Source organism: Engystomops pustulosus, chromosome 10, assembly GCF_040894005.1.
Source record: "Engystomops pustulosus chromosome 10, aEngPut4.maternal, whole genome shotgun sequence".
Lineage (NCBI taxonomy): Eukaryota > Metazoa > Chordata > Amphibia > Anura > Leptodactylidae > Engystomops > Engystomops pustulosus.
In genome coordinates this window covers 5,542,543-5,661,443 of record NC_092420.1, presented here as the reverse complement: position 1 = coordinate 5,661,443, position 118,901 = coordinate 5,542,543, and the positions used below count along the sequence as shown (strand labels likewise).

General features: G+C 45.2%; 2 protein-coding genes across 3 annotated transcripts; one reads left to right on the top strand and one right to left on the bottom strand.

Annotated features, from left to right (window-relative positions):
• Positions 1–21,209: 21,209 nt before the first annotated feature.
• LOC140104261 (protein SSUH2 homolog) lies at positions 21,210–77,611 on the bottom strand. 2 transcript variants are annotated; one of them, XM_072127726.1, is made up of 13 exons: positions 77,405–77,611; positions 57,966–58,088; positions 49,553–49,612; positions 47,688–47,730; positions 46,530–46,659; positions 41,395–41,455; positions 39,810–39,934; positions 39,441–39,503; positions 36,659–36,738; positions 36,443–36,535; positions 35,559–35,664; positions 35,285–35,389; positions 21,210–21,355 (listed from the first exon to the last, which is right to left on the bottom strand). In XM_072127726.1, exons 2-13 carry the CDS (start codon positions 58,018–58,020, stop codon positions 21,215–21,217), a joined length of 1,062 nt encoding a protein of 353 aa, XP_071983827.1. In that variant the 5' UTR covers positions 58,021–58,088; positions 77,405–77,611; the 3' UTR covers positions 21,210–21,214. The 2 variants fall into 2 exon arrangements, with proteins under 2 accessions (XP_071983827.1, XP_071983828.1); XM_072127727.1 differs by lacking the exons at positions 57,966–58,088; positions 77,405–77,611 and adding an exon at positions 49,757–49,971.
• A 2,988-nt stretch (positions 77,612–80,599) lies between these two features.
• LOC140104700 (uncharacterized) lies at positions 80,600–118,701 on the top strand. Its single transcript, XM_072128344.1, has 25 exons — positions 80,600–80,750; positions 87,609–87,684; positions 88,323–88,481; positions 91,112–91,190; positions 92,407–92,536; positions 92,893–92,953; positions 93,068–93,192; positions 93,267–93,329; positions 94,222–94,301; positions 94,650–94,742; positions 95,243–95,348; positions 95,444–95,551; positions 98,076–98,215; positions 106,585–106,646; positions 107,081–107,245; positions 110,285–110,357; positions 110,826–110,955; positions 112,061–112,121; positions 113,592–113,716; positions 114,108–114,170; positions 115,291–115,370; positions 115,998–116,090; positions 116,318–116,423; positions 116,723–116,830; positions 117,255–118,701. Exons 2-25 carry the CDS (start codon positions 87,621–87,623, stop codon positions 117,393–117,395), a joined length of 2,415 nt encoding a protein of 804 aa, XP_071984445.1. The 5' UTR covers positions 80,600–80,750; positions 87,609–87,620; the 3' UTR covers positions 117,396–118,701.
• Positions 118,702–118,901: the final 200 nt, after the last annotated feature.

Sequence of the window (118,901 nt, the reverse complement as noted above, 5' to 3'; positions counted from 1 at the left end):
AATATCATGATAACACGAACCATAATACAGTAACCAAAAAAAATACACAGTTCAGAATGTTTTTTGTGATATTTTTTTTTTTTATTTTCTCCGCCTTATAACATAATAGAAACTAGAGTATACACATATATGCTGCTGGCACACAGGTCTTACTACCTATCTATACCCATGGCTGCCTCTCATAGACAACAGTGCAGCCTGTGCCCAGTGTTAGTGGTTCTGTCTCTCATAGACAACAGTATAGCCTGTGCCCAGTGATAGTGGCTCTGTCTCTCATAGACAACAGTGCAGCCTGTGCCCAGTGTTAGTGGTTCTGTCTCTCATAGACAACAGTGCAGCCTGTGCCCAGTGTTAGTGGCTCTGCCTCTCATAGACAACAGTGCAGCCTGTGCCCAGTGTTAGTGGTTCTGTCTCTCATAGACAATAGTGATGCCTGTGCCCAGTGATAGTGGTTCTGTCTCTCATAGACAACAGTGCAGCCTGTGCCCAGTGATAGTGGCTCTGTCTCTCATAGACAACAGTGCAGCCTGTGCCCAGTGTTAGTGGTTCTGTCACCCATAGACAACAGTGCAGCCTGTGCTCAGTGTTAGTGGCTCTGTCTCTCATAGACAATAGTGCAGCCTGTGCCCAGTGATAGTGGTTCTGTCTCTCATAGACAATAGTGCAGCCTGTGCCCAGTGTTAGTGGCTCTGTCTCTCATAGACAACAGTGCAGCCTGTGCCCAGTGTTAGTGGCTCTGTCTCTCATAGACAATAGTGCAGCCTGTGCCCAGTGTTAGTGGCTCTGTCTCTCATAGACAACAGTGCAGCCTGTGCCCAGTGTTAGTGGCTCTGTCTCTCATAGACAATAGTGCAGCCTGTGCCCAGTGTTAGTGGCTCTGTCTCTCATAGACAACAGTGCAGCCTGTGCCCAGTGTTAGTGGCTCTGTCTCTCATAGACAATAGTGCAGCCTGTGCCCAGTGTTAGTGGCTCTGTCTCTCATAGACAATAGTGCAGCCTGTGCCCAGTGATAGTGGCTCTGTCTCTCATAGACAACAGTGCAGCCTGTGCCCAGTGATAGTGGCTCTGTCTCTCATAGACAACAGTGCAGCCTGTGCCCAGTGATAGTGGCTCTGTCTCTCATAGACAATAGTGCAGCCTGTGCCCAGTGATAGTGGCTCTGTCTCTCATAGACAACAGTGCAGCCTGTGCCCAGTGATAGTGGCTCTGTCTCTCATAGACAACAGTGCAGCCTGTGCCCAGTGTTAGTGGTTCTGTCTCTCATAGACAACAATGCAGCCTGTGCCCAGTGATAGTGGTTCTGTCTCTCATAGACAACAATGCAGCCTGTGCCCAGTGATAGTGGTTCTGTCTCTCATAGACAACAGTGCAGCCTGTGCCCAGTGTTGGTGGTTCTGTCTCTCATAGACAACAGTGCAGCCTGTGCCCAGTGTTGGTGGTTCTGTCTCTCATAGACAACAGTGCAGCCTGTGCCCAGTGTTACTGGCTCTGTCTCTCATAGACAACAGTGCAGCCTGTGCCCAGTGATAGTGGCTCTGTCTCTCATAGACAACAGTGCAGCCTGTGCCCAGTGTTAGTGGCTCTGTCTCTCATAGACAATAGTGCAGCCTGTGCCCAGTGTTACTGGCTCTGTCTCTCATAGACAATAGTGCAGCCTGTGCCCAGTCATAGTGGCTCTGTCTCTCATAGACAACGGTGCAGCCTGTGCCCAGTGATAGTGGCTCTGTCTCTCATAGACAACAGTGCAGCCTGTGCCCAGTGTTAGTGGCTTTGTCTCTCATAGACAATAGTGCAGCCTGTGCCCAGTGATAGTGGTTCTGTCTCTCATAGACAACAGTGCAGCCTGTGCCCAGTGATAGTGGCTCTGTCTCTCATAGACAACAGTGCAGCCTGTGCCCAGTGTTAGTGGCTCTGTCTCTCATAGACAATAGTGCAGCCTGTGCCCAGTGATAGTGATTCTGTCTCTCATAGACAACAGTGCAGCCTATGCCCAGTGTTAGTGGCTCTGTCTCTCATAGACAATAGTGCAGCCTGTGCCCAGTGATAGTGGCTCTGTCTCTCATAGACAACAGTGCAGCCTGTGCCCAGTGATAGTGGTTCTGTCTCTCATAGACAACAGTGCAGCCTGTGCCCAGTGTTACTGGCTCTGTCTCTCATAGACAACAGTGCAGCCTGTGCCCAGTGTTAGTGGTTCTGTCTCTCATAGACAACAATGCAGCCTGTGCCCAGTGATAGTGGCTCTGTCTCTCATAGACAATAGTGCAGCCTGTGCCCAGTGTTAGTGGTTCTGTCTCTCATAGACAACAGTGCAGCCTGTGCCCAGTGTTAGTGGCTCTGTCTCTCATAGACAACAGTGCAGCCTGTGCCCAGTGATAGTGGTTCTGTCTCTCATAGACAACAATGCAGCCTGTGCCCAGTGTTAGTGGCTCTGTCTCTCATAGACAACAGTTCAGCCTGTGCCCAGTGATAGTGGCTCTGTCTCTCATAGACAACAGTGCAGCCTGTGCCCAGTGTTACTGGTTCTGTCTCTCATAGACAACAGTGCAGCCTGTGCCCAGTGTTAGTGGCTCTGTTTCTCATAGACAACAGTGCAGCCTGTGCCCAGTGTTAGTGGCTCTGTCTCTCATAGACAACAGTGCAGCCTGTGCCCAGTGATAGTGGCTCTGTCTCTCATAGACAACAGTGTAGCCTGTACCCAGTGTTAGTGGTTCTGTCTCTCATAGACAATAGTGCAGCCTGTGCCCAGTGATAGTGGCTCTGTCTCTCATAGACAATAGTGCAGCCTGTGCCCAGTGATAGTGGCTCTGTCTCTCATAGACAACAGTGCAGCCTGTGCCCAGTGTTACTGGCTCTGTCTCTCATAGAAAACAGTGCAGCCTGTGCCCAGTGTTAGTGGTTCTGTCTCTCATAGACAACAGTGCAGCCTGTGCCCAGTGTTAGTGGCTCTGTCTCTCATAGACAATAGTGCAGCCTGTGCCCAGTGTTAGTGGCTCTGTCTCTCATAGACAATAGTGCAGCCTGTGGCCAGTGTTACTGGCTCTGTTTCTCATAGACAATAGTGCAGCCTGTGCCCAGTGATAGTGGCTCTGTCTCTCATAGACAACAGTGCAGCCTGTGCCCAGTGATAGTGGCTCTGTCTCTTATAGACAATAGTGCAGCCTGTGCCCAGTGATAGTGGCTCTGTCTCTCATAGACAACAGTGCAGCCTGTGCCCAGTGATAGTGGCTCTGTCTCTCATAGACAACAGTGCAGCCTGTGCCCAGTGATAGTGGTTCTGTCTCTCGTAGACAACAGTGCAGCCTGTGCCCAGTGTTAGTGGTTCTGTCTCTCATAGACAACAGTGTAGCCTGTTCCCAGTGTTACTGGCTCTGTCTCTCATAGACAACAGTGCAGCCTGTGCCCAGTGTTACTGGCTCTGTCTCTCATAGACAACAGTGCAGCCTGTGCCCAGTGTTAGTGGCTCTGTCTCTCATAGACAACAGTGCAGCCTGTGCCCAGTGATAGTGGCTCTGTCTCTCATAGACAACAGTGCAGCCTGTGCCCAGTGATAGTGGCTCTGTCTCTCATAGACAACAGTGCAGCCTGTGCCCAGTGTTAGTGGTTCTGTCTCTCATAGACAACAGTGCAGCCTGTGCCCAGTGTTACTGGCTCTGTCTCTCATAGACAACAGTGAAGCCTGTGCCCAGTTATAGTGGCTCTGTCTCTCATAGACAACAGTGCAGACTGTGCCCAGTGTTACTGGCTCTGTCTCTCATAGACAACAGTGCAGCCTGTGCCCAGTGATAGTGGCTCTGTCTCTCATAGACAATAGTGCAGCCTGTGCCCAGTGTTAGTGGCTCTGTCTCTCATAGACAATAGTGCAGCCTGTGCCCAGTGTTAGTGGCTCTGTCTCTCATAGACAATAGTGCAGCCTGTGCCCAGTGTTACTGGTTCTGTCTCTCATAGACAACAGTGCAGCCTGTGCCCAGTGTTAGTGGCTCTGTTTCTCATAGACAACAGTGCAGCCTGTGCCCAGTGTTAGTGCCTCTGTCTCTCATAGACAATAGTGCAGCCTGTGCCCAGTGTTAGTGGCTCTGTCTCTCATAGACAACAGTGCAGCCTGTGCCCAGTGATAGTGGCTCTGTCTCTCATAGACAACAGTGCAGCTTGTGCCCAGTGTTAGTGGTTCTGTCTCTCATAGACAACAGTGCAGCCTGTGCCCAGTGTTACTGGCTCTGTCTCTCATAGAAAACAGTGCAGCCTGTGCCCAGTGTTAGTGGTTCTGTCTCTCATAGACAACAGTGCAGCCTGTGCCCAGTGTTAGTGGCTCTGTCTCTCATAGACAATAGTGCAGCCTGTGCCCAGTGTTAGTGGCTCTGTCTCTCATAGACAATAGTGCAGCCTGTGGCCAGTGTTACTGGCTCTGTTTCTCATAGACAATAGTGCAGCCTGTGCCCAGTGTTACTGGCTCTGTCTCTCATAGACAACAGTGCAGCCTGTGCCCAGTGATAGTGGCTCTGTCTCTCATAGACAACAGTGCAGCCTGTGCCCAGTGATAGTGGCTCTGTCTCTCATAGACAACAGTGCAGCTTGTGCCCAGTGTTAGTGGTTCTGTCTCTCATAGACAACAGTGCAGCCTGTGCCCAGTGTTACTGGCTCTGTCTCTCATAGACAACAGTGAAGCCTGTGCCCAGTTATAGTGGCTCTGTCTCTCATAGACAACAGTGCAGACTGTGCCCAGTGTTACTGGCTCTGTCTCTCATAGACAACAGTGCAGCCTGTGCCCAGTGATAGTGGCTCTGTCTCTCATAGACAATAGTGCAGCCTGTGCCCAGTGTTACTGGCTCTAACTCTCATAGACAATAGTGCAGCCTGTGCCCAGTGTTAGTGGCTCTGTCTCTAATAGACAACAGTGCAGCCTGTGCCCAGTGTTAGTGGCTCTGTCTCTCATAGACAATAGTGCAGCCTGTGCCCAGTGTTAGTGGCTCTGTCTCTCATAGACAATAGTGCAGCCTGTGCCCAGTGTTACTGGTTCTGTCTCTCATAGACAACAGTGCAGCCTGTGCCCAGTGTTAGTGGCTCTGTTTCTCATAGACAACAGTGCAGCCTGTGCCCAGTGTTAGTGCCTCTGTCTCTCATAGACAATAGTGCAGCCTGTGCCCAGTGTTAGTGGCTCTGTCTCTCATAGACAACAGTGCAGCCTATGCCCAGTGTTACTGGCTCTGTCTCTGATAGACAACAGTGCAGCCTGTGCCCAGTGATAGTGGCTCTGTCTCTCATAAACAATAGTGCAGCCTGTGCCCAGTGATAGTGGCTCTGTCTCCCATAGACAACAGTGCAGCCTGTGCCCAGTGATAGTGGTTCTGTCTCTCATAGACAACAGTGCAGCTTGTGCCCAGTAATAGTGGCTCTGTCACCCATAGACAACAGTGCAGCCTTTGCCCAGTGATAGTGGTTCTCTCTCATAGACAACAGTGCAGCCTGTGCCCAGTGTTAGTGGCTCTGTCTCTCATAGACAAAAGTGCAGCCTGTGCCTAGTGTTAGTGGCTCTGTCTCTCATACACAACAGTGCAGCCTGTGCCTAGTGATAGTGATTCTGTCTCTCATAGACAACAATGCAGCCTGTGCCCAGTGTTAGTGGCTCTGTCTCTCATAGACAATAGTGCAGCCTGTGCCCAGTGTTAGTGGCTCTGTCTCTCATAGACAACAGTGCAGCCTGTACCCAGTGACAGTGGTTCTGTCTCTCATAGACAACAGTGCAGCCTGTGCCCACTGTTAGTGGCTCTGTCTCTCATAGACAACAATGCAGCCTGTGCCCAGTGATAGTGGTTCTGTCTCTCATAGACAACAATGCAGCCTGTGCCCAGTGTTAGTGGCTCTGTCTCTCATAGACAACAGTGCAGCCTGTGCCCAGTGATAGTGGCTCTGTCTCTCATAGACAATAGTGCAGCCTGTGCCCAGTGATAGTGGCTCTGTCTCTCATAGACAATAGTGCAGCCTGTGCCCAGTGATAGTGGCTCTGTCTCTCATAGACAACAGTGCAGCCTGTACCCAGTGACAGTGGTTCTGTCTCTCATAGACAACAGTGCAGCCTGTGCCCACTGTTAGTGGCTCTGTCTCTCATAGACAACAATGCAGCCTGTGCCCAGTGATAGTGGTTCTGTCTCTCATAGACAACAATGCAGCCTGTGCCCAGTGTTAGTGGCTCTGTCTCTCATAGACAACAGTGCAGCCTGTGCCCAGTGATAGTGGCTCTGTCTCTCATAGACAATAGTGCAGCCTGTGCCCAGTGATAGTGGCTCTGTCTCCCATAGACAACAGTGCAGCCTGTGCCCAGTGATAGTGGCTCTGTCTCTCATAGACAACAGTGCAGCCTGTGCCCAGTGTTAGTGGTTCTGTCTCTCATAGACAACAGTGCAGCCTGTGCCCAGTGTTACTGGCTCTGTCTCTCATAGACAATAGTGCAGCCTGTGCCCAGTGTTAGTGGCTCTGTCTCTCATAGACAATAGTGCAGCCTGTGCCCAGTGTTAGTGGTTCTGTCACCCATAGACAACAGTGCAGCCTGTGCCCAGTGTTAGTGGCTCTGTCTCTCATAGACAACAGTGCAGCCTGTGCCCAGTGTTAGTGGCTCTGTCTCTCATAGACAATAGTGCAGCCTGTGCCCAGTGATAGTGGTTCTGTCTCTCATAGACAATAGTGCAGCCTGTGCCCAGTGTTAGTGGCTCTGTCTCTCATAGACAATAGTGCAGCCTGTGCCCAGTGTTACTGGCTCTGTCTCTCATAGACAATAGTGCAGCCTGTGCCCAGTGTTAGTGGCTCTGTCTCTCATAGACAACAGTGCAGCCTGTGCCCAGTGTTAGTGGTTCTGTCTCTCATAGACAACAGTGCAGCTTGTGCCCAGTGATAGTGGCTCTGTCTCTCATAGACAACAGTGCAGCCTGTGCCCAGTGTTAGTGGCTCTGTCTCTCATAGACAATAGTGCAGCCTGTGCCCAGTGATAGTGGTTATGTCTCATGCCCAATGAGACACCAATGCCCACAGCAGTATCATTGCCTGTCATAGATGGCAGTGTGTAGTTACCCTTAGTGTTTGAACCTCTCATAGATGACAGTGCAGTCTGTAGTTACCCCTCGTGTCTCTGCCTCCCATAGACAGAAGTGCAGCCTGTAGTCACCCCTCGTGTCTCTGCCTCCCATAGACAGAAGTGCAGCCTGTAGTTACCCCTCGTGTTTCTGCCTCCCATAGACAGCAGTGCAGCCTGTAGTTACCCCTCGTGTCTCTGCCTCCCATAGATGACAGGGCAGCCTGTAGTTACACCTCGTGTTTGTACCTCTCATAGACGGCAGTGCAGCCTGTAGTTACCCCTTGTGTTTCTGCCTCCCATAGACAGCAGTGCAGCCTGTAGTTACACTTCGTGTTTCTGCCTCCCATAGACAGCAGTGCAGCCTGTAGTTACCCCTTGTGTTTCTGCCTCCCATAGACAGCAGGGCAGCCTGTAGTTACCCCTTGTGTTTCTGCCTCCCATAGACAGCAGGGCAGCCTGTAGTTACCCCTCGTGTTTCTGCCTCCCATAGACAGAAGGGCAGTCTGTAGTTACACTTCGTGTTTCTGCCTCCCATAGACAGCAGTGCAGCCTGTAGTTACCCCTCGTGTTTCTGCCTCCCATAGACAGCAGTGCAGCCTGTAGTTACCCCTTGTGTTTGTACCTCTCATAGACGGCAGTGCAGACTGTAGTTACCCCTTGTGTTTGTGCCTCCCATAGACAGCAGTGCAGCCTGTAGTTACCCCTTGTGTTTCTGCCTCCCATAGACAGCAGTGCAGCCTGTAGTTACCCCTTGTGTTTCTGCCTCCCATAGACAGCAGTGCAGCCTGTAGTTACCCCTTGTGTTTCTGCCTCCCATAGACAGCAGTGCAGCCTGTAGTTACCCCTTGTGTTTCTGCCTCTCATAGACAGCAGTGCAGCCTGTAGTTACCCCTCGTGTTTGCCTCTCATAGACAGCAGTGCAGCCTGTAGTTACCCCTAGTGTTTGCCTCCCATAGACAGCAGTGCAGCCTGTAGTTACCCCTCGTGTTTGCCTCCCATAGACAGCAGTGCAGCCTGTAGTTACCCCTTGTGTTTTTGCCTCCCATAGACAGCAGTGCAGCCTGTAGTTACCCCTTGTGTTTCTGCCTCCCATAGACAGCAGTGCAGCCTGTAGTTACCCCTTGTGTTTCTGCCTCCCATAGACAGCAGTGCAGCCTGTAGTTACCCCTCGTGTTTGCCTCCCATAGACAGCAGTGCAGCCTGTAGTTACCCCTCGTGTTTGCCTCCCATAGACAGCAGTGCAGCCTGTAGTTACCCCTAGTGTTTCTGCCTCCCATAGACAGCAGTGCAGCCTGTAGTTACCCCTTGTGTTTCTGCCTCCCATAGACAGCAGTGCAGCCTGTAGTTACCCCTCGTGTTTGCCTCCCATAGACAGCAGTGCAGCCTGTAGTTACCCCTCGTGTTTGCCTCTCATAGACAGCAGTGCAGCCTGTAGTTACCCCTCGTGTTTCTGACTCCCATAGACAGAAGTGCAGCCTGTAGTTACCCCTCGTGTTTGCCTCCCATAGACAGAAGTGCAGTCTGTAGTTACCCCTTGTGTTTGCCTCCCATATAAAGCAGTGCAGTCTGTAGTTACCCCTCGTGTTTGCCTCCCATAGACAGCAGTGCAGCCTGTAGTTACCCCTCGTGTTTGCCTCTCATAGACAGAAGTGCAGCCTGTAGTTACCCCTCGTGTTTGCCTCCCATAGACAGCAGTGCAGCCTGTAGTTACCCCTTGTGTTTGCCTCTCATAGACAGCAGTGCAGCCTGTAGTTACCCCTCGTTTTTGCCTCTCATAGACAGCAGTGCAGCCTGTAGTTACCCCTCGTGTTTGCCTCTCATAGACAGCAGTGCAGCCTGTAGTTACCCCTCGTGCTTGCCTCCCATAGACAGCAGTGCAGCCTGTAGTTACCCCTCGTGTTTGTACCTCCCATAGACAGCAGTGCAGCCTGTAGTTACCCCTAGTGCTTGCCTCCCATAGACAGCAGTGCAGCCTGTAGTTACCCCTCGTGTTTGCCTCCCATAGACAGCAGTGCAGCCTGTAGTTACCCCTCGTGTTTGCCTCCCATAGACATCAGTGCAGCCTGTAGTTACCCCTCGTGTTTGCCTCCCATAGACAGCAGTGCAGCCTGTAGTTACCCCTAGTGTTTGCCTCCCATAGACAGCAGTGCAGCCTGTAGTTACCCCTAGTGTTTGCCTCTCATAGACAGCAGTGCAGCCTGTAGTTACCCCTAGTGTTTGCCTCTCATAGACAGCAGTGCAGCCTGTAGTTACCCCTCGTGTTTGCCTCTCATAGACAGCAGTGGAGTCTGTAGTTACCCCACGTGTTTGCCTCTCATAGACAGCAGTGCAGCCTGTAGTTACCCCTCGTGTTTGCCTCTCATAGACAGCAGTGCAGCCTGTAGTTACCCCTAGTGTTTGCCTCCCATAGACAGCAGTGCAGCCTGTAGTTACCCCTAGTGTTTGCCTCCCATAGACAGCAGTGCAGTCTGTAGTTACCCCTTGTGTTTGCCTCTCATAGACAGCTGTGCAGCCTGTAGTTACCCCTAGTGTTTGCCTCTCATAGACAGCAGTGCAGCCTGTAGTTACCCCTCGTGTTTGCCTCTCATAGACAGCAGTGCAGCCTGTAGTTACCCCTCGTGTTTGCCTCCCATAGACAGCAGTGCAGCCTGTAGTTACCCCTAGTGTTTGCCTCCCATAGACAGCAGTGCAGCCTGTAGTTACCCCTAGTGTTTGCCTCTCATAGACAGCAGTGCAGCCTGTAGTTACCCCTAGTGTTTGCCTCTCGTAGACAGCAGGGGAGTCTGTAGTTACCCCTCGTGTTTCTGCCTCTCATAGACAGCAGTGCAGCCTGTAGTTACCCCTCGTGTTTGCCTCTCATAGACAGCAGTGCAGCCTGTAGTTACCCCTAGTGTTTGCCTCCCATAGACAGCAGTGCAGCCTGTAGTTACCCCTAGTGTTTGCCTCCCATAGACAGCAGTGCAGTCTGTAGTTACCCCTTGTGTTTGCCTCTCATAGACAGCTGTGCAGCCTGTAGTTACCCCTAGTGTTTGCCTCTCATAGACAGCAGTGCAGCCTGTAGTTACCCCTCGTGTTTGCCTCTCATAGACAGCAGTGCAGCCTGTAGTTACCCCTCGTGTTTGCCTCCCATAGACAGCAGTGCAGCCTGTAGTTACCCCTAGTGTTTGCCTCCCATAGACAGCAGTGCAGCCTGTAGTTACCCCTAGTGTTTGCCTCTCATAGACAGCAGTGCAGCCTGTAGTTACCCCTAGTGTTTGCCTCTCGTAGACAGCAGGGGAGTCTGTAGTTACCCCTCGTGTTTCTGCCTCTCATAGACAGCAGTGCAGCCTGTAGTTACCCCTCGTGTTTGCCTCTCATAGACAGCAGTGCAGCCTGTAGTTACCCCTAGTGTTTGCCTCCCATAGACAGCAGTGCAGCCTGTAGTTACCCCTCGTGTTTCTGCCTCCCATAGACATCAGTACAGCCAGTAGTTACCCCTAGTGTTTGCCTCTCATAGGCAGCAGTGCAGCCTGTAGTTACCCCTCGTGTTTGCCTCTCATAGACAGCAGTGGAGTCTGTAGTTACCCCTAGTGTTTCTGCCTCCCATAGACAGCAGTGCAGCCTGTAGTTACCCCTCGTGTTTGCCTCCCATAGACAGAAGTGCAGTCTGTAGTTACCCCTCGTGTTTGCCTCCCATAGACAGAAGTGCAGTCTGTAGTTACCACTAGTGTTTGCCTCCCATAGACAGCAGTGCAGCCTGTAGTTACCCCTTGTGTTTCTGCCTCCCATAGACAGCAGTGCAGCCTGTAGTTACCCCTTGTGTTTCTGCCTCCCATAGACAGCAGTGCAGCCTGTAGTTACACCTCGTGTCTCTGCCTCCCATAGACAGCAGTGCAGCCTGTAGTTACACCTCGTGTCTCTGCCTCCCATAGACAGCAGTGCAGCCTGTAGTTACCCCTTGTGTTTCTGCCTCCCATAGACAGCAGTGCAGCCTGTAGTTACCCCTTGTGTTTCTGCCTCCCATAGACAGCAGGGCAGCCTGTAGTTACCCCTCGTGTTTGCCTCCCATAGACAGCAGTGCAGCCTGTAGTTACCCCTCGTGTTTGCCTCCCATAGACAGAAGTGCAATCTGTAGTTACCCCTTGTGTTTGCCTCTCATAGACAGCAGTGCAGCCTGTAGTTACCCCTCGTGTTTGCCTCTCATAGACAGAAGTGCAGCCTGTAGTTACCCCTCGTGTTTGCCTCCCATAGACAGCAGTGCAGCCTGTAGTTACCCCTCGTGTTTGCCTCTCATAGACAGCAGTGCAGCCTGTAGTTACCCCTAGTGTTTGCCTCCCATAGACAGACGTGCAGCCTGTAGTTACCCCTAGTGTTTGCCTCCCATAGACAGCAGTGCAGCCTGTAGTTACCCCTAGTGTTTGCCTCTCATAGACAGCAGTGCAGCCTGTAGTTACCCCTAGTGTTTGCCTCCCATAGACAGACGTGCAGCCTGTAGTTACCCCTAGTGTTTGCCTCCCATAGACAGCAGTGCAGCCTGTAGTTACCCCTAGTGTTTGCCTCTCATAGACAGCAGTGCAGCCTGTAGTTACCCCTAGTGTTTGCCTCTCATAGACAGCAGTGCAGCCTGTAGTTACCCCTAGTGTTTGCCTCTCGTAGACAGCAGGGGAGTCTGTAGTTACCCCTCGTGTTTCTGCCTCTCATAGACAGCAGTGCAGCCTGTAGTTACCCCTCGTGTTTGCCTCTCATAGACAGCAGTGCAGCCTGTAGTTACCCCTAGTGTTTGCCTCCCATAGACAGCAGTGCAGCCTGTAGTTACCCCTCGTGTTTCTGCCTCCCATAGACATCAGTACAGCCAGTAGTTACCCCTAGTGTTTGCCTCTCATAGGCAGCAGTGCAGCCTGTAGTTACCCCTCGTGTTTGCCTCTCATAGACAGCAGTGGAGTCTGTAGTTACCCCTAGTGTTTCTGCCTCCCATAGACAGCAGTGCAGCCTGTAGTTACCCCTCGTGTTTGCCTCCCATAGACAGAAGTGCAGTCTGTAGTTACCCCTCGTGTTTGCCTCCCATAGACAGAAGTGCAGTCTGTAGTTACCACTAGTGTTTGCCTCCCATAGACAGCAGTGCAGCCTGTAGTTACCCCTTGTGTTTCTGCCTCCCATAGACAGCAGTGCAGCCTGTAGTTACCCCTTGTGTTTCTGCCTCCCATAGACAGCAGTGCAGCCTGTAGTTACACCTCGTGTCTCTGCCTCCCATAGACAGCAGTGCAGCCTGTAGTTACACCTCGTGTCTCTGCCTCCCATAGACAGCAGTGCAGCCTGTAGTTACCCCTCGTGTTTCTGCCTCCCATAGACAGCAGTGCAGCCTGTAGTTACCCCTTGTGTTTCTGCCTCCCATAGACAGCAGGGCAGCCTGTAGTTACCCCTCGTGTTTGCCTCCCATAGACAGCAGTGCAGCCTGTAGTTACCCCTCGTGTTTGCCTCCCATAGACAGAAGTGCAATCTGTAGTTACCCCTTGTGTTTGCCTCTCATAGACAGCAGTGCAGCCTGTAGTTACCCCTCGTGTTTGCCTCTCATAGACAGAAGTGCAGCCTGTAGTTACCCCTCGTGTTTGCCTCCCATAGACAGCAGTGCAGCCTGTAGTTACCCCTCGTGTTTGCCTCTCATAGACAGCAGTGCAGCCTGTAGTTACCCCTAGTGTTTGCCTCCCATAGACAGACGTGCAGCCTGTAGTTACCCCTAGTGTTTGCCTCCCATAGACAGCAGTGCAGCCTGTAGTTACCCCTAGTGTTTGCCTCTCATAGACAGCAGTGCAGCCTGTAGTTACCCCTAGTGTTTGCCTCTCATAGACAGCAGTGCAGCCTGTAGTTACCCCTAGTGTTTGCCTCCCATAGACAGCAGTGCAGCCTGTAGTTACCCCTCGTGTTTCTGCCTCCCATAGACAGCAGTGCAGCCTGTAGTTACCCCTTGTGTTTGCCTCTCATAGACAGCAGTGCAGCCTGTAGTTATTCCTCGTGTTTGCCTCTCATAGACAGCAGTGCAGCCTGTAGTTACCCCTAGTGTTTGCCTCCCATAGACAGACGTGCTGCCTGTAGTTACCCCTAGTGTTTGCCTCCCATAGACAGAAGTGCAGCCTGTAGTTACCCCTCGTGTTTGCCTCCCATAGACAGCAGTGCAGCCTGTAGTTACCCCTAGTGTTTGCCTCTCATAGACAGCAGGGCAGCCTGTAGTTACCCCTTGTGTTTCTGCCTCCCATAGACAGCAGTGCAGCCTGTAGTTACCCCTCGTGTTTGCCTCCCATAGACAGAAGGGCAGTCTGTAGTTACCCCTCGTGTTTCTGCCTCCCATAGACAGCAGTGCAGCCTGTAGTTACCCCTTGTGTTTCTGCCTCTCATAGACAGCAGTGCAGCCTGTAGTTACCCCTAGTGTTTGCCTCCCATAGACAGCAGTGCAGCCTGTAGTTACCCCTCGTGTTTGCCTCTCATAGACAGCAGTGCAGCCTGTAGTTACCCCTCGTGTTTGCCTCCCATAGACAGCAGTGCAGCCTGTAGTTACCCCTAGTGTTTCTGCCTCCCATAGACAGACGTGCAGCCTGTAGTTACCCCTCGTGTTTGCCTCCCATAGACAGCAGTGCAGCCTGTAGTTACCCCTAGTGTTTGCCTCCCATAGACAGCAGTGCAGCCTGTAGTTACCCCTCGTGTTTGTACCTCCCATAGACAGCAGTGCAGCCTGTAGTTACCCCTAGTGCTTGCCTCCCATAGACAGCAGTGCAGCCTGTAGTTACCCCTCGTGTTTGCCTCCCATAGACAGCAGTGCAGCCTGTAGTTACCCCTCGTGTTTGCCTCCCATAGACATCAGTGCAGCCTGTAGTTACCCCTCGTGTTTGCCTCCCATAGACAGCAGTGCAGCCTGTAGTTACCCCTAGTGTTTGCCTCCCATAGACAGCAGTGCAGCCTGTAGTTACCCCTAGTGTTTGCCTCTCATAGACAGCAGTGCAGCCTGTAGTTACCCCTAGTGTTTGCCTCTCATAGACAGCAGTGCAGCCTGTAGTTACCCCTCGTGTTTGCCTCTCATAGACAGCAGTGGAGTCTGTAGTTACCCCACGTGTTTGCCTCTCATAGACAGCAGTGCAGCCTGTAGTTACCCCTCGTGTTTGCCTCTCATAGACAGCAGTGCAGCCTGTAGTTACCCCTAGTGTTTGCCTCCCATAGACAGCAGTGCAGCCTGTAGTTACCCCTAGTGTTTGCCTCCCATAGACAGCAGTGCAGTCTGTAGTTACCCCTTGTGTTTGCCTCTCATAGACAGCTGTGCAGCCTGTAGTTACCCCTAGTGTTTGCCTCTCATAGACAGCAGTGCAGCCTGTAGTTACCCCTCGTGTTTGCCTCTCATAGACAGCAGTGCAGCCTGTAGTTACCCCTCGTGTTTGCCTCCCATAGACAGCAGTGCAGCCTGTAGTTACCCCTAGTGTTTGCCTCCCATAGACAGCAGTGCAGCCTGTAGTTACCCCTAGTGTTTGCCTCTCATAGACAGCAGTGCAGCCTGTAGTTACCCCTAGTGTTTGCCTCTCGTAGACAGCAGGGGAGTCTGTAGTTACCCCTCGTGTTTCTGCCTCTCATAGACAGCAGTGCAGCCTGTAGTTACCCCTCGTGTTTGCCTCTCATAGACAGCAGTGCAGCCTGTAGTTACCCCTAGTGTTTGCCTCCCATAGACAGCAGTGCAGCCTGTAGTTACCCCTCGTGTTTCTGCCTCCCATAGACATCAGTACAGCCAGTAGTTACCCCTAGTGTTTGCCTCTCATAGGCAGCAGTGCAGCCTGTAGTTACCCCTCGTGTTTGCCTCTCATAGACAGCAGTGGAGTCTGTAGTTACCCCTAGTGTTTCTGCCTCCCATAGACAGCAGTGCAGCCTGTAGTTACCCCTCGTGTTTGCCTCCCATAGACAGAAGTGCAGTCTGTAGTTACCCCTCGTGTTTGCCTCCCATAGACAGAAGTGCAGTCTGTAGTTACCACTAGTGTTTGCCTCCCATAGACAGCAGTGCAGCCTGTAGTTACCCCTTGTGTTTCTGCCTCCCATAGACAGCAGTGCAGCCTGTAGTTACCCCTTGTGTTTCTGCCTCCCATAGACAGCAGTGCAGCCTGTAGTTACACCTCGTGTCTCTGCCTCCCATAGACAGCAGTGCAGCCTGTAGTTACCCCTTGTGTTTCTGCCTCCCATAGACAGCAGTGCAGCCTGTAGTTACCCCTTGTGTTTCTGCCTCCCATAGACAGCAGTGCAGCCTGTAGTTACCCCTTGTGTTTCTGCCTCCCATAGACATCAGTGCAGCCTGTAGTTACCCCTAGTGTTTGCCTCCCATAGACAGCAGTGCAGCCTGTAGTTACCCCTAGTGTTTGCCTCTCATAGACAGCAGTGCAGCCTGTAGTTACCCCTCGTGTTTCTGCCTCCCATAGACAGCAGTGCAGCCTGTAGTTACCCCTTGTGTTTCTGCCTCCCATAGACAGCAGGGCAGCCTGTAGTTACCCCTCGTGTTTGCCTCCCATAGACAGCAGTGCAGCCTGTAGTTACCCCTCGTGTTTGCCTCCCATAGACAGAAGTGCAATCTGTAGTTACCCCTTGTGTTTGCCTCTCATAGACAGCAGTGCAGCCTGTAGTTACCCCTCGTGTTTGCCTCTCATAGACAGAAGTGCAGCCTGTAGTTACCCCTCGTGTTTGCCTCCCATAGACAGCAGTGCAGCCTGTAGTTACCCCTCGTGTTTGCCTCTCATAGACAGCAGTGCAGCCTGTAGTTACCCCTAGTGTTTGCCTCCCATAGACAGACGTGCAGCCTGTAGTTACCCCTAGTGTTTGCCTCCCATAGACAGCAGTGCAGCCTGTAGTTACCCCTAGTGTTTGCCTCTCATAGACAGCAGTGCAGCCTGTAGTTACCCCTAGTGTTTGCCTCTCATAGACAGCAGTGCAGCCTGTAGTTACCCCTAGTGTTTGCCTCCCATAGACAGCAGTGCAGCCTGTAGTTACCCCTCGTGTTTCTGCCTCCCATAGACAGCAGTGCAGCCTGTAGTTACCCCTTGTGTTTGCCTCTCATAGACAGCAGTGCAGCCTGTAGTTATTCCTCGTGTTTGCCTCTCATAGACAGCAGTGCAGCCTGTAGTTACCCCTAGTGTTTGCCTCCCATAGACAGACGTGCTGCCTGTAGTTACCCCTAGTGTTTGCCTCCCATAGACAGAAGTGCAGCCTGTAGTTACCCCTCGTGTTTGCCTCCCATAGACAGCAGTGCAGCCTGTAGTTACCCCTAGTGTTTGCCTCTCATAGACAGCAGGGCAGCCTGTAGTTACCCCTTGTGTTTCTGCCTCCCATAGACAGCAGTGCAGCCTGTAGTTACCCCTCGTGTTTGCCTCCCATAGACAGAAGGGCAGTCTGTAGTTACCCCTCGTGTTTCTGCCTCCCATAGACAGCAGTGCAGCCTGTAGTTACCCCTTGTGTTTCTGCCTCTCATAGACAGCAGTGCAGCCTGTAGTTACCCCTAGTGTTTGCCTCCCATAGACAGCAGTGCAGCCTGTAGTTACCCCTCGTGTTTGCCTCTCATAGACAGCAGTGCAGCCTGTAGTTACCCCTCGTGTTTGCCTCCCATAGACAGCAGTGCAGCCTGTAGTTACCCCTAGTGTTTCTGCCTCCCATAGACAGACGTGCAGCCTGTAGTTACCCCTCGTGTTTGCCTCCCATAGACAGCAGTGCAGCCTGTAGTTACCCCTAGTGTTTGCCTCCCATAGACAGCAGTGCAGCCTGTAGTTACCCCTAGTGTTTGCCTCCCATAGACAGCAGTGCAGCCTGTAGTTACCCCTAGTGTTTCTGCCTCCCATAGACAGCAGTGCAGCCTGTAGTTACCCCTAGTGTTTGCCTCCCATAGACAGCAGTGCAGCCTGTAGTTACCCCTAGTGTTTGCCTCTCATAGACAGCAGTGCATCCTGTAGTTACCCCTAGTGTTTGCCTCTCATAGACAGAAGTGAAGTCTGTAGTTACCCCTCGTGTTTGCCTCTCATAGACAGCAGTGGAGTCTGTAGTTACCCCTCGTGTTTGCCTCCCATAGACAGAAGTGCAGCCTGTAGTTACCCCTAGTGTTTGCCTCTCATAGACAGAAGTGCAGTCTGTAGTTACCCCTAGTGTTTGCCTCTCATAGACAGAAGTGCAGCCTGTAGTTACCCCTAGTGTTTGCCTCCCATAGACAGAAGGGCAGTCTGTAGTTACCCCTTGTGTTTCTGCCTCCCATAGACAGCAGTGCAGCCTGTAGTTACCCCTTGTGTTTCTGCCTCCCATAGACAGCAGGGCAGCCTGTAGTTACCCCTAGTGTTTGCCTCCCATAGACAGCAGTGCAGCCTGTAGTTACCCCTCGTGTTTGCCTCCCATAGACAGAAGTGCAATCTGTAGTTACCCCTTGTGTTTGCCTCTCATAGACAGCAGTGCAGCCTGTAGTTACCCCTCGTGTTTGCCTCTCATAGACAGAAGTGCAGCCTGTAGTTACCCCTCGTGTTTGCCTCCCATAGACAGCAGTGCAGCCTGTAGTTACCCCTCGTGTTTGCCTCTCATAGACAGCAGTGCAGCCTGTAGTTACCCCTAGTGTTTGCCTCCCATAGACAGACGTGCAGCCTGTAGTTACCCCTAGTGTTTGCCTCCCATAGACAGCAGTGCAGCCTGTAGTTACCCCTAGTGTTTGCCTCTCATAGACAGCAGTGCAGCCTGTAGTTACCCCTAGTGTTTGCCTCCCATAGACAGCAGTGCAGCCTGTAGTTACCCCTCGTGTTTCTGCCTCCCATAGACAGCAGTGCAGCCTGTAGTTACCCCTAGTGTTTGCCTCTCATAGACAGCAGTGCAGCCTGTAGTTACCCCTCGTGTTTGCCTCCCATAGACAGCAGTGCAGTCTGTAGTTACCCCTAGTGTTTGCCTCTCATAGACAGCAGGGCAGCCTGTAGTTACCCCTTGTGTTTCTGCCTCCCATAGACAGCAGGGCAGCCTGTAGTTACCCCTTGTGTTTCTGCCTCCCATAGACAGCAGTGCAGCCTGTAGTTACCCCTCGTGTTTGCCTCCCATAGACAGCAGTGCAGCCTGTAGTTACCCCTCGTGCTTGCCTCCCATAGACAGCAGTGCAGCCTGTAGTTACCCCTTGTGTTTGCCTCTCATAGACAGCAGTGCAGCCTGTAGTTATTCCTCGTGTTTGCCTCTCATAGACAGCAGTGCAGCCTGTAGTTACCCCTAGTGTTTGCCTCCCATAGACAGACGTGCTGCCTGTAGTTACCCCTAGTGTTTGCCTCCCATAGACAGAAGTGCAGCCTGTAGTTACCCCTCGTGTTTGTCTCCCATAGACAGCAGTGCAGCCTGTAGTTACCCCTAGTGTTTGCCTCTCATAGACAGCAGGGCAGCCTGTAGTTACCCCTTGTATTTCTGCCTCCCATAGACAGCAGTGCAGCCTGTAGTTACCCCTCGTGTTTGCCTCCCATAGACAGAAGGGCAGTCTGTAGTTACCCCTCGTGTTTCTGCCTCCCATAGACAGCAGTGCAGCCTGTAGTTACCCCTTGTGTTTCTGCCTCTCATAGACAGCAGTGCAGCCTGTAGTTACCCCTAGTGTTTGCCTCCCATAGACAGCAGTGCAGCCTGTAGTTACCCCTCGTGTTTGCCTCTCATAGACAGCAGTGCAGCCTGTAGTTACCCCTCGTGTTTGCCTCCCATAGACAGCAGTGCAGCCTGTAGTTACCCCTAGTGTTTCTGCCTCCCATAGACAGCAGTGCAGCCTGTAGTTACCCCTCCTGTTTGCCTCCCATAGACAGCAGTGCAGCCTGTAGTTACCCCTAGTGTTTGCCTCCCATAGACAGCAGTGCAGCCTGTAGTTACCCCTAGTGTTTCTGCCTCCCATAGACAGCAGTGCAGCCTGTAGTTACCCCTAGTGTTTCTGCCTCCCATAGACAGCAGTGCAGCCTGTAGTTACCCCTAGTGTTTGCCTCCCATAGACAGCAGTGCAGCCTGTAGTTACCCCTAGTGTTTGCCTCTCATAGACAGCAGTGCATCCTGTAGTTACCCCTAGTGTTTGCCTCTCATAGACAGAAGTGAAGTCTGTAGTTACCCCTCGTGTTTGCCTCTCATAGACAGCAGTGGAGTCTGTAGTTACCCCTCGTGTTTGCCTCCCATAGACAGAAGTGCAGCCTGTAGTTACCCCTAGTGTTTGCCTCTCATAGACAGAAGTGCAGTCTGTAGTTACCCCTAGTGTTTGCCTCTCATAGACAGAAGTGCAGCCTGTAGTTACCCCTAGTGTTTGCCTCCCATAGACAGAAGGGCAGTCTGTAGTTACCCCTCGTGTTTCTGCCTCCCATAGACAGAAGTGCAGCCTGTAGTTACCCCTAGTGTTTCTGCCTCCCATAGACAGCAGTGCAGCCTGTAGTTACCCCTAGTGTTTGCCTCCCATAGACAGCAGTGCAGCCTGTAGTTACCCCTAGTGTTTGCCTCTCATAGACAGCAGTGCAGCCTGTAGTTACCCCTAGTGTTTGCCTCTCATAGACAGCAGTGCAGCCTGTAGTTACCCCTAGTGTTTGCCTCCCATAGACAGCAGTGCAGCCTGTAGTTACCCCTCGTGTTTCTGCCTCCCATAGACAGCAGTGCAGCCTGTAGTTACCCCTAGTGTTTGCCTCTCATAGACAGCAGTGCAGCCTGTAGTTACCCCTAGTGTTTGCCTCTCATAGACAGCAGTGCAGCCTGTAGTTACCCCTCGTGTTTGCCTCCCATAGACAGCAGTGGAGTCTGTAGTTACCCCTCGTGTTTCTGCCTCCCATAGACAGAAGTGCAGCCTGTAGTTACCCCTAGTGTTTGCCTCTCATAGACAGCAGTGCAGCCTGTAGTTACCCCTAGTGTTTGCCTCTCATAGACAGCAGTGCAGCCTGTAGTTACCCCTAGTGTTTGCCTCTCATAGACAGCAGTGGAGTCTGTAGTTACCCCTCGTGTTTGCCTCCCATAGACAGAAGTGCAGTCTGTAGTTACCCCTTGTGTTTGCCTCTCATAGACAGAAGTGCAGCCTGTAGTTACCCCTAGTGTTTGCCTCTCATAGACAGCAGTGGAGTCTGTAGTTACCCCTAGTGTTTGCCTCCCATAGACAGCAGTGCAGCCTGTAGTTACCCCTAGTGTTTGCCTCTCATAGACAGCAGTGCAGTCTGTAGTTACCCCTAGTGTTTGCCTCCCATAGACAGAAGTGCAGCCTGTAGTTACCCCTAGTGTTTGCCTCTCATAGACAGCAGTGCAGCCTGTAGTTACCCCTAGTGTTTGCCTCTCATAGACAGCAGTGGAGTCTGTAGTTACCCCTCGTGTTTGCCTCCCATAGACAGCAGTGCAGCCTGTAGTTACCCCTCGTGTTTGCCTCTCATAGACAGCAGTGCAGCCTGTAGTTACCCATCGTGTTTCTGACTCCCATAGACAGAAGTGCAGCCTGTAGTTACCCCTCGTGTTTGCCTCCCATAGACAGCAGTGCAGCCTGTAGTTACCCCTCGTGTTTGCCTCCCATAGACAGCAGTGCAGCCTGTAGTTACCCCTCGTGTTTCTGCCTCCCATAGACAGCAGTGCAGCCTGTAGTTACCCCTCGTGTTTCTGCCTCCCATAGACAGCAGTGCAGCCTGTAGTTACCCCTCGTGTTTGCCTCCCATAGACAGCAGTGCAGCCTGTAGTTACCCCTCGTGTTTCTGCCTCCCATAGACAGCAGTGCAGCCTGTAGTTACCCCTCGTGTTTCTGCCTCCCATAGACAGCAGTGCAGCCTGTAGTTACCCCTCGTGTTTGCCTCCCATAGACAGCAGTGCAGCCTGTAGTTACCCCTCGTGTTTCTGCCTCCCATAGACAGCAGTGCAGCCTGTAGTTACCCCTCGTGTTTCTGCCTCCCATAGACAGCAGTGCAGCCTGTAGTTACCCCTCGTGTTTCTGCCTCCCATAGACAGCAGTGCAGCCTGTAGTTACCCCTAGTGTTTGCCTCCCATAGACAGCAGTGCAGCCTGTAGTTACCCCTCGTGTTTGCCTCTCATAGACAGAAGGGCAGCCTTTAGTTAGTTCTGTGTTTTCATATAATAAGACATTTGTAATTTGGTAATAGATTTTTTCATTTACTTGAACATTCCAAGAATTATTTACTATCAATCATTTATCTACCCCTCCCCGTGTGGTCACATGACTGCGCAGCAGCATTTTCTGGGATAGTTTTTGGCATAGGCTTTATTCTCATTCCCATACACATAATAATCATATTCCGTGCTCTTCCAGATGTAATTCACTTTGGTGAGCGGCAGCCATTCAATGCTGTGTCTCTGTGGGAGGAGATGACATCACGTCAGACAATAGTAATGAAGACATCACACACCTGTCTCTGTATTATACTGTAATATCCTGTAATGATGACATCACACACCTGTCTGTGTATTATACTGTAATATCCTGTAATGATGACATCACACACCTGTCTCTGTATTATACTGTAATACCCTGTAATGATGACATCACACACCTGTCTCTGTATTATACTGTAATATCCTGTAATGATGACATCACACACCTGTCTCTGTATTATACTGTAATATCCTGTAATGATGACATCACACTCCTGTCTCTGTATTATACTGTAATATCCTGTAATGATGACATCACACACCTGTCTCTGTATTATACTGTAATATCCTGTAATGATGACATCACACACCTGTCTCTGTATTATACTGTAATATCCTGTAATGATGACATCACACACCTGTCTCTGTATTATACTGTAATATCATGTAATGATGACATCACACACCTGTCTGTGTATTATACTGTAATATCCTGTAATGATGACATCACACACCTGTCTGTGTATTATACTGTAATATCCTGTAATGATGACATCACACTCCTGTCTCTGTATTATACTGTAATATCCTGTAATGAAGACATCACACTCCTGTCTCTGTATTATACTGTAATATCCTGTAATGATGACATCACACACCTGTCTCTGTATTATACTGTAATATCATGTAATGATGACATCACACACCTGTCTGTGTATTATACTGTAATATCCTGTAATGATGACATCACACACCTGTCTGTGTATTATACTGTAATATCCTGTAATGATGACATCACACACCTGTCTCTGTATTATACTGTAATATCCTGTAATGATGACATCACACACCTGTCTCTGTATTATACTGTAATATCCTGTAATGATGACATCACACTCCTGTCTCTGTATTATACTGTAATATCCTGTAATGATGACATCACACACCTGTCTCTGTATTATACTGTAATATCCTGTAATGATGACATCACACTCCTGTCTCTGTATTATACTGTAATATCCTGTAATGATGACATCACACACCTGTCTCTGTATTATACTGTAATATCCTGTAATGAAGACATCACACTCCTGTCTCTGTATTATACTGTAATATCCTGTAATGATGACATCACACACCTGTCTCTGTATTATACTGTAATATCATGTAATGATGACATCACACACCTGTCTGTGTATTATACTGTAATATCCTGTAATGATGACATCACACACCTGTCTGTGTATTATACTGTAATATCCTGTAATGATGACATCACACACCTGTCTCTGTATTATACTGTAATATCCTGTAATGATGACATCACACACCTGTCTCTGTATTATACTGTAATATCCTGTAATGATGACATCACACACCTGTCTCTGTATTATACTGTAATAGCCTGTAATGATGACATCACACACCTGTCTCTGTATTATACTGTAATATCCTGTAATGATGACATCACACACCTGTCTCTGTATTATACTGTAATATCCTGTAATGATGACATCACACACCTATCTCTGTATTATACTGTAATATCCTATAATGATGACATCACACACCTATCTCTGTATTATACTGTAATACCCTGTAATGATGACATCACACACCTGTCTCTGTATTATACTGTAATACCCTGTAATGATGACATCACACACCTGTCTCTGTATTATACTGTAATATCCTGTAATGATGACATCACACACCTGTCTCTGTATTATACTGTAATATCCTGTAATGATGACATCACACTCCTGTCTCTGTATTATACTGTAATATCCTGTAATGATGACATCACACTCCTGTCTCTGTATTATACTGTAATATCCTGTAATGATGACATCACACAGCTGTCTCTGTATTATACTGTAATACCCTGTAATGATGACATCACACACCTGTCTCTGTATTATACTGTAATACCCTGTAATGATGACATCACACACCTGTCTCTGTATTATACTGTAATATCCTGTAATGATGACATCACACACCTGTCTCTGTATTATACTGTAATACCCTGTAATGATGACTTCACACACCTGTCTCTGTATTATACTGTAATATCCTGTAATGATGACATCACACACCTGTCTCTGTATTATACTGTAATATCCTGTAATGATGACATCACACACCTGTCTCTGTATTATACTGTATTATCCTGTAATGATGACATCACACACCGGTCTCTGTATTATACTGTAATATCCTGTAATGATGACATCACACACCTGTCTCTGTATTATACTGTAATATCCTGTAATGATGACATCACACACCTGTCTCTGTATTATACTGTAATATCCTGTAATGATGACATCACACACCTGTCTCTGTATTATACTGTAATATCCTGTAATGATGACATCACACACCTGTCTCTGTATTATACTGTAATACCCTGTAATGATGACATCACACACCTGTCTCTGTATTATACTGTAATACCCTGTAATGATGACATCACACACCTGTCTCTGTGTTATACTGTAATATCCTGTAATGATGACATCACACACCTGTCTCTGTGTTATACTGTAATATCCTGTAATGATGACATCACACACCTGTCTCAGTGTATTATACTGTAATACCCTGTAATGATGACATCACACACCTGTCTCTGTATTATACTGTAATATCCTGTAATGATGACATCACACACCTGTCTCTGTATTATACTGTAATACCCTATAATGATGACATCACACACCTGTCTCTGTATTATACTGTAATATCCTGTAATGATGACATCACACACCTGTCTCTGTATTATCCTGTAATATCCTGTAATGATGACATCACACAGCTGTCTCTGTATTATACTGTAATATCCTGTAATGATGACATCACACACCTGTCTCTGTATTATACTGTAATACCCTGTAATGATGACATCACACACCTGTCTCTGTATTATACTGTAATATCCTGTAATGATGACATCACACACCTGTCTCTGTATTATACTGTAATATCCTGTAATGATGACATCACACACCTGTCTCTGTATTATACTGTAATACCCTGTAATGATGACATCACACACCTGTCTCTGTATTATACTGTAATATCCTGTAATGATGACATCACACAGCTGTCTCTGTATTATACTGTAATATCCTGTAATGATGACATCACACACCTGTCTCTGTATTATACTGTAATATCCTGTAATGATGACATCACACACCTGTCTCTGTATTATACTGTAATATCCTGTAATGATGACATCACACACCTGTCTCTGTATTATCCTGTAATATCCTGTAATGATGACATCACACAGCTGTCTCTGTATTATACTGTAATATCCTGTAATGATGACATCACACACCTGTCTCTGTATTATACTGTAATACCCTGTAATGATGACATCACACACCTGTCTCTGTATTATACTGTAATATCCTGTAATGATGACATCACACACCTGTCTCTGTATTATACTGTAATATCCTGTAATGATGACATCACACACCTGTCTCTGTATTATACTGTAATACCCTGTAATGATGACATCACACACCTGTCTCTGTATTATACTGTAATATCCTGTAATGATGACATCACACACCTGTCTGTGTATTATACTGTAATATCCTGTAATGATGACATCACACACCTGTCTCTGTATTATACTGTAATATCCTGTAATGATGACATCACACACCTGTCTCTGTATTATACTGTAATATCCTGTAATGATGACATCACACACCTGTCTCTGTATTATACTGTAATATCCTGTAATGATGACATCACACTCCTGTCTCTGTATTATACTGTAATACCCTGTAATGATGACATCACACACCTGTCTGTGTATTATACTGTAATATCCTGTAATGATGACATCACACACCTGTCTCTGTATTATACTGTAATATCCTGTAATGATGACATCACACACCTGTCTGTGTATTATACTGTAATATCCTGTAATGATGACATCACACACCTGTCTCTGTATTATACTGTAATATCCTATAATGATGACATCACACACCTGTCTCTGTATTATACTGTAATATCCTATAATGATGACATCACACACCTATCTCTGTATTATACTGTAATATCCTGTAATGATGACATCACACACCTGTCTCTGTATTATACTGTAATATCCTGTAATGATGACATCACACACCTGTCTCTGTATTATACTGTAATATCCTGTAATGATGACATCACACACCTGTCTCTGTATTATACTGTAATACCCTGTAATGATGACATCACACACCTGTCTCTGTATTATACTGTAATACCCTGTAATGATGACATCACACACCTGTCTCTGTATTATACTGTAATACCCTGTAATGATGACATCACACACCTGTCTCTGTATTATACTGTAATACCCTGTAATGATGACATCACACACCTGTCTGTGTATTATACTGTCATATCCTGTAATGATGACATCACACACCTGTCTGTGTATTATACTGTAATATCCTGTAATGATGACATCACACACCTGTCTCTGTATTATACTGTAATACCCTGTAATGATGACATCACACACCTGTCTCTGTGTTATACTGTAATACCCTGTAATGATGACATCACACACCTGTCTCTGTGTTATACTGTAATACCCTGTAATGATGACATCACACACCTGTCTCTGTATTATACTGTAATACCCTGTAATGATGACATCACACACCTGTCTCTGTATTATACTGTAATACCCTGTAATGATGACATCACACACCTGTCTCTGTATTATACTGTAATATCCTGTAATGATGACATCACACACCTGTCTCTGTATTATACTGTAATATCCTGTAATGATGACATCACACACCTGTCTCTGTATTATACTGTAATATCCTGTAATGATGACATCACACACCTGTCTGTGTATTATACTGTAATACCCTGTAATGATGACATCACACACCTGTCTGTGTATTATACTGTCATATCCTGTAATGATGACATCACACACCTGTCTGTGTATTATACTGTAATATCCTGTAATGATGACATCACACACCTGTCTCTGTATTATACTGTAATATCCTGTAATGATGACATCACACACCTGTCTGTGTATTATACTGTAATATCCTGTAATGATGACATCACACACCTGTCTCTGTATTATACTGTAATATCCTGTAATGATGACATCACACACCTGTCTCTGTATTATACTGTAATATCCTGTAATGATGACATCACACACCTGTCTCTGTATTATACTGTAATATCCTGTAATGATGACATCACACACCTGTCTCTGTATTATACTGTAATATCCTGTAATGATGACATCACACACCTGTCTCTGTATTATACTGTAATATCCTGTAATGATGACACCACACACCTGTCTCTGTATTATACTGTAATATCCTGTAATGATGACATCACACACCTGTCTCTGTATTATACTGTAATATCCTGTAATGATGACATCACACACCTGTCTCTGTATTATACTGTTATATCCTGTAATGATGACATCACACACCTGTCTCTGTATTATACTGTAATACCCTGTAATGATGACATCACACACCTGTCTCTGTATTATACTGTAATACCCTGTAATGATGACATCACACACCTGTCTCTGTATTATACTGTAATATCCTGTAATGATGACATCACACACCTGTCTGTGTATTATACTGTAATATCCTGTAATGATGACATCACACACCTGTCTCTGTATTATACTGTAATATCCTGTAATGATGACATCACACACCTGTCTCTGTATTATACTGTAATACCCTGTAATGATGACATCACACACCTGTCTCTGTATTATACTGTAATAGCCTGTAATGATGACATCACACACCTGTCTCTGTATTATACTGTAATAGCCTGTAATGATGACATCACACACCTGTCTCTGTATTATACTGTAATATCCTGTAATGATGACATCACACACCTGTCTCTGTATTATACTGTAATATCCTGTAATGATGACATCACACACCTGTCTCTGTATTATAATGTAATATCCTGTAATGATGACATCACACACCTGTCTGTGTATTATACTGTAATATCCTGTAATGATGACATCACACACCTGTCTCTGTATTATCCTGTAATACCCTGTAATGATGACATCACACACCTGTCTCTGTATTATACTGTAATATCCTGTAATGATGACATCACACACCTGTCTCTGTGTATTATCCTGTAATATCCTGTAATGATGACATCACACACCTGTCTCTGTGTTATACTGTAATACTCTGTAATGATGACATCACACACCTGTCTCTGTATTATACTGTAATATCCTGTAATGATGACATCACACACCTGTCTCTGTATTATCCTGTAATACCCTGTAATGATGACATCACACACCTGTCTCTGTATTATACTGTAATATCCTGTAATGATGACATCACACACCTGTCTCTGTATTATACTGTAATATCCTGTAATGATGACATCACACACCTGTCTCTGTGTTATACTGTAATACTCTGTAATGATGACATCACACACCTGTCTCTGTATTATACTGTAATATCCTGTAATGATGACATCACACACCTGTCTCTGTGTTATACTGTAATACTCTGTAATGATGACATCACACACCTGTCTCTGTATTATCCTGTAATACCCTGTAATGATGACATCACACACCTGTCTCTGTGTTATACTGTAATATCCTGTAATGATGACATCACACACCTGTCTCTGTATTATACTGTAATATCCTGTAATGATGACATCACACACCTGTCTCTGTATTATACTGTAATATCCTGTAATGATGACATCACACACCTGTCTGTGTATTATACTGTAATATCCTGTAATGATGACATCACACACCTGTCTCTGTATTATACTGTAATATCCTGTAATGATGACATCACACACCTGTCTCTGTATTATACTGTAATATCCTGTAATGATGACATCACACACCTGTCTCTTTATTATACTGTAATATCCTGTAATGATGACATCACACACCTGTCTCTTTATTATACTGTAATATCCTGTAATGATGACATCACACACCTGTCTCTTTATTATACTGTAATATCCTGTAATGATGACATCACACACCTGTCTCTGTATTATACTGTAATATCATGTAATGATGACATCACACACCTGTCTCTGTATTATACTGTAATATCCTGTAATGATGACATCACACACCTGTCTCTGTATTATACTGTAATATCCTGTAATGATGACATCACACACCTGTCTCTGTATTATCCTGTAATATCCTGTAATGATGACATCACACACCTGTCTCTGTATTATCCTGTAATACCCTGTAATGATGACATCACACACCTGTCTCTGTATTATACTGTATTATCCTGTAATGATGACATCACACACCTGTCTCTGTATTATACTGTAATATCCTGTAATGATGACATCACACACCTGTCTGTGTATTATACTGTAATACCTTGTAATGATGACATCACACACCTGTCTCTGTATTATACTGTAATATCCTGTAATGATGACATCACACACCTGTCTCTGTATTATACTGTAATATCCTGTAATGATGACATCACACACCTGTCTCTGTATTATACTGTAATATCCTGTAATGATGACATCACACACCTGTCTCTGTATTATACTGTAATATCCTGTAATGATGACATCACACACCTGTCTCTGTATTATACTGTAATATCCTGTAATGATGACATCACACACCTGTCTCTGTATTATACTGTAATATCCTGTAATGGTGACATCACACTCCTGTCTCTGTATTATACTGTAATATCCTGTAATGATGACATCACACACCTGTCTCTGTATTATACTGTATTATTCTGTAATGATGACATCACACACCTGTCTCTGTATTATACTGTAATATCATGTAATGATGACATCACACACCTGTCTGTGTTTTATACTGTAATATCCTGTAATGATGACATCACACACCTGTCTCTGTATTATACTGTAATATCCTGTAATGATGACATCACACACCTGTCTGTGTATTATACTGTAATATCCTGTAATGATGACATCACACACCTGTCTCTGTATTATACTGTAATATCCTATAATGATGACATCACACACCTGTCTCTGTATTATACTGTAATATCCTATAATGATGACATCACACACCTATCTCTGTATTATACTGTAATATCCTGTAATGATGACATCACACACCTGTCTCTGTATTATACTGTAATATCCTGTAATGATGACATCACACACCTGTCTCTGTATTATACTGTAATATCCTGTAATGATGACATCACACACCTGTCTCTGTATTATACTGTAATATCCTGTAATGATGACATCACACACCTGTCTGTGTATTATACTGTAATATCCTGTAATGATGACATCACACACCTGTCTGTGTTTTATACTGTAATATCCTGTAATGATGACATCACACACCTGTCTCTGTATTATACTGTAATATCCTGTAATGATGACATCACACACCTGTCTCTGTATTATACTGTAATATCCTGTAATGATGACATCACACACCTGTCTCTGTATTATACTGTAATATCCTGTAATGATGACATCACACACCTGTCTCTGTATTATACTGTAATATCCTGTAATGATGACATCACACACCTGTCTGTGTATTATACTGTATTATCCTGTAATGATGACATCACACACCTGTCTCTGTATTATACTGTAATATCCTGTAATGATGACATCACACACCTGTCTCTGTATTATACTGTAATATCCTGTAATGATGACATCACACACCTGTCTCTGTATTATACTGTAATATCCTGTAATGATGACATCACACACCTGTCTCTGTATTATACTGTAATATCCTGTAATGATGACATCACACACCTGTCTCTGTATTATACTGTAATACCCTGTAATGATGACATCACACACCTGTCTGTGTATTATACTGTATTATCCTGTAATGATGACATCACACACCTGTCTCTGTATTATACTGTAATATCCTGTAATGATGACATCATACACCTGTCTCTGTATTATACTGTAATATCCTGTAATGATGACATCACACACCTGTCTGTGTATTATACTGTAATACCTTGTAATGATGACATCACACACCTGTCTCTGTATTATACTGTAATATCCTGTAATGATGACATCACACACCTGTCTCTGTATTATACTGTATTATTCTGTAATGATGACATCACACACCTGTCTCTGTATTATACTGTAATATCATGTAATGATGACATCACACACCTGTCTGTGTTTTATACTGTAATATCCTGTAATGATGACATCACACACCTGTCTCTGTATTATACTGTAATATCCTGTAATGATGACATCACACACCTGTCTCTGTATTATACTGTAATATCCTGTAATGATGACATCACACACCTGTCTCTGTATTATACTGTATTATCCTGTAATGATGACATCACACACCTGTCTGTGTATTATACTGTAATATCCTGTAATGATGACATCACACACCTGTCTGTGTTTTATACTGTAATATCCTGTAATGATGACATCACACACCTGTCTGTGTTTTATACTGTAATATCCTGTAATGATGACATCACACACCTGTCTGTGTTTTATACTGTAATATCCTGTAATGATGACATCACACACCTGTCTCTGTATTATACTGTAATATCCTGTAATGATGACATCACACACCTGTCTCTGTATTATACTGTAATATCCTGTAATGATGACATCACACACCTGTCTCTGTATTATACTGTAATACCCTGTAATGATGACATCACACACCTGTCTGTGTATTATACTGTATTATCCTGTAATGATGACATCACACACCTGTCTCTGTATTATACTGTAATATCCTGTAATGATGACATCACACACCTGTCTCTGTATTATACTGTAATATCCTGTAATGATGACATCACACACCTGTCTCTGTATTATACTGTAATATCCTGTAATGATGACATCACACACCTGTCTCTGTATTATACTGTAATACCCTGTAATGATGACATCACACACCTGTCTGTGTATTATACTGTATTATCCTGTAATGATGACATCACACACCTGTCTCTGTATTATACTGTAATATCCTGTAATGATGACATCATACACCTGTCTCTGTATTATACTGTAATATCCTGTAATGATGACATCACACACCTGTCTGTGTATTATACTGTAATATCCTGTAATGATGACATCACACACCTGTCTCTGTATTATACTGTAATATCCTGTAATGATGACATCACACACCTGTCTCTGTATTATACTGTATTATTCTGTAATGATGACATCACACACCTGTCTCTGTATTATACTGTAATATCATGTAATGATGACATCACACACCTGTCTGTGTTTTATACTGTAATATCCTGTAATGATGACATCACACACCTGTCTGTGTATTATACTGTAATATCCTGTAATGATGACATCACACACCTGTCTGTGTTTTATACTGTAATATCCTGTAATGATGACATCACACACCTGTCTGTGTTTTATACTGTAATATCCTGTAATGATGACATCACACACCTGTCTGTGTTTTATACTGTAATATCCTGTAATGATGACATCACACACCTGTCTCTGTATTATACTGTAATATCCTGTAATGATGACATCACACACCTGTCTCTGTATTATACTGTAATATCCTGTAATGATGACATCACACACCTGTCTCTGTATTATACTGTAATACCCTGTAATGATGACATCACACACCTGTCTGTGTATTATACTGTATTATCCTGTAATGATGACATCACACACCTGTCTCTGTATTATACTGTATTATCCTGTAATGATGACATCACACACCTGTCTCTGTATTATACTGTAATATCCTGTAATGATGACATCACACACCTGTCTCTGTATTATACTGTAATATCCTGTAATGATGACATCACACACCTGTCTCTGTATTATACTGTAATACCCTGTAATGATGACATCACACACCTGTCTCTGTATTATACTGTAATACCCTGTAATGATGACATCACACACCTGTCTCTGTATTATACTGTAATATCCTGTAATGATGACATCACACACCTGTCTCTGTATTATACTGTAATATCCTGTAATGATGACATCACACACCTGTCTGTGTATTATACTGTAATATCCTGTAATGATGACATCACACACCTGTCTCTGTATTATACTGTAATATCCTGTAATGATGACATCACACACCTGTCTCTGTATTATACTGTAATATCCTGTAATGATGACATCACACACCTGTCTCTGTATTATACTGTAATATCCTGTAATGATGACATCACACACCTGTCTGTGTATTATACTGTATTATCCTGTAATGATGACATCACACACCTGTCTCTGTATTATACTGTAATATCCTGTAATGATGACATCACACACCTGTCTCTGTATTATACTGTAATATCCTGTAATGATGACATCACACACCTGTCTCTGTATTATACTGTAATATCCTGTAATGATGACATCACACACCTGTCTCTGTATTATACTGTAATATCCTGTAATGATGACATCACACACCTGTCTCTGTATTATACTGTAATACCCTGTAATGATGACATCACACACCTGTCTGTGTATTATACTGTATTATCCTGTAATGATGACATCACACACCTGTCTCTGTATTATACTGTAATATCCTGTAATGATGACATCATACACCTGTCTCTGTATTATACTGTAATATCCTGTAATGATGACATCACACACCTGTCTGTGTATTATACTGTAATACCTTGTAATGATGACATCACACACCTGTCTCTGTATTATACTGTAATATCCTGTAATGATGACATCACACACCTGTCTCTGTATTATACTGTATTATTCTGTAATGATGACATCACACACCTGTCTCTGTATTATACTGTAATATCATGTAATGATGACATCACACACCTGTCTGTGTTTTATACTGTAATATCCTGTAATGATGACATCACACACCTGTCTGTGTATTATACTGTAATATCCTGTAATGATGACATCACACACCTGTCTGTGTTTTATACTGTAATATCCTGTAATGATGACATCACACACCTGTCTGTGTTTTATACTGTAATATCCTGTAATGATGACATCACACACCTGTCTGTGTTTTATACTGTAATATCCTGTAATGATGACATCACACACCTGTCTCTGTATTATACTGTAATATCCTGTAATGATGACATCACACACCTGTCTCTGTATTATACTGTAATATCCTGTAATGATGACATCACACACCTGTCTCTGTATTATACTGTAATACCCTGTAATGATGACATCACACACCTGTCTGTGTATTATACTGTATTATCCTGTAATGATGACATCACACACCTGTCTCTGTATTATACTGTAATACCCTGTAATGATGACATCACACACCTGTCTCTGTATTATACTGTAATACCCTGTAATGATGACATCACACACCTGTCTCTGTATTATACTGTAATACCCTGTAATGATGACATCACACACCTGTCTCTGTATTATACTGTAATATCCTGTAATGATGACATCACACACCTGTCTCTGTATTATACTGTAATATCCTGTAATGATGACATCACACACCTGTCTCTGTATTATACTGTAATATCCTGTAATGATGACATCACACACCTGTCTCTGTATTATACTGTAATACCCTGTAATGATGACATCACACACCTGTCTGTGTATTATACTGTATTATCCTGTAATGATGACATCACACACCTGTCTCTGTATTATACTGTAATATCCTGTAATGATGACATCATACACCTGTCTCTGTATTATACTGTAATATCCTGTAATGATGACATCACACACCTGTCTGTGTATTATACTGTAATATCCTGTAATGATGACATCACACACCTGTCTCTGTATTATACTGTAATATCCTGTAATGATGACATCACACACCTGTCTCTGTATTATACTGTATTATTCTGTAATGATGACATCACACACCTGTCTCTGTATTATACTGTAATATCATGTAATGATGACATCACACACCTGTCTGTGTTTTATACTGTAATATCCTGTAATGATGACATCACACACCTGTCTGTGTATTATACTGTAATATCCTGTAATGATGACATCACACACCTGTCTGTGTTTTATACTGTAATATCCTGTAATGATGACATCACACACCTGTCTGTGTTTTATACTGTAATATCCTGTAATGATGACATCACACACCTGTCTGTGTTTTATACTGTAATATCCTGTAATGATGACATCACACACCTGTCTCTGTATTATACTGTAATATCCTGTAATGATGACATCACACACCTGTCTCTGTATTATACTGTAATATCCTGTAATGATGACATCACACACCTGTCTCTGTATTATACTGTAATACCCTGTAATGATGACATCACACACCTGTCTGTGTATTATACTGTATTATCCTGTAATGATGACATCACACACCTGTCTCTGTATTATACTGTATTATCCTGTAATGATGACATCACACACCTGTCTCTGTATTATACTGTAATATCCTGTAATGATGACATCACACACCTGTCTCTGTATTATACTGTAATATCCTGTAATGATGACATCACACACCTGTCTCTGTATTATACTGTAATACCCTGTAATGATGACATCACACACCTGTCTCTGTATTATACTGTAATACCCTGTAATGATGACATCACACACCTGTCTCTGTATTATACTGTAATATCCTGTAATGATGACATCACACACCTGTCTCTGTATTATACTGTAATATCCTGTAATGATGACATCACACACCTGTCTGTGTATTATACTGTAATATCCTGTAATGATGACATCACACACCTGTCTGTGTATTATACTGTAATATCCTGTAATGATGACATCACACACCTGTCTCAGGATTCTACATTGTTGGAATTCTGTACGATGCTGGACAATCACATTTTGAGACGCTTCGTTGATAGACGTCTCAGGGAAATTGGTGACAGGCGACACCTGGAGATACAGGAGAAGGTTCTATGAGAGAGGATGGGAGGAAATATCCTGCAAAACCTAAAGAATTACTGGAGGATGAAACATTGTTACAGCAGAATGTGGTCCAATCAGATGGTTCCGTCCGCTGTGCTTAGACTTTCCCTTCTTGGATGCGACGCTTGTATCTCACCATTTGCCGCTCATCAGAGAAGACGATTTTTCCAGTCACTTTCTTGAAACGTTTATTTGGAAAATCCGATTTGTGATCAGCGATGAAATTAAAATTGTGATTTTCCCTGAAACAAATAAGAACCAAAGATGTAACAACTTCTCGCAGGTTCTTATTATTGTCCAGCATTTTGGGGTGGGCAGATTATCCTTTGCGTTGGTCATCAACATCAGAATTCTGGGTGCAGAGAACCAACAATGGATTCTGTGATTATTGGTTTATTAAGGATCTGATTCTTCTATTTTGGAGATTGGACAGACGTGAGATACATGTTTAGTACTTGCCAGGAGAAGTCATGAAAGTGGTCTGGGCTACACGGAGAAGATAAGGAGAGAGAGGGGGTCATTTACTAAGGGCCCGAATCGCGTTTTTTACGTTGGGTTACCCATATTTTTCCCTGAATTGCCCTGGGATTGTGGCGCACGCGATCGGATTGTGGCGCATCGGCGCCGGCATGCACGCGACGCAAATCGGGGGGTGTGGTCGTCGGAAAACCCGACGGATTTAGAAAAACCGCTGTATTTTTAAAAAAAATGTGTCGCTTGACACGCGCTTACCTGCACCCAGCAACGGATCGTGAACTCCGATGGACTTCTGCGCATTCACTCCTTAGTGAATCGCCGGAAGACCCGAATCCTCCACAGAGAACGCGCCACTGGATCGCGAATGGACCGGGGGTAAGTAAATCTGCCCCAGAGAATCTTACAGCCTGGGATATATATCATGTATAGTCAGGGGGTATATGGAGGATCTCTAACCTCTCCTGACATGTCTGCTATAGGAAATCCTCTTCTACATATAAGTCTCTGTATTGTGGACACATGGATACTTCTGGCTGCTCTTACCACTTTACTTTCAGTCGTAGATACTTGAGAAGTTCTCCTTTCCCAACGCAGGTGAAACAGAGCTGGAGACCAGTACCGGAGCACCAGCTACAGCTGTGGGAGCAGAAATGTTGCATTTTATGTGCATATGGATTCCATACATCAACTGTTAAAGAAAAACTCTATCCAGATGCTACTAGTTGTATGGTAATATCTGTGTATTTGGTCCTTACTCACCGCGCGCGTCCTATCCCACCGCAGGAGTAGCACATCCGGTCTCCGCTCCTACCAGATCCACAGCAGCCCATGCACATTCCCTGTGTAGTGGACGAGACAAGATCTTATTACATTACCGCTAGCAGGTCCTACATACACATTGGGGCTCATTTACTAAGGGTCGCGCTGCTCACTTTTGTCAGACTGTTCGCCTTTTTTCAGAGATTATGCGGCTCGGACAGTTATTTAACAGGGGTCTGCGCTGGGATTGTGTCACACGCGATGTCACACGCTGCTTCAATGCGGCACAAATCTGGGGCAGGTCATCAGACGATCCGAATGATTTGGACTGAACGATTTAACTTTCAAATTGTGTCGAAAAATCAAACACTTACATGCACCAGGAAGAAGAAGGTGAACTCCAGGGACCTGAGCGGGGAAGCGACACATGCAGGATATCGGGCGCAGGATCTTAGTGACTCCCCGCACAGCACATTATACACAGACAATGCACTTACATGCACCAGGAAGAAGAAGGTGAACTCCAGGGACCTGAGCAGGGAAGCCACACATGCAGGATATCGGGGGCAGGATCTTAGTGACTCCCCGCACAGCGCATTATACACGGACAATGCACTTACATGCACCAGGAAGAAGAAGGTGAACTCCGGGGACCTGAGCGGGGAAGCGACACATGCAGGATATCGGGGGCAGGATCTTAGTGACTCCCCGCACAGCACATTATACAAGGACAATGCACTTACATGCACCAGGAAGAAGAAGGTGAACTCCGGGGACCTGAGCAGGGAAGCCACACATGCAGGATATCGGGGGCAGGATCTTAGTGACTCCCCGCACAGCACATTATACACGGACAATGCACTTACATGCACCGGGAAGAAGAAGGTGAACTCCGGGGACCTGAGCAGGGAAGTGACACATGCAGGATATCGGGTGCAGGATCTTAGTGACTCCCCGCACAGCGCATTATACACGGACAATGCACTTACATGCACCAGGAAGAAGAAGGTGAACTCCGGGGACCTGAGCGGGGGAGTGACACATGCAGGATATCGGGCGCAGGATCTTAGTGACTCCCCGCACAGCGCATTATACACAGACAATGCACTTACATGCACCAGGAAGAAGAAGGTGAACTCCAGGGACCTGAGCGGAGAAGCGACACATGCAGGATATCGGACGCACGATCTTAGTGACTCCCCACACAGCACATTATACACAGACAATGCACTTACATGCACCAGGATGAAGAAGGTGAACTCCGGGGACCTGAGCGGGGAAGCGACACATGCAGGATATCAGGCGCAGGATCTTAGTGACTTCTCGCACAGCGCATTATACACGGACAATGCACTTACATGCACCAGGAAGTAGAAGGTGAACCCCAGGGACCTGAGCGGGGAAGCGACACGTGCAGGATATCGGGCGCACGATCTTAGTGACTCCCCGCACAGCGCATTATACACGGACAATGCACTTACATGCACCAGGAAAAAGAAGGTGAACTCCGGGGACCTGAGCAGGGAAGCGACACATGCAGGATATCGGGCGCAGGATCTTAGTGACTCCCCGCACAGCGCATTATACACGGACAATGCACTTACATGCACCAGGAAGAAGGTGAACTCCAGGGACCTGAGTGGAGAAGTGACACATGCAGGATATCAGGCGCAGGATCTTAGTGACTCCCCGCACAGCGCATTATACACGGACAATGCACTTACATGCACCAGGAAGAAGAAGGTGAACTCCGGGGACCTGAGCAGGGAAGCGACACATGCAGGATATTGGACGCACGATCTTAGTGACTCCCTGCACAGCGCATTATACACGGACAATGCACTTACATGCACCAGGAAGAAGAAGGTGAACTCCGGGGACCTGAGCGGGGAAGAGACACATGCAGGATATCGGGGCAGGATCTTAGCCACTCCCCCACAGCGCATTATACATGGACAATGCACTTACATGCACCAGGAAGAAGAAGGTGAACTCCAGGGACCTGAGCGGGGAAGGGACACATGCAGAATATCGGGCGCCGGATCTTAGTGACTCCCCGCACAGCGCATTATACACGGACAATGCACTTACATGCACCAGGAAAAAGAAGGTGAACTCCGGGGACCTGAGCAGGGAAGCGACACATGCAGGATATCGGGCGCAGGATCTTAGTGACTCCCCGCACAGCTCATTATACACGGACAATGCACTTACATGCACCAGGAAGAAGGTGAACTCCAGGGACCTGAGTGGAGAAGTGACACATGCAGGATATCAGGCGCAGGATCTTAGTGACTTCCCGCACAGCGCATTATACACGGACAATGCACTTACATGCACCAGGAAGAAGAAGGTGAACTCCGGGGACCTGAGCAGGGAAGCGACACATGCAGGATATTGGACGCACGATCTTAGTGACTCCCCGCACAGTGCATTATACACGGACAATGCACTTACATGCACCAGGAAGAAGAAGGTGAACTCCGGGGACCTGAGCGGGGAAGTGGCACATGCAGGATATCGGGTGCACGATCTTAGTGACTCCCTGCACAGCGCATTATACACGGACAATGCACTTACATGCACCAGGAAGAAGAAGGTGAACTCCAGGGACCTGAGCGGGGAAGCGACACATGCAGAATATCGGGCGCATGACCTTGGTGAATCGCGGCACAGGGCATTATACACGGACAATGCACTTTCGGTGAACTACGGCAGTCGGCTAAGTAAATGTGCCCCATTACGAATAACAATGGAAGGGTGCTGCTCAGCGTCTACTTACCCGTCCAGTTCCACAGCAGCTGGCGCACCTGACCCTGCCACGACCACAACAATTTGAACAGATCTGTGAAAATTAAAGAATTGAACACTCCATTACCTTTAAAGCATCCCCAAAATATGATGCCCACTCCCCACTTAGTTGGTGTCCCCTCGCTGAAGCAAACGGCAAAGTTTGGGCATTGTTCTAAGTAGATCTGATCAGAGAAGATGTGTGAGCTCCCCCTAGTGGTGGTTGCAGACAGACAGATTTCTTCTATGTAACTCTCCTCAAACAATGAAACTTCTGGAATATATTCTACCGAACATTCTAGAAGCAGACACATGAAATTCACAGTGAGAAGATATCGATAGTAGCTGCACAATTCCTTACCTCCACCACTGATGTATGAGGGACTCTTACTCTGTTTTGCCCTGTCACAAACCAATCTGGTCGGTTTACTATCACCTCCCAAGTGCTGGGAGCAGGACCATTGGCCGGACCGTCCACTTCTTGACCTAGATCAAACAATGTAGAGGGTGAGGACTAGAGGCTGAGACACTTTAGATCTGGTAAAATGGGAATGTTTAAAGGGCAGGTCCCCCATATAACTTATCCCTCACCATGAGTGTCATCTTTTGGGTTGGGACACGTGCGTATTTCCATTAAAATGAGACATTGGGGGGGATTTACTAATTTTGGCACAAGCACGACTGTCGGCATCGGAGATCAGTCTCCGGAAAGCACAGCCCGATGTATTAAAGTGGCGCACGGCTGTAAGTAATTAATGGTTAGACGGTAATAATCAGTCGTGCGCCATAAAAATGCCGACATCAATGAGATGTGCGCCAAAATCTTACATGGACTGCACCTTAATTTTGCTCTCTGACCATTTTTTTCCTGGTCTATTGTGCGGCAAAAATTGTGCCTAAAAATACACATAAATGTGACGGATAATGGGGGTCATTTACTAAGGGCCCGATTCGCGTTTTCCCGACGTGTTACCCGAAAATTTCCGATTTGCGCCGATTTCCCCTGAATTGCCCCGGGATTTTGGATTGTGCCGCATCGGCGCTGGCATGCTGGCATGCACGAGACGGAAATCGGGGGGCGTGGCCGAACGAAAACCCGACGGATTCGAAAAAACCGCCGCATTTAAAACAAAAAATCTGTTGCGGAGCTTGCACTTACCTTCACTCAGCCCGGCTCGGTGTATTCCAGTGCGTTCCAATGCTTTTCAGCGCAGCAGCGCCACCTGGTGGACGGAGGAGGAACTGCCTTAATGAATCCTGGCCGGACCCGAATCCAGCGCAGAGAACGCGCCGCTGGATCGCGAATTGACCGGGTAAGTAAATCTGCCCCACTTGCGGCAAAAAATCCGGAGGAGTCGGGATAGTCAGAAACATCTTGTCTTTCTGGCGCAAACTCATTATATATGATCCGCAACAATTCTGCGTCAAAAAATCCCAGCATTTTTTAGGCGCAGATACGATAATACATGCCCCCCACTGTGCCAGTAAATTAGGGACATGGGGGGATATTTATCAGGAACTCTGCGCACCGCCAGTGGCCCTGAAATATTTGCAAATGCTAGCGATTATTTGCCCCGATCCGCCACCTTCACGCCAGTGCATTTTTTTCTACGCCCATGACTTTAAGTCATTTCCTTTAATCTCGTTGTGTTTGTGACCAAGACCATAAAACAACATGATACATATTGGCCAACTGTTTCTAATTGCTGGAAATTCCAAATTGGGCATCTCCATTGAAAAGGGGTGGAGTCTGAAAAGCTTAAGTGGGTGGTCCTTAAGGTTTAGGCAATCTGGAGGCAGGTCCATGGGCGGTCCAGAGCTGAGCTGCAATAACACAGCGCGGCCACTGCAGAGAGTATGGCACTGTGCTGTCTGCTCCTATAATCAGCTGATTGGGCTCCAGTATGAAGAGACCAGTGTGACACATGCAATATAATGACCCGTACCGTTATAAGGCTCAGCTTTCCAGGCACACGTCCTCGATTCAGTGAAGGTCACTAAGGAATACTGTAATATAAAAATAGTCTTCTATTAGTTCCTAACTTCATTAATATTCCATAGAGTAACTTCTCTGACATATCCTCCAGTCACATCTAAAGCTGCAGTTCTTATAACTTACTATTTTCTAGACAATTTATCCCATATGGCCAATAAGGACTGGAGGTCCATGTCTTGATGGCAGGTTCTGGACACTGAGCCCCATCAATCATCATCACTGAGCCCCATCAATCATCATCACTGAGCCCCCATCAATCATCATCACTGAGCCCCATCAATCATCATCACTGAGCCCCATCAATCATCATCACTGAGCCCCCATCAATCATCATCACTGAGCCCCATCAATCATCATCACTGAGCGCCATCAATCATCATCACTGAGCCCCATCAATCATCATCACTGAGCCCCCATCAATCATCATCACTGAGCCCCATCAATCATCATCACTGAGCCCCATCATTCATCATCACTGAGCCCCCATCAATCATCATCACTGAGCCCCCATCAATCATCATCACTGAGCCCCCATCAATAATCATCACTGAGCCCCATCAATCATCATCACTGAGCCCCCATCAATCATCATCACTGAGCCCCATCAATCATCATCACTGAGCCCCATCAATCATCATCACTGAGCCCCATCAATCATCATCACTGAGCCCCCATCAATCATCATCACTGAGCCCCCATCAATCATCATCACTGAGCCCCATCAATCATCATCACTGAGCCCCATCAATCATCATCACTGAGCCCCATCAATCATCATCACTGAGCCCCCATCAATCATCATCACTGAACCCCCATCAATCATCATCACTGAGCCCCCATCAATCCTCATCACTGAGCCCCCATCAATCATCATCACTGAGCCCCCATCAATCATCATCACTGAGCCCCCATCAATCATCATCACTGAGCCCCCATCAATCATCACTGAGCCCCCATCAATCATCATCACTGAGCCCCCATCAATCATCAGCACTGAGCCCCTATCAATCATCATCACTGAGCCCCCATCAATCATCATCACTGAGCCCCATCAATCATCATCACTGAGCCCCCATCAATCATCATCACTGAGCCCCCATCAATCATCATCACTGAGCCCCATCAATCATCATCACTGAGCCCCCATCAATCATCATCACTGAGCCCCATCAATCATCATCACTGAGCCCCATCAATCATCATCACTGAGCGCCATCAATCATCATCACTGAGCCCCATCAATCATCATCACTGAGCCCCATCAATCATCATCACTGAGCCCCCATCAATCATCATCACTGAGCCCCCATCAATCATCATCACTGAGCCCCCATCAATCATCATCACTGAGCCCCATCAATCATCATCACTGAGCCCCATCATTCATCATCACTGAGCCCCCATCAATCATCAGCACTGAGCCCCTATCAATCATCATCACTGAGCCCCATCAATCATCATCACTGAGCCCCATCAATCATCATCACTGAGCCCCCATTAATCATCATCACTGAGCCCCATCAATCATCATCACTGAGCCCCCATCAATAATCATCACTGAGCCCCATCAATCATCATCACTGAGCCCCTATCAATCATCATCACTGAGCCCCCATCAATAATCATCACTGAGCCCCTATCAATCATCATCACTGAGCCCCTATCAATCATCATCACTGAGCCCCCATCAATCATCATCACTGAGCCCCATCAATCATCATCACTGAGCCCCCATCAATCATCATCACTGAGCCCCATCAATCATCATCACTGAGCCCCCATCAATCATCATCACTGAGCCCCATCAATCATCATCACTGAGCCCCATCAATCATCATCACTGAGCCCCCATTAATCATCATCACTGAGCCCCATCAATCATCATCACTGAGCCCCCATCAATAATCATCACTGAGCCCCCATCAATCATCATCACTGAGCCCCCATCAATCATCATCACTGAGCCCCCATTAATCATCATCACTGAGCCCCATCAATCATCATCACTGAGCCCCCATCAATAATCATCACTGAGCCCCCATCAATCATCATCACTGAGCCCCCATCAATCATCATCACTGAGCCCCCATCAATCATCATCACTGAGCCCCCATCAATCATTATCACTGAGCCCCATCAATCATCATCACTGAGCCCCCATTAATCATCATCACTGAGCCCCATCAATCATCATCACTGAGCCCCCATCAATAATCATCACTGAGCCCCCATCAATCATCATCACTGAGCCCCCATCAATCATCATCACTGAGCCCCCATCAATCATCATCACTGAGCCCCCATCAATCATTATCACTGAGCCCCATCAATCATCATCACTGAGCCCCCATCAATCATCTCTGCAGCAGTTACTTATAGCATTTGGGTAAATTGCATTTCTTTACAGTCTCAGTCTCTGCAGCAGAATGTCAGATATATTATTCAGCGACGCCGCACTGCACATGGCGCGGACTCAGGAGCTGACACTCTACGTGTACACTGAATATATACACTTATCCTCAGAACAGAGAAATGATCGGAACCAATTGTTGTGCTCCACGACAGATAAAGGGTTAATGACACATCTAGTGGTATGGGGTGCGGAAGTGCCAGGTGCCATAATGCTAATCACAAGCTGAAGCCCTGGTGGTCTAGGGTTCCTTCCCTTTTCTCTAGTGCAAAAACCAAACAAAAACTGCAATGCAAATGTTATCACCCTGCAAAACTGCAGTATACAGGAAACTCTCTGTATAGTAATCACAACGAGCCAAAAGAACGTGTAAAGAGGGGAAAACACCAGAGTAACGTCATAAAACCATCAAGATCTTTACTACAAGTGCAAATAGAGAATAAAATACAGTAATGACACAAGTGAAATGGAGAATTGAGATAATCTACACGGGATACCACCCACAGCAAGCGGAGGATGACCCCCAAATGATACATAAATATAGCAATAACTCCCACCTCTACATATATCCACCTATGCACAGATATATATAGGGGGAGGAAGCAGATGAGAGGGAAGTGGTAGAAGAGAATAACAGCGCAAAACAGGTAGAGCAGAGAATGGCACAGGGCTGGGGGGTCCCGACGGGCGACTCGGGGTTTGGGATCCATTCGGGGGCTTGACTTGTGTCATTACTGTATTTATTCTCTATTTGAACTTGTAATAAAGATTGTGATGGGGTGTTTCCCCTTTCCCTGGTGGTCTAGGGTAGTAGAGGGGTTACCTCACTTTCCCTGGTGGTCTAGAGTAGTCGATGAGTTGCTTCCCTTTCTATTGTGGTCTAGGGTAGCAGAGTTGTACATGTTTAATTACCTCATCTTCCAGGATAGTAGAGGAGTTGCCTTCCTTTCCCTGGTGGTCTAGAGCAGTGATTTTCAACCAGTGTGCCGCGACACATGGTCGGGTGTGCCGCGGGGAATGTTCCCCAAACATTCCAGGTTTCATAATGAGTGAGTAAAATAAATTTAGAATCTATATTATTAACTATATCAGTGGTGGCGAACCCATGGCACGGGTGCCAGAGGTGGCACTTAGAGCCCTTTCTGTGGGCACTCAGGCCATTGACCCCAAGACAGAGCTCACCAAACAGGACCAAATTCCCCAAATCTTCCTGCAGACCCAGGCAATTTACGAGATGCTGCAATCAGCGCTATTTTAAAATGACACTTCATTGGCCGTTTTGGAATTGCGGGAAAAGTGAGAATGTGTTGATAGAACTGCAGTATCTTTGAACGTCATCCTACTGGACCCTACATTCTTACTGTACAAAGAGATCCTGGTGAGAAGCTACAATGATAGTCTGAATTTGCTCTCCTTCTTTCAACTGTATTGGCGGCCTCAAGGGGCCGAAATGATTGATAGTTGAAGAGCAGGTAGCAATAAGTTACTGCTTAAAATTCAATGTTGGCACTTTGCGGTAAATAAGTGGCTTTTGGTTATAGTTTGGGCACTCGGTCTCTAAAAGGTTCGCCATCACTGAACTATATGTATAATATGACTGTTTTAGTGTCATTTTGTGCTATTTTGGTTGGTGGTGTGCCTCTGGATTTTCGAAGTATAAAAAGTGTGCCGCGGCTCAAAAAAGGTTGAAAATCACTGGTCTAGAGTAGTAGAGGGGTTACTACCCCTTTCCCTGGTGGTCTAGAGTAGCAGAGGGGTTACCTGCCTTTCCTTGGTGGTTTAGGGTAGTAGAGGGGTTACCTCCCTTTCCCTTGTGGTCTAGAGTAGTAGAGGGGTTACTACCCCTTTCCCTGGTGGTCTAGAGTAGTAGAGGGGTTACCTGCCTTTCCTTGGTGGTTTAGGGTAGTAGAGGGGTTACCTCCCTTTCCCTTGTGGTCTAGAGTAGTAGATGGGTTACTACCCCTTTCCCTGGTGGTCTAGAGTAGTAGAGGGGTTACTACCCCTTTCCCTGGTGGTCTAGAGTAGTAGAGGGGTTACTACCCCTTTCTCTGGTGGTCTAGAGTAGTAGAGGGGTTACTACCCCTTTCCCTGGTGGTCTAGAGGAGTAGAGGGGTTACTACCCCTTTCCCTGGTGGTCTAGAGTAGTAGAGGGGTTACTACCCCTTTCCCTGGTGGTCTAGAGTAGTAGAGGGGTTACTACCCCTTTCCCTGGTGGTCTACAGTAGTAGAGGGGTTACTACCCCTTTCTCTGGTGGTCTAGAGGAGTAGTGGGGTTACTACCCCTTTCCCTGGTGGTCTAGAGTAGTAGAGGGGTTACTACCCCTTTCTCTGGTGGTCTAGAGTAGTAGAGGGGTTACTACCCCTTTCCCTGGTGGTCTAGAGTAGTAGAGGGGTTACTACCCCTTTCTCTGGTGTTCTAGAGGAGTAGTGGGGTTACTACCCCTTTCCCTGGTGGTGTAGGGTAGCAGAGTGGTGCAGGTTTATTCCCCTGGCCCGCTAGGATAGTAGAGGGCTATGAAGGGGTCAGTGTGGGTAGAGTAGTCCCTTGGATATAGTTGGGGTCCTCAAATCCTCTGCTCCAGCAATACCCCCTCAGTCTGTCTCTGCCAGAAGGTTGTCCTCTCACTTGATGACGACCCACCCCGCAGCCCCTCAGGTGCCCCAGGAGCTCGTACCCTGTGAGTGTTAAAGTTCTGGAGGTTCTGGATGGTCATGTCCTGGGCCGGAGCAGAACTGTAGCAGCAATGCTTCTCCGCGTATTCCAGGAAGGATTGTCTGGCGTCATCCTCCGAGATGGTAGCAGGTCTGAATCCAGAGAGACTCAAATATTACTCTATGTATCACCATCCGCTCATGTATCTAAGCATGGAAGGCTCTCTACACACCTGCTGTAGCTAAATGCTGTATCCAAGCCTATCAATCTATCATGTGTGATACTGTCTGCTGAGATGTATCTAATCCTAACATGTGTGATACTGTCTGCTGAGCTGTGTATCTAATCCTTTCATGTGTGATACTGTCTGCTGAGCATTGTATCTAATCCTATCCTGTGTGATACTGTCTGCTGAGCTGTGTATCTAATCCTTTCATATGTGATACTATCTGCTGAGCTGTGTATCTAATCCCATCATGTGTGATACTGTCTGCTGAGCAGTGTATCTAATCCTATCCTGTGTGATACTGACTGCTGAGCTGTGTATCTAATCATATAGTGTGTGATACTGTCTGCTGAGCTGTGTATCTAATCCTATCCTGTGTGATACTGTCTGCTGAACTGTGTATCTAATCCTTTCATTTGTGATACTGTCTGCTGAGTTGTGTATCTAATCTTCTCCTGTGTGATACTGTCTGCTGAGCTGTGTATCTAATCCTATCCTGTGTGATACTGTCTGCTGAGCTGTGTATCTAATCCTATCATATGTGATACTGGCTGCTGAGCTGTGTATCTAATCCTATCCTGTGTGATACTGTCTGCTGAGCTGTGTATCTAATCCTATCCTGATACAGTCTGCTGAGCGGTCTATCTAATCCTATCCTGTGTGATACTGTCTGCTGAGCTGTGTATCTAATCCCATCATGTGTGATACTGACTGCTGAGCTGTGTATCTAATCCCATCATGTGTGATACTGACTGCTGAGCTGTGTATCTAATCCCATCCTGTGTGATACTGTCTGCTGAGCTGTGTATCTAATCCCATCATGTGTGATACAGTCTGCTGAGTTGTGTATCTAATCCTATCCAGTGTGATACTGTCTGCGTGTATCTTAATGTCTGTTGTGCTGCTGTATCTAAAACACAAGGAAACAGGACAGAATATTCCAGAGGAACTTACTGCACAGATAGATTTTCTTCAGGGGCAGATGGAAAGGTCTCACCTGTGATAAAATAAAAATATTAAAGCAAGATATAAGATAAATAAATAGATATTAGATAGATAGATATGAGATAGATAGATAGATAGATATGAGATAGATAGATAGATAGATAGATAGATAGATAGATAGATATGAGATAGATAAATAGATAGATAGATAGATAGATAGATAGATAGATATGAGATAGATAGATAGATAGATAGATAGATAGATAGATAGATAGATAGAAGATAGATAGATAGATATGAGATAGATAGATAGATAGGAGATAGATAGATAGGAGATAGATATGAGATAGATAGATAGATAGATAGATAGAAGATAGATAGATATGAGATAGATAGATAGATAGATAGATAGATAGATAGATAGATAGATAGATAGATAGATAGATAGATATGAGATAGATAGATAGATAGATAGATAGATAGATAGATAGGAGATAGATAGATAGATAGATAGGAGATAGATAGATAGATAGATAGATAGATAGATAGATAGGAGATAGATAGATAGATAGATAGATATGAGATAGATAGATAGGAGATAGATAGGAGATAGATAGATAGGAGATAGATAGATATGATAGATAGATAGATAGATAGATAGGAGATAGATAGATAGATAGGAGATAGATAGATATGATAGATAGATAGATAGATAGATAGATAGGAGATAGATAGATAGATAGATAGATAGATAGATATGAGATAGATAGATAGATAGATAGAAGATAGATAGATAGATAGATAGGAGATAGATAGATAGATAGATAGATAGATAGATAGATAGATAGATAGGAGATAGATAGATAGATAGATAGATAGATAGATAGATATGAGATAGATAGATAGGAGATAGATAGATAGGAGATAGATAGATAGATAGATAGATAGATATGAGATAGATAGATAGATAGATAGATAGATAGATAGATAGGAGATAGATAGATAGATAGATAGATAGATAGATATGAGATAGATAGATAGGAGATAGATAGGAGATAGATAGATAGGAGATAGATAGATATGATAGATAGATAGATAGATAGATAGATAGATAGATAGATAGGAGATAGATAGATAGATAGATATGAGATAGATAGATATGAGATAGATAGATAGATAGATAGATAGGAGATAGATAGATAGAGAGATAGATAGATAGATAGGAGATAGATAGATAGATAGATAGGAGATAGATAGATAGATAGATAGATAGATAGGAGATAGATAGGAGATAGATAGATAGATAGATAGATAGATAGGAGATAGATAGATATGATAGATAGATAGATAGATAGATAGATAGATAGATAGATAGATAGATAGATAGGAGATAGATAGATAGATATGAGATAGATAGATAGATAGATAGATAGATAGATAGATAGATAGATAGATAGATAGGAGATAGATAGATAGATAGATAGATAGATAGGAGATAGATAGATAGATAGATAGATAGATAGATAGATAGGAGATAGATAGATAGATAGATAGATAGATAGATATGAGATAGATAGATAGATAGATAGGAGATAGATAGATAGATATATAGATAGATAGATAGATAGATAGATAGGAGATAGATAGATAGGAGATAGATAGATAGATAGGAGATAGATAGATAGATAGATAGATAGATAGGAGATAGATAGATAGATAGATAGATAGATAGGAGATAGATAGATAGGAGATAGATAGATAGATAGATAGGAGATAGATAGATAGATAGGAGATAGATAGATAGATAGATAGATAGATAGATAGGAGATAGATAGATAGATAGATAGATAGATAGATATATTTCCCATTATTACATGTATTGCCATATCCATCAGGTTCATCTTCCACAAATCCGGGGTTACACTTTTCGCCACCTAAAAGAAATACAGAAAAGTGTAAATTCTGGAGATAATTCTTGTATAAATCCTCGGTAGTTTTACAGACGAGGCAGAGAAGGATCTGGAGCAGATGATTATTATGCAGGTTGTAGAGATTATAGATAAGTATCTGATAGTTACACTGGTCGGATACATCCTCCTGGCTGCCCGACTGCTCCATGGTAGAGGTAAGTCCCAGATATCTGTAGGTTGTCAGATGACGAGCTCAGTGGTGCCAGTGCAGGATCCTGGGTGCCCTATGTGCTGTGTCCTGGGTGCAGTGTCCTGAGTGCAGTGTCCTGGGTGCAGTGTCCTGGGAGCAGTGTCCTGGGAGCAGTGTCCTGGGTGCAGTGTCCTGGGTGCAGTGTCTTGGGTGCAGTGTCCTGGGTGCTGTGTCCTGGGTGCAGTGTCCTGAGTGCAGTGTCCTGGGCGCAGTGTCCTGGGCGCAGTGTCTTGGGTGCAGTGTCCTGGGTGCAGTGTCTTGGGTACAGTGTCCTGGGTGCAGTGTCTTAGGTGCAGTGTCCTGGGCGCAGTGTCCTGGGCGCTGTGTCCTGGGTGCTGTGTCCTGGGTGCAGTGTCCTGGGTGCAGTGTCCTGGGTGCAGTGTCCTGGGCGCAGTGTCCTGGGTGCAGTGTCCTGGGCGAAGCGTCCTGGGTGCTGTGTCCTGGGTGCAGTGTCCTGGGTGAAGTGTCCTGGGCCCAGTGTCCTGGGCGCTGTGTCCTGGGCGCTGTGTCCTGGGCGCTGTGTCCTGGGTGCAGTGTCCTGGGCGCTGTGTCCTGGGCGCTGTGTCCTGGGCGCTGTGTCCTGGGTGCAGTGTCCTGGGCGCTGTGTCCTGGGTGCAGTGTCCTGGGCGCTGTGTCCTGGGTGCAGTGTCCTGGGCGCTGTGTCCTGGGCGCTGTGTCCTGGGTGCAGTGTCCTGGGCGCTGTGTCCTGGGTGCTGTGTCCTGGGTGCGGTGTCCTGGGTGCTGTGTCCTGGGCGCGGTGTCCTGGGTGCAGTGTCCTGGGCGCTGTGTCCTGGGTGCAGTGTCCTGGGTGCTGTACCCTGGGTGCAGTGTCCTGGGTGCAGTGTCCCGGGCGCAGTGTCCCGGGTGCAGTGTCCCGGTGCAGTTTCCTGTGTGCTGTGCCCTGGGTGCAGTGTCCTGGGTGCAGTGCCCTTGGTGCAGTGTCCTGGGTGCAGTGTCCCGGGCGCAGTGTCCCGGGTGCAGTGTCCCGGTGCAGTTTCCTGTGTGCTGTGCCCTGGGTGCAGTGTCCTGGGTGCAGTGCCCTGGGTGCAGTGTCCTGGGTGCAGTGTGGTTGTGGTTCTGGTTGTGGTGACTCTCACTATATAATAGCCGGGACTTATATTCTGCAGGAAGTGAAAGTATCAGAGTCAACAATGAAACAAATCTCCTCCCCAACAGAGACTGGACCAGACACAACGTGCACATTATACAGACAATAATGACATCACACACCTGTCTCTGTATTATACCGTAATACCCTGTAATGATGACATCACACACCTGTCTCTGTATTATACTGTAATATCCTGTAATGATGACATCACACACCTGTCTCTGTATTATACTGTAATATCCTGTAATGATGACATCACACACCTGTCTCTGTATTATACTGTAATATCCTGTAATGATGACATCACACACCTGTCTCTGTATTATACTGTAATATCCTGTAATGATGACATCACACACCTGTCTCTGTATTATACTGTAATATCCTGTAATGATGACATCACACACCTGTCTCTGTATTATACTGTAATACCCTGTAATGATGACATCACACACCTGTCTCTGTATTATACTGTAATATCCTGTAATGATGACATCACACACCTGTCTGTGTATTATACTGTAATATCCTGTAATGATGACATCACACACCTGTCTCTGTATTATACTGTAATATCCTGTAATGATGACATCACACACCTGTCTCTGTATTATACTGTAATACCCTGTAATGATGACATCACACACCTGTCTCTGTATTATACTGTAATATCCTGTAATGATGACATCACACACCTGTCTCTGTATTATACTGTAATACCTTGTAATGATGACATCACACACCTGTCTCTGTATTATACTGTAATACCCTGTAATGATGACATCACACACCTGTCTGTGTATTATACTGTAATATCCTGTAATGATGACATCACACACCTGTCTCTGTATTATACTGTAATATCCTGTAATGATGACATCACACACCTGTCTCTGTATTATACTGTAATACCCTGTAATGATGACATCACACTCCTGTCTCTGTATTATACTGTAATATCCTGTAATGATGACATCACACACCTGTCTGTGTATTATACTGTAATATCCTGTAATGATGACATCACACACCTGTCTCTGTATTATACTGTAATATCCTGTAATGATGACATCACACACCTGTCTCTGTATTATACTGTAATACCCTGTAATGATGACATCACACACCTGTCTCTGTATTATACTGTAATATCCTGTAATGATGACATCACACACCTGTCTCTGTGTAATATACTGTAATATCCTGTAATGATGACATCACACACCTGTCTCTGTGTAATATACTGTAATATCCTGTAATGATGACATCACACACCTGTCTCTGTATTATACTGTAATATCCTGTAATGATGTTATCACACACCTGTCTCTGTATTATACTGTAATATTCTGTAATGATGACATCACACGCCTGTCTCTGTATTATACTGTAATATCCTGTAATGATGACATCACACACCTGTCTCTGTATTATACTGTAATATCCTGTAATGATGACATCACACACCTGTCTCTGTATTATACTGTAATACCCTGTAATGATGACATCACACACCTGTCTCTGTATTATACTGTAATACCCTGTAATGATGACATCACACACCTGTCTCTGTATTATCCTGTAATATCCTGTAATGATGACATCACACACCTGTCTCTGTATTATACTGTAATATCCTGTAATGATGACATCACACACCTGTCTCTGTATTATACTGTAATATCCTGTAATGATGACATCACACACCTGTCTGTGTATTATACTGTAATATCCTGTAATGATGACATCACACACCTGTCTCTGTATTATACTGTAATATCCTGTAACGATGACATCACACACCTGTCTCTGTATTATACTGTAATATCCTGTAATGATGACATCACACACCTGTCTCTGTATTATACTGTAATACCTTGTAATGATGACATCACACACCTGTCTCTGTATTATACTGTAATACCCTGTAATGATGACATCACACACCTGTCTGTGTATTATACTGTAATATCCTGTAATGATGACATCACACACCTGTCTCTGCATTATACTGTAATATCCTGTAATGATGACATCACACACCTGTCTCTGTATTATACTGTAATATCCTGTAATGATGACATCACACACCTGTCTCTGTAATATACTGTAATATCCTGTAATGATGACATCACACACCTGTCTCGGTATTATACTGTAATATCCTGTAATGATGACATCACACACCTGTCTCTGTATTATACTGTAATACCCTGTAATGATGACATCACACACCTGTCTCTGTATTATACTGTAATATCCTGTAATGATGACATCACACACCTGTCTCTGTGTAATATACTGTAATACCCTGTAATGATGACATCACACACCTGTCTCTGTATTATACTGTAATATCCTGTAATGATGACATCACACACCTGTCTCTGTATTATCCTGTAATATCCTGTAATGATGACATCACACACCTGTCTCTGTATTATACTGTAATACCCTGTAATGATGACATCACACGCCTGTCTCTGTATTATACTGTAATACCCTGTAATGATGACATCACACACCTGTCTCTGTATTATCCTGTAATATCCTGTAATGATGACATCACACACCTGTCTCTGTATTATACTGTAATATCCTGTAATGATGACATCACACACCTGTCTCTGTATTATACTGTAATATCCTGTAATGATGACATCACACACCTGTCTCTGTATTATACTGTAATATCCTGTAATGATGACATCACACACCTGTCTCTATATTATCCTGTAATATTCTGTAATGATGACATCACACACCTGTCTCTGTATTATACTGTAATACCCTGTAATGATGACATCACACACCTGTCTCTGTATTATACTGTAATACTCTGTAATGATGACATCACACACCTGTCTGTGTATTATACTGTAATACTCTGTAATGATGACATCACACACCTGTCTCTGTATTATACTGTAATATCCTGTAATGATGACATCACACACCTGTCTCTGTATTATACTGTAATATCCTGTAATGATGACATCACACACCTGTCTGTGTATTATACTGTAATATCCTGTAATGATGACATCACACACCTGTCTGTGTATTATACTGTAATATCCTGTAATGATGACATCACACACCTGTCTCTGTATTATACTGTAATATCCTGTAATGATGACATCACACACCTGTCTCTGTGTAATATACTGTAATATCCTGTAATGATGACATCACACACCTGTCTCTGTATTATACTGTAATATCCTGTAATGATGACATCACACACCTGTCTCTGTATTATACTGTAATATCCTGTAATGATGACATCACACACCTGTCTCTGTATTATACTGTTATATCCTGTAATGATGACATCACACACCTGTCTCTGTATTATCCTGTAATATCCTGTAATGATGACATCACACACCTGTCTCTGTATTATACTGTAATATCCTGTAATGATGACATCACACACCTGTCTCTGTATTATACTGTAATACCCTGTAATGATGACATCACACACCTGTCTCTGTATTATACTGTAATACCCTGTAATGATGACATCACACACCTGTCTCTGTATTATACTGTAATATCCTGTAATGATGACATCACACACCTGTCTCTGTATTATACTGTAATATCCTGTAATGATGACATCACACTCCTGTCTCTGTATTATACTGTAATATCCTGTAATGATGACATCACACACCTGTCTCTGTGTTATACTGTAATATCCTGTAATGATGACATCACACACCTGTCTCTGTATTATACTGTAATACCCTGTAATGATGACATCACACACCTGTCTCTGTATTATACTGTAATACCCTGTAATGATGACATCACACACCTGTCTCTGTATTATACTGTAATATCCTGTAATGATGACATCACACACCTGTCTCTGTATTATCCTGTAATATCCTGTAATGATGACATCACACACCTGTCTCTGTATTATACTGTAATATCCTGTAATGATGACATCACACACCTGTCTCTGTATTATCCTGTAATATCCTGTAATGATGACATCACACACCTGTCTCTGTATTATACTGTAATACCCTGTAATGATGACATCACACACCTGTCTCTGTATTATACTGTAATATCCTGTAATGATGACATCACACGCCTGTCTCTGTATTATACTGTAATATCCTGTAATGATGACATCACACACCTGTCTCTGTATTATACTGTAATACCCTGTAATGATGACATCACACACCTGTCTCTATATTATACTGTAATATCCTGTAATGATGACATCACACACCTGTCTCTGTATTATCCTGTAATATCCTGTAATGATGACATCACACACCTGTCTCTATATTATCCTGTAATATTCTGTAATGATGACATCACACACCTGTCTCTGGATGCTGAGAGATCAGTTGGAATTAATAAGAACTTATTACAACTTTCAGCTTCATAGAGATGAATGGAGCAGAAGGGACATGCACGTCCATCTGCTCCATTCATGCTGCGGAGTGACAAGGGGTGGGACAGACTTACCTGTACAGGTGACATCAACAAACTATAGTTGGGTCATTTACCCGGGAGTGGAGCCCCATTACTCTCAGCCCTGTACACACACATCACTCTCACACCTCTATTTGCCTGGAGCTTCTGGGAAGAACATGAAACATTTTTATAGGTCCTATCAGATTTCCGGGCACCTGCTTCACAGCGCACGGTATTTGCATAATTTTTATGGTCATGGGAACTTTCAGGGTGGGAAGGAGGGTTTTCACTGCCTCTCCCCACTGCATAGACCCCTGGTGGACACTCGGGAGGCATTCCAGGTGGTATTGAGGGGGAGCAGCTTGGGGGCAAAATATGATGGGGAGCTGCTAAGGGGAAGACCAAGAGGAGGAGCTGCTGGGGGCAAAATTAGAGGAGGAGCTGCTGGGAGGCACAAGGTAAGCTGCTGTGGGGCAGAGTCAGAGGAAGAGCTGCGGGGGGGCAAAGTAAGAGGGGGGCAGAACATGAGGGGGAGCTGCTGGGTGGGAAATTAGAGGAGGAGCTTCTGGGAGGTACAACATGCGGGGAAGCTGCTGGGGGGCCGAGTAAGAGGAGGAGCTGCTGGGGACATAACATGAGGGGGAGCTGCTGGGGGGAAAATTAGAGGAGGAGCTTCTGGGAGGCACAAGGTAAGCTGCTGTGGGGCAGAGTCAGAGGAAGAGCTGCGGGGGGGCAAAGTAAGAGGGGGGCAGAAAATGAGGGGGAGCTGCTGGGGGGAAAATTAGAGGAGGAGCTTCTGGGAGGTACAACATGCGGGGAAGCTGCTGTGGAGCAGAGTAAGAGGAGGAGCTGCTGGGGGCATAACATGAGGGGGAGCTGCTGGGGGGAAATTAGAGGAGGAGCTGCTGGGGGTGGGGGCACAATAAGAGGGGAAGCTTCTGGGGGGAAAATAAGGGGGCGCTTTAATTTGAGGGGCAGCTGGGGGCACAATATCAAAGTGACAGGGAGCTGGGGGAACACAGTGAGAGTTGGAGATGGAGGGTACTAAGTGGGACATTATACTTTGTAGAGTAAGAGGCAGAGCAAAAGGCGTACAGCAAAAAAATGACCTTTTGTGCCTCTTTCTCTGCTACAAAAGTTGTGAGGTATGACTGTATATATATATACATGTATACCGTATAATACATTCCTATACATATAGAAATGCAACATCCAGCACCTGGAGGCAGCCGGAGCCCAGAATACCGGAGTGGCTGGCGGTTGCGGCCTAGGGCTGATGTCACGGTGCTTGGTATGGGGACCGGAGGGCTGTCCTACAGCCTGGCAGCTCTCCAGCAGGTGGTGTGTGCAAGAAATATGGAGGGAGCGGCTGATGTACTGGTTCTCCCTGGGGCAACCCCTGAGTGCCTGTAAGATATGTCCCTCGGTAATGGATGGGGAAGCCCGTGGTGGTAACAGCCATATCCAGGGAACAGACGGGGGCAAACATTGTGCAAATCAACTCACGGTAATTTATTGAATAACAGGTATCAGGCAACGGCCAAAAAATAACACAGCAGATTTGGATTCTGGTACTGGAGTGATCACGGAGAGGGGTCCTCAGGAATAAAGCACCAGCCTGGTAGTAGATGCAGGCTGGGATAATGGAGATGGAACTGTGTCCAAACTATGGAAGCTGCAGCTCTGGATTAGAGTCTCCTGGACTGGACTGCGGACAGGCAAAGACCATGTGCCCCCCCTGCTCAGGGGTTTTATACTCCCCCTGGTCAGGTGGTGGCACCTCTCCAATCACACTCCAGTTTACAATACAGCCACATAATTGGATAACATCTTACACCCATTTAACTATTGCCTGTTCAGGCTGGATTTACAGCTGCTATGACCAGATTGGTCAAATACACACTGGGGCTCATTTACTTACCCGGTCAAGTCGGTGATCCAGCGTTCTCCGATGTTGATCCGGGTTCTGCCGGGATTCACTAAGGTCGTGCACCCGATATCCAGCAGCTGAGGTCCCCCGGAGTTCAAATTATTTTTTAAATTCTGCGGGTTTTCTGAATCCGTCAGGTTATCCGACGACCACGCCCCCCATTTCTGTCGCGTGAAAGCCGGCGCCGATGCAGCAAAATCCGATTGCGTGCGCCAAAATCCCGGGGCAATTCAGGGCAAATCAGAAATCGTCTGGAAACCCGACGAAAATGCGTGATTCGGACCCTTAGTAAATGAGCCCCACTGTGGGGTCATAGGAAACAATCAGTATCTAGCTCGGTCATACTCAATTCCAGGACCTCAATGCTCCAGGCAGGGGCCATTCTAGCCTTTTTGGAGGCAAAAATTGCTTTGCCTCTCCCCCTCCCCCCAGTAGTATACCCCTGAACCATTTCTCACTGTATTGGCAGGGAATATCTTTAAAAAAGCATCTACATCCCGATCAGAATGTGCTGATATTATTAACCATTGACAACATCCTCACACTGCCCCTGGCTCACTGACACTGCACATGCGGAGAGCCGTGTCACACACCACGAGTCAGTCAGTGACACAGACGTTAGTGGCATCTGGTACTTTACAGGATATGATCTGCTCCATCAGGAAGAAGACTTCACTATGATTTCTCCTGGTCATGGTTTATCACTGTTGAATTCACCGCCAGATGTCTATAGCTCCATGCAGCACATCTCCACACTGCGCCGCTAAAACAAAAAAAAAAAACAGCCACTTATAGTAGAAAAGATTTATTCGAAAATATATATTATCCTCAACAACACGAATGAAAACACATTTACCCTCCAATTGGAGAGAGAGAAAAGAGGACAAATTAGAAGAATATATACAAGTTATGAGTCTTTATTTGTAGCACATATGCACAATAACATAGGCGATGCCACCACCAGGTGGCACCGTCATAAAAATACAAAAAACAGACAATTAAAATGATGTAAAAAACATGAGTGGTATGGTACAGAACAGAAGGAACGGCTGACTGCAGACAGGTGGAATAATGGGTAAGTAAAAACCTGTTTGGTTTAAACAGTAAACTGGGTAAACGCTATCTTGTAAGCTGCCTAGCCAAAATGGCTATAATGTGTGAAGGCAAGGTCTTACCCAGTTATGTGTAGAATCACTGTCCTGGAGGAGCCGTGTCCCCGACGTACGTTTCGGCTCAGGGCGAGCCTTCGTCTGGGGGTAGCGTCTTCCAAGCAAGAGGCAGTATATAAACACGAATGAATACACTATTCCCCACATAAAACATTGGGGCACATTTACTAAGAATAGTGCATTGTGTACTATGTGCAGGGTGTGTCCTATGTGCAGTGTCCTGTGTACTATGTGCAGGGTGTGTACTATGTGCAGGGTGTACTATGTGCAGGGTGTACTATGTGCAGGGTGTGTACTATGTGCAGGGTGTGTACTATGTGCAGTGTGTACTATGTGCAGTGTGTACTATGTGCAGGGTGTGTACTATGTGCAGTGTGTACTATGTGCAGTGTGTACTATGTGTAGTGTGTACTATGTGCAGGGGGTGTACTATGTGCAGGGTGTACTATGTGCAGTGTGTGTACTATGTGCAGGGTGTACTATGTGCAGGGTGTACCATGTGCAGGGTGTGTACTATGTGCAGGGTGTACTATGTGCAGGGTGTACTATGTGCAGTGTGTACTATGTGCAGAGTTTATATTATGTGCAGGGTGTATACTATGTGCAGGGTGTATATTATGTGCAGGGTGTATACTATGTGCAGTGTGTACTATGTGCAGTGTGTACTATGTGCAGTGTATACTATGTGCAGGGTGTGTACTATGTGCGGTGTGTACTATGTGCAGGGTGTACTATGTGCAGTGTGTACTATGTGCAGTGTCCTGTGTACTATGTGCAGTGTGTACTATGTGCAGTGTGTACTATGTGTAGGGTGTACTATGTGCAGTGTCCTGTGTACTATGTGCAGTGTGTACTATGTGCAGTGTGTACTATGTGTAGGGTGTACTATGTGCAGTGTGTACTATGTGCGGGGGGTGTACTATGTGCAGGGTGTACTATGTGCAGGGTGTGTACTATGTGCAGTGTGTACTATGTGCAAGGTGTGTACTATGTGCAGTGTGTACTATGTGCAGTGTGTACTATGTGCAGTGTATACTATGTGCAGGGTGTGTACTATGTGCGGTGTGTACTATGTGCAGTGTGTACTATGTGTAGGGTGTACTATGTGCAGTGTGTACTATGTGCGGGGGGTGTACTATGTGCAGTGTGTGTACTATGTGCAGGGTGTACTATGTGCAGGGTGTACTATGTGCAGGGTGTACTATGTGCAGTGTGTACTATGTGCAGGGTGTACTATGTGTAGGGTGTACTATGTGCAGTGTGTACTATGTTCAGTGTGTACTATATGCAGTGTGTACTATGTGCAGTGTGTACTATATGCAGTGTGTACTATGTGCAGTGTATACTATGTGCAGTGTGTACTATGTGCAGTGTGTACCATGTGTAGTGTGTACTATGTGCAGTGTCCTGTGTAGTGTGCAGGGGGCGCCAGATTCAGGATGTGTGACGTGACAGGATTTGTGCATGCTCTTTATATATATACAGCCAGTAACACCCCCATAGATGGTATATACAGCCACTAACACTCCCCCATTGATGGTATATAGAGCCACTAACACTCCCCCATTGATGGTATATACAGCCACTAACGCTCCCCCATGGATCGTACAAACAACCAGTAACCACCCACAGATAGTGTATACAGACAGTAATACACACATAGATGGTATATACAGACAGTAACCCCCACAGACGGTATTTACAGACAGTAACACCCCCCTCCCCCAGGTGGCAAGTGAGAAAATAATAAACCTGATACTTACCTTTATGCTACAGCCCCAGACCTCCCCTCCGCTGATGTCTCCTCCTCGTCACTTGCCGGCAGCTGGATTTTCTGTGTGGGGACTGGAATGCGTGCTGCTGGCCTGCGTCATACACAGCGCTAAGCACAGATGTGTCTGTACTGCATCACTCTGCCTGTCAATTACATCAGCGTTCTTATAGTACAGATCTGCCGCCCCCTCAGAGGGGTTGCAATCTGCCGCCTGAGGCAGCATTCTCCCCCCCCCCCCCCCCCCTTATTGCAGATGAGGCCCAGGCTGCAGGGTAACAGAGCTATGTCCAGAGCCATAGCGCCCCCTGCTGGGCTTGTTTGAGGATCTGCGTCTCAGTGTGTCATGGAGGAGAGTGACACAAGAGTCGCCTCTAGGAAGATGTTGTGTAATGCAGGACTTTGTAGACTTTGTATTTCACAAGAAGTTCACAGAAATGTTACAATGTAACAGAAACTGGGAACTGAGAACACGGATGACATCTTTACACAGGAAGCAACAGACTGCACAATGCATACATCATAGGGATATATAGGATATAGATAACACTGCACACACTGCCATATGGTGCACACATAATACCGCTATACAGCTATACTCCTGGATAGGAAATACATAGCAGCCTACATACTGCACACATAGTACAGGATAACAGTGCTATAACACAATCAGTAACACTATATACAGCGCCACACTGGGCAGACATAATACCGCTATCAGGTTATACATCGGAATATAAAAATATAATAAAGTTATATGTAGTGCAGAAATGACACCACCATACAAGACAGTGACCTAGCGGTCAGATATAATACCGCTATTCGGTGAACTCGACTTGTCTCGTGACTAAATGAAATCACTGATACCATCGTTCACTGTCACATTATTACAATCCACATCATCAGATAATAATTCCTTCGGTACTTTTATACCGTGCATTAATAATACCACCATATAATCAGGGGCGTAACTACAGGGATGGCTGACAAAGCAGCTGCTGGGGGGCCCAGAGTTTCAGGGTCCCCTGTATCTGGGCTATTGGGTGTGTATATACCGTATGTGTGTGTGTTGTGTATACTGTATGTGTTTACATGCTGTATCTGTGTATATGGTGTGTATATGCTGTATGTATGTGTATACGGTGTGTGTATATACTGCATGTATGTTTATGCTGTATCTGTGTAAATGGTGTGTATATGCTGTATGTATGTAGGTATATATGGTGTGTATATACTGCATGTATGTTTATGTTGTATCTGTGTATATGGTGTGTATATGCTGTATGTATGTATATATGGTGTGTGTATATACTGCATGTATGTTTATGTTGTATCTGTGTATATGGTGTGTATATGCTGTATGTATGTATATATGGTGTGTATATACTGCATGTATGTTTATGTTGTATCTGTGTATATGGTGTGTATATGCTGTATGTATGTATGTATATATGGTGTGTATATACTGCATGTATGTTTATGTTGTATCTGTGTATATGGTGTGTATATGCTGTATGTATGTATATATGGTGTGTATATACTGCATGTATGTTTATGCTGTATCTGTGTATATGGTGTGTATATGCTGTATGTATGTGTATACGGTGTGTGTATATACTGCATGTATGTTTATGCTGTATCTGTGTATATGGTGTGTATATGCTGTATGTATGTATATATGGTGTGTATATACTGCATGTATGTTTATGCTGTATCTGTGTATATGGTGTGTATATGCTGTATGTATGTATATATGGTGTGTATACGGCATGTATGTTTATGTTGTATCTGTGTATATGGTGTGTATATGCTGTATGTATGTATGTATATATGGTGTGTATATACTGCATGTATGTTTATGTTGTATCTGTGTATATGGTGTGTATATGCTGTATGTATGTATATATGGTGTGTATATACTGCATGTATGTTTATGCTGTATCTGTGTATATGGTGTGTATATGCTGTATGTATGTGTATACGGTGTGTGTATATACTGCATGTATGTTTATGCTGTATCTGTGTATATGGTGTGTATATGCTGTATGTATATATGGTGTGTATATACTGCATGTATGTTTATGCTGTATCTGTGTATATGGTGTGTATATGCTGTATATATGTATATATGGTGTGTATATACTGCATGTATGTTTATGCTGTATCTGTGTATATGGTGTGTATATGCTGTATGTATGTATACATGGTGTGTATATAATTGTTAAGGAGGTCGCACTGGTTTCGGACGCCATCTTGACTACTGTCCACCATCTTAGATACAGCGGCCACCTTGGGGGGGGGGGGTATGCTTCCCTCTTAGAAGCAATAGGGTTAAATGTTTTAATTCAGCTATTTTTCTCATTTAAACTGTTGTTTGACTTTTCACAATATCCTTGGCATTTCTTACTGTCCTTCGGGCCTCTGTATTCTTGTTATTTATTTTGGTTATGAAGAAGCTTCTAGGAGCCATTGTGTAGTATAAACAATATCTGTGTACAAGGTCTCTGAGAACTGAGCACAATTAATTAACTTTCTTTTCCCAGAATTTGCTGATGACCAATAGCTTTGCAGTGTACTATTCACGCCCCTTTGATGATTCTTCTGTTTGTTATATATTATGCATTTTGATTATTAAAAGGGAGAAGATTTTGACTAAGAAATTGACGTATGTCTTGGTCTCTATGTTCAATCATGAAAGGGTTAATTAGGACTCACCTTACAAAAGTCAAGAGGGCTGTTGGGGCCCTGCATAAAAATCCCTAACAATATTTGGCGTCCCTGGGTGGGCTTAGGAGTAAACAACAACAACACCAAGACAGCCTCCGTGAAGAGTCCCCGCCGGCTTGGTGAACAGAACTGACCAGAGAGCTCTCAGGGTAAGATATTAATTTTTTATTGTCTACCTTGATATGTCACTTCTGGTTCACTGGTTGGACGGACCGGGTAAGACTGTCTCTGTGTTATGTATTTGTCACTGTTGTTCACTGTAACCTAAGCTCATAGTTTTTGGCAAAGAACCACTTTGTAAGGTGATGGACAGAGACTGGACAGAGACTGGACAGTGACGGATGGTCAGACAGTCTGTGATGTTAGCTGAAACTGTGGGACGGGAGGGAGTAACCCTTAGAGGTCCGCACTGCTAAAGTAGGAGATACTTTGTTGTGATTGTCAGATTATCATATTGTCTATAGTACTGTTTGACTAGTGTCAATAGGGTTGCCCATAGAGGTAGAGAGCTCAATTTGTGCACGTGCAGCGGAGACCCACTCTGATCAAGTGTGCGTTTAGCTTCATTTTGGAGTCTGAACGACTTTGTGGATGACTGTAAGAACTAGTAGTGACTTGGTAAAGAGTCAGTAAGAGAGTTGACTTGGTAAAGAGTCAAGGAGAGAGTAGTTCAGTAAAGAGAGTTGATTTGGTTAAGAGTCAATAAGGGAGACTTGGTAAAGAGTCCTCTGTGGAAGTCTGGTATCTAGTTTCTTTGGGGTCGGTCACACAAGGTGTCGGATTCGTTGTATCTGTGGGGGACAGGTTTGGCAGTGTTGCAGTTGTAGACATTTGTGATGGGAAGTAAGCAAAGTAAAGTAAGCCAAGGGTGCGGACCTAGAAAAGCTACTCAGATTGTGTCCCACAATGAGGGGAAAGATGATGTAAGTAGACAAAAGGTTGTTGAGTTAAGTAGGACTGATGGAAAAGTGTAAGTTGACATGATCGGACATAAGGGCTGGTAGTTTTGTGTTTGAAGTGAGAAGTAAAAAGTATTGAAGGTTTTGGGATGTGTCAGATGATCTGATGATTGTACAAGTGAGAAAACTTGATCAGATTAGGAAACAGACACTTATAGCCTCTGACTTTGACGGACGGACCAGGACAGAGTGACTGGGATTCTTCTGCGTGCCCAATGAAGAAAGAGACAGGCGATAAGGGACATTTCAAAGTTTTTGATGTGGAAACAATTAGAGAAAAATTACTATAAAAAGTGTTACAATGTCTCCGGTACCTGCTTTCTGGCATTTAAGGGGTTAAAAAAAGGGTGGGGGCTGTTGGAGCTGCGTTTTGTTTTGTGAAGAACTGACATGTGCTGTGTCTGTCAGTGACCTTGATGCTCACGGAAAACTGAATTTCTCCATATTGAGTTGCTTGGAATCTGTGTTCTGTTATCTCGTGGTTTAAAGGCTAGTGAGAACATTTACATTTGGGAGGGGTAGATCGCTGTGTTTAGACTTCTCCCTGACAATCTAAAAAAGACTTGAAGGAATTTATTTGATTGTGGAACAAGAATACAGTATGATGTGATGTCCTCCTGTGTACCCCATGAACAGACTAAGCAAGAATGAGCCCCCCAACTGTATTACAGAGCCTATGACTGACTTTTGTTCCTTTTTGATTAAAAACCATCTTAAGTGTACCTGGATTTTATTGAGACGTTGGAGTCTGGCCAGAACTTTATAGGTAGCACAGAACACTGGGCTGGAGATGAGGTGGAGGACTCTGACACATTGACATACAGAGGGAATAGAGGATGTTTCACAGACCACGCCGAAGTGAGATTGACAACATCTCCGGAAGTCTCAACCGACCAACCCAAGTGGGCGTTGTGGGGAGGAGACATTACTGTAGTGAGTGGCGGAGACGGCCCCAACAGGGCAGGACAAGGGGTGGTTACGGACAAGGATGTCAGCGAGAACAGCACCCCCAAACAGAGTTATCGCCTTTCATTGTAGAACTCTCCCCTGCTAGTCCGATGATGATTTTAGCCCATTCCCGGTCAAGAAGAGACTCAGAAAGAACAGCCGGATACATGTAGCATGGTCCATGACCTCCAAGCTGCCAATGAGTGTACCGAAGCCCAGTGGTCCCTAGCCCAAACTGGCAGCAGTCCCCGAGAGTGACATATTATTCACTGTTATTGATTTGGCAAATGTTTTCCTCTCTGTGCCCCTACATGAAAATTGCCAGTACCTATTTGCCTTTACCAGTTTAGTATTCCAGTACACCTGATGTAGACTCCCACAAGGGGGGTAAAACTCACCCAGCCAATACCCCATGGCCCTACAGGGAGTAGACTGGCAGACTAGCCCCTCACTGGATGTTCTCCTTTTCAGTATGCGGAGGACCTACTGTTGTTGTTTGCCAGGATGCATTTATTGACCTTGTGTGTTTTCTGTTCCAGAAGGGTTGCAAAGTTTCCAGAGATAAGCTCCAGTACTGCCAGGAGAAGGTGGTCTTCCTAGGCTACTGCTTCTCAGCCACAGGCAGATACCTGACAGAGGAGAGAAAGCTGGCAGTCCAGAATGTGCCCCTGCCCTGAGGCCCTAAGCCTCTTCACATGTTTCTAGGACTGGCCAGCTCCTGCAGGCCTGGGATAAGGTCTGCTGCCCCCAGCCTGATGCTGCCCCTCTATGACTGCATTGCCTCTTCCCCATTTGCCCTTAGTCAGGAGGCAATTGATGCATTCCATAGCCTTAAGCTGGCAAATCCTGTCTGCCCCGGCCCTAGGCACATGCCACTGAACCATACCTTTTATTTTATTTTGCACTGAGTATGTAGGCCACAGGTGTCCTAGCCCAGGAACGTGGTGGCCTCCCCAGTGGCCCACTATTAGGCCCGGTTAGACTCAGTCGTGAGGGGAGCCCCTCATGTGTCAGTAGCTGCAGCCAGCAATCTGCTCAGCAAGGCCAGTGAGCTGATCCTAGACCCTAGATCACTCAGTTACAGTGCAAACCCCACTTACCTTGCACAGTGTCCTCACCCAAGTACAGCCCAAATATCTGAGCAAAGGCCAGACAGCTCAGACTCCAGTGTGCACTCCTGATGCCCCAGGATACACTGATAAGGTGCACAGCTCTGAATCCTTCGTTCTATCACCAGTCTTCCAGGATTCAGAGAGGGGGGAGAGAAGGGTGATTAACCCAGATGTTGAGTTTTTTTCTCATAGATGGCTCCAGGTCTGCAGGAGAAGACAGACGGTTCTACACTGGATATACAGTGGTCAGTGGCGCACATGAGGTAGTACAAGCAGAACCATTCCCTCCCCACAGGTCAGCGCAGGAGGTGAAGTGACGGCACTCAGGGAAGTGCTACAGCTGGTGGAAGGTAAAAGGGCGAACATCTATACTCAAGGTATAGTCCTGGGGTCTAAACACAACTATGAACCCATATGGAAGGCTAGAGATTTCCTCACCTCTGCAGGGACCCCCTTTAAGCATGGCACGCTGGTTAAAGAGCTCATGGATGCTCTCTTACTTCCATAAGAGGTGGGGATAATAAAAGTAAAAGCACACACAATTTGGTGACTTCACAAGCCAAGGGCAAGTATGTGGCTGACGGGATGGCGAAGGCAGCTGCACAGATGGAGCCCAGAGACTGTCCTGAAGTCTCAGCGGTGAGTTCTGAGCTAAAAGTTTGATCCACAGGTGTTCCAGTCCCTGGTGGCCCAAGTGTCATCAGAAGTGAAGGAAGAGTGGAGGAAAGCTGGAGCCCTGATGCCGATGGGACCTGGATGCTGGGAGAGAGGGTGTGCCTGCCCAGAGCCCTGCACCCGACAGTAAGTCAAGTAGCCCACGGACACACACACATATTCCAAATGGCCATGCTAGTGCACATAAACCACCAGTGGTTTGCCCCGGGCATTACTACCCCTGTCACTAGAGTAGTGAAAGCCTGTATAGTCTGTGCCCGCCACAGCCGGGTAAGGTGGTAAAGACCCCACAGAAGGTGACACCCAAGCTGCTGTATCCCTTCCAGAGACTGCAGATGGATTTTATCCAGCTACCAAAAAGTGGTACGTAGGAGTACGTGCTTGTGTGCATTGATCTCTTTCCAGGGTGGCCAAAAGCTTCTCCCATGACCAAGGCTACTGCCAGAGCTGCAGCCAAGAAGTTGGTGAGTGAGATTTTTTCTGCAGGTTTGGACTTCCAGAGACCATAGAGTCCGGTCGCAGAACCCACTTCACTGGACAGGTAAAGACCTGAAACCTTGTCCCTCCTGGGTGTAGAACAGGCCCTGAACACCCCCCAGCATCCCCAAGTTAGTGGTGGGATTGAAAGACCAAACTGCACTCTTAAGTTAGAGAGCCAGGAGGCCATGGAAGTAAAAGGCAAACCATGGTGCGTGTGCCTTCCTGCTGCCCACCATTCAGTTAGGACCACCCTTAACAGAAAGATGGGATTGCCCCCCTTTGAAGTACTTTTTGGCTGTGCACCCAGACTAAGCCCTTACTTCCCACCGACCCTATAGCTGATGGCAGGAAACCAGGTGGAATGTGCCACACAGTTGAGCCAGGCCTTGAAAAAGGTCGGCAAAAGTGTTTCTGATTCCTTTTTCAGATCCAGACAGAGAGCTCAGGACGCATAACCTGAAGCCTGGAGACAACGTGGTGGTAAAGGGACACCAGGGAGAGAGTCTGGAGCCTCGCTACGACGGTCCTTTCCAAGTCCTGCTGACCAGTGACACGTCTGTGAAGCTAGAGAGATTTGTGAATTATATCGGAGATGCTTCCCAGAACCGCGTGGCTTTGGACATGACCCTTGCTGAGAAGGGAGGAGTCTGTAAGATGGTGGGAGTGGCTTGTCGCATATACATCCCAGATGACATCGCCCCCTATGGATCCATTACCCATGCTCGTGAAAAGATTGAAGGACTGTCCAGGGAACTCAAGAGAAACTCTGGGGTGGACACTTTGTCCTTCACTTTGTGGTTGGGGGATTGGAAGGGTTTCCTTTAAGCGGGGGTGATATTGGGGATTGTGATTTTGCTCTTGTCACTTACTGCGTGCTGTGTGGTCCCCCTCATCAAGTCCACCATGTCCCAGATGGCCGTCAGGAGAAGTACCCGGAGCGGAGGATGATGCTGCCTGTTTACAAACCTGTGAACTATGGGATCTCAGTGATGTGATGTGAGTGTGCAGACCTTTAACCCTTTTAGTGACTGGCCTCCAGGGGATCTGGTGAAGAGTTAACAAGTCCAGCAGGTACGGGCTTAGCCTACCTGTATGTACCTGGAGCTTGAGGAGGTCGCTTTAAGAGGTTGTAGGTCTGCAGTCTCAAACAAGGGGGGAATTGTTAAGGAGGTCGCACTGGTTTCGGACGCCATCTTGACTACTGTCCGCCATCTTAGATACAGCGGCCACCTTGGGGGGGGGGGTATGCTTCCCTCTTAGAAGCAATAGGGTTAAATGTTTTAATTCAGCTATTTTTCTCATTTAAACTGTTGTTTGACTTTTCACAATATCCTTGGCATTTCTTACTGTCCTTCGGGCCTCTGTATTCTTGTTATTTATTTTGGTTATGAAGAAGCTTCTAGGAGCCATTGTGTAGTATAAACAATATCTGTGTACAAGGTCTCTGAGAACTGAGCACAATTAATTAACTTTCTTTTCCCAGAATTTGCTGATGACCAATAGCTTTGCAGTGTACTATTCACGCCCCTTTGATGATTCTTCTGTTTGTTATATATTATGCATTTTGATTATTAAAAGGGAGAAGATTTTGACTAAGAAATTGACGTATGTCTTGGTCTCTATGTTCAATCATGAAAGGGTTAATTAGGACTCACCTTACAAAAGTCAAGAGGGCTGTTGGGGCCCTGCATAAAAATCCCTAACAATAATGCATGTATGTTTATGCTGTATCTGTGTATATGGTGTGTATATGCTGTATGTATGTGTATACGGTGTGTGTATATACGGCATGTATGTTTATGTTGTATCTGTGTATATGGTGTGTATATGCTGTATGTATGTGTATACGGTGTGTGTATATACTGCATGTATGTTTATGCTGTATCTGTGTATATGGTGTGTATATGCTGTATGTATGTATATATGGTGTGTATATAATGCATGTATGTTTATGCTGTATCTGTGTATATGGTGTGTATATGCTGTATGTATGTATATATGGTGTGTATATACTGCATGTATGTTTATGCTGTATCTGTGTATATGGTGTGTATATGCTGTATGTATGTGTATACGTTGTGTGTATATACTGCATGTATGTTTATGCTGTATCTGTGTATATGGTGTGTATATGCTGTATGTATGTATATATGGTGTGTATACTGCATGTATGTTTATGCTGTATCTGTGTATATGGTGTGTATATGCTGTATGTATGTATATATGGTGTGTATATACTGCATGTATGTTTATGCTGTATCTGTGTATATGGTGTGTATATGCTGCATGTATGTATATATGGTGTGTATATAATGCATGTATGTTTATGCTGTATCTGTGTATATGGTGTGTATATGCTGTATGTATGTATATATGGTGTGTATACTGCATGTATGTTTATGCTGTATCTGTGTATATGGTGTGTATATGCTGTATGTATGTATATATGGTGTGTATATACGGCATGTATGTTTATGTTGTATCTGTGTATATGGTGTGTATATGCTGTATGTATGTGTATACGGTGTGTGTATATACTGCATGTATGTTTATGCTGTATCTGTGTATATGGTGTGTATATGCTGTATGTATGTATATATGGTGTGTATATAATGCATGTATGTTTATGCTGTATCTGTGTATATGGTGTGTATATGCTGTATGTATGTGTATACGTTGTGTGTATATACTGCATGTATGTTTATGCTGTATCTGTGTATATGGTGTGTATATGCTGTATGTATGTATATATGGTGTGTATACTGCATGTATGTTTATGCTGTATCTGTGTATATGGTGTGTATATGCTGTATGTATGTATATATGGTGTGTATATACTGCATGTATGTTTATGCTGTATCTGTGTATATGGTGTGTATATGCTGCATGTATGTATATATGGTGTGTATATAATGCATGTATGTTTATGCTGTATCTGTGTATATGGTGTGTATATGCTGTATGTATGTATATATGGTGTGTATACTGCATGTATGTTTATGCTGTATCTGTGTATATGGTGTGTATATGCTGTATGTATGTATATATGGTGTGTATATACTGCATGTATGTTTATGCTGTATCTGTGTATATGGTGTGTATATGCTGTATGTATGTATATATGGTGTGTATATACTGCATGTATGTTTATGTTGTATCTGTGTATATGGTGTGTATATGCTGTATGTATGTGTATACGGTGTGTGTATATACTGCATGTATGTTTATGCTGTATCTGTGTATATGGTGTGTATATGCTGTATGTATGTATATATGGTGTGTATATAATGCATGTATGTTTATGCTGTATCTGTGTATATGGTGTGTATATGCTGTATGTATGTGTATACGTTGTGTGTATATACTGCATGTATGTTTATGCTGTATCTGTGTATATGGTGTGTATATGCTGTATGTATGTATATATGGTGTGTATACTGCATGTATGTTTATGCTGTATCTGTGTATATGGTGTGTATATGCTGTATGTATGTATATATGGTGTGTATATACTGCATGTATGTTTATGCTGTATCTGTGTATATGGTGTGTATATGCTGCATGTATGTATATATGGTGTGTATATAATGCATGTATGTTTATGCTGTATCTGTGTATATGGTGTGTATATGCTGTATGTATGTATATATGGTGTGTATACTGCATGTATGTTTATGCTGTATCTGTGTATATGGTGTGTATATGCTGTATGTATGTATATATGGTGTGTATATACGGCATGTATGTTTATGTTGTATCTGTGTATATGGTGTGTATATGCTGTATGTATGTGTATACGGTGTGTGTATATACTGCATGTATGTTTATGCTGTATCTGTGTATATGGTGTGTATATGCTGTATGTATGTATATATGGTGTGTATATAATGCATGTATGTTTATGCTGTATCTGTGTATATGGTGTGTATATGCTGTATGTATGTGTATACGTTGTGTGTATATACTGCATGTATGTTTATGCTGTATCTGTGTATATGGTGTGTATATGCTGTATGTATGTATATATGGTGTGTATACTGCATGTATGTTTATGCTGTATCTGTGTATATGGTGTGTATATGCTGTATGTATGTATATATGGTGTGTATATACTGCATGTATGTTTATGCTGTATCTGTGTATATGGTGTGTATATGCTGCATGTATGTATATATGGTGTGTATATAATGCATGTATGTTTATGCTGTATCTGTGTATATGGTGTGTATATGCTGTATGTATGTATATATGGTGTGTATACTGCATGTATGTTTATGCTGTATCTGTGTATATGGTGTGTATATGCTGTATGTATGTATATATGGTGTGTATACTGCATGTATGTTTATGCTGCATCTGTGTAAATGGTGTGTATATACTGCATGTATGTTTATGCTGTATCTGTGTATATGGTGTGTATATGCTGTATGTATGTATATATGGTGTGTATATACGGCATGTATGTTTATGCTGTATCTGTGTATATGGTGTGTATATGCTGTATGTATGTGTATACGGTGTGTGTATATACTGCATGTATGTTTATGCTGTATCTGTGTATATGGTGTGTATATGCTGTATGTATGTGTATACGGTGTGTGTATATACTGCATGTATGTTTATGCTGTATCTGTGTATATGGTGTGTATATGCTGTATGTATGTATATATGGTGTGTATATAATGCATGTATGTTTATGCTGTATCTGTGTATATGGTGTGTATATGCTGTATGTATGTGTATACGTTGTGTGTATATACTGCATGTATGATTATGCTGTATCTGTGTATATGGTGTGTATATGCTGTATGTATGTATATATGGTGTGTATATACTGCATGTATGTTTATGCTGTATCTGTGTATATGGTGTGTATATGCTGCATGTATGTATATATGGTGTGTATACTGCATGTATGTTTATGCTGTATCTGTGTATATGGTGTGTATATGCTGTATGTATGTATATATGGTGTGTATATACTGCATGTATGTTTATGCTGTATCTGTGTATATGGTGTGTATATGCTGCATGTATGTATATATGGTGTGTATATAATGCATGTATGTTTATGCTGTATCTGTGTATATGGTGTGTATATGCTGTATGTATGTATATATGGCGTGTATACTGCATGTATGTTTATGCTGTATCTGTGTATATGGTGTGTATATGCTGTATGTATGTATATATGGTGTGTATATACTGCATGTATGTTTATGTTGTATCTGTGTATATGGTGTGTATATGCTGCATGTATGTATATATGGTGTGTATATAATGCATGTATGTTTATGCTGTATCTGTGTATATGGTGTGTATATGCTGTATGTATGTGTATACGGTGTGTGTATATACTGCATGTATGTTTATGCTGTATCTGTGTATATGGTGTGTATATGCTGTATGTATGTATATATGGTGTGTATATACGGCATGTATGTTTATGCTGTATCTGTGTATCTGGTGTGTATATGCTGTATGTATGTATATATGGTGTGTATATACTGCATGTATGTTTATGCTGTATCTGTGTATATGGTGTGTATATGCTGTATGTATGTATATATGGTGTGTATACTGCATGTATGTTTATGCTGTATCTGTGTATATGGTGTGTATATGCTGTATGTATGTATATATGGTGTATATACTGCATGTATGTTTATGCTGTATCTGTGTATATGGTGTGTATATGCTGTATGTATGTGTATACGGTGTGTGTATATACTGCATGTATGTTTATGCTGTATCTGTGTATATGGTGTGTATATGCTGTATGTATGTATATATGGTGTGTATATACGGCATGTATGTTTATGCTGTATCTGTGTATATGGTGTGTATATGCTGTATGTATGTATATATGGTGTGTATATACTGCATGTATGTTTATGCTGTATCTGTGTATATGGTGTGTATATGCTGTATGTATGTATATATGGTGTGTATACTGCATGTATGTTTATGCTGCATCTGTGTAAATGGTGTGTATATACTGCATGTATGTTTATGCTGTATCTGTGTATATGGTGTGTATATGCTGTATGTATGTATATATGGTGTGAATATACGGCATGTATGTTTATGCTGTATCTGTGTATATGGTGTGTATATGCTGTATGTATGTATATATGGTGTGTATGTACTGCATGTATGTTTATGCTGTATCTGTGTATATGGTGTGTATATTCTGTATGTATGTATATATGGTGTGTATATCCTGCATGTATGTTTATGCTGTATCTGTTTAAATGGTGTGTATATACTGCATGTATGTTTATGCTGTATCTGTGTATACGGTGTGTATTTGCTCTATGTTTATACATATATAAATGTGTGTATATATTTGAGTGTATGAATTGTGAGTATACACATATGTATATATATTATTTTTTTTTTTAAGCGGTCAGACAGAATGGAGTCTGTAACAAGCAATAGATAAGTCCCAATCCAATCAATAATCCACAGGTGCCGTGCTGTACACAGGAGACCTGGCAGTGCTGCCCATGGTCACAGACCACACAGACTGCACCAGGACATTGCAGTCTACAGTAGGTGATCCCCTAGGAAGGACACATTTGGGAATTGCATCTGTCCAATAACAGAAAACACAACAAAGTGGCAAAACTCCACCTTTATATTCCTGGAAATCCACAAAACCGTGAAAACCGGTTTTAAGACGCCATTCACACGTGTCATGCAGAAGGCAGAGGAGTCTATGACATTGTTTGTCTGGGGCTGTTTAGTTCTCTACCTGGACACTAGGGGGCGTAGTGTCTGCTCAAGGTCTCCAGCTACTTGTGACATCCAGATCTAATCATCCGATAACCCTGAGAACAAAGGTCCTGCAGTAACTGCCTCCCACCATTACTAATGGGAAGGGGGGGGGGGGGGGCACATAGTTTTGTTGCTACAGAAAGACATGCCGTTTTTAACCTTAGTATGCAGATTCTGAAAAAGTTTGGGACTTTTGTATAAAAAAACTACTTACAGAAAAAATCATACCTCCCAACTTTTGTGGAGGAGAAAGAGGGACAAAATGGCGGCGCGCGGAGCGCGCCGCGGCGATTTTTTTACCCACAGAAGCCACACCCTAGCCACGCCCCCTAACCACACCCCCTGGCCACGCCACTGCTCATACCTTCAACGCATCCACTGGCACCAATGTATATTTATGTATATAATTGGGGGGCATATTCCACTCCCCCTAGACAACGAGCATGCCCTCCTAGACAACGAGCATGTCCTCCCCTAGACAACGAGCATGCCCCCCCCAGACAACGAGCATGTCCTCCCCTAGACAACGAGCATGTCCCCCCCTAGACAACGAGCATGTCCCCCCCAGACAACGGGCATGTCCGCCCCCAGACAACGAGCATGCCCCCCCCTAGACAACGAGCATGCCCCCCCCTAGACAACGAGCATGTCCCCCCCAGACAACGAGCATGCCCCCCCCTAGACAACGAGCATGTCCCCCCCAGACAACGAGCATGCCCCCCCTAGACAACAAGCATGCCCCCCCTAGACAACGAGCATGTCCCCTAGACAACGAGCATGCCCCCCCCTAGACAACGAGCATGTACCCCCCCCTAGACAACGAGCATGTACCCCCACCTAGACAACGAGAATGTACCCCCACCTAGACAACGACCATGTCCCCCCCTAGACAACGAGCATGTCCCCCCCCCCTAGACAACGAGCATGTCCCCCACCTAGACAACGAGCCTGTCCCCCCCTGTGGCTGCGTGCCCTTTTTTGTGTGTTTGTGTTATTTTTGTCTTCCAGGACCGTGCCTGCTGTGGACTGCTTCCGATTCGAAGGATTACATCGATGACCGACAGTTCTAACAAATAAAATGGTCAACGAGGGTGTGTCTGCGTTTTTTGTTCAATAAAATTTTCTGAAAACGGTGTGATTATTTATTTTTTTGCGACACTCTTCATAGTTTGCCGTAGTACTGGTGCCGGGTAGATGACGGTGCTCATTACTAAGGGCTGGCCTTAGTGTTTGCCTTAATTTTTTTGGCAAATTCACACTAACGCCCATACCATTACCCCGGTACCCACCGCCACCAGGGGTGCCGGGAAGAGCCGGGTACAAACCAGTACCTGACCGTCTATAGATGGTCAGGTGTTGGGGCGGCTGCAGGCTGTTATTGTTGCGCTGGAATAGCCCCCTAACAGTGACCTATCCCAGCTCAGTAATGGCAGGCTGCTGCTGCTTTTTTGTATCAGGCTGATTTGAAAAATAGGGGCACCCCATGCCGTTTTTTCTTCAAATTTTTGACAAAAATATGCGTGGGGTCCCCCCTTTAAAGGGGGCTCCCAGGCTGTTTCCCCCATTTTTACAAAAAAATGGGGGGGAAAAACGGCATGGGGTGCCCCCTATTGTTCGAATCAGCCAGATACAAAAAAGCAGCAGCAGCCTGCTATTACTGAGCTGGGATAGGCCACTGTTAGGGGGCTATTCCAGCGCAACAATAACAGCCTGCAGCCGCCCCACTACCTGACCATCTATAGACGGTCAGGTACTGGTTTGTACCCGGCTCTTCCCGGCACCCCTGGTGGCGGTGGGTACCGGGGTAATGGTATGGGCGTTAGTGTGAATTTGCCAAAAAAATTAAGGCAAACACTAAGGCCAGCCCTTAGTAATGAGCACCGTCACCTAGCCGGCACCACTACTACGGCAAACTATGAAGAGTGTCGCAAAAAAATAAATAATCACACCGTTTTCAGAAAATTTTATTGAACAAAAGACGCAGACACACCCTCGTTGACCATTTTATTTGTTAGAAATGTCGGTCATAGACGTAATCCTTCGAATCCGAAGCAGTCCACAGCAGGCACGGTCCTGGAAGACAAAAATAACACAAACACACAAAAAAGGGCACGCAGCCACAGGGGGGGACAGGCTCGTTGTCTAGGGGTCAGGGGTAGACATGCTCGTTGTCTAGGGGGGGGGGAAATGCTAGTTGTCTAGGGGGGGGACATGCTCGTTGTCTAGGAGTCGGGGGGAGACATGCTCGTTGTCTAGGGGGGGGAATGCTCGTTGTCTGGGGGGGGGGACATGCTCGTTGTCTAGGGGGGGGGCATGCTCGTTGTCTTGGGGGGGGACATGCTCGTTGTCTAGGGGTCAGGGGGAGACATGCTCGTTGTCTAGCAGGGGGAAATGCTCGTTGTCTAGGGGGGGAAATCCTCGTTGTCTAGGGGGGGGACATGCTCGTTGTCGCAGTAAAGGGGAGGGGTCCTATGGAGCGCAGTAAAGGGGAGGGGTCCTATGGAGCGCAGTAAAGGGGAGGGGTCCTATGGAGCGCAGTAAAGGGGAGGGGTCCTATGGAGCGCAGTAAAGGGGAGGGGTCCTATGGAGCGCAGTAAAGGGGAGGGGTCCTATGGAGCGCAGTAAAGGGGAGGAGTCCTATTGAGCGCGCAGTGAAAGCCATAAAAAACACATTTGATATTTTCCTTCCCGCTTCCCAGTACAGGGCCTGGAATATTTAATACTGTCACTAGGAAGTATAATTTGTTACGCAGAAACAGGCCGCACACAGCTCTGTACGTGGAAAAATAAAAAAGTTATTGATTTTTGAAAGTGGGGAGTGAAATATGGAAACGCAAAAATTGTTCCGTCAGAGTAATGGAGCAGGCGGCCGTGTATGACCATTCTGCTCCATTACCGTCATAAAGCGATGACATGGACCTTATGTGGACCCCAACAGACCCCTCATTTTCATGATCTATGGGGGTCACATCACTGAAACCCCCACACATCAGCAGGTTAAGCCCTGTCCTATGGATAGGGCCTAACTTGTATTTGTGGGAAAACCCCTTTAACCCCTTAACGCTCTGCGCCGTAGCTCTACGACGCAGAGAGTATAAGGAGTGTATGAAGAGGGCTCACGGGCTGAGTCTTCTTCATACAAGGTGGGGGGTTTTTTGCAGCTTCGCAGTACACGGCATGTTAAAATAAATAACATTACGGGAAAGTAAAATTTGTTACGCACAAAATAAGCCCTCACACAGCTCTGTACACGGAAAAATGAAAAAGTTATGGATTTTTGAAGTTGGAGAGCGAGAAATGAGAGAAAAACCCTGCGTCCTTAAGGGGTTAAGGGATTAAGTATATGGTACAATAAAAGCAGAATAGAAGGGCACTGGGGGGGTTAGGGATGGGGGCAGGGGGTCTATGGGGGAAAGTGTTTAACCCTTTAGCTGCTGCCTGCAGTCACTGTAGAGTACCTGTTATCACACTGCAGCAGCTGCACACACTCGGCTCTGCTTCATCAGACGAACTTCAGTGAGGAGCAGGAGGAGGTGGGGGCAGGGAGCCATTGATGTAGCAGTGCTGGAGAGTTCCTGCCTGCACGGAGGATGATCCCCTGGGGCTGCTGTGCAGGGGCAGTGCAGAGAACATGACACTCTGCACTGCTCCATCCATCCATCCATCCATGTGCCTGCAAGTGGCAGCCTGAGGACAGGGAGGGCTCTGCCTCCCAGGGGAGGGGATGGGGGAGGTGCCGGCTCTGCAGCAGACAGCCCGGGAGCTGGAGAGGAGGAGGACGCTGTACCCCGCCCCCTGGCTTCTCTGTATCCTGAGCAGGACGGGGGCGGGACTCGGGGGGGGGGGCGGGACTCGGGGGCGGGACAAAACGGAAAAATCCGTGAAACCGCAAAAAAACCGGGACTTTCACTTAACGGTCCGTGCAGGCGGGACAAGGGTTAAAAAACGGGACTGTCCCGCCCAAAACGGGACGGTTGGGAGGTATGAAAAATATCTAAGCTAAAATGTAAACGTTATATTCTACATAACAATCTCTGTACTGTGACATCACTGTGTGTATTATCCCTGTACTGTGACATCACTGTGTGTATTATCCTTGTACTGTGACATCGCTGTGTGTATTATCCCTGTACTGTGACATCACTGTGTGTATTATCCCTGTACTGTGACATCACTGTGTGTATTATCCCTGTACTGTGACATCGCTGTGTGTATTATCCCTGTACTGTGACATCACTGTGTGCATTGCCTTTGTACTGTGACATCACTGTGTGTATTACCCCTGTACTGTGACATCACTGTGTGTATTACCCCTGTACTGTGACATCACTGTGTGTATTATCTCTGTACTGTGACATCACTCTGTGTATTATCCCTGTACTGTGACATCACTGTGTGTAGTATCTCTGTACTGTGACATCGCTGTGTGTATTATCCCTGTACTGTGACATCGCTGTGTGTATTATCCCTGTACTGTGACATCAGTGTGTGTATTATCCCTGTACTGTGACATCACTGTGTGTATTATCTCTGTACTGTGACATCACTGTGTGTATTATCCCTGTACTGTGACATCACTGTGTGTATTATCCTGTACTGTGACATCGCTGTGTGTATTATCCCCTGTACTGTGACATCACTGTGTGTATTATCTCTGTACTGTGACATCACTGTGTGTATTATCTCTGTACTGTGACATCGCTGTGTGTATTATCCCTGTACTGTGACATCACTGTGTGTATTATCCTGTACTGTGACATCGCTGTGTGTATTATCCCCTGTACTGTGACATCACTGTGTGTATTATCTCTGTACTGTGACATCACTGTGTGTATTATCTCTGTACTGTGACATCGCTGTGTGTATTATCCCTGTACTGTGACATCACTGTGTGTATTACCCCTGTACTGTGACATCACTGTGTGTATTACCCCTGTACTGTGACATCACTGTGTGTATTATCCCTGTACTGTGACATCACTGTGTGTATTATCTCTGTGCTGTGACATCGCTGTGTGTATTATCCCTGTGCTGTGACATCGCTGTGTGTATTATCCCTGTACTGTGACATCACTGTGTGTATTATCCCTGTGCTGTGACATCACTGTGTGTATTATCCCTGTACTGTGACATCACTGTGTGTATTATCCCTGTACTGTGACATCACTGTGTGTATTATCCCTGTACTGTGACATCACTGTGTGTATTATCTCTGTAGTGTGACATCACTGTGTGTAGTATCCCTGTACTGTGACATCACTGTGTGTATTATCCCTGTACTGTGACATCACTGTGTGTATTATCCCTGTACTGTGACATCACTGTGTGTATTATCCCTGTACTGTGACATCACTGTGTGTATTATCCCTGTACTGTGACATCACTGTTTGTATTATCCCTGTACTGTGACATCACGGTGTGTATTACCCCTGTACTGTGACATCACTGTGTGTACTATCCCTGTACTGTGACATCGCTGTGTGTATTATCCCTGTACTGTGACATCACTGTGTGTATTATCTCTGTACTGTGACATCACTGTGTGTATTATCCCCTGTACTGTGACATCACTGTGTGTATTATCTCTGTACTGTGACATCACTGTGTGTATTATCCCTGTACTGTGAAATCACTGTGTGTATTATCCCCTGTACTGTGACATCACTGAGTGTATTATCCCTGTACTGTGACATCACTGAGTGTATTATCCCTGTACTGTGACATCGCTGTGTGTATTACCCCTGTACTGTGACATCACTGTGTGTATTATCTCTGTACTGTGACATCACTGTGTGTATTACCCCTGTACTGTGACATCACTGTGTGTATTATCCCTGTACTGTGACATCACTGTGTGTATTATCCCTGTACTGTGACATCACTGTGTGTATTATCCCTGTACTGTGACATCACTGTGTGTATTATCCCTGTACTGTGACATCACTGTGTGTATTATCTCTGTACTGTGACATCACTGTGTGTATTATCCCTGTACTGTGACATCGCTGTGTGTATTATCCCTGTACTGTGACATCACTGTGTGTATTATCCCTGTACTGTGACATCACTGTGTGTATTATCCTGTACTGTGACATCACTGTGTGTATTATCCTGTACTGTGACATCACTGTGTGTATTATCCCTGTACTGTGACATCACTGTGTGTATTATCCTGTACTGTGACATCACTGTGTGTATTATCCCTGTACTGTGACATCACTGTGTGTATTATCCCTGTACTGTGACATCACTGTGTGTATTATCCTGTACTGTGACATCACTGTGTGTATTATCTCTGTAGTGTACGGGTGCTGGTCCTGTCAGGCTGCTGGCGGGTGCTGGATGGAGACCTGGGTGGGGCTCTCCTCTATGAATGTGCACAGAATCCAGGCTTGAACAGATCTGGGATCTGGGCTACAATGTTGCTTATTTGTATTGTTATTTTTATTATTTGTATTTCATCCTTATCAGTGCTACAATGTTACCATAGAATTGTTTGATGCAATGTGTCAGTTGTCCTGATATTTTCTATTACATTTATGTCTGTATATACAGGGTGTGTACATATATATATTCACACAGGATGATTCTATACATCTTGATGCTATTTGTCTCCCCAGCGCCTATAGACCCTCCCATCCTGATAATGATGTTCCTTATACATCCCCCGCCCCATCCCCCTGCCCCAGGACCCTCCTCACATTCCTGCACTGGAGAGGCCACACAACTCATTTCCCCATAGCTGGAGGGGAGTCTCCGCCACTGCTGAGGGTTTGGAACATTAGTCTGGTCGCCTCTTTCAAGGTACGGTGTGTATAGATGCAGCAGAGCTCAGTTTGTTATTGGGCGTAACTTGGAGTCTTGTATTTCTTGGGGGTTTTACATGGGACTGCAGGCGGGGCTCTCTGTATTATCTCCATAAGAAACTGTTCAGCTCTGCTACATCCAGAGCTTGGTGGCTCAGAGTTGTGGCCCTGTTCTCATTGGAGACTCATTTGGCTAGCAGGTTATGCTGGGGGTTGTAGTTCTGTAGCTTTGGGAGGGGCCCGCCCTGCACCTCCAGCTTGTGAATGTCTGTGCTCAGTGGAGCCGCTCACATGATGGTGTTTATCTCGGGTCTGATCCTGTTCCTGTCTGTGTCCCTTTACCATAGTGGTCATAGAGATATCGCCCACGCGTGCTCTGCGTGTGCTCTGCGTGTGCTCTGCGTGTGCTCTGCGTGTGTTCTGCGTGTGCTCCGTATTTGCAGAGCAGTTGCTCAACCTCAACAGGTTTGGATGAGATAGTGACGTTATTTCCCATATACTGATAAGCCACATGCCACAAAATCTGTCCCGGATCCCGTGTCTGGCGTCTGAGAACGTGTTTATACTGTAGGGAGGGGATCCGGGCGCGGTGATGTCATGTACATGTGGGGCAGGTTATGGCGCTTCCGCAGACTATTCTCCTGAACTGAAATGTTCTGCAGGATGTAACTTTCTTTGTAGAAGGCGGGACAATGCAGGTTTTGACCTGCAATGGGAAACTTAATGCTAGGGGTGCACACAGGACGGCCGTGGCCTATGCAGGGGTCACCTGCCTCTTAAAGGGGTTGTCCGACTTTATTAAAAACTCTGAAGGTGGGCTGTCCTCCTCCGGCACTCCCGTTTTTTGGAGCCGGGCCCTTATTTATATAGCACACACAGATTACGCAGCGATGCACAGAGTTTGCCAAATCAGTCCCTGTCCCCAATGGGGCTCACAATCTAATCAACCTACCAGTATGAGTGTGGGAGGAAACCGGAGGACCCGGAGAAAACCCACGCAAACACGGAGAGAACATACAAGCCCTTGTTTGTTTACAGGGACAGGCACGCCCGTCCCCTGGCCCAGTGCTGTAAACAAACGGGCACACCTCCCAAAGGACGGCGGAGCTGGAGACTAAGAGCGCCGGGGGAGGTAAGTCACCCTATCCAACCACCTCCAGAGTTTTTAAGGAAGTCGGACAACCCCTTTAATGTGTATAAAGATTTGATGTCTCCATATCTGTAACCTTGTGTGTATTTAGAGGTTGTCCCCTCTTCCACAAGTGCTATGTATTTCCCTAGAGATCCTTGGTGTATGTTGTTAGTAGCAGCAGGACTGTGATGTTTCAGGATTGTGGCTTCTCCAAATGCACTGCTGTGATCCCTGCAGCCATTGTTAGGTGAGACGTGTTATCAGACCTTTATGTATGTTGTTAGGAACAGCAGAACTGTGAAATATTGTTTTATAAAAATATTGTTTTTATATTCCATTGAATATATTGAATATATAAATATTGAAGCTTCTTATAGTGCACAGGGGGTGTGTCCTCACACTGCTGTGCTCTTAGCTTTTTGGCTATAATCAGGACCCTCTCTTCTAATTGTTTGTTTGACTATGTTTTTATTTTTATTATCTCCTAAGTGACTTTTGTAGCATTTAACAAGGAGTCTTCTACAGCTTTTACTCCGAGCTGTCAAGTGAAGATGGAGGTGTCTAGTACATAGAGCTCAGCAGTGTGAGGACACACCCCCAGTGCACTTGGAGAAGCTCCAATCCTGAATTATAAATCCATATACATAACACTGGTTGCAGAGAGCACAGAGAACAGAAGTGTGAGGTCTGATTACACATCTCTCCAGGTACAATACATAACACTGGCTGCAGAGAGCACAGAGCACAGCAGTGTGAGGTCTGATTACACATCTCTCCAGGGACAATACATAACACTGGCTGCAGAGAGCACAGAGCACAGCAGTGTGAGGTCTGATTACACATCTCTTCAGGGACAATACATAACACTGGCTGCACAGAGCACAGAGCACAGCAGTGTGAGGTCTGATTACACATCTCTCCAGGGACAATACATAACACTGGCTGCAGAGAGCACAGAGCACAGCAGTGTGAGGCCTGATTACACATCTCTCCAGGGATAATACATAATACTGGCTGCAGAGAGCACAGAGCACAGCAGTGTTAGGTCTGATTACACATCTCTCCAGGGACAATACATAGCACTGGCTGCAGAGAGCACAGAGCACAGCAGTGTGAGGTCTGATTACACATCTCTCCAGGAACAATACATAACACTGGCTGCAGAGAGCACAGAGCACAGCAGTGTGAGGTCTGATTACACATCTCTCCAGGGACAATACATAACACTGGCTGCAGAGAGCACAGAGCACAGCAGTGTGAGGTCTGATTACACATCTCTCCAGGGACATAAAACTGGCTGCCCAGAGCACAGCAGTGTGAGTTCTGATTACACATCTCTCCAGGGACAATACATAACACTGGCCGGAGAGAGCACAGAGCACAGCAGTGTGAGGTCTGATTACACATCTCTCCAGGGACAATACATAACACTGGCTGCAGAGAGCACAGAGCACAGCAGTGTGAGGTCTGATTACACATCTCTCCAGGGACATAAAACTGGCTGCAGAGAGCACAGAGCACAGCAGTGTGAGGTCTGATTACACATCTCTCCAGGGACAATACATGACACTGGCTGCAGAGAGCACAGAGCACAGCAGTGTGAGGTCTGATTACACATCTCTCCAGGGACAATACATAACACTGGCTGTAGAGAGCACAGAGCACAGCAGTGTGAGGTCTGATTACACATCTCTGCAGGGACAATACATTACACTTGCTGCAGAGAGCACAGAGCACAGCAGTGTGAGGTCTGATTACACATCTCTCCAGGGACAATACATAACACTGGCTGCAGAGAGCACAGAGCACAGCAGTGTGAGGTCTGATTACACATCTCTGCAGGGACAATACATTACACTTGCTCCCGCCTTTGTTACCATACTGATACAAGAGACATTTTTGCTTCTGCTTTTTCTATAATAATCCATAAGCTTCTGTCCAGATTGGGTGTAACTGTAACAGATCCCCAGCTGTGACAAATTAAGTCTGTGCTGATTTGTGGCTCCTCGCAATGTGCAGTTTTGAAGTTGATGCGCAGCAGATCTGCTTCTGTGTGACAATACGTCACCCTCTATATTGTGTCAGTCGTGATTGTAGGTTTCACATTCTACTCGGGGACCAGGAGGCTCAGGATGAACAGCGTTGGGGAGAGAGTACAGTAATCAGAGGCCGCGCCCCGACCACTGGGGTAATCTGATCGGCCTTGGGGAAAGGTTATGTATTTATAGCGGGGGTCAGTGTGCACGAGCTGGAGACTGGTGACACCTGCGCTCGCTGTCACTGATATGTTCTTGTGTGAGGTCTCATCTTATACTGGGTGTACAGCGCCCCCAATAAACTCCAGGAGAAGCGCTGAACTACATAATACCAGGCTACAGGTGTAGCTATGCAGATGTAGCAACGTGGAGGGTGTAGTCCCCATGCATCATAAACCCTGCAGTAATATGACTGATTGGAAAACATAGACCTGCAGTCCCATGTAACCGGACACGGCTATTATATACCTGATCTAATCTCTGACCGCATCACTCAGCGCCAAGAGACTCCAGGGGGAAAACCAAATGCAGTGCAAACATTTTTAGAGTGTTAGATTACCGCAGCCACAATCACAGGGAGTTTCTCACATACAGATTATACACCACCACTAGGGGGAGCTCACTACATACACATTATACACCACCGCTAGGGGGAGATCACTACATACACATTATACACCACCACTAGGAGGAGATCACTACATACACATTATACACCACCACTAGGAGGAGATCACTACATACACATTATACACCACCACTAGGGGGAGATCACTACATACACATTATACACCACCACTAGGAGGAGATCACTACATACACATTATACACCACCACTAGGGGGAGATCACTACATACACATTATACACCACCACTAGGGGGAGATCACTACATACACATTATACACCACCACTAGGAGGAGATCACTACATACAGATTATACACCACCACTAGGAGGAGCTCACTACATACACATTATACACCACCACTAGGAGGAGATCACTACATACAGATTATACATCACCACTAGGGGGACATCACTACATACACATTATACACCACCACTAGGAGGAGATCACTACATACACATTATACACCACCACTAGGGGGAGATCACTACATACACATTATACACCACCACTAGGGGGAGATCACTACATACACATTATACACCACCACTAGGAGGAGATCACTACATACACATTATACACCACCACTAGGAGGAGATCACTACATACACATTATACACCACCACTAGGGGGAGATCACTACATACACATTATACACCACCACTAGGGGGAGATCACTACATACAGATTATACACCACCACTAGGGGGAGATCACTACATACACATTATACACCGCCACTAGGAGGAGATCACTACATACACATTATACACCGCCACTAGGGGGAGATCACTACATACACATTATATACCACCACTAGGGGGAGATCACTACATACACATTATACACCACCACTAGGGGGAGATCACTACATACACATTATACACCACCACTAGGGGGAGATCACTACATACAGATTATACACCACCACTAGGAGGAGATCACTACATACAGATTATACACCACCACTAGGAGGAGATCACTACATACAGATTATACACCACCACTAGGGGGAGATCACTACATACACATTATACACCACCACTAGGGGGAGATCACTACATACACATTATACACCACCACTAGGGGGAGATCACTACATACACATTATACACCACCACTAGGAGGAGATCACTACATACACATTATACACCACCACTAGGAGGAGATCACTACATACACATTATACACCACCACTAGGAGGAGATCACTACATACACATTATACACCACCACTAGGAGGAGATCACTACATACACATTATACACCACCACTAGGGGGAGATCACTACATACACATTATACACCACCACTAGGGGGAGATCACTACATACACATTATACACCACCACTAGGAGGAGATCACTACATACACATTATACACCACCACTAGGAGGAGATCACTACATACACATTATACACCACCACTAGGAGGAGATCACTACATACACATTATACACCACCACTAGGAGGAGATCACTACATACACATTATACACCACCACTAGGAGGAGATCACTACATACACATTATACACCACCACTAGGGGGAGATCACTACATACACATTATACACCACCACTAGGAGGAGATCACTACATACAGATTATACACCACCACTAGGGGGAGATCACTACATACACATTATACACCACCACTAGGGGGAGATCACTACATACACATTATACACCACCACTAGGGGGAGATCACTACATACAGGTTATACACCACCACTAGGGGGAGCTCACTACATACAGATTATACACCACCACTAGGGGGAGATCACTACATACAGATTATACACCACCACTAGGGGGAGATCACTACATACACATTATACACCACCACTAGGGGGAGATCACTACATACAGATTATACACCACCACTAGGGGGAGATCACTACATACACATTATACACCGCCACTAGGGGGAGATCACTACATACAGATTATACACCACCACTAGGGGGAGATCACTACATACAGATTATACACCACCACTAGGGGGAGATCACTACATACACATTATATACCACCACTAGGGGGAGATCACTACATACACATTATACACCACCACTAGGGGGAGATCACTACATACAGATTATACACCACCACTAGGAGGAGATCACTACATACAGATTATACACCACCACTAGGAGGAGATCACTACATACAGATTATACACCACCACTAGGGGGAGATCACTACATACACATTATACACCACCACTAGGGGGAGATCACTACATACACATTATACACCACCACTAGGGGGAGATCACTACATACACATTATACACCACCACTAGGAGGAGATCACTACATACACATTATACACCACCACTAGATGTATACAGCTATGATTTTCTTTCTATTTTAGGTTTACAAGTCTGTTTGTATTTTTTTGATCCCATGTTTTTTGCTGAGTTAATTGCAGAGAAGTTTATTGTGAAAAACGGATGTGAGAGAAGTGTCTCCTGGGGGATGCTAATGGTGTTATTAGTAGAGGAAAGATGTTGTGCAGATTCCACCGCGCCCCATTCTGCAGCTTTTAGGACAATGGATCTGGCATGAGGGGTGGGATTGTCCTGCTCTTTGCTCACATACCGGTTCTTCCGGTCCGGCTGGATCAATGTCTGAGCGTTTCTTGTCCACAGTCTCCCATGTGCGGTTATTACTGGAGCAATATAACAGACATTGGGGCACATTTACTTAACCGGTCCCATGGCACGCCCTCTAAATTGTGTCACATGGAGGCCAGCGCAGCACAAAAAGGGTTGTATTGGACACAATCACAGCGCACCCACTACTTAAATACCCATGCAAGCAATTTTACCATTGCAGATCGGGCACATTCCGAAAAATGTGCCCCATTATCTACCCAGCGAGATAATTGTGTCCGGTCCGTGGCTGCTGGAGGAGTCCTATCTCTTACCATCTCATCACTATTGCAGCAGTTGTAAGGCGAGACTTAACATCACGCTCCCCCTGCTGGTCACAGAGGGAAGGTTCTGTCTCTAAAATTGAGGAAAAAATTGTGATATTATGATTATTTACTTTTTTTTAGTAAATTGGAACCATGGAAATGCCAAATTATGGACAACCTGCCCCCCCTTTCCAGCCAGGATACCCCATGAACCCTGGTAAGGTCACATGATTACATATAGATGATGGGAATGTACACTGCAGATCCATGTGTTAAGTACATGATTGTCCTTCCATTGAGTCATTGCTTAGTCAGTGCATCCACCACCTGGCGTACAGCATCTCCCTACTGAGTGGAAGGCTGGGGGACACACATGCCGCACAGCCCATTCCCTGCACTCTGCAGGGAAGCCAATCAGATTCGCTTTTTTGCCCAAGTTCAATGCACTCTGCTCCTCTCCTGACACGCAGGGCAAGAAGCTATTCCTATTGGCTGCTTTGTAAAGAGGATCACTATGCAGAGACCTGGCTGTGACTGAGCGTGTGTGTCCACCAGCTCTTGGCTCATGATGTGGACGTGCACATATACACTGTGAACACCAGGTGGCGCCAGTCTGCAGAATTTGACTACTTACAGCCTGTAACCATGGAGACACAGAACATTATAGAATTGGCTACATTTTATATTGGATGCATAAATATTCAAGCCCATTAACAAAGAAAATGTTTGCTTACAAAAGTTTACGAAAAGTTTTATTTTATGTTGTAAAAGGCAATAACATGAGTAGTAAATGTACATGCACCCTGTATACGAGCCATAAGCTGTGAATCTCTGCTCTCTCCTATGTGACTCCAGCGATGCCTCCAGGGGCCCCCTACCCTCCTGCTGGGAACCCCGCTGTGGCCCCAGGCTATTACCCCTCTGTGAACACAAGTGCCCTGGCCCCCCAGGTGGCACCATACCCCAATTTTAATGGCATCCCCGGCTATGAAGGGGTGGGCGGTGGGAGCAATGGTGAGTAATTCCTCTAAGGAACTTGTTTTTTATCATTTTTGCATAAGACTATTTATTGCCCCTTAAAGGGGCGTCTCCTTCTCTCTGTGTCATATATCTATCTATATTTATGTAAATATATATATAGGAGGTTGGGGCAGCAGTACACATAATATATATATATATATCATTATTTGTAGTGTTTCCCCAACCTCCTCAAATCCCAAGAAGGGGTATTCCCTGGATTTGTCCTGCAGCTCTGTGAGAGCGGTGGCCCCTCTATTTAAGGATGGTGGACCCCTCCACCTTATGTTGTAATCGGGGACCCCCTTTTAGCTGGGATAAATGTATATAAATGCATCTTTGTTGGTCTCCTGTCATTTGTAAGATTTCTGCAGTCTCTCAATGAAAGGTTATACTTTGAAAACAGCCATAAAGATTTCAAACAGCTGAGGGTTTGTTGCAATTGAATCCAGTGTAGACAAACGTCTGTGAATTAAACTGTCTGCCATATCTTATCCACACTGATACATTGGGGCTTATTTACTAAGGGTCAGCAGACGTACTTTTGTCGGACTATCCAATGTTTTCAAGTTTTGCGCGGCCATGAGAGGGGATTGCGTCCCACGCGATTGGATTACTGCACTGCTTTCCTACGACAGAAATTGGGGCAGGGTCCATCGGACGATCCAACTCATTCAGACTGAGCGTGGGATTTAACATTCAAATTGTGTTGCATCCAGTGCACTTACATGCAGCAGGAAGAAGAAGGTGAACTCCGGGGACCTGAGCGGGGAAGCGACACATGCAGGATATCGGGGGCACGATCTTATTGAATCGCGGCACAGGACATTATACACAGACAACGGGGCACATTTACTTACCTGTCTGAGGAGTTCAACTGAAGTGCATTCTTCCAACGATAATGCACCATGCCGCGATTGACTAAGATTGTGCGTCCGATATCCTGCATGTGTCGCTTCCCCGCTCAGGTCCCCGGAGTTCACCTTCTTCTTCCTGGTGCATGTAAGTGCATTGTCCGTGTATAATGCGCTGTGCGGGGAGTCACTAAGATCCTGCGCCCGATATCCTGCATGTGACGCTTCCCCACTCAGGTCCCCGGAGTTCACCTTCTTCTTCCCGGTGCATGTAAGTGCATTGTCCGTGTATAACGCGCTGTGCAGGGAGTCACTAAGATCCTGCGCCCGATATCCTGCATGTGTCGCTTCCCCGCTCAGGTCCCCGGAGTTCACCTTCTTCTTCCTGGTGCATGTAAGTGCATTGTCCGTGTATAATGCGCTGTGCGGGGAGTCACTAAGATCCTGCGCCCGATATCCTGCATGTGACGCTTCCCCACTCAGGTCCCCGGAGTTCACCTTCTTCTTCCCGGTGCATGTAAGTGCATTGTCCGTGTATAACGCGCTGTGCAGGGAGTCACTAAGATCCTGCCCCGATATCCTGCATGTGTCGCTTCCCCGCTCAGGTCCCCGGAGTTCACCTTCTTCTTCCTGGTGCATGTAAGTGCATTGTCCGTGTATAATGCGCTGTGCGGGGAGTCACTAAGATCCTGCACCTGATATCCTGCATGTGTCGCTTCACTGCTCAGGTCCCTGGAGTTCACCTTCTTCTTCCTGGTGCATGTAAGTGCATTGTCCGTGTATAATGCGCTGTGCGGGGAGTCACTAAGATCGTGCGCCCGATATCCTGCATGTGTCGCTTCCCCGCTCAGGTCCCCGGAGTTCACCTTCTTCTTCCTGGTGCATGTAAGTGCATTGTCCGTGTATAATGCACTGTGCGGGGAGTCACTAAGATCCTGCGCCCGATATCCTGCATGTGTCACTTCCCCGCTCAGGTCCCCGGAGTTCACCTTCTTCTTCCTGGTGCATGTAAGTGCATTGTCCGTGTATAATGCGCTGTGCGGGGAGTCACTAAGATCCTGCGCCCGATATCCTGCATGTGTCGCTTCCCCGCTCAGGTCCCCGGAGTTCACCTTCTTCTTCCTGGTGCATGTAAGTGCATTGTCCGTGTATAATGCGCTGTGCGGGGAGTCACTAAGATCCTGCATGTGTCGCTTCCCCGCTCAGGTCCCCGGAGTTCACCTTCTTCTTCCTGGTGAATGTAAGTGCATTGTCCATGTATAATGCGCTGTGTGGGGAGTCACTAAGATCCAGCGCCCGATATCCTGCATGTGTCGCTTCCCCGCTCAGGTCCCCGGAGTTCACCTTCTTCTTCCTGGTGCATGTAAGTGCTTGGACTTGCGGCACAATTTTAATGTTAAATCCCGCGCTCAGTTCGAATCAGTCGCATCGTCTGACGATACCCCCCCCCCCATTTCTGTCGCATGATAGATTGTGCCAAAATCGGATCGCATGCGACACAATCCCCTTCTAAATACCTGTCCCAGCAGCGCAATCCCCAATCCGTTGGAGTCTAGTCTCTTTCTCAGAGTGTTGTCAATGACTGCAGCTTCCTATAGTATTTCTGAGCTGTGAGACGGAGATCTTAGATTTTGTGATAAATGTACAAGAAAGGGAATATTACTGTAACTTGTCTCCCTATAAATGAGTGGACCCGTCAGTCTTACACTCTGTGTTTTTGGCCGTCATTTGAGGGGCACAGCCCTGACCTGATGTGATGTCTTTTTATTCCAGATGGTAAATTCTTACCTCCCCCACCGGCCTACGGACCAGATCCTGGCAGCGCCCCCGCGCCGACAAACAGGGACTGGACGTAAGTTACTGCTGTGACATTGTATGACAGATGTATATAGGATGTGTCCTGTGATGTATGGGAGATGCCCGTATGTAGATCTCTGGGGTGGGGGCTGTGCCCTGTGATGTATGGGGAATGCCCTTATATAGGTCTCTGGGGTGGGTGCTGTGTCCTGTAATGTATAGGCGGGTTCCCTGATATAGGTCCCTGGTTAGTGAGGGCTGTGTCCTGTGATGTATGGGAGATGCCTGTATGTAGATCTCTGGGGTGGGGGCTGTGTCCTGTGATGTATGGGAGATGCCTGTATGTAGATCTCTGGGGTGGGGGCTGTGTCCTGTGATGTATGGGAGATGCCTGTATGTAGATCTCTGGGGTGGGGGCTGTGTCCTGTGATGTATGGGAGATGCCTGTATGTAGATCTCTGGGGTGGGGGCTGTGTCCTGTGATGTATGGGAGATGCCTGTATGTAGATCTCTGGGGTGGGGGCTGTGTCCTTTGATGTATAGGCGGGTTCCCTGATATAGGTCCCTGGTTAGTGAGGGCTGTGTCCTGTGAAGTAAGGGGGGTCCGCTGATATAGGTCTTTGGGGAGGGGGCTGTGTCCTGTATTGTATGGGGGAGTCTGCTGATATAGGTCTTTGGGGAGGGGGCTGTGTCCTGTATTGTATGGGGGAGTCTGCTGATATAGGTCTTTGGGGAGGGGGCTGTGTCCTGTGAAGTATGGGAGATGCCCGTATGTAGATCTCTGGGGTGGGGGCTGTGTCCTTTGATGTATAGGCGGGTTCCCTGATATAGGTCCCTGGTTAGTGAGGGCTGTGTCCTGTGAAGTATGGGGGGTCGGCTGATATAGGTCTTTGGGGAGGGGGCTGTGTCCTGTGATGTATGGGGGATGCCCGTATATAGGTCTTTGGGGAGGGGGACTGTGTCCTGTGATTAGTTATATAGCGACATCAAATTTTGTAGCGCTTTACAAATCAGGATTTATCATTATGTATGGGGGGTGCCCTGATATAGGTGGTGGGGGGCTGTGTCCTGTTATGTAGAGGTTTCTATAAGTGGGCTTAGCAGGTAGATACCGCTGAGGAGCCCCTTAGACCTTGTGCCCTGGTGGGTACAATATAGGGGGCCCATGCAGCCAATGGGAAGGGGCCTATATCCTATATAATTTCAGACGGTAAATGTGTTAGAAAGTTACTGACCTCCGTCTGCTCGGCGCCTTCCTTGTACTTTTCCAGGATTCCGTCCATCAATCAGGAAGCGGCCAAGCAGGCGCTGCTGGACTACGTGAGCGGTCAGTGTTGTTACGGCTCGTCCCCAGCGGAGGAGATGGAAATTACTCAGCTCAGGCCATTCAACACCTATCGGGTCAGTGCTGCCCCCTATGTTCCTGGTGGAGTTAGCTGCTCGGAGTGAGGAATGATATCATATTGGTGGTTGTCTTATTCCTGGCACTTCCACTTATCTTTAATGTGCACAAGATCTGTAGCCTTTTCACCCCCAACTAGCACAGCGCCATATGTTGTATAGTGGCCATGTTCAGTATTACAGTTCAGCCCCAATAACTTGGATGGGACTGAGCAGCAGGCGATGTGATGGACAGACATGACAGCACAATGGTAGCACATTACAGTCTGGCAGGGGTGCTGGGGGTCATCCACCACCAATCTGATATTGATCAATAAATGATATCATGGAATTCACCTTTAATCCCTTTTCTTTAGTATCGCCTGGAAACCTTTACAGAGTCTCGTTCATGTGAATGGGTGACGAAGCCACTGACTGGTAAGTACATGGGATGTATGGCACGGGTCTGGGAAAGCTGGGTGACCATGTCTCAGTGACAACCAATATGGCTGCCATTATAAGTTTAAACCGTCCACTCATTTTTCATTGCAGGGGGCGCTCTAGACTCTCCTGACAAAGGTCCAGCACCTCAGCCCTGGGAAGTCCATGTCAAAACCCCAACTCTATTCCATGATGAAACTGAAAAACTGCCTGTTCCTCATACGACCAGCAAGAAGGTAATAACTTGTGATCTCTCCTCGCAGCCCTCCAGGAGAGAGGAGACGTCTGATCATCTCATCTTGTCTTCTAGTCCTGCCAGGAGTGTAACGGGAAAGGGAAGATCATCTGCCAGACGTGTAATGGGAACAGCAGGGTGAGTGTGGAGGGATGTAGGATCAGGGACCTGCCAGCAGGGGGAGCCCAGGAGAATTGTAACAATATTGATATTAAATGGATACATTGGGCCACATGTATCAGGACCAGCGCAGGGGCGGCAGATTCATTAAAAGTGGCGCAATGGGGCAGATTTACTTACCCGGTCCATTCGCGATCCAGAGGCGCTTTCTCCGTCGAGGATTCGGGTCTTCTGGCGATTCACTAAGGTAGTGCGCCCGATGCCCACCAGGTGTCGCCGCTGCGCTGAGGTCCGTCGGAGTTCACTGGAGTTCACCATCCTATCTTGGGTGCAGGTAAGTGTGTGTCAGGCGACACATTTTTTTTAAAAAAAGTTCTGCGGTTTTTCCGAATCCGTCGGGTTTTCCGTCGGCCCCCGATTTCCATCGCGTGCATGCCCGCGCCGATGCGCCACCATCCGATCGGTGCGCCAAAACCCTGGGGCAATTCGGCGCAAATCTGTCATTTTGGGAAACCCGACGAAAAAGAGTGATTCGGGCCCTAAGTAAATGACCCCCAATGTCTTCATAAATCTGGCGCCCCCTGCACTCCAGGGGAAGTGTGACTCAACTTATTTTGGTGGACCTTTAACGTAGAGCATTCGGCACAATTCTGGCACAGACACTATATACACATGTACAAGCAGTTTCCACGTTCTTTTCAGTGCAGTCAGACAGAAAACTGGCGCAAACACCTTAATAAATGTGGCCCAATGTATAGATGATGTACAGTTATGTATTGCAATGTGATATATAAGGGATAATACACCATATATAATATATATAATGCTGATGGGGTGTAATCTATTCTGTATTGTGCATTTATTTGTTTATAATGTATTTTATCCTCTAATATGTTTCTTCTGCTTTTAGATGAAATGTGGGGACTGTAATGGATCTGGGAAGCGATCGGAGGAGGAGTGCATGAACTGCAATGGGACTGGGTCTATGGGGTATGTAGTGTGCAGGGGGCTACACTCCGGCTCTAGTGGATACCTGAATGCAGCGCTGGCCCTATAAGTACTGCCCTTAGATAAACAAACGTGGCTTTCAATGCTACAGGAGCCGTGGCAAAGTATTTGCACCCCTTACATCAGACCCATAGCTCCTTCAATACCAATACATTATCATGTATTCAGGTATCTGATCCCTTGGTCTCCCTCTACCCTGATGGCACCAGTTTGACCCAATGACCCACTTCGCTGCTAATATCTGATCATGTGCTTGTATGCTTGATGTATTGTTTTTGCTGTATCTAAACGGCAGATTTTTAATTTTTTAAAAATTTTATCCAATTGTAGATGCAGAACCTGCAACCAGACCAATGTCCAGACGTGTCCCGGCTGCAGTGGGAAGGGCCAGGTGATGACCTTCATCGAGCTGACTGTGACCTGGTGAGGACATGACCGTGGTTAAGGCGGCTTTCACACAGTCGTAGACTCATAGCATGAGCGAGCCTAGCAGAGCGCGCTGGAGAGGAGGAGGAGGAGGAGGGAGCGCTGCTACCCCTCTCCATAGCGAAGCATGGCGCCCGCCCGGAAACGCGTGGATAAAGCACACTCTACAGTAGCTTTTCCCAATGCACGGTGCCACATGTGCCACCGCCGGGCACCATAGTCTTCTATGGGGATGTATCTGCCGCAAATTTGATAAACTCTCACAAAAGTAAATTGTATATACGCTCCCACAATACTCATATGAAAGGGCCATAAGGAATGACACATAACAGAGCAGCTGTATTATATAAGGAGCGGCTCACAATGGATCGGATTCTCCTCCCATAACCTGGAAAGGGCAATAGATCCATATTTCTCTACAGTCATCCATATGGCTCCAGTACGGAGATAAGTGTAACCCCCGGCAGTGTCACAATGATTTATTTCTGCATTTGTAGGAAGAATAACATTTATGAGTTCATCCCCGATCACCACTCCGAATTCCCCACCGACCTCTTCAAGAAAGTAACTGGAGAGAAGATGTATGTAGACGAGCAGATACTGGTGAGGACCTGTACTGAGTGGGGGATGTATAGTATAACCTGCAAATATTTCTTCACATTAGGACACAAGTCAATATTAATATGTTACATACATAGGTTCCTCCAGTCATTAACTTCCCTGAGCCGTCCATAAACCAGAACTCTCAAACTGCGGTACAGCAACATTACTCCCAATACATGTCTACATGTCGTATCCTGAAGCAGGTAAGTACTGAATATCTACTATAATACTGCCCCCTATGTACAGGAATATAACTACTATAATACTGCCCCCTATGTACAAGAATATAACTACTATAATACTGCCCCCTATGTACAGGAATATAACTACTATAATACTGCCTCCTATGTACAAGAATATAACTACTATAATACTGCCCCCTATGTGCAGGAATATAACTACTATAATACTGCCCCCTATGTACAGGAATATAACTACTATAATACTGCCCCCTATGTACAAGAATATAACTACTATAATACTGCCCCCTATGTACAAGAATATAACTACTATAATACTGCCCCCTATGTACAAGAATATAACTACTATAATACTGCCCCCTATGTACAGGAATATAACTACTATAATACTGCCCCCTATGTACAGGGATATAACTACTATAATACTGCCCCCTATGTACTGGAATATAACTACTATAATACTGCCCCTATGTACAAGAATATAACTACTATAATACTGCCCCCTATGTACAAGAATATAACTACTATAATACTGCCCCCTATGTACAGGAATATAACTACTATAATACTGCCCCCTATGTACAGGAATATAACTACTATAATACTGCCCCCTATGTACAGGAATATAACTACTATAATACTGCCCTCTATGTACAAGAATATAACTGCTATAATACTGCCCTCTATGTACAAGAATATAACTGCTATAATACTGCCCCCTATGTACAGGAATGTAACTACTATAATACTGCCCCCTATGTACAGGAATATAACTACTATAATACTGCCCCCTATGTACAGGAATGTAACTACTATAATACTGCCCCCTATGTACAGGAATATAACTACTATAATACTGCCCCCTATGTACAAGAATATAACTACTATAATACTGCCCCCTATGTACAGGAATATAACTACTATAATACTGCCCCCTATGTACAGGAATATAACTACTATAATACTGCCCCCTATGTACAGGAATATAACTACTATAATACTACTCCTATGTACAAGAATATAACTACTATAATACTGTCCCCTATGTACAAGAATATAACTACTATAATACTGCCCCCTATGTACAGGAATATAACTACTATAATACTGCCCCCTATGTACAAGAATATAACTACTATAATACTGCCCCCTATGTACAAGAATATAACTACTATAATACTGCCCCCTATGTACAAGAATAGAACTACTATAATACTGCCCCCTATGTACAGGAATATAACTACTATAATACTGCCCACTATGTACAGGAATATAACTACTATAATACTGCCCCCTATGTACAGGAATATAACTACTATAATACTGCCCCCTATGTACAGGAATATAACTACTATAATACTACTCCTATGTACAAGAATATAACTACTATAATACTGTCCCCTATGTACAAGAATATAACTACTATAATACTGCCCCCTATGTACAAGAATATAACTACTATAATACTGCCCCCTATGTACAAGAATAGAACTACTATAATACTGCCCCCTATGTACAGGAATATAACTACTATAATACTGCCTCCTATGTACAAGAATATAACTACTATAATACTGTCCCCTATGTACAAGAATATAACTACTATAATACTGTCCTCTATGTACAAGAATATAACTACTATAATACTGCCCACTATGTACAGGAATATAACTACTATAATACTGCCCCCTATGTACAGGAATATAACTACTATAATACTGCCCCCTATGTACAGGAATGTAACTACTATAATACTGCCCCCTATGTACAGGAATATAACTACTATAATACTGCCCCCTATGTACAAGAATATAACTACTATAATACTGCCCCCTATGTACAGGAATATAACTACTATAATACTGCCCCCTATGTACAGGAATATAACTACTATAATACTGCCCCCTATGTACAGGAATATAACTACTATAATACTACTCCTATGTACAAGAATATAACTACTATAATACTGTCCCCTATGTACAAGAATATAACTACTATAATACTGTCCCCTATGTACAAGAATATAACTACTATAATACTGTCCTCTATGTACAAGAATATAACTACTATAATACTGCCCACTATGTACAGGAATATAACTACTATAATACTGCCCCCTATGTACAAGAATATAACTACTATAATACTGCTCCCTATGTACAGGAATATAACTACTATAATACTGCCCCCTATGTACAGGAATATAACTACTATAATACTGCCCCCTATGTACAAGAATATAACTACTATAATACTGCCCCCTATGTACAGGAATATAACTACTATAATACTGCCCCCTATGTACAGGAATATAACTACTATAATACTGCCCCCTATGTACAGGAATATAACTACTATAATACTGTCCCCTATGTACAGGAGTATAACTACTATAATACTGCCCCCTATGTACAGGAATATAACTACTATAATACTGTCCCCTATGTACAGGAGTATAACTACTATAATACTGCCTCCTTGCTTTTGTTCTTGTTGTATAATATTCTGTATCTTCTCTCCTCAGAGACAAACCATTGAGTTGCTTCCTCTCACTAAGGTTGAGTATAACTGGAAGGGGAAAAGCTGCAGTTACTTTGTGTACGGGCGGGAGAACAAGGTGGAGACTAAGGATTATCCGTCCACCTGCTGCTGCGTCATCCTGTGATCCGGAAACTTGTTTCTATGGATTGTGGAAGTTAATGTCCGGCTGTTACAATGTGTCAGATATTAGATGTGCAGGATATTACTCTGATGTGTATTATACTTTGCCATTATTTTTATGTGCCTTTTTTTAATAGTTTTTAGGTTTTTTTTTCAGTAAACCTATGTAGTCCTGGGGAAAGCTGTGTGCCCTAGGGCTGTTCTCATACCTCATACAATGAATGTCTGTGCTGTGCCCCTAGTGGACGGTGTAGGAGTGCAGCTTTTTATGCTAATGGAGCCTGAGTTCCACTTGATTCTAAAACTTGAGATTTTCAAAGTGACAGTGTTTGCCTTTTGTTAAGTCCTGAGCCACCCAGCTTTCCCAGGAACAGATATAACAAAGAAATATACTAGACGTAAGAGAATATTTTACTTTGCTGCTGCGGCTGCAGCTCCTCAGCTTTTGTGGAACTACAACTCCCAGCATGTATACCTGCTTGGATATTCTGGAAGTGAATGTGGCATGCTGGGAGTTGTAGTTTCACCATGTTGCTGACCTCTGGACGCTTCTATACAGGGAGTGTATATTTTTTCTTCTGGTTCCCATTTCTTGTCACCAGAAGCTCCTCCCCCGGATCCAGTACAGACGTCGCTGCTGTATGTGGCTCCTTGTGTTTTTATAAGGAAATCTGTTACAATAAATTTCCATTTTTTTTAAGTTACATTTTGTCTGTTTCTTTGTACCTGCTCCACGTCTGTGATCTCATACAGAGCACATGCAGCAGCCTCTGCCGGACACCACAGTGGGGGCACCGGACGCCCTCCGACCACATGTGCCGTCACTACACAACTTTCTCAACTTCCAAAAATGTTGCACAAAAAGTTTAGTTCCCGCAGTAGGAAATGCAAGACTTGATTTCCAAATTCTTGGCTGGCTGTAGTGAAGGGGTTAACATTAATAGACCTGCTGATCTTAAAGGGGAAGGGGAAACGTTTTGTGTATTTTATGGACCAGTAGGAAGTTTTGATCAGTTTTGAAGCATTACAATGGGGGTCACCCAGGACCAATAGGATGTAGGAATCATATTGAAGCTTGTGGAGGTCTCCAGTGATATAAAGTTCTCTCTCACGTACTAATTGTTACATACAGACAATCTGTACAATATAAACCCACCCGCACATGTACATATACACATATACATACATACACACATATACACATATACATACATACACACATATACACATATACATACATATACATATGTACGGACATATACACTCCAACCATCCACCTCTGCAGAACTACATGAGATGGATGCACACAGCCTGGTCGAGGCGACACGTCCTGGGCCAGGCAGATGCTGGAGCTGTGAAGACGGTCTCTCTATTTTCCTGCTTCCATATTGCGATCAGTATTCTCCATCAGTATTTGTCATCTGGAGCAGTTCTAAGAACCAGAAGAAGAACAGATTGTGATAATCATATAATCCTTTTTCTTTGTTCCTCTTTTGGTTTTGGTTGAAAAAATATTAGTGTGAAAGGGGTCAAACTCCACTGCGGTGAGGATGTAGGGTCATGTCCTGTGACGTCTGTACATCTCCCTTGTTATGTTCAGTTCTGACCAATAGATGGCAGACAAGACCTAGAGCTGGAGGAGGAGATCCAGCCCCAGTGATGATGATGCCCAAACTACAACCAAAACCTGTTTATTTTTTTGCAAGGTGCCAAAACAGCAATTTATTACTCCCTAATTGGTCACAGCTTTCAATCGTATTACAGTAGAAGAAATTTGCATGATCTTTGTAGAATTCCTCCAGGGTCAATTGGACAGATAGACTCATGGGGTCTCTAGGGTCCCTGCTGTTTTCTGCTCCTGAGCTCTCTGCTGTCCCTGCTGTGCTCTGCTCCTGAGCTCTCTGCTGTCCCTGCTGTGCTCTGCTCCTGAGCTCTCTGCTGCCCCTGCTGTGCTCTGCTCCTGAGCTCTCTGCTGCCCCTGCTGTGCTCTGCTCTAGAGTTCTCTGCTGCCCCTGCTGTGCTCTGCTCCAGAGTTCTCTGCTGCCCCTGCTGTGCTCTGCTCCTGAGCTCTCTGCTGCCCCTGCTGTGCTCTGCTCCAGAGTTCTCTGCTGCCCTCTGCTCCATGGACTTATGGTGGAGTCTATTATTTGGGGTAATGAAACGTCCCTTTATATTTAAGTGGCCAAGTGGCATCCAAAAGCACGGATAAATTGTAAGTACCCCTAATAATGTATGCACCAATTCGGCTCAAAATCTAATTACATATTGTGTCTCCATAGGGAGATCGGGCCAAATTATACACGACTAGATTGAATAACAAAAAATGATAAATTTTATTAATTTTAGTTAAAAGCATAGAAAAAACATGTTAAAAGGGTTAATTACAGCGGTGGATGGGATACACAGAAAAGGAACTATATCCGGGAGGTCACGACATAATATTGCACATATACGTAAATGAACAGGTCATGCTTATTGCCTGAAAAAGGATGTCTTATTAAAGTATATATGAAGTAACGTGCTTACCCATGTGGATAATCAAAGTTAACGTGACCCGGGTAGTTCCAGCCCCGACGCGCGTTTCGGCTTATCCAGCCTTCGTCTGGGGGTGGCGCCATAAGGGTCATAGGTGGCTATTTATCTAAATATTCCACCTATCAGCAGCGTTGCTGTGTAGAGGTGGAGACAGCTATACGTAATGGCAGGAAGAGATGAAATGCGCGTGCGCCTAACAGTGACAACAGCAACAATGGTTGCCATAGCGACACTTCGTATAGTGGCGCATCACAGGCCTGCGGCGCATGCGCATTGACCAAGAAATAAATAAACGCTGCACGAGACACGTATTGGACATCACAACGGCGTGTAAGTGTATGACTAATGGGTAGTCCCAATGAATATCCATTGGAACTAAGAATATTTAGTATGAATGTTGCCAGCAAGAAATAAATAAATAAATAAATGTTACAACATAATTAAATTATCTAAAATATTAGTAACAGTAAGTTTAAAGATTAGGAATAGTGATGTGTACATTGTATGAGCCTACTTACAAATAATTGACATGATACTAAACTAAAAACCAATAAAGAGATACAAAATTACGCAGTTACACAATTACACAATACAGAATTACACAGATATAACTATTATCTATATCTATGTAAGGGTCATATTCTTTAAGATTGTATATAACATATCATTTGCGAACCTTTGGCTAAATGAAGTGATGATGGAAAAATGGAGTGTCATAGTGTAATTAGTTGAATACATAAGGATAACCTTATCAAAATATAAGGCGAATGTGCATGCATGTCATGCATGCACATGCGCTGTTGAATTATTATACAACTTAACCTTAATAATTGTGAAGGGATAGGAAGTGATGGACGAGTGCAGTGAAGGTGAAGTGAGGGAGAGGGGGAGTGAGGAAGTGAAGTGCCAACTATAGAATAAATTATTGTGAAAAATAAAGGTTAATTGTAATAAAAACCAAAATGATACCGCATTGCTCAATTCAAGAAAAATTATTGACAAAGGTACGTATGTAAATATACGCCACTACATGTCACAATCTCTTTGCAGATAGTGTAATGACCATTAGGTGACCGTAGCCACACTAATGGTTTGTGATATTGTTGGAAAGGCCAATGTGGCTTAAAACTTACATATCATAGGTCCAAAATATATAGTATAGTAGCCATTAGGTGACCGTGGCCACGCTAATGGTTTGTGATAATGCTGAAAAAGTCATTGTGGCTTGAACTAATTTGCAGTGGGCAAAAAAGAAGAAAAATAATAGAAAAATATAAAATCCTGAAAAGTACAGGAGTTAGGGTCCAATATTAATCCGTGTCTGATGGTTAATGATAGGAGATATAAGCCATTCGTATGGTTTTCTTTGGAGCCGTCTAAATTCTCACAAAATCTGTGGTAAGGAAGCGATGTTGCAGTCACCTATGACTAAAGAATATACAATTAAAAATCTGTTAAAAACATTTTTTACAAACAATGACGCAGGTGGAGAGATACAGCATGATAAGCAGAGGTAACTAACTGTACTGTTTTCGTGGTGGTTGGTTATCTTATTCTAAAAATGGGGCAAAGCTTATTGATTCGTTGAGGCCATTGGGTTGTATAGTATTGAGAGTCCATATCCACCGTGACTCGCATTGGGCTAATTTCTTTTGAATGGGTCCTCCTCTAATGCCCAGGTTAATCCTGTCTATGCCTCGCACTTTTAGGAGTCTTGAGTCTGAATGATGTTTTTCCCTAAAATGCTGTGCTACCGGTTTTCCCTCTGTGTTGAACATTGCATCACTTGATGCATTAATGTCACGTATATGTTCTCTGATGCGGATCTTCATGGCTCTAGATGTCATACCGATATAAATTTTCCTACAGGGGCATGTAGCGTAATATATCACTGCTTGGGTGTTGCAAGTGATATTCTGTGTAATTTTGAAACTTCTTGTCTCAGAGGAATTAGAAAAAGTGTCTGCGGTTTCCACATTAGGACAGGCGACACACTTGCCGCAAGGTTTGCAACCCCATTTTGGCAATTCTGCTCCGAAAATTGTTTTGGGCTGCCCTCTGCTCCAGAGTTCTCTGCTGCCCTCTGCTCCGGAGCTCTCTGCTGCCCTCTGCTCCGGAGCTCTCTGCTGCCCTCTGCTCCGGAGCTCTCTGCTGCCCTCTGCTCCGGAGCTCTCTGCTGCCCTCTGCTCCGGAGCTCTCTGCTGCCCTCTGCTCCGGAGCTCTCTGCTGCCCTCTGCTCCGGAGCTCTCTGCTGCCCTCTGCTCCGGAGCTCTCTGCTGCCCTCTGCTCCGGAGCTCTCTGCTGCCCTCTGCTCCGGAGCTCTCTGCTGCCCTCTGCTCCGGAGCTCTCTGCTGCCCTCTGCTCCGGAGCTCTCTGCTGCCCTCTGCTCCGGAGCTCTCTGCTGCCCTCTGCTCCGGAGTTCTCTGCTGCCCTCTGCTCCGGAGCTCTCTGCTGCCCTCTGCTCCGGAGCTCTCTGCTGCCCTCTGCTCCTGAGCTCTCTGCTGCCCTCTGCTCCTGAGCTCTCTGCTGCCCCTGCTGTGCTCTGCTCCAGAGTTTTCTGCTGCCCTCTGCTCCAGAGTTTTCTGCTGCCCTCTGCTCCAGAGTTTTCTGCTGCCCTCTGCTCCGGAGTTTTCTGCTGCCCTCTGCTCCGGAGTTTTCTGCTGCCCTCTGCTCCTGAGCTCTCTGCTGCCCCTTCTGTGCTCTGCTCCTGAGCTCTCTGCTGCCCCTTCTGTGCTCTGCTCCTGAGCTGTCTGCTGCCCTCTGCTCCTAACCTCGGCGAGTCCCAATTCTTACAGTAAAGAAGCCTTGTGTTGCCTCGGGTGAGTAAACCTTGTTTTCTCTAGGCACCCTTTTTTTTTAAAAAAAGGTAATTTAACCTGGAACCATATATTTTTGTATGGACCTTTCATATATTTATATAAATTAAGCATGTCCCCTCTTAGATGTCTCTTCTCGAGACTAAATTTAGGTGTTTAAATCTTTCCTCATAACTGAGACCCTCCATACCCCTTATCATTTTTGTGACTCTTTGTTGTTCCCTCTCCACCTCCAGCGCCTCCTATTTATGGCCCGGAGACCAGAACTGGACAGAATATTCCAGAAGAGGCTGAACCAATGCCTTGTACAGTGTGATATTACATCCTTATCCCCAGAGTCCAGACAACTTTTTTTCTCTTCTTCTTTTCAACAATTATTATTGGTATTTTACACAGGGACAGAAACAAAAAACCGATGTAACTGCAATGATAGACCCCAATCTATTCACATTGTATCTGTTTATATTAAACTGATACATTGTATGTAATTGTTTCTGCAGCAGTGAATGTGATACATTGTAACAAACTATCAGCACAGGAGAGAGACTCCTGCAACTGCCCCCTACAGTTCACACAGGAATGTCTATGCTGGGTGCAATTGTAACAAACCCTCAGCATTAGGTATTTATAGGTTTAGTCAGTTCCCATTCACTGACTGCAAGCAGATATTGGATCTTATACAAGCTGCAGCAGGAGATGTTAAGGTTCTGTACTGGGAGACAGAAATCACAGAACTGAAACAGAAAGTGTCTTCTCGCTGCACATTGTGACCCCAGGGCGGAGAATCGCCTAATGATTCACGAGGAAGAGGAAGTGAGAAGCAAAGTTGTTTTCACTCACAACTGAGACCATGGAGGAACGCTGGGGGATCAGGTCAGTGGGTTATTTAGGAGATGTTGTTACTTTGTATCAGTTTTACATGTGACCCTTGTTGTAAAACTAGGAGACTGTACAGGGGGGATACAATCTATTACTCTCTGTTATCAGCCATTACACCCCGGGGAGAGGAGACTGTACAGGGGGGGATACAATCTATTACTCTCTGTTATCAGCCATTACATCCCGGGGAGAGGAGACTGTACAGGGGGGATACAATCTATTACTCTCTGTTATCAGCCATTACATCCCGGGGAGAGGAGACTGTACAGGGGGATACAATCTATTACTCTCTGTTATCAGCCACTACATCCCAGGGAGAGGAGACTGTACAGGAGGATGCAATCTATTACTCTCTGTTATCAGCCATTTCATCCTGGGGAGAGGAGACTGTACAGGGGGGGGGGGGGGTACAATTTATTACTCTCTGTTATCAGCCATTTCAGGCTGCGGTCATACACAGCATTTTTAAATCTAATTCAAATGCAGCATGGAGGTGTTTGGTCAGAATGCTTTTGTGTATCCACTAAGTTGCACGGGTTCTGACCAACCCCCCACAGCTGAGACTCTACATGTGAATGCAGCCTAAGTGCAGGTGGTGGATGACTGTAGAGCAGGTGAAATCTTGGAGCCTGGAATGTGGAATATCAGGAATGAATGAAGTTTAGAGGTGTTTGGTGATAAGTGATGTCCCCTAGACTTGGTATATGCTTAAAATCATAGAGAGCAGGTTGTGTCCCTATGACAACTCTTCAGGAGTTGCTTGGATCACGAGGATTATTGTGACATGCTCAGGGGGTGGGGAGTTTCCCATCACATGAAGTTAATCTGCGGTAATATCATTAGAAGAGGAAATTCTTGTGGTGCCGCCATTTATTATGACTCACAAGTGACCTGCACAGCAGCCGATATCTGCATCCGGGACGGCTGGATATAATCACTGTGACCACTACTTGCTTGAATGACAGAAAGCCATGTGTGAATGGGGCCTAGGAATATATCATTGTTAAAAGGAAACCATCAGCAGGAGTGACCATACAGCCAGTGTTATGTATTGTCCCTGGAGAGATGTGTAATCAGACCTCACACTGCTGTGCTCTGTGCACTCTGCAGCCAGTGCTATGTATTGTCCCTGGAGAGATGTGTAATCAGACCTCACACTGCTGTGCTCTCTACAGCCAGTGTTATGTATTGTCCCTGGAGAGATGTGTAATCAGACCTCACACTGCTGTGCTCTGTGCTCTCTGCAGCCAGTGTTATGTATTACCCCTGGAGAGATGTGTAATCATACCTCACACTGCTGTGCTCTGTGCTCTCTGCAGCCAGTGTTATGTATTGTCCCTGGAGAGATGTGTAATCAGACCCCACACTGCTGTGCTCTGTGCTCTCTGCAGCCAGTGTTATGTATTGTCCCTGGAGAGATGTGTAATCAGACCTCACACTGCTGTGCTCTGTGCTCTCTGCAGCCAGTGTTATATATTGTGCATGGAGAGATGTGTAATCATACCTCACACTGCTGTGCTCTGTGCTCTCTGCATCCACTGCTATGTATTGTCCCTGGAGAGATGTGTAATCAGACCTCACACTGCTGTGCTCTGTGCTCTCTGCAGCCAGTGTTATGTATTGTCCTTGGAGAGATGTGTAATCAGACCTCACACTGCTGTGCTCTGTGCTCTCTGCAGCCAGTGTTATATATTGTGCATGGAGAGATGTGTAATCATACCTCACACTGCTGTGCTCTGTGCTCTCTGCATCCACTGCTATGTATTGTCCCTGGAGAGATGTGTAATCAGACCTCACACTGCTGTGCTCTGTGCAACCAGTGTTAGGAATTGTCCCTGGAGAGATGTGTAATCAGACCTTTGTGTATGTTGTTAGCAGCAGCAGGAAGGTGATATATGGTTAATATTCCAGGATTGTAGCTACTCAAAGTGCACTGGGGGTGTGTCCCTGTGAGTGTCTGAGGGCGCGTTCACACGTTCCGCTATCGTCGCGTTCATAACGTCGCGTGCACAACATTGTGAGAACACAAGGTCATTCAGTCTGGGAAAGCTGTGTAACAATCCCTATGAATGTAATATTGGGGTCACCCATAGATTCTGAAAATGTATATAATTTATAATAATACATTTCCTTTTTGTCTAGCAAACCACCAAACTATGGAACAATGGGGCAGCCATTTGATCCCAGTTACCTGCTGCCTCCAGGTATGAAACATTATTGCCTACATGCAAAAGTGAGTGAGCAACTGCTGGGGGTAAGGCCCAGGAGTGAGCAGCTGCTGGGGGTAAGGCCCAGGAGTGAGCAGCTGCTGGGGGTAAGGCCCAGGAGTGAGCAGCTGCTGGGGGTAAGGCCCAGGAGTGAGCAGCTGCCGGGGGGTAAGGCCCAGGAGTGAGCAGCTGCCGGGGGGTAAGGCCCAGGAGTGAGCAGCTGCCGGGGGGTAAGGCCCAGGAGTGAGCAGCTGCCGGGGGGTAAGGCCCAGGAGTGAGCAGCTGCCGGGGGGTAAGGCCCAGGAGTGAGCAGCTGCTGGGGGTAAGGCCCAGGAGTGAGCAGCTGCTGGGGGTAAGGCCCAGGAGTGAGCAGCTGCTGGGGGTAAGGCCCAGGAGTGAGTGTGCTAATCTCTTCCTGGTCATCTCTCCAGGCGCAGCAATGGCTCCAGCACAGATGAATCCGGCGATGGCTCCAGCCATGACCTCCGCAGGGGCTCCTCTCACCAATCCAGCACTAGTCATCGATGGTCCAACAGCGCCGCCCTCTGACTGGGAGGTTATTCCAGGGTATGAAGGGATGGGCAGCGATGATGGAGGTAAGAGAATTGGGGGCAGTTATATTGATTATTTATGGTTCTATGATATCGCTTATATTCAGACGCTACCCCCCCCCCCCGTTTTATTACAGACCCTGTACCACTGACCATATCCCAGAGGCTGGGCCCAAACTTAAATGGGTCAGCAGATTAAATCCAACCTAAAGCTCATCCCTGTAAATCATCATTCTAATTTAATTAAGACTGTCATACCTCACTCCTCCTGCAGGGGCGCTGCAGGCAGAATACAAATAAGAAGTTGCAGCTCCAACCAGAAGATTCATACCCTTTAAAGGTTAAATTAACGATAATGAAGTGCACATGACCCCTCGTTAGGGATAGGGATGAAGGTTGCACTTTATAAAGTTGCTTGAAATTACAAATTTTACGACACAATGGCGCATTCATGAAGTTCCATACTTAACCCTTAACACATTTAGACATACACGGACGCCATAGAGACTGCATGGGCCTGTGCGATCGCTATGGGAGCCCCGATGTGTGTGACAGCTGGGATTGCCATACTGCGATCCTGGCTATGTAACCCTATAGACGCCATCATGGTGACCGCGCACGACTATAGGGCATTACCATCTAATGCCCCATCCTATGTAAAAATCACATTTCCCACTAAGACAAGTGAAACTGACCACAAAAACTACATATTATACACTACATATTGGGCAACAACCCACAAAAAACAAGCCCTAAAATAGCCCCTTAAGAAAAAAAATTCAAATGTTATCCCTCAGAACACGGCGACGCGAACACAAGCGAATTTCTCACCAAATGAGTTCTGTATTCTACATTACAACCATAGAAAGTGATATAAATGGGTAATCGCCGTAACCATGGTGACCCATTGAATAAAATCGCATATTTCTTTTTATGGTACGGCGAAAGACCAACAAAAGAAAGCTAAAACCCCGAAATTAGTGTTTGTTTTTTTATCCCCACCAAGAAAGAGTTAATAAAATCTCATCAATAAAACTATTGAATCCCCCTAAATGATGAACCTGAAAAGTGGACCTCATCCTGGAAAATACAAGCCCCCATGTATCCAAATTACCCAATATCTTTGTCTATGTTGTTAGTAGCAGCAGGACTGTGAAATAAGGATTTATATTCCAGGACTGTAGCTTCTCCATATCAAATAGGGGCTTGTCCTCACACTGCTGTTCTCTGTGCTCTCTGCAGCCAGTGCTATGTATTGACCCTGGAGAGATGTGTAATTAGACCTCACACTGCTGTGCTCTGTGCTCTCTGCAGCCAGTGTTATGTATTGTCCCTGGAGAGATATATAATCAGACCTCACACTGCTGTTCTCTGTGCTCTCTGCAGCCAGTGTTATGCCGTGTCCCTGGAGAGATGTGTAATCAGACCTCACACTGCTGTTCTCTGTGCTCTCTGCAGCCAGTGCTATGTATTGACCCTGGAGAGATGTGTAATTAGACCTCACACTGCTGTGCTCTCTGCTCTCTGCAGCCAGTGTTATGTATTGTCCCTAGAGAGATATATAATCAGACCTCACACTGCTGTTCTCTGTGCTCTCTGCAGCCAGTGCTATGTATTGTCCCTGGAGAGATGTGTAATCAGACCTCACACTACTGTGCTCTGTGCTCTCTGCAGCCAGTGTTATGCCGTGTCCCTGGAGAGATGTGTAATCAGACCTCACACTGCTGTTCTCTGTGCTCTCTGCAGCCAGTGCTATGTATTGACCCTGGAGAGATGTGTAATTAGACCTCACACTGCTGTGCTCTGTGCTCTCTGCAGCCAGTGTTATGTATTGTCCCTGGAGAGATTTATAATCAGACCTCACACTGCTGTTCTCTGTGCTCTCTGCAGCCAGTGCTATGTATTGTCCCTGGAGAGATGTGTAATCAGACCTCACACTGCTGTGCTCTGTGCTCTCTGCAGCCAGTGCTATGTATTGTCCCTGGAGAGATGTGTAATCAGACCTCACACTGCTGTGCTCTGTGCTCTCTGCAGCCAGTGCTATGTATTGTCCCTGGAGAGATGTGTAATCAGACCTCACACTGCTGTTCTCTGTGCTCTCTGCAGCCAGTGTTATGTATTGTCCCTGGAGAGATGTGTAATCAGACCTCACACTGCTGTGCTCTGTGCTCTCTGCAGCCAGTGTTATGTATTGTCCATGGAGAGATGTGTAATCAGACCTCACACTGCTGTGCTCTGTGCTCTCTGCAGCCAGTGTTATGTATTGTCCCTGGAGAGATGTGTAATCAGACCTCACACTGCTGTGCTATGTGCTCTCTGCAGCCAGTGTTATGTATTGTCCCTGGAGAGATGTGTAATCAGACCTCACACTGCTGTTCTCTGTGCTCTCTGCAGCCAGTGTTATGTATTGTCCCTGGAGAGATGTGTAATCAGACCTCACACTGCTGTGCTCTGTGCTCTCTGCAGCCAGTGCTATGCATTGTCCCTGGAGAGATGTGTAATCAGACCTCACACTGCTGTGCTCTGTGCTCTCTGCAGCCAGTGTTATGTAGTGTCCCTGGAGAGATGTGTAATCAGACCTCACACTGCTGTGCGCTGTGCTCTCTGCAGCCAGTGTTATGTATTGTCCCTGGAGAGATGTGTAATCAGACCTCACACTGCTGTGCTCTGTGCTCTCTGCAGCCAGTGTTATGTATTGTCCCTGGAGAGATGTGTAATCAGACCTCACACTGCTGTGCTCTGTGCTCTCTGCAGTCAGTGTTATGTACTGTCCCTGGAGAGATGTGTTATCAGACCTTTCTGTATGTTGCTAGTAGCAGCAGAACTGTGATATACGGATTTATATTCCAGGATTGCAGCGTCCCCATATGCCATGGGGGTTTGTCCTCACACTGCTGTGCTCTGTGCATAGAGCTGCTCTACAGTCTTTCCTCGATGCAGAGAGCTCAGCGCACAGCAGTGTGATTTCTCCCCCATCCTCCTGTGTGCGGAGGGCTCTGTGTTAGGCTCCTGTGTGGACGTAGATTATCGTCTCTTTTATGTTTTATTCTTTTTGATTAATATAAAATATTCTACAATTCGCAGGTAAATTTCTGCCGCCACCACAACCGGGACCGCCCCCTGGCGCCATGCCCACGCCTGCCAACACCAGCTGGACGTAAGAGAATCAGGGAACCCCGGGGAGCATCACAACAAGGGTCCTTCTACCCCCAGTATTTTCACTTCCACATGGCAAGATGAGACTCATGGTGCAGATTTTGCATTAAAGGGGTTGTCCGGGATTAGAGAAACATGGCGGCTTACTTGTATAACTAGCACCACCTCTGGTTGTGTGTGGTATTGCAGCTCAGTCCCACTCGCTGCATTGGAGCTCAGCTGCAGTAACACACCCAACCTCTGGACAGATGTGGCGCTGTTATTACAATAAAGGTCTCATGTACATCTAATCCTAGACATCCCCTTTAATTCCACCCAAGAGCGTTTTGGGATGGGACATAGCAACTTGTTTAACTCTTTCACCCTGCAGGTCAGGGGGTAACATGGAGTCGCCATCTTTGCCTGCTCCTGGGGGGCTGGGCTCCTTCTTGTATGACCGTGTTCAGATCACCACCTTCCATCTTCCCAGAATCCCGTCTGTCTCGGAAGAGGACGCTAGAAAAGCGCTGATGGATTACGCCAACGGAAAATGCTGCTACCGCTCCACCCCTGCGGAGGAGATGGACTTCCATGAACTCCGACCATTTAATACATACCGGGTGTGTAGACGTCCTGATAATTTGTTACCCCTTAAAGGGCTTGTCCAGAATAGGTAAACAGCGCCTCCCCTGTCCATAGGTTGGGTCTGGTATTACAGTTTGGTTCAGTTAAAGGGGTTTTTCCCATCTAGTCATTCAAATTTATTTTAATTCATTTGCCATATGTAAACATGCCCTCAATTGGATGGTATTAAAAAAAAATGTTCCTGTGTGAAGATAATGGGGGTCATTTACTAAGCACCCGATTCGCGTTTTCCCGACGTGTTACCCGAATATTTCCGATTTGCGCCGATTTCCCCTGAATTGCCCCGTGGCCGAATGAAAACCCGACTGATTCGAAAAACCGCCGCATTTAAAAACAAAAAATCTGTCGCGGAGCTTGCACTTACCTTCACTCAGCCCGGCTCGGTGTATTCCAGTGCGTTCCGATGCTTTTCAGCGCATCAGCGCCACCTGGTGGACGGCGGAGGAGCTACCTTAATAAATCCCGGCCGGACCCGAATCCAGCGCAGAGAACGCGCCGCTGGACCGCGAATGGACCGGGTAAGTAAATATGCAACAATGTCCCATAAATGTAACCATGTTGTCCCTTATAAACAAGATGGCTTCCTTGGATATGACCACCCCGCACTCTGGCAGCGATGGCACAGATGCGCTATTGAGTCCTGCCTGACCACCTGAAGCGAGTGATCATTTCCACAGGACGGCTGTGGGGACCTGCAGTAACTTCCGGACATTTCATATACAAAAACTGTTTGTTTCTTTGTGCAATCCGTCCAGCAGAGGTGGTCGTCTCCAAGCACACAGTCTTGTTTCTAAGGGACCATATGACTACATTTATGAGACATTATCTTCACACAGGTAATATTTTTAAATAACATCTAATTGAAGAAATGTATATATATGACAAATGAATTAAAATAAATGTGAATGCCCAGATGGGAAAACCGCTTTAAGCCCCGCTGCAATACCACACACAGCCTGGGGGGTAGTGTGGCGCTGTTTGTGTGTGGAAAAAAGAAGCATTTTTTTTCAAAAAGAGAGGCGTCCTGCATCTACAATTATTATTGTCATTTATTTTTTTTAAATGTTGCTTTTCTTTAAGTATCGACTGGAGACATTCACGGAATCGCGGACGTGTGATTGGGTGACCAAACCTTACAGGGGTCAGTATGTCCTGTACATCAGCGCTGCTGTCCGGGAGCTCCACTGGGGCACTGCAAGGATTCTGGGTGCTTTCTTTCTATTTGTAAGGATTCTGGATGATCTCCTTCTGTTTGCATGGACTTTGGGTGCTCTTCTTCTACTTGCAAGGATTATTTGGGTGTTTTCCTTCAATTTGATAAATTTTGGGTGATCTTCTGTTTGCTTGGATTTTGAGTGCTCTTTTCTATTTGTAAGGATTCTGGGTGCTCTCCTTGCAAGGATTGTGGGTGCTCTCCTATTTGCATGGACTTTGGGTGTTTCCTTCTATTTGCATGGACTTTGGGTGTTCTTCTATTTGAATGGATTTTTTGGGTGCTCTCCTACTTGCATAAATTTTGGGAGATACTCTGTTTGCATGCAATTTGTGTGCAGTGGATCTGTTTGCATGGATTTTGGGTGCTCTTTTTCTGTTTGCATGGATTTTGGGTGCTCTTTTTCTGTTTGCTTGGAGTTTGGGTGCTCTTTTTCTGTTTGCTTGGAGTTTGGGTGCTCTTCTTCTGTTTGCTTGGAGTTTGGGTGCTCTTCTTCTGTTTGCTTGGAGTTTGGGTGCTCTTCTTCTGTTTGCTTGGGGTTTGGGTGCTCTTCTTCTGTTTGCTTGGAGTTTGGGTGCTCTTCTTCTGTTTGCTTGGAGTTTGGGTGCTCTTCTTCTGTTTGCTTGGAGTTTGGGTGCTCTTCTTCTGTTTGCTTGGAGTTTGGGAGCTCTTCTTCTGTTTGCTTGGGGTTTGGGATCTCTTCTTCTGTTTGCTTGGAGTTTGGGAGCTCTTCTTCTGTTTGCTTGGAGTTTGGGAGCTCTTCTTCTGTTTGCTTGGAGTTTGGGAGCTCTTTTTCTGTTTGCTTGGAGTTTGGGAGCTCTTTTTCTGTTTGCTTGGAGTTTGGGAGCTCTTCTTCTGTTTGCTTGGAGTTTGGGAGCTCTTCTTCTGTTTGCTTGGAGTTTGGGAGCTCTTCTTCTGTTTGCTTGGAGTTTGGGAGCTCTTCTTCTGTTTGCTTGGAGTTTGGGAGCTCTTCTTCTGTTTGCTTGGAGTTTGGGAGCTCTTCTTCTGTTTGCTTGGAGTTTGGGAGCTCTTCTTCTGTTTGCTTGGAGTTTGGGTGCTCTTCTTCTGTTTGCTTGGAGTTTGGGTGCTCTTCTTCTGTTTGCTTGGAGTTTGGGTGCTCTTCTTCTGTTTGCTTGGAGTTTGGATGCTCTTCTTCTGTTTGCATGAATTTTAGGCGAAGTGGTTCTGTTTCCATTGATGGCCTCAGTTTTGGTGAAAGTACATAATCTCCCAGAATCCTCCCTGTGTTGTGCTCTCTTGTGCCTCCGTGCTGTTGTGTTCTTGCAGTGCATCGCCCCCTAGTGGCTGAACCATGCAATGTTATTTGTTCCATGGAGGGGTATCTGTTCTCTAAACCTCTTTAGCCTCTTCTCATACTTAATTCTGCATCATTGGCAGGTGAAGCTGTGGACTCGCCAGTATTCGGGATCCCTCCTCAGCCTTGGGATATTCCCATCCAGATCCCAGTAATGTTTAAAAACGAGACAACGAAGATGCCTGTTCCTCATACATCTACACTAAAGGTACAAATATCACCTATAGAGGTACCAGACCCCAAAATAACAGGACCTCATCTTATTCTGGACTCCCCTCTATGAGATGAAGAGCGAGAACCCTCTGAACTTTGACCTCTCCTCCCCACAGACCTCTATAGCAAGAAATGTATGGACCATCCAGTCCAATGGTTGTACTGTTCATACAGCTGAGGGTTTGTTACAGTCGAATACTGTGTAGACAATTGTATGATGTAAATACAGTTTGTCTTCACTGATACATTGTAACAGATGCTGCTTTATGACTTTTGGCTCTAGAGCCGGAGATGTATAATGTTTCCTTATAAGGTTCTTGGTTCCTTCTTTCTCAAATCACCTGAGATTTCATCTTCTGTAAGAGACTTTATATCTGTTATTTCAGGCTTGTCCTCAGTGTCTGGGAATCTGCAGAACAGTCTGTAAGAAATGCCATGGGACGGGCCGGGTAAGTGCTCAGAGTATTAACCTGTGGATTGTGTTACAAAGGGATCTGACATTGTATCAGGAAATGTATCACTAGTATCCTGCACACTACATCACACAAGCCATGTATGTATGATGAGCCGTGTATGTATGACGAGCCATATATATAACACGAGGCATGTATGTATGACGAGCCACGTATATAACAAGAGCCGCGTATGTATGAAGAGCCGCGTATGTATGATGAGCCATGTATATAACACGGGCCGTGTATGTATGATGAGCCATGTATATAACACGGGCCGTGTATGTATGACGAGCCGTGTATGTATGACGAGCCGTGTATGTATGACGAGCCGTGTATATCACATGAGCTGTGTATGTATGATGAGTTGTGTATGTATGACGAGCTGTGTATATAACACAAGGCGTGGATGTATGATGAGCTGTGTATGTATGACGAGCCGTGCATGTATAATGAGCCGTGTATATAGCACAAGCCGTGTATGTATGATGAGCCGTGTATGTATGACGAGCCATATATATAACACGAGGCATGTATGTATGACGAGCCACGTATATAACAAGAGCCGCGTATGTATGAAGAGCCGCGTATGTATGATGAGCCATGTATATAACACGGGCCGTGTATGTATGATGAGCCATGTATATAACACGGGCCGTGTATGTATGATGAGCCGTGTATGTATGATGAGCCGTGTATGTATGACGAGCCGTGCATGTATAATGAGCCGTGTATATAGCACAAGCCGTGTATGTATGATGAGCCGTGTATGTATGACGAGCCGTGTATGTATAATGAGCCGTGTATATCACATTAGCCGGGTATGTATGATGAGCCGTGTATATAACATGAGGCGTGTATGTATGATGAGTGGTGTATGTATGATGACAAACCTTGCAGAATTCAGCTGTAAAAGTGACTGCAATGATTCTTATATGTGATCAGAGCGGAGATCTTGTTCCTTCTCCCCTCACCTTGTGTCTAATCTTCCTCCCTCCTAAATCTGCTGAATTCCCTCTTGCTGGTTACATTGCAGAAGCTGCCGATGTGACAGATGATACGAGTCTATAGAGGGGCGGCTTAGATCTGATGTGGTTCCCTCTTTGTGTTCTTGCAGGTCCGGTGTTGGGTTTGCAATGGAACCGGACAGCGTTTCAATGACCCTTGTAACCAGTGCAATGGGCAAACTACAGAAAGGTGGGCGGAGCTTCTGCGTCCATAGGGGGGGCTATAAGGGGTTATATGTCCCGGTAGAGCTACATGCAGCTATTACCGGATGTCTATGGGGTAGAAGCCCCCGCTGTCTATAAGCCAGAAGTGGTAAAAAGATGCTGCAATGTGAAGGATACTAGACATATATATGCAGTGTCCAGGTTAGGGGGGGCTCCAGTGTTATGATGGGGTCCGCCAGCTAAATATAAGCTGTGAAAATTGATAGATAATAACATATTGTTATGCTGAATAGTATCTGTATGGCGCACTGTGAGGGTCCTGTACAACTCGTGCAGGGTCTGGGGGTCCTCCATTGGATTCACATGATCACTTATGGGTCAGTCCGGGTCTGGACAGTTAGATCCTACATGTAAATATGAGATTGTTAGTGGATCCCAAAGAGATTAGAGGGATCTACCAGCAGATATAATAAGCTGGAGCGCGACCCTGCAAATGTAACAGAATACAACAAATCCCCTTCCGTTTTGTGTATACAGCTCTCCTGCAGATCTATGTGCTGCATTGGCTACAGACCACAAACATAGGGATTGTCTGTCTGGAAGACCCCTTTAAGGTCATCACCTTCAGCGTGTAAATTGTTATCATTCACAGCTGCAAGACATGTAACAGCACCAGATATCAGACGTGCGCTGGATGCTCCGGACACGGGCAGATCCTGAACTACATCCAGCTGACTGTCACATGGTGAGAGGTCGGGGAAGGGTCTTAAGGGGTCAGGGCAGAAACTTTGCAGATTCTGCAGTTTTTAATGACATTTTTGGAAACCAGAATGGGCTCCTCCCATCAGTCTGTAGGTTTGTGCCCGCCCCCGCGGAGCCTCCAGTCTGCCTCAGGCAGAAAAGGTCACTGAGATTTCCCTTTGACCCCGTCTCCTGCTCCAGAGGTCACTGATTACTATTTTGTCATTCCAGGAAGAACAACATCTATGAGTTTGTGGCCGATCACAATTCAGAGTTTCCTACAGATCTGTTCAAGAAGGTCAATGGAGAGAAAATCTTCACGGATGAACAACTGCTGGTGCGGACGATGTGGTTATATCATGTAGAAAGATATAGATAGATATGAGATATATAGATACAGATATATAGACAGATAGATATGAGATATATAGATAGATATGATAGATAGGAGATATATAGGTACAGATAGATAGATGACTATGAGATAGATAGATATGAGATATATAGATAAAGAAAGATGACTATGAGATAGAGATAGATAGATAGAGAGATAGATAGATGACTATGAGATAGATGTATAAGCAGTATACTAGATGATTGTATATAATATGATTGGATGATCTCTTCCTATTACAGTTGTCTCCTCTGGTTAATTTCCCGGCTCAGTCCATAAATCAGGCGTCGCAGAATGCCTTGCAGCAGCATCACACCCAATTTCTTCCCACCAGTCGGGTGCTGAGACAGGTGAGGTATAAGCCTGGACATACAGGAGAAAGATTGTGATTATAAAAGAAAAAGGGACCAAACGGGGGCTGCTGGGTCCATTGGCTGGGGAAAAGGGGCCTGCAGGGTCCTTGGGTGAGGAAGGGGGGCTGTGGTTTTGATGGGTGGGGGAAGGGGGTCTGCTGGGTCCATGAGTGGAGAAGGGGGGCTGCGGGGTCCATTGGAGGAGTAAAAGGGCCTGCAGGATCCTTGGGTGAGGGAAGGCGGTTCTGCAGGGTCCATGATAGGAGGAAAGAGGGGCTGCGTGGTCTGTGGATGGAGGAAGGGTGGGGGAAATGTCGTCCAATGGGCTGCGGGGGCCCGTGGGTGGGGCAAGGGGGGGCTGTGGGGTCCATGGAGAAGATGAAGCCATGCTAGTGCTAATATTTCTATCCCTCTTCTGCAGAGACACAGCATCGAGTGGCTGCCGCTCACCAAGGTGGAGTATATGTGGAGGGGGAAGCGATACGACTACTTTGTATACGGGAAAGAGAATGAAGTATACACTGACAACTATCCGCAGAAGTGCTGCTGCGCCGTCATGTGACTTCTACCAATCACAGATCCGACATTACATTGTCTACCATTTCCTTCATGCTCCTCATGGGCGGGGCCAGTGACATCACACCACAGCAACTCATGTGATCATCATGCTTCAATGATAATCAGGTTACTGTTCCTGGAGTATAATCACTTACTGCTGCAACTCCTCCAAGACTGTTCATGTTAATATTTTTATGGCTGTTGTTACATTTGTATCTTTCTATGATCAACATTGTCAATGATAAGACTCTGCAGTGCAATACTCACTCTGATCCTTGTAGATTTATTAGTGTGTGCGGCCCATAAGAACCAGCATCAAGGTAGTGAATACATATCAGAACACAGGATTATCCAGTCTGGGCTATAGTGTGCGACTCCATGGGGGTCATTTATCAAATTTTGTTAGTTCTTTTTTTTTGTGACTTTTTAGTGTAATTGTGTCTAAATTTGTGACTTTTTGTGATTTATCAAAAAAATGCAGATGTGGACGTCTTAACAAGTTGCATTTGTTTCTCAAACATTTGAGACTTTAGTGCAACTTTTCAGACAAAAGTCTCCTTTATCAACCACTGAGACTTAAAGGGGTATTCCTCCCACGAAGGATAAGAAAATATCACATTCTCTAATTCACTGTTATTAACAAAAATGCAGCATTTCGCAGATATAATTCCACCCTGTCTCTATCAGTCCTGGTGTATACAATTTCAGGTGCCCTTAGACACGACCCTGCACGACCCTGGGTGCCATCTTGGATTTCTGTGTCACAGAAAGGAGCTGTCTTTCTGCACTGAGCCTGTAGCCCCGCCCCCTGCACGGAGCTCGGACTGACACATGCACTGATACACTTCCTGCCAGCACATCCTGAGCAGAGCGGAGCTGCAAACTACAAGCAGATAAGTGAACAGAGATGTAGCAGAGCTGACAGTGTAATGGGGTTATAGGCATCTCGTGCATCTCTCATCTGTCTCCTCTCTCTCTATGTGTCAGTAGCCAGATAAGTGTATATACACCTGTAACCTGATAATGTAACCACATTGTCACCCCACAGAACTAGAGGGATCATGAAGTGTCTGCTCAGAGAGGCCCCGCCCACACCCTGGGATATTACACTGACCATCACTGAGTGATAGGAGCTAAAATAAAATTGAGTAACTTTGTAAAGTAAGGGGTTAAAAATGATCTTTATTGTGTAACATCACTCGGGGGTTGAGAATTGAGAATTTTCTTTCGTGGAAAATCCCCTTTAAGACAAGTGTCCCCCTATATACTAACTGTACAATATACAGGCTGTATTGTCTTCAATAAAACTCTTCCATTTCTATTTATAAGATTTTTGTATCCTCTTTTTTGACTTTGTGCTACTTTAGTAATGGCTCCAATTCATGTGACATAAACTTTATTTTGAAAATAGCCTGTACGTCTGTGTCTCCATGGTAACAGACTACAAATATTTCAGTGCGTAGTCTGACCCTGCGGTCGTGTTCCCTTCAGAGCAGAGCCCCACACCCTG

What these genes read in the sequence shown, in the direction of transcription:
- LOC140104700 (XM_072128344.1), top strand. Translation starts at nt 87,621, where the DNA reads ATGGAAATGCCAAATTATGGACAACCTGCCCCCCCTTTCCAGCCAGGA. An exon ending in CTCATACGACCAGCAAGAAG is followed by an intron (nt 93,193 to 93,266) that starts GTAATAACTTGT and finishes CTTGTCTTCTAG; the next exon opens with TCCTGCCAGGAGTGTAACGG. An exon ending in TCACGGATGAACAACTGCTG is followed by an intron (nt 116,424 to 116,722) that starts GTGCGGACGATG and finishes TTCCTATTACAG; the next exon opens with TTGTCTCCTCTGGTTAATTT.
- LOC140104261 (XM_072127726.1), bottom strand. Translation starts at nt 58,020, where the DNA reads ATGACCAGGAGAAATCATAGTGAAGTCTTCTTCCTGATGGAGCAGATC. An exon ending in GCTGCTGTGGAACTGGACGG is followed by an intron (nt 36,739 to 39,440) that starts GTAAGTAGACGC and finishes TCCACTACACAG; the next exon opens with GGAATGTGCATGGGCTGCTG. An exon ending in AATGTAGAATCCTGAGACAG is followed by an intron (nt 21,356 to 35,284) that starts GTGTGTGATGTC and finishes CTCCTCCCACAG; the next exon opens with AGACACAGCATTGAATGGCT.